Here is a 144,179-nt window from a genome sequence, read left to right as displayed (position 1 = left end):
TGCCCTGCTTGCATTCCTTAGACATTTTTCTGCATTCTGTTGTATGTCACCGTTTGCATCCCTTAACACTGAGGGCGCAAAACCAAAAAACAGTCTATTAATACATTGAATTTTTAGCCTGTAAAGGGGTTGATGCGAATGGGGGCAGCCAACTCTAGCATGAGAATAAACAAATACTTGTTCTCGCATTAATGAAACCAGTCAAAATGTAATCTCGCAAATCTGGAAATGAATGCACAAAGAACATTGCCGATTGTTACATTAGTGTCCCGAACAAGGTCTTTTGATGTTTATAATTCCTAGTTTAATTCACTTTCCTCTACTTACTGGGCTCTGACCTAGAATACTCAGTGTACGAGACTAACCCAGGCCTGGAAGCCAGTATTTAAATCTGAAAGACATTCATCCGCCGACCACATGGCACTGCTAGGTCATCAGAAGCATGCATCCATGAACATATAGTCTGTAAATTTATTTTTACATGATCTGTAGCATTACTCTTTCACTAACAAATACTGAAAATTAGGAAATACATCTGCTATTTAAACCACTGCTGCAAACCTGTGTGTTTGAGAAATGCAATACTCAAAAGGTGTAATACACCCAACGTGTGCATGAAACCTATGCTGCCTATGACATTTGTCAGTGTGGCAAATAAGCACTGAGAAATGCCAAAGGTATCATAGCTTTCATGTCTAAAACATAGTATGTGAGTACCATTTGTATCTTTGCAGTGAAAGGAAGTCATTATTACCACTTATGAGGGGAACCCATGTTTCTCTATTTCAATATTTTCTTTCTTGTGCTCCTATATCCTTGAGTTTTTCAATAATAACGGGTGCTTGAAATAAGTACTCTACATCGCTCTTAAACTTATCCTGCACCAGGGCCCGTGTTATGTTACATTTCTTGAACACAATGCAGTGGTGTAGATTATCAAAGGAAGAAAAAATGCTGTACGTTCGCATTTTAGTCTTCTGTACAACAAGAATTAAGAACCTATCAATCACATCCACAAGTAAAAAAGAACTACGAGAAATGGGGCTTAAAGGCAGGTATACATTATAATAGCAGGAGTTGATGGTAAGAATTCCAAGAGAAACGAACTATTAAAAATTAGGTACTAAAGACACATATGAATAATAATAACAGAAATATTTGCAAAGAATTTGAAGAGACAAATGTAATGTCTGCTCAAATCACTCCACCCCAACATTCATCCGTGGTTCGATAAGTGATCACAGCTGGTGATGATGTTGGGATACATGGGAGGTGAGACACAGCTGTGAAATAGGTGGAACATGTAGAGGGGTCACCAAAGGTTGCATGCTGGTTGCACAGCAGGTTGCCTTGATCTCCGGACTCACTCGACATATCGATGCATTGAGCCTGGTTACACGTCGTTCGCAAGAGGCCTGGCCCGAGTGTGCGGCATGGCTTGGGTAAAATTTCGAGGCAACCTGAAAAACATAGATCCATACATATAAGCACCAAAATATTCTGTACCATAGTGAAAATCTGAAGTTCACCATCTGCACATAGCAGATGATGAAAACAGGCACAAGTCACCAGACTCAAGGTATATAAATCTGCAAAAGTGTAAATGAATGTGAAGAGCTGCTTATAGGAAGAAATCCTTCATTTTGTCTTTTGTGGATCAATAATAGCATCTTAACATAAAGTCAACTGTACATGGCCCTCCCTATTTGTGTAAGTAGGCTATTCCATGCCAGCTGTTCCAACCTGGCACACGATCACTTAGAATTTCTTTTTGAAAACTGAGTGCCCTTCAATATAGAACAAATCTCAATTTCACGCAATACTTAAAGCAAAAAAAAATTTACTGGCGTAAACATTATGTCAAACTTTGTATAACGCACCAAAGTATGCATCATAAAATGGCATAGCCGAAAATTCGGTTCCTTCATTACGAGGGCCAAATTTTTAATGAAAATGAAGAGAGGTCTTACACCAAAAATTTCACTGCTTATTAGCCACTGCTCAGTTTATTATGGCTGATTAAAAATGGACAAAATGGCTTATTAACATTATTTTCACAGAAGTGACCTACAGCAAAAGCTGCAAATTTATGCAATCCATGTGTTTAGGACTCGTGCTCTGTGCAAGAACTGGTTTCAGAAAGACACATTATGCAGCAGTGCAGAGAGAGGAGGATGAATTTGGAAAAGAAGTCAGTTTTGGTGTACGTTTATTGGCCTACTTACCATTGAGGCAGCCCTAGTAAATTTATGTCAAATACCATGTATGAGAGTACATTGTATTGTTCTTAAATTGGTAAAGGTTTATCAAAGTAGTTTTTGCGTTAAGCAAGAAGAATTGTACAAGTGGTCTCTTGTAGTTTCAAAATTTTCATCGCATTTCGTCTAATACACATAGCCTCTTGGCGGCGAAGACAAAATGCATGGACTTGAGAATCCCTGCACAGATAGCAGGGAGTCTAAACTGTTTCGAAGTTGATTCTTTCATTGCTGAGTGGCTACAAGCCACTTCACTCAAAGAGACGCCGCTTAATTACAGGTAGTTACGTGAATCTTTCTGTCGGCTGTCAACCTGCGTGGCATCATCACTAAGGCTGCCAACTCCCTAGTGGACGTAGTCGGGACATGGTGGCAGCAGGATGCGGTGGCAGAAGCCGCTAAAGGCTCCCAACTCCCTAGTGGACGTAGTCAGGACAAGGTGGTGGAAGGACGCAGGGGTATGAGCCACCAGAGTGTACCTGCAACAAATTTGCATACATGTTCTTAGTCCTACCATGTCACAATTTACAATAAAAATTTAGCTGTCTGTGTAACATGGCTACCACAACAAATAAAGGTAAACAGTTACGTCCTACGACACAACTAGAAGCCCGACAAAAAAAGAAACGGTACTTATGTTTATGAAAATCCAAACAATGAAAAAAAATTTGCAACCGATTTGTGCATGGAAGCTCGGTTGAAACCTGAGCTCATATCATGTAGTGATCTCCTAGTCAACTGCAAGCCTGCCATCTTAAAATGTCATTGTAAATTTTTTTACATGCATCATTTTAAGCTGCATTAATACAAGTTCCAAATCTATTAATATAAGTAAATCACCAACCTAATTCAATTAACGAATTCCAGTGGTCGTCAATGCAACAATGTGCAAGCTCGGAATGAAGCTGGCCAAACTGGGCAGTGAAAAATAACAATGTTGTTCTCTACATCTTGTTTTCCTGGCTTTCGCTCTAGCACTGGAATATACAAGAATTTTGACATTCCTGATATTTCACCAATTTTTATGCCACAATGCATCATACTTCAGCAAGAGCAATAATGCTTTCTCTTAACCGTAAATACTGATAGAACAAGAAAATTAATTGGAGCCAACGTTTTGAGAAAAAAATTTCCTTTGTCGAAATATTGGCTCCAGCGATCCTTGTTCTACGGCTATTCATCAGTTCAAGTCTCTGTCTTCCTGTGTACCTCTGTACTTTCAATGTTATGTCAATGAAATTGTAATAACGGATCATTAGTGAATGTAGCTGATGAGGAACTTGGGCTTGTTCCTAGATAACGACAGAGTAACTGCGCAACATAGAGATACGGACAAAGGAGGCTTGTGTGTGTTGTCTCCTCCAGTCATGTCTTCCCTTTGGACGATTACTTTGTGTCAATGTAAAACTGTTACCCTTTGCACAATAATAGTAAAATGCATAAAGACAGGAAATTGCACACAAAAATTACAACAAATAGCATCATAAGCTAATTAGCTATGTGAAAGTGTCTGCTACGACTTGTCTACCCATAACCTGCTTGATAAGACGGCGACTTCTGGCTGTTGCCATTTCTTGAATACCTAAAATAAAATACATTCCAAAATTGTAAAAATACACAGGACAACAGCAGTGGCCGAGGACATAACGCATTGTTTAGTACATGAAGGTAAACTAATCTCTGATACACGGCAGACGAAATAGTGCCTTTATTAAATTAGTAGAAAAATACACCACACTTCATTTCATTCAATACTGTCAGTGTTTCTTGGTAGAAGAAAAAAGGTATTTCTGCATGGGAGCAGCAAAATAATAAATGGCCTTCTACTTTTACAAAATATGCTGCAGCGACTAAGCCAACTACAGCTGTATATACTTAAAATTGTTGTATGCACATTACAATAGGAAAGACAGGATAAATTTGGGTTCATATGCAGCTCACTGGAAGGTACAACTTTGCAATCAACTGATTTCTGCTTGGCAAATATACGCACTAGCATAAAACTACAAATAAAAGGACCCTTTTTTTCATAAAACACCGGACTCACTATAAAAAATCCAGTAGCAATATTACAATTTCACCACATAACACAGCCAGGTTTTGTAAGCCTAGTAGGATTTACTATATAAATGTTGCAGCAAATTCATGCTTTTAAATATTTACAACCGTGAAAATAAAGATTACGTAAAAATAATACTTAGATTATGAGCTATTGTGTTTTCTACTTACAGAGAAATGCCCATAAGATTTGTTCTGTATCAGCGCTTTTAAAGCGCTGTGTCTGTTCGCTTGTGCATGCAGCCGCTTTACCGCTCTTAAAATATCTGTGCTGCCACATCGCCTGACACTGCCATACAGCGTTGTAGCGCTTTTATTAATCGCGGTAATATACCTAAAGCGCTAGTAAATCTTCAGAATACACAAGCTGTCTTTTCGACTACCTGTCTTCGCCAGAGAAAGTCACACTGGTGCTAGTATTGTATGCACACTTCAAGTTACGCAGTACTTGATATTCTACGGATTTTTCGATGCGACAGGCCACTCGTCACTAGAGTCGTTAAGAAGGGTGTTTCTCCTGGCAGTACAGCTTTGCAATAATTTCAGATGCTCTCCTGAGGCTTCCGTCTGCCACTAGAATTTCGCATACATACGCGCACGCATGCCTAAGAAATGTCTGTGAACTGCCAAGAGAAACGGGGCGCGAAATGTAGCCATAACGGAAGGGCCGAGTACGCGCCGTTAGTAAACTCGGAACAAAAGCTGATATGCTTACCTGAGACGTTAGGTGAAATATGGCACAGGTCACTCCCCGCTGGTAGTCGTTCGTATGCATCTGGTCGTCTCTGTCCGTTGCGATCTGCCATATCACAATGAAAGATGCAGTGCAAACCGCAGCACTTCGGGCGCTGGTGACGGTCCGGCGAGCTACACTTGCTCGATGTCGGCAAAGACGAAATCGGCGACACGCTGCTGCTGGCGGCCGTCCCCCTCGTCGCAATCACACAGCACGGACAGAAGCTCCCATTGTAACTTGCCGCCACGCCTGGTTGCAGCCGCCCCTAACGCAGCGATTTCAGAACCACTCAACGAGAACGTACTCGCGCGTGATGCAGCGCAACTGCAAAATGGCGTCATGCTATTGACGGCTTCGGCTTTGGATCATTTTGTATCGGCACAACTGAGCAAAACAGTTGCGCTAGTTTCGATTTTGTTTCCTCGCGTTGAAATAAAAACTGTTTTGCTCACTCATAATTTCACGTCACATAAGTAATGTTCACGAATGAAACAGCCATGAATTTAACGCGCGTCTTGAAATACCCGCTACGTTCACTTGGCAGAAGCAAAATTTGCTCGTCCGAGTGTGGTTGCGTTTGGAATATCTATCGTTCGGCTGTCGGAGGGTGTTCGAAGTGGGAAGACGCGGCGCAATTGTCCTTAATTTGTTTAGCTATAACGGTGCGGCTGCCCTTGATTTCTGTCGAGTGCAGTTTGCGCTGATGTAAGGTAGAACTACAAAGCCACCCATGTTACTGAATGATTTAGTGCACCTGAAGCTGCCAGAACTCCGCTATTTCCTCCACAAGTTCTTGCGACTGTGTGCCGCTGTCACCAAATGCGAGCGTAGTCATTTGGCGGAGATTCAGCAACACATTTTCTAGAACTATTGTTCACCGCTCTAACACGACATCGAGAAGCAGCGTGGTTGGTCCTTAGTAAAATTTTGTATTTATTGCGAATTTTGCGATAGAAATTATATGGACACAACCGCCGAAATATATCTGTCGGTGTTGCCGTGAGCTTACGTATAAAGTCAAGCGCGATAACATCCTATCCTGCGCCGTTGGCTGTGCGCGTTAAAGGAAGTGTACGAGGGTGAGCCGAGATGTATAGTGCCTGGAGGGGTGCCCCAAGTATCTATTGGCCTCGAGCTGCACCACTGGAAAAGCTGGCGCCACCGTCGGCGTGACGTGGTAGGAGGGATCACGTGGACATAGCGGCCGCGTCGGCTGCTTCTGGCGCGCAGAAGCGAGCTGAAAACGAGTTCAAATTCTCTCGTACGCTGCGGTCCTCATTTCGTGGCGAAATTTTCCCGCTTCGAGTGTCTCCTTTACAACGCTTGAAAGCACTACAATAGGTAGTGGCTGCCTTTGAAGGCGCGCAACATGGTAGGCTACTGCTCGGTGCCGCAGGGCCGGACGGAGGCCGGTGTCAGCCTTATTCACACGTAGCCGCAGGACAAGAAGCTGCGTGAATCTTGGCTCGCGAAACATAAAACCGGCAAACAGTCATCGGCAACAACTCGGGTATGCAGCAAGCACAGACGCGTGGAAGATTTCTGCTACGGCGCCCGGTCTGCGATGTTCTGAAAACGCGCACTGAGACGCTCGCCCGAGTCCGCTGCCCGACTAATGTCGTGATGGTTCGGTCTATGAACTTGTCGATGCTATAGATACTGGCAAGTTCAGCGGAGTGGAAAGGCAGCGGTAAGAAGCGCATTTAAAGAAAGCATGGCATATGGTCATGTTTGTGTTATGAATTAATGCACTAAATTACAAAAAAGGAGCAGCGGGAAATTGCACGCTGAGAACACCGATAAACATACAGTGCGACGCAACTCGAGAAATAGTATTGAAAGGTCAAAGAATTTAGAAGAAAAAAAAGATTGAATCGGCGCGACGGCACACCGTCGAAGTCTCTACAATGAAATTATTTTTTAACAGCTGTGATAGCGCCCACGCAACAATGGTTGCTTGTATACTGTGAAATGCTCATATTCTGCGGCCTAAAGCTCATGGCACGGTGCGAAAACGCGCGCGCGGAGAAAATGAAACAGTGCGCGGACAAGCATGCAGACGTGCAGTCGGTCGCTGCGAATCTGTGCGATCGCTGCATTGAGGCTTCATTCTATTACGCTCCATTTAGTTATACAAACATTATAAGAACATATTTCACATAGTTTGCTCTCAGCGTTTACCTACCTTACACGCAAGAAGCCTGTTCGGGAGACTCCATCGCGGCGACCGCGCGCAGTGGCGTTCACTGTACGTATTCGTTAAAGAGATAGCGTCTGTAAACGATTGTGTGCTTTTAGTTTGTCCAAGATTATTATTTAGACAGTAATAAACTTCTCTCGTTTCGAAAGTACTTACAGAAATGTCCGGGAGAGCTCGCGCGTGGTGGTTTCAGTGAGCGCTGACAGCAAAACCTATGAGGAGCGCACCACGTGATCCCTCATACTACGCCAGCGAGGCGCTTCCGATAGATGGCGACTCCGTAACTCCTCGCCGCCAATAGGTGGTCACGTTATAAACCGCGCGCAAACCGGGGAAAGGAGGCGCTGGTTTAACATGCTTCGCCTCTGGCCGTTGCTCTAGCCCTGTATGGCGCCACTCTCGCTCTGTCTTGGAGATAATTTCCGATGGGTGCAAAGCGGGGGAGGGGGGGAGAGGGGAAGGGTACTTTTATAGCGCCATTTCAAGTTTCGGAGACGCTTTGAAGGACGAGGCAGCAGAAGCGTTCTGTCCGCTCTGTTCGTGCCCTTCATCACGCCGACCCTATGACAGCGAGTGTTCGCGGTCATTGAGTGAGATCTGTTCATGTTTGCACGTGCGCGCGTGACCCCGTGCTTGCTGATTTACGGAGTAAGCGATTGTTTACTGCAGTTTATTCAGGCGATGAAACTACGAACCTTGGTTCGTGCAGTTGTTCGTGCAGTGGTTTATGCAGCATTGGGGGGAAACTGCTACATTTTTGTTCTTACATTTCTAGGGGGTTCAAAAGCAGTGCTGCGTACGCTAATATTTGTTTCTTGTCGCGGAACGCAACGCACTGCCGTAGCCCAGTGGCTTTGGTGTTGCGCTGCTGAGCTCGAGGTCACGGGTCCAATCACAACTGCAGCAGTCGCATTCCAATGCGGGAAGAATGCGTAAACGGGCGTATACTGTGCATTCCGTGCACGTTAAATAACCCGAGCTGCTGAAAATAAATCTGCAGTTTTCCATTACCGTACGCCTCATAACAAGATCTTGATTTTGCAACCTAAATCCTCAAAATTTAATTTTACGTAGCGCAATTACATTTACAATCGACACTGTTGAGTGCGCCTACTGCACTTTTTATCTCGTTGTTGTGCTCTCTTTAGTAGCCAATGCTTTTTTTTCAGATTTACTTATGGTCAGAATCCAGTGTGACAAATCCGGGTCTTCCTTAGCATAGGAAGCGAGCTATCGCTTAAGCGTGTGAGATATTAACAAACATGTTCAAGGAAAATCGATATTTTGAGTTCGATGTAATTGTAGAACATGACAAAGACGAAAGAATGATACACCGCATTACAACCACGGCAGGAACCCGAGGGCACGCCTAAAAAAGAAGATGTTATCTGGTATTTCTTCTGCATTTTAATCTTTCTCTCGCCAGACTCATCTCGAATATCAGAGTCGCGATCTACCACGGCGACTCTTCGCGTGCTATTCAGAGTCAAACGACCCATACACAAATGTTGACTCTTGTTTTGTGACTCTACCCGCGCGAAAATGGGTCTCCGTAAGAAAAAAGAGAGTCAAGTTTCCGCGACTCACTTTTTACTCTCTTTTTTCTTAGATTGCTCTGTACACGAAATGATTAGTGGGGTGCTTTTACATCATTGATACTGGCACTGCTCGTAGGTTTCGCCGCAGCGCAGGGTGTTGCAGATGCGCCATAGTACAGTCCACGCATCAAATAGAGCAACTTCATTTGTTCTGTACGTAGCATCCGTAGTCCTTGTTTCGGTTGAAATTTGTGCGGATTGTGCATTGCATGATAGCTCACAAGTGTTTCGACAGCGGTCATTGATATGCGATGATCTTATGGTGTACGTAGCACTGCCTATATGGCCATCGCGTAAGCAGCACAGGGTTAACACGCGTAGGTGTAACATCACCGTGCATGGAGCTAAGCACGAAACCGAAGCAAGCTCTGCATTTTTTTCGTCTTTACGTGTCAGTGAATCTGTGTGGGTCACCTGTAAGCACCGTTACACGCACCATGAAATAATGAATACAGAGTGTATTAACATAAAACTGGCTGTATGGCCTACGGTGGAAGAGGTGCGTAAGAAGGCAGGAGAGACAGGAATGACACACTGAAAGTAGAAGCGAAAACGGGGCTAGTTGGCATGTGTTGTATAACAAGTTACAAAAAAAAAACCAGCACACAATACAAGAGGCAGAGAAACAGGAACAGTGCTCGCCTAGTGTTTACCTCTTTGTCGCTGTCGGGTAGCTTGCGCGATTTTTGTAAGATGTGCCAGGACACATTGGGAATCAGTGGCTAATTCCGAGAATGTCACCCAGAACTTCTTTGAAGGTGGAGGATGATGCCTGTTTCGTGGCCGACTGTGCAGGAGTGCTTCGAGAGCGCTTCGTTCATTGATTTGCCGTGGGCTGGAGTCGTCGATATCGGCCGCGTGGTCCCGCTGCCTTGACGGCTGGTCAGGGAGTGCGCTTCACTCTCAGATCACGTGATAAGCGCTTCAGTGGACGCCTGTTTCGCGTGATGGGTGGGTCACGCTATGTAAAGGTAGAAGCGCATTCGATTCCGGGGCTCTGAGTCTGTTGCATCACGCTCGCCAGCTGTGCAGGAGGTCCGAAGTTAACGCTGCCGAGAGCCGGTTTAGCGTTAACTTGCGCAATAGAAGTGGCGCTGCTTCTATTGCGCAAGTTAACGGACAGATCCGGGTAATTTATTTCGCCAGCCGTACTATATTGTATTTTCTCATAGCAACTTCAAAGTGGAGTCTAAATAAGCGATGCTGGAGAAACGGGAGACTGGAAATGTCGTTGCAACGGCATGTAGTAGCTCGAATATCACGCGCCCCGTCGTGTGCCCCCTCGTTCCCGGAGATCGCACAATGTTTGGGTACCCAGCGTATGCAAGTACTCAATCCGGGATCGGTTATAAACCTGCGGCCTACTTGTGCGATGAGGTGGGCGCGTCGCAGGTTTGGCGATCACAGCATACACACCGCCGCTTGGCCATAGTAAGCTGTCGCCTACGTGTAGCCAAAACATCATATGAAATCCTACTGCTTACCAACAGTTGTCTTGAAATGCACGAACAGAGTTCATTCCTGGCAACATCCTGCAGCAACAATCTACTAATGGTGTACGGTGTGGGATACGTACCTGTTTGCAATAAGCGCAGTGAGACTGCCTGAGCCCTGTTCAGTTTTGAATGTAGCAATGGGAATTGTCTGCGTCCTAAATAGTAGTGTTTGATAATGTCATTGTATGTTATTAAATGATCTCTAGATTCCCTGGCTGGGTGGTGAACGGCTCGGTTGTGACTGTCACGGTTAGCAAGTTCTCGTGCCAAGTCGTGAGCAACCTCATTGAGGTTTATCCGAGTCTCGTCCACTTTTCCCATATGCGCAGGAAACCATCGAATTTCAGTTCTCATAATCCCAATGTTTTCAAAAAGTTTCGTTGCAACACCAGCTACGTAGCCTTTATCAAAACACTTTATAGCGGATTTCGAATCACTGTAAATGCAGGCCCACTTATTACTCCTGATGGCTAGAGCAATTGCCACTTGTTCCGCCACCATGGGGTCCTTGGTAAAAATAGTGATAGCATCTTGCACCTTCCCTTGATAATTTGAGACAATGGCCGTATATGCTTCTTTACCTTTCACCCAGGCTGCATCAACTACAGCTGCCAATTGGTTCTGCTGTTCTATTTCCTGATATCCAGAGAGGGAGATTAGGATGGACTGCAACGATTGTAATGGCATCATTGGAATCAGACATATGCTGGCGGGGTGCCCCGCGACTCGCCCCAACCTCGTTGAAGAATGGACACAGTGGGAAAAAAGGATTCAAAGCCCATTATTTCAGAACCAACTAAGGGCCGTCCAGAGGGCCCATGATGTCGCTGAAAGGCTTGGCCTGACAGTGCCAACGTGGCCCTTGACTTAAGAAGTCGAGCCTCCGGACCTCATTCGAATAAATGTTTTCACACACACACACCAACAGTCGTCTAGAAATGCACGAACAGAGTTCATTCCTGGCAACATCCTGCAGCAACAATTTACTGAAGATGCAACGCTGAGCCACGAACTACTATAAAATGCGTGTTGGGACATAGTTTATCTTTCGGAATGTGCGCAGTTGTTACATTTGCCAAATGAAGAACATGGATATGACATAATGCTGAAATATGGTAGATTTCTATTAAGGCGAATCCGAATAGGAGCAACATAGTGGGAGTATTTGTTTCATTTCGCCAATGCAGGAAGCTCGCTGCATTAAGCGGCTAGGTCGCTTAAATCGGACTTCTGCAGCGGCCACTGACGCCTGCTACTCGGCTTAGCGCGACACGTGGACGAGCAAGCATGGAGTAGCCGACTCTCCTAGCTACACGATTAAGAAAAGGTATTTCTGCGTTCAGAAATAGATACTTTAGCGTGGAAGAAGATGGTAATATCGGCAATACTGATACCAAAGAAAAAATAATTAGGGAAGACCTCGACATACCTCTGCATAGGCTGTCCAGGGGTCGCAAGAAATAACTTCACACATACTGCCGCTGATGATGCCCAGAATACTTTAATGTGTTGTCGTCAGCGGTACAAGGGCACTGTAGAATTTTTCAGGGGGCACCTCAAGTTCAGCCTCGCCTGCAAAGCTCAAAGTTTGATCTCCCGTTCTTTACTCCTGCATCGTCCGGTTTCCATACCATTTGGACTAAGCATGATGTCGAAGGTGGAACGACAGCTTCTACAGCCTAGAATCAGTTAATGTAAGGACAAGATAAAGAAGCTGGAAAACGATGTATTTTTCGCAAGACGACGGCTAGAGCACAATTTCCCTGAAGAATTCTTCCGCATTCCGCTGCACGCGAACTTCCAAGCGGGCTTACTATCGCGACAAGCTAACCTTGCTCACGACAACAAACTCGACAGACTGAAAACATGCCGCGAGGACAGTCTTCGGATGGCCCAACAACGTTTGTACAGAACACGTCGTGTTATAAACCAAATAAGACCGATTTATCTCTATTATCCTTCGGCCTAAATTTCAACAGTGGTCCCGCTTCCGACGTAAGAAAGGTCACATGTGCAGCGAAGAATGCTCTGAGCCAGGTCGAGCCGTCACGCCGAGACGAAGCACTTACGAGCGTGGTCAACGTCCTTTCCGAGCTGCGTTCGCAACCTTCCATTTCCGCACTGACAAGCCAAGAAAAAGAAGCTATCACAAGCCTTCGTACTAGTCCAGATATTGCGGTACCCCCGCCAGACGAGAGGAATTCCACGGTGCTTCTGGACAAGTGCGATTACGGAAAGAAAATGTTGGTTCTCTCGGAAGATAGTAACGTACGCTCGACTCTCCCGTGATCCGACGGCAAAGGTGCAAAGAAAACTGCAAAAAGTGCTCGCTTACGTGTTTCGGGTGGTGCCGCTACAGCAGCAGCTTCCATGTTTTTTTTTATTATTATTTGGACGACATTGTGTTGCTACCTAACAAGCACAGTGATTTGCAACGTCCGGCCAATATCTGTGAGCAGGTAGGCGATAATTTAGGTCTCAAATTTAGCGTTAAAAAAGCAGGTGTTATGATATTGAATGAAAATAGTGAACAGGCTGTGTCAATTCGGGGCCAGGAAAGACCTCGGGTAAGAGAAGATAAATACCTTGGTATATGGATAAACGAAGGGGATAGATGTCTGGAAAAACAGGAAAAACATTAACACCAAAGGGGAAGAAAAATGTGGCCATAATGAAACAAAGAGCGCAATGGGAATACAATAGGCACGAAGTGCTTTGGAGTATTTGGGAAGGTGTAACGGTTCCACGACTTACATTTCAAAATGCGGTTGCTTGCTTGAATTCACGGGTACAATCAGGACTCGATGGCAACCAAAGGTCAGTGGGACGCATCGCATTCAGCGCTTACGGGAAGACTTTAACTGTAGTTTTCGGGGTGCTATGGACTGCACAAGCTCTGTAGGGAGACAAGACCACAGTAAAATTCCTTATCAACGGCTACTGAGGAATATGGAAGACAGTAAATGGCCTGGGAGAGTTTCGAAGCATTTGTACAAAAAAAAACATTGATTCACAGTGGAGGAAACGAACTAGGAAGCTTAACAGCAAGTATGCGACTTGTATAGTGAGCAACATGGCAACAAAAAAAATTGTCGACGATTAGGTAACTTTCTCATGCAAAATTTGAGCACAGTTCTTCCGCTGTTTCGGCTTTTCGATATATTGAGGCAAAGAATTCTAGCGAGACATGTATACACAGGCGTGGCCACTATTACAGGTAACACGGAGCGAGTGGATGGATGGGTGTTATAAGTGTCCCTTATAAGTGTCCTCCTATAGTCTCTTACCAATACCTACTGCTGACATGTTTACTTTACCCCTGCTCCCGCTGAACCCAAGGGCTGTGTGTGTCAGATGTGCCTTCTGTTGTCCGTGTCAAGCTTGCGCTATAACAAAATAAGATATGCCGTACCAACAAGCCAGTATTGCTATCCTCATCGGCTTCAAGGAGGCTAGTGGTGCCTAAATTGACCGCTGGGTAGACGTCTTCACATTCTAATAAAACATGCTCCATAGTTTCCCTAGCTTTACGGCAGCAAGCACATGCTTCTTCCTTCTTATATCTCGCTTTATAGGTGCGTTTTCTAAGGCATCCCGATCTCGCTTCGAAAGGTAATGAACTTCCCTTTGAGTTAACATAAATTGTTTCTTTCCTGATTTCTTTTTTTCGTCTTAAGTAGTAACTCATTGCAGGTTTCTGTTCCATTGCCGCCACCCATGAGATTATTTCGGCCTCTCTGACTTTCCGCATGACCTTCTTTGTTGCTGTGCTGCCCACCCTACAGGCCGCACACTTCCTGGTAAGCTTCCTAGTTCTTTTCCTCCACTGTGAATCAACGTTTTTCCTCTACAAATGCTTCAAAACTCTCCCAGGCCATTTGCTGTCTTCCATATACCTCAGTAGCTGTTGATAATAAATTTTACTGTGAGCTTGTCTCACTCCAGAGATTTTGCAATCCATAGCACCCCGCAAGCTTCATTTAACGTCTTCCCGTAAGCGCTCAATGCGATGCGTCCCACTGACCTCTGGTTGCCATCGAGCCCTGGTTGTACCCGTGTCGTGGAACCATTACACCTTTCCACGTACCTCGCAGGATCTCGTACCTATTGTATCCCCATAGCGCTCTGTGCTTCATTATGGCTGAATTTCTCTTCCCCTTCACTGTTATTGTTTCTTCCTGTATTTCCATATAGCGACTGGCTTCGTTTATCAAAATACCAAGGTATTTGTATTATGTTACCCGAGGTACCTCCTGGCCCTGTATCTCCACTGTCTGTTAACAGTTTTCATTGAATACCAAAATACCTGATTTTCACCTGATACCAAAACACCTGATAGTGCAGCGGTGGCGTAGAGGTAAAACACCCGCCAAGCGTGCAAAAGGTCCGTGGTTTGAATCCCGGTGCCACGCAATTTTCCACCGGAATAAACAAAAATCAGCGTGTTGATAAAATTGCATAAACAGGCGTGGAGGGTGGCCTGATCCCGATGACCAGAACCGGTAACGCACTCCCTCACCAAAGCAGGATTGGCCACCCTGGTGCAGTACTTGGCCACAACCTCCTATATGAACACAACAATCAAACCCCGGCCCTCAGTCCCCAGCAGCTGCGAAGCAACTGACCACAGCGGCGGTCGGACCTGCGAATCAGCAGAAGGTGCTAAGAATTCCTGGCTCCGAACAGGCCGCCATTTGAATATGAACCTGGCCACGTTTAACGCCAGAACGTTATCTAGTGAGGTGAGTCTACCAGTGCTATTGGAGGAATTAGAGGGCAGTAAATGGGATATAATAGGGCTCAGTGAATTTGGGAGCACAAAAGAAGCATATACAGTGCTAAAAAGCAGGCACGTCCTGTGCTACCGGGGCTTAGCGGAGAGACGAGAACTAGAAGTCGGATTTCTGATTAATAGGAATATAGCTGTTAACATACAGAAATTCTATAGCATTAACGAAAGGGTGGCAGGTCTTGTTGTGAAACTTAATAAGAGGTACAAAATGAAAGTTGTACAGGTCTACACCCCTACATTCATTCATGATTACCAGGAAGTCAGAAGCTTCTATGAAGACGTGGAATCGGCGATGGGTAAAGTAAAAAAAATACACTATACTGATGGGCGACTTCAATGCCAAGGTAGGCAAGAAGCAGGCTGGAGACAAAGCAGTGGGGGAATATGGCATAGGCACTAGGAATGGCAGGGGAGAGTTATTAGTAGAGTTTGCGGAAGAGAATAATATGCGGATAAGGAACACCTTCTTCCGCAAGCGGGATAGCCGAAAGTGGACGTGGATGAGCCCGAACGGCAAGACTAGAAATGAAATAGGAGGGAACGGAAGAACCTGGTACATAAGAAGCCGATCAATGACTTAGCGGTTAGAGGGAAAATTGGTGAATTCGAGATCGAGCTACAGAACAGGTATTCGGCTTTAACTCAGGAAGAGGACCTTAGTGTTGCAGCAACGAACGACAATCTTGTGGTCATTATTAAGGAGTTTACAATAGAAGTTTGTGGTAACTCCGTTAGACAGGATACCAGTAAGCTATCGCAGGAGACGAAAGATCTGATCAAGAAACGCCAATGTATTAAAGCCTCTAACCTTACAGCTAGAATACAACTGGCAGAGATTTCCAAGTTAATCAACCAGCGTAAGACAGCCGACATAAGGAAGTATAATACAGATAAAATTGAATATACTCTCAGGAACGGAGGAAGCCTAAAAGCAGTGAAAAAGAAATTAAGAATTGGCAAGGATCAGATGTGTGCGTTAAGAGACAAAGCCGGCAATTTCATTACTAATATGGATGAGATAGTTCAAGTGGCTGAGGAGTTCTATAGATATTTATACAGTATCAGTGGCATCCACGACGATAATGGAAGAGAAAATAGTCTAGAGGAATTCGAAATCCCGAAGGTAACGCCGGAAGAAGTAAAGAAAGCCTTAGGAGACATGCAAAGGGGGAAGGCAGCTGGGGAGGATCAGGTAACAGCAGATTTGTTGAAGGATGGTGGACAGATTGTTCTAGAGAAACTGGCCACCCTGTATACGCAATGCCTCATGACCTCGAGCGTACCGGAATCTTGGAAGAACGCTAACATAATCCTAATCCATAAGAAAGGGGACGCCAAAGACTTGAAAAATTATAGACCGATCAGCTTACTGTCCGTTGCCTACAAAGTATTTACTAAGGTAATTTCAAATAGAATCAGGAACACCTTAGACTTCAGTCAACAAAAGGACCAGGCAGGATTCCGTAAAGGCTACTCAACAATAGATCACATTCACACTATCAATCAGGTGATAGAGAAATATGCGGAATATAATGAGCCCTTATATATTGCTTGCATTGATTACGAGAAAGCGTTTGATTCAGTCGAAACTTCAGCAGTCATGTAGGCATTGCGGAATGAGGGTGTAGGCAGCCATATGTAAAAATACTGAAAGAGATCTATAGCGGCTTCACAGCCATCGTAGTCCTCCATAAGGAAAGCAACAAAATCCCAATAAAGAAAGGCGTCAGCCAGGGAGATGCGATATCTCAAATGCTATTCACTGCGTGTTTACAGGAGGTATTCAGAGACCTGGATTGGGAAGAATAGGGGATAAATGTTAATGGAGAATACCTTCGTAACTTGCGATTCGCTGATGATATTGCCTTGCTTAGTAACTCAGGGGACCAACTGCAATGGATGCTCACTGACCTGGAGAGGCAAAGCAGAAGAGTGGGTCTAAAAGTTAATCTGCAGAAAACTAAAGTAATGCTTAACAGTCTCGGAAGAGAACAGCAATTTACAATAGGCAGCGAGGCACTGGAAGTCGTAAGGGAATACATCTGCTTACGGCAGGTAGTGACGGCGGATCCGGATCATGAGACGGAAATAATCAGAAGAATAAGAATGGGCTGGGGTGCGTTTGGCAGGCATTCTCAGATCATGAACAGTAGGTTTTAACCAGAGCAAACTTGCCACAAATAACGCAAAGAAACCGGTCATCTAGGCTAAAATTTATGTATCAGATTGTAAAGGGGCACTATAAATTAGACACTTCAGACGTAATAACCTTTTCATCCGGGTATGCCACTAGACAAAGACACCAATTAACAATTGCTCCGTTTCGCACACGTAACAACACCTTTAAATACTCTTTCTTTCCGCGGACAATAACTGAATGGAACCAGCTTACTAACACCCAAGTTCAACAGCCGTCACTTACCTTGTTTACATCGTGTCTAACTTAGTAGTTAACGTATGCCTTCTATTTCAGTTTATATTAGTTTATTTACTCTTATGTATCTATGTATTTGTCGGTTGCCTTTTTTTGTGATCTTTTCAACATTTTTACCCTCCTGCCAAAATCCCCAAAGTGGGATTGCAGTATCAATAAATAAATAAAATAAAAAAAGAATAAGAATGGGTTGGAGTGCGTTTGGCAGGCATTCCCAAATCATGAACAGCAGGTTGCCGTTATCCTTCAAGAGAAAAGTATATAATAGCTGTGTCTTACCAGTATTCACCTACGGGGCAGAAACCTGGAGGCTTACGAAAAGGGTTCTACTCAAATTGAGGGCGACACAACGAGCAATGGAAAGAAGAATGATAGGTGTAACGTTAAGGGATAAGAAAAGAGCAGATTGGGTGACGGAACAAACGCGAGTTAATGACATCTTAGTTGAAATCAAGAAAAAGAAATGGGCATGGGCAGGACATGTAATGAGGAGGGAAGATAACCGATGGTCATTAAGGGTTACGGACTGGATCCCAAGGGAACAGAAGCGTAGCAGGGGGCGGCAGAAAGTTAGGTGGGCGGATGAGATTAAGAAGTTTGCAGGCATGGCATGGCCACAATTAGTACATGACCGAGGTTGTTGGAGAAGTATGGGAGAGGCCTTTGCCCTGCAGTGGGCGTAACCAGGCTGATGATGATAATGATGATGAGTTCCTTCTGAGCCATGAGTCAGGCAACCGGTGGAAGACTTTCGTCTGCCGCTACTGCTTGAGGAGCAGCCGGAGCAAACGCCCAGTGCCGTCGCCGCCAAGAACCAGAGGTTGGCTACGCCGAAGCAGAAACTAGGCGTCGTCGCCGAGAAGACCAGGAAGTGCGTGCTCCCGAAGCAGAAGCTTACCGTCGCCGCCGTCGTGGTTACCCAGGAATGAGTGTGGCTCACTCGTAACACCTCGCACGGCTGTTACAACCTTGCGAATTAACTGCAAATACCTCGTTTTTGAAAACCAGGCATGTCAGCATATATACATCTGTTTCTCTGACCACAAAGCTTCCTTCATGAACATCTAGTAATGGGAGAGGAGTTTTTCTTGAAGAAGGGAATATATGTGAAGAAGAAAAGTTGTCTGTGACTGTACAGGCGCGGCAACTGTTAGAGGTAACACGGCGCGCGTGGCCGTGCTCCTCGTACCACCAAGCGGGCGTAGCGCGAAGTATTGGGGCACAAGCGCAATCTGCGCCAGAGGCCGAGTTAGCTGCACGTCGCCTGCTACGGTTCCTCCTACTTCGCCACACGCGCTCTTGTACAAAAGACTGAAGCCGTGGTGCTTGAAAGGAAGGGGACCTTCATCTAAGCTTCATTTGCAGCCGTGGTCTGGGCTTCTTCGTATTTACCATATAATAGATCTGAAGCCTGCCTTGATATTGATGACATTGCCTTGCTTAGTAACTCAGGGGACGAATTGCAGTGCGTGCTCACTGATCTGGAGAGCAAAAGCAGAAGAGTGGGTCTAAAAATTAATCTGCAGAAAAGTAAATTATTGCATAACAGTCTGGGTACAGAACAGCAGCTTACGATAGGTAGCGAGACACGGGAAGTGGTAAGAGAATACATCTACTCAGGGTAGGTAGTGACGGCGGGTCCGGATCATGACACTGAAATAATCAGAAGAATAAGAATGGGCTGGGGTGCATTTGGCAGGCATTATCAGATCATGAACAGCAGGTTGCCATTATCCCTCAAGAGAAAAGTGTACAACAGCTGTACCTTACCAGTACTCATGTACGGGGCAGAAACCTGGAGGCTTACGAAAAGGGTTCTACTTAAATTCCTATGGAAAGAATAATGATAGGTGTAACGTTAAGGGATAAGAAAAGAGCAGATTGGGTGAGGGAACAAACGCGAGCTAATGTCATCTTAGTAGAAATCAAGAAAAACTAATGGGGGGGGGGGGACATGGGCAGGACATGTAATGAGGAGGGAAGATAACCGATGGTCATTAAGGGTTACGGACTGGATTTCAAGGGAAGGGAAGCGTAGCAGGGGGCGGCAGAAAGTTAGATGGGGGATGAGATTAAGAAGTTTGCAGGGACGACATGGCCACAATTAGTACATGACCGGGGTGGTTGTAGAAGTATGGGAGAGGCCTTTGCCCTGCAGTGGGCGTAACCAGGCTGATGATGATGAAATCTGAAGCATTGATTTATAAGTATGCCTTGTTTGTCGTGTCATTTTTTACTTCGTTAGAGTGCGAATTATGAAATCGACCCTCTGTGACAAAAGGGAGCTTTTAGAAGTAAAAGGTGCAGTTAAAATTTTAGGCGTACAGCATGCCTGTATGCTTTGATAACTGATTTAGAAAACTACCTGTTGACGCACCATTGCTACAGGCTTTGTGTATATGTATGCGCCTCGTCTATGTATGCGCTGTAAGTGACGATTGACACCATGCAATACTTCGCGCGGCGCCCGTCGTGGCGCTCTACGGAGGGCGGCCTTGCCGAACCATTACCGTTTGCGTTGAATGGGATGGAATGAGGAGCGAGGAAAAAGTTCATATCAACAAGGGACTGAGGCAGGGGTGCCCTTTATCCCCGCTGCTGTTTATGATGTACATGGTGAGGATGGAGAGGGTGCTAGAAGGAAGTAATATCTGGTATAATCTCTGATACAAACAGGGCTGAACAGTAGTAAAGCAGCAGCTACCAGGTTTATTTCATGCGGATGACATTGTGTTGCTAGCTAACAAGCAAAGTGATTTCCAACGTGTGGCTATTATCTGTGGATAGGAAGGCAACAATTTAGGTTTGAAATTTAGTGTTCGAAACTCAACATCATCATCATCATCAGCCTGGTTACGCCCACTGCAGGGCAAAGGCCTCACCCATACTTCTCCAACTACCCCGGTCATGTAGTAATTGTGGCCATGTTGTCCCTGCAAACTTCTTAATCTCATCCGCCCACCTAACTTTCTGCCGCCCTCTGCTACGCTTCCCTTCCCTTGGAATTCATTCCGTAACTCTCAGTGACTATCGGTTATCTTCCCTCTTCATTACGTGTCCTGCCCATGTCCATTTCCTTTTATTGATTTCCACTAAGATACCATTACCTGGCGTTTGCTCCCTTACCGAATCGGCAGGGTGCCACTGGTACTGGCAGAAGGAACTTGCTGATAATAAAATAATTATGCAGGCATATGCTATATATTATAATATAAATCGACTGTGAGCTCTGTACAATCCATCTCTTGCAGAACATTTTGCACCAGCCACCGCAAACGGAACGTAGCTTGGTGCAACTGCCTCGCATATAGGTAGGTCACGGGAGGCAGCGCAAAGTCGGATAGGAACGTTTCGCGGCGAAGATATAGCACCGACTGACTGGCGCCGCCAACGAGTCAACTGAAGGTCGCTCTGCGTTTCGGCTTGCGAGACGCGTACCGTGATCCGCCGACTCCAAGCGGCGCTTCGGAAACCGGAGAACACCGCGCGCTCTCACAAGGTCGCCGCCACGGAGGATGGGAGGGGGGAAGGGGTACACGCAGTGGCGAACGGCGGCGGCTATGCGTTTCGGCATGGACAGCAGCACATCATCGAGATCAGCCGCCACCAAGTTGGCGCTCTGATTGCCGCCGCACAGGGGTGGCGTTGGAGGAGGAGCGACGAGAGCAAGGCTCGCTCCGTGCGTGGGAGATGGCGCCAGGCGCGCACGCAGCTAAAGCAGCGCGCTGGCCCGGGCTACGGAGCTAGTTATGGCGAGGGACAACGGCAAGGCACAACGGCCACGGTGACACGAAACGCAGGAACGGGCGCCAAAGAGCTGCGCTCTAAAACATCAAGTGGAAAGTCCAAGAGGCTGCGATAATCTCATGGGCGGCGGCAATGTAAAAGAAACCTGCTATGACTAACTACTTGAATGCAAAAAACGAAATCGGGAAAGAAACAATTTATAATAACTCAAAGGGATGCTCATTACTTTTCGAGGTAAGATCAGGATACCTTAGAACACGCACTTAAAAGCGAGATATAAGAAGGAAAGCTAGGGAAACGATGGACCAAGTTTTATTAGAATGTGAGGATATCTGGCCCGAGGTTGATTTAAGCATCTCCGGCCTCCTTGAAGTCCTTGGGTTTAGCGAGAGCAGGGCGAAAGTAAAGATATTAGCAGCAGAGATTAGTAAGCTGCGATAGAAAGATTGGTGGAAGAAAACTAGTGAAATGATAAACAACGGAGGGGTGAAAAGACTAACTTTATAATAGGTTTCAAAAAATTTGCTTATGAGAATTCATCGTTTTTTTTCCTTTCCTTTTTCCAACCCACCACCCCGTTCCAAAGGGCACGCCTGTAGCAACCATCCATCCAGCCAGCCGAGTCAAATCGACAATACCGCGAAAACCTGCAGTTCAGAACCTATGGAGCGGACGCACACATCGCTCCTGCCGTCAGCATGCCTCAGCCCAGGAATGCGAGGTCATGACAAGGAGACAACGCCGACAAGACCTTGTACTTATAACCGATGCTGCTCGTGGCCATCGAGCTTTCTATCTGTTGATGTGCCTACACACACGACACCACGCGTCTTTACTTGCTTTATATATACTACAATTCATACTGCCACTAGAGCTATGACCCTTGCACTTCTTGAACTCTTCTAAAATATTGCTATCGCAACCATTGCTTCGTTCTGAGGGTGAAACCAATTTTTTATTGCGATAACAGTTATATGGACACTCCAGCTGCATTTCTGCCGTCGGTGTCGCCGTCGACGTCGCCGTGAGGTTCTGTAAGAGTGAAAGCGTGTGAGTGTGAGCCGGCCAACGCGGTTCAATCTCACGTGTGCGAGCGAGAAACGCGACCCGGATGCATGCCCTCTCCTGTGGCGCGCGAGGCAAGGGGGGTTAGGCCAGGGAAAAGGGCGTTCTCCAGCGGCTGCGTTCTCCAGCGCAGCAGAGGGCAGCCCTCTGCTCCGTACATAATGGAGGCGGGGAGGCCGTCGCGGCGTCTTAAGCCTGTTTCACATGATGCGATTTTCGTCGCACCGGAAGTGCGATTTCCGTGGTTTGCGATGAAAATCGCAGTCGCAGTGCCGACCCCCCGATTTTCGGCTGCGACCAACCGGTTGGTCGCACAGTCGCACCGTCGCACCGATCGCTGCGATTTTCCGTCGAAATTGCGCGGAGAGCTGTCAACGGAGCTATTCCGCCGGTTTGTTTTGGAAAATGGCGTCTCGCACGACAAGTGCAATGCGCGGAGACGTGGATCGTCGAATTCGGTACGTACGCGAAGGGAGAATAAATAGCTTGTACCGCATATTCGATTCTCCCATTTATGTACGTTTGTTGACACGCTACGCAGCAAATAAAGTGCATTTTCACGTTTGCTTCCTACGCCTTTGCGAGTTGTCAGTGCTAGGAGGTGTTCGATCCCCAGCACACGAAGAGGTCGTCACAATTTTCTTTTGTTGAGTGGCATGCAAAAAACGCGTTTACGGAGCAGCTTGAATTATTTCAACCTCGGCAAAGGCAAATCACAAGACAGCAAAGTACCCGAAGTTTCAACGTTGCGCTGAACGCGGTACCGTTCAGTTGCATTTTCTTGTCGGTTTTCAAGCGTGAATTTCCCGATGCATCTTGAAAGTTTATCTTAGCTCTTATTAAATTTGACAGAGCAAAAGTGTCGGCTATCGTAATGAATTTGCTACGATAGCATTAAATCCGTGGCTTGAATAAAATATTACGTGCACATTAAGTTGCACCTCTTCTCTGGAGAATTTTTTTTTGCACAGAAACCAATAAACATTGAATATGTTGCGGACTTTGTATCCTTACTGCATCTGTATTAACAGTTGCTTTCAAAGGTAATTAACTCTAGAGCTAGTACATTAAGTAAATTGCTTGCTATAGTGGCACAGTGACAACGTACCCTCCTGCACAATCATGTAGAACTCGTGCAACAATGCGAAAAGCAAGCAAACGGCCTGTTCTTGTGGGGATAAAACAGTATAAAACGACACGCTGAAGAAACGTAAATCAAAACTGTGCAGTGAAGTAAGCCAGTTCAGCCAGTACAAGCAGTTCTTGCACGTTCACAGCTGATGAATTGTGCAGAAACATTCATGCCTTACATGTTTCTAGTAAGTTTCTAATAAGTTTGTGATCACATATATTAGTGTGTAAACCCATATAACGATATCCGCTGCGATTACTATCTTTATAAGTAATGAAATACCATGCTACTTGCAAGAACATATGTCACCCGAGGATTTTATAACTCATTTCTGCATTTCAACTATACACAATATGTGGTTTATTCAATAAAGGACCACAAACTGGGATTTTTTTGCAATGACAAACTTACAACTTTACTTACATACGGGCAAGAAACAAAAATTATAGACAGAAATATTGTTCTTCAATTTGTTCACCTGCCACTGTGGCTATAGCATTCTGCTGCTAACACAAAGCGAGGGGTTGATTTGCCAACCATGGAAGTCGCATTTCGATGGGAGTCATAGGTAAAAAAAAAGCTCTTGCACTTACATTTAGCTCATCACCTTTTATTGAACCCTTAAACTTCAAGATACTATTGCATAGGAGGGCATACTTATGCAAAATCTTACATCAATAGAGAGCAAAGGGCATAATTGTCAAACAACCATCTTTCGTGATAGTTCGAGTGTGTAAGTATTCATTGCTTGAATATATATTGTTTAACAGCTCTGCACAAATAAGCATGATCAGGTATAGCAAGTACTCTGTCAGGAAGCTGGTTCTACACATGTATAAATGTCAAGGCATGAATGCTCATACTACGTCGCACACATAGCACAAAGAAAACCTTTTTCAAGAGTTGTTCCTTCTGGCAGATATGAGTGGGCCATAAGCAGCAGAAACATTATTGCAGGACCTTGTCTAATACCGCTTATGAAAGAATGAAGAGAGTGAAGAGGCTTTTAACAGCAGTAATGCCTCATGCTACTCTAATAAGCGGAACGATGAGCAAAATAATTTCTGGTAGAGCACTTAAACAGTAACTTTCTGAAAGATAGAAAATTCCAGGTGAGAGTTGGAGGTACATTTGGCCCACACACACCAACAACACGGGCATACTACAAGAAACACTACAGCCTATGGTGTATTACAGTCTATGGGAAAGCTATCTTCTATAGAAATCAAGAACGATGCAATAAAGTCCTGGACAACACTGCAGACTTTCTTGGCCAGTCTGGCCTCTCGCTTTCTGATAAGTCCAGCTCATATTGACGTCGGAAAAAAAGAAAGACTAGAACTACCCCAGATTGCGCATTGTGATCCACATAGCTGGACAAATATGCCCGCAAGTCAACATCCACAAATCCTCAGCTAGTGTAAGCCCATGACGGCGCGTGGGTGAAACAATTATGCAATGCCTGGACGCAACTTCCACTCGTGGTGAAAAGAATAATCTCGAAATCATGGTGGTGGACGAGTGGATATTATGGGAAATCGCAGATGCTGTGCTTGTGTCCAAGGTATGGTACAGTATGAATTACCAGCAGCACACAAGAAATACAACTCATCGAATACAGGCATCGGGTAGTAATAACAGGTGTTTCCAACTTTACCATGCTTGAAGACCTCTGTGAGAAAGAGCTAACGAACAAGCACCTAGACAGAGTACAGTTGCAGCCTGCAGCACAAATTCTTTGTCTCAAGAGCTCAGAACCTCGTCCCAAGATACTATGCCAGCAAGCATGTGAGATGCAAAGACAACTACCCCTCCCTTCAGAAATACAACTTCGAGAGTACCTGAACTTGAAACACAACAGGCCATTCCGTGAAATATGGGGGCAAACAATTAGGCCAGGAGACTATATGCAACTGCCAAACACACAGAGGAGGTTGCTAATCATGAAGATACAAGCAAACATAAGGCACATATAATATGTACACTGACCTGGCAATAGCAGTGTAACAGTAGTATGACACTACATAAAACTAAACCCCATATAAGTGAGTATTTATTTATTTATTGTCATACTCTCAAGGCCCGGAGGCATTACAGAGAGGAGTGGTGATTAGTACAAACATATTCGTTAACAATATTCTTGAAGTTTGTGGCGTCAGAAATGGCAGTGACGGAGGCAGGGAGGCGGTTCCAGTCATTCGTCGTTCTTGGTATAAAGGAATCAAAATAAACGTTCGTGCGACAAGTTGGGACTTCAACCTTAAAACGATGATCCGTGCGTGACGATATGTATGATGGAGGGGAGATTAGTTCATCCTTAAGTGTTTCGTTAGAGTAATAGATCTTGTGAAAAAGGCATAGGCGAAAGTATTTACGACGTAACTCTAGGTTAGGCAAGTCAAGGGTTAGTTTCATTGATGAGACACTTGCATGACGAGAATAATTCGAAAGAATAAAACGAGCAGCTCGGTTTTGAATGGATTCGATGGTGTTCTTTAGCTTTAGAGTAGAAGGGTCAAAAATGGAGCATGCATATTCAAGTTTAGGCCTCACTAAGGATTTGTACAGAAATAACTTGACAGCTACAGATGCCGATGAAAAATTACGCCGTAAAAACCCAAGCATGCGATTAGCGTTACCGTAAATGTAATTTATATGAATATTCCATGTAAGATTGTGCGTAATGTAGATACCAAGATATTTATATGATGATACATTTTCTACAGGTATGTTGTTAATATTGTACGTAGGAAGGGTGGTATTTCTTACAACACGGGACACACGCATCGCCTTACATTTATTAGAATTGAGCTTCATTTGGGATCTAGCACACCATGATGTTACTATGCCAATGTCTGATTGAAGAGTATCGCAGTCGCCAGAGTTAGAAATGACACGATAGAGAACACAGTCATCGGCGAATAACTTAATTGATGATTTAATTTGGTCTGGGAGGTCATTAATATAAATTAGAAATAATAATGGTCCTAGAACCGAGCCTTGCGGTACACCGGAGGTTACTCGACCAGTGGAAGAGAAGTATTCGTTAGCATAAACAAATTGGGAACGGTTAGACAAAAAACACTTGATCCAAGCAAGCACGTTAGGATCAATGTTGAGGTTACTTAATTTGGTTAAAAGTAATTCGTGTGAAACAGTATCGAATGCTTTGGCGAAGTCTAAAAAAATGCAGTCAATAATAATGTTAGCATCCATCGCCTGGAATAAATCATTAGTGAATGACAAAAGCTGTGTTTCGCAGGAATAGTATTTTCTAAATCCATGTTGGTAGGGGGTAAAAAATAGGTTTGACTCGAGAAATGAAACCAGGTGTGAGTAAATTATGTGCTCCATTAATTTGCAGGGAACGCTGGTTAGGGATATAGGTCTGTAATTAAGTGGGGAGTACCGACTGCCAGACTTATGTACGGGAATCACCATCCCTGCCTTCCAATCATTCGGAAGGATGGTGGTTTGAAGTGACTGAGCAAAGATTTCGCTCAGAATTATAGATGAATAAGTAATAGTTCCCTTAAGAAATTTCGTGTTGATACCATCTACTCCACTGCATGCAGAAACTTTTGAGGTCTGTATCAACTTTACAACGCCATCAAAGTCAATGGTAATAGGAAGCATTGGAAAATAATGCACATCAGGAAAAACAGCGCTTGCGCACAGCACAGAATCCGAAAATACAGAGATGAACGCGTCATTCAACACTTCACAACAGACACTCCGATCGACAGGTTCGTTGTTAAGGTCACACAGCTCAATGGCACTAGATTTTTTACCGTTGACCACACTCCAAAATTTCTGTGGGTTGTCTTTCAAAAAAGAAGGCAACGTGTGCTCATAAAATGTTGTTTTGGACTCTGCTACAGCATTCTTGTAGTCGCTCAGTGCTAGTGTGTAAGCATTCCAACGATCATGATTGCCAGTTAATTTTGCTCGTCGGAAAAGCCTTTTCTTTTTGTTCAGTAAACGTTTAAGACGCGAGTTGAACCAGGGTGCGCGAGAATTAGAATAAATACGTTTTTGCGGGATGTACCGGTTAATTAAGGAGTTCGCTTTCTCTTTGAATATTGACCAGTTTTCTTCAACCGATCGAGTGTGGAAACTTGGAATGTAGTCAGTGATGAAAGTTTCTAGTTCGTTATTAATTGCGGCAAAATCAGCATTTTTGTAATCACGTATAACTTTCGACGAATTAACAGATGGGATGGTTAACATCAAATTACACTGGATTATACAATTATCGCTAATACCCGGTAGGTAAGTTAGGGGCGAAACAAATTCCGGGGATGTAGTAAGGATTAAATCTAGGATATTAGCCGAGTGTGCAGAACATCGAGTAGGCTTCAGGACAAGCTGGTGCAGGTTAAAATCGAGGCAAAGGCTGATGAATTCGGAATATTCAGAACAACACTCTTGGGTTGAAGGGGGATCAGTATGCCAGTTAATGCCAGGAAAGTTAAAGTCCCCAAGGAGTATTAGTGGCGTGGAAGGGAACCGTAAAATTAAACTATTTAAGGCATCGTGAAGGTCTGAACAAAATGTGTTAGGTGAGGAAGGGGCCTGTAAACGACGCAAATGATAAAATTTTTGCGTTCGAAGCCTACGCGCGTGCACACTAGCTCTAATGGCGACGCAAGCTCAATTGCAGCAGCGGTAATCGAATCACGAACACCGATAAGTACACCGCCACCACACCGCACATCACGATCATGTCGATAGAAACGGTAAACACCCTGGCATTCCAAAATTTCACGGTCTTCAATTTTGCTAGAAAGCCATGTCTCTGTCAGGATAACAATATCTGCACTGCACGTGTCGACGACAGAAGATAAAGCATCCCGCTTGTTGCATACGCTGCGAATATTTGAATACAGAAGAGAAATATTTTTTGCCACCGGACCATGACTCCGCTATGTTTGTGAATTGCTAGGGCCATCAGAAGGTGCATTTGGGACAGAATTTGTCGAACGAAGCTCGTTTGTGTGGATTTCGCAGACTCGATCAGTTACCGGACAGTAAACGTAAGTTTTTTTGTCGATTTGTAGACGGTTAAGCCGTAACACATATTTCTGTCCTCTAGCCTTTCCGAATTCAATCAATTTTTTCTGTGACAAGTGTGTGGCGCGGTAGAAGTCTTCGCTAACAGAAATGCCAGAACCTTTGAATTTTTTTCGCTCAGTGAAAACCTTTTGCTTAAGTTTTGAGGACGAGAATTTTACGATTATGGGCCGGTGCTTATTTACTGCATAGGTACCCAGCCTGTGGGCGCGGGAAATGGCTTCATCTATTAAAGTTATCTGTAGTAAATTGGTAAGGCAGTTTCGAATTTTAGTTTCCGATTCGGACCAGTTCTCAGCTGGGACGTCAGGAATCCCGTAGAATATAAGGTTGTCACGGCGAGAGCGGTCTTCCAGCTCGTCCAACCGAGAAGTTATTGCTGCAGTTTGGTCTCGCACAGCTTCATCGACTACTCTCGGTAGATCAACACCATTCTGATTTGCTTCATATGATTCCACCAGGGATTCAACTGTTGCGAGCCTACTGGCTAAGCTGGAAACTTTTTCCTCAAGTTTTTGTTGATTAGCTCGGACCTCTGATAGCATCCCTATTACCTCGGTGTGGCGTGCGTCACTTTTAGCCGACAAGGCCGCAATGGCGTCTAGAATCTCCTTTTGAGGACCAGGGTTCTGTTCCACATCCCCAGCTAACATAAGCAACTTAACAACATATATACACTCAAAGAAATCACAAAGAATCACCAGTGGGCCTGGGAAGAGCAGCAGACAGATATTACTGGATCGCTTAGCGTGCAACGACGGGTGTTTACCAACCTGTACAACAAACAAGAACGGGTTTTGAAGCGGTTGCATGGCTGCCGCTCCGTCCAGCCCACTGAAGTGGCCCGATGAAAGCGTCGCTCTTAAGTACATCCGGCTGACTGGTGTCGTAGGCGATGGGAATGGCCAGCCAAGTCGGGGCACGATGTACACCGCGTCAAGGGTTGATGATGTGGCGTTTCCGCCATAGTGTTGATCTCTGACGTAACATGGTGATAGAGGCAGGACGATAGCCTCGCAAAAGGAATCCAAGGGCTGCCATGTGCCGAGGAACGCCAGAATCTGTACAACAAACAAGAACGGGTTTTGAAGCGGTTGCATGGCTGCCGCTCCGTCCTGCCCACTCATTCCAGGTCATCCTACACCTAGAAAAGCTGAACTGAAAGCAATAAAAGGAGCACTTGTAGTGCAGATTACACCCTGCACAACACCCTGCATGGATTCACCAGAAATTGTCTCGGTCTGCACATCACACAAGATTGTCAGGAAAATCAGATTGACACGCGACTTGTAAGCACATGACCAGAAATTAAATTACAGATATTCCAGGACACAAGAGGGCTTATAAGCCTGACATAATAACTGAAAACTAGGTGAGTTTGTGTGTATTCATTATTAACTAAAGTTCAACAGATAGACAACAGACAAGAACGAAGCGCTCTGTGTGTTAACTTCGTTCTTGTCCATCGTATTTCTGTTGCAATATAGTTAATGAATTCACGAGTAGCAGCAGCAGCTCTAGCAGCAGAGCGCGCGTGCAGCAGTCTCTCTCCGACTTCCCAATAGGTTCAAAAATGTGTCCCTGTAATTAATTAAATGAAATGTGCAGCCCTGGTGTGTCACTTGGTAACTACAGTGCATAACTGAGTCATAAACATTATGTTAACGCATTACAAAACACAAGTGCGTAACATAATTCAGAAAGACTTTGATGGACCCGCTGGATTAACACAATGAACCACTAATTGCACTTTCCATGATCGTGATCTTGCAAAGTGCGATGTGTCGCATTACAAATAGACAATGTAATAAACCCAAGCCAAACATGTGCATAACCTCACTAAGAAACACAGACATAACCAATAATATAGAAAGACTTCAATAAACCATTGGAATTAACCCAGTGACAAACACCGGGGCCGCACATTTCACCTTCGCTGGTTTACCGTCTGTACAGGGTGCATGGGCAGTAACTTTTTCTGTTATTGTTTGTTAAGTATTGTATAATGTTGTGCCAGTAAAATACGTTGGGCTAGTTGGTGCAATGTACTCGTACTGCTTTTCTTGCTGGTTTTTTTTCTTAATGCTGTGCCCTTCTTCCTTCTGTAACAACATTTTTATTCCCCCTCGCATAATACTCGAACCTTGCAGCCTGCGAGGTATATAAATAAATAAGTAAATAAGCACGTCATTCATTCATCTGCATACACCTCGCACCATTTCTTGCTCAACAAACGTCACTTTGTTGATGTCTCGCAGCGTGCATCTACATTAACTGCCATTTGCGTTTCGGTATGGCTTGTGAACAGTGTAATGCATAAAGATTACATGACATTAAGGTTGTGACCTATGCGGTGCATAAGCAAACCTTGCAAAAGATGACATGTTCGATTGTAGAAATTAAGACAAATTGTATATATCGCAGTTACTTTAACAGCATTTAATTGACCACTTGACAAAAACTTCACTTTGCATAGATTCCAACACGTACACTGAATCTGCAGTTTTCTTTTTGCTTATTAATGTAGTCGTTACTGCACGGCCACATTGTAGATTTGAAAACAAAGTGAAATAAATTTGTTTGTTGCAATATAACAATATGTGTAGATCACTGCGATTGTAACCCCAGAACTTGATACAAACATGCACACTATAGGATGCAGACAAATGCTCAGGACAAATTTCAGAATGTTTGCATCCTGACACTTATGAAAGCGAACCGTTTCGTTCCATGGCTGTCAATGAGAGGGGGAGAGAAAATTTAATTGTGTTCGTGGAACAAAAACGCATTGATAAGCTTAGCCATATAGTCATTGCTTAACACTTCCGAACTGAATAATTATAGCTTGCTATCGAGATTGAAGCAGCCTTTCGACAGCAAGAAAAGGAATCAGTTTTTCCAGCTCTGAACATTGAATTGCAGGAAATGCAAGCAGGCATAAAATTCTGCCAATGTAATCTGTTTAGGAATACCAAATTGGAATAAACATTGAGACTTGCATTTGTACTTTCCCTGGCTGAGCAATCTAAATTGAAATGACTCCCATAAGCTTGTCATAACAATGTTGATCTCATACAGGTTAAATGCATGACCAGCTTAAGAAATCTGGATGATTGCTATAAATTACAGTGAAGAAACTATAATATCTAATAACATTATTAATATAATAATATTTATTTCCACAAAAGAGGCTAACCGTGAGAGGCGTGCGAGGCTCAGCAGAAAGCTGAAAAATTCTACGGCATATGCGCCTGCCGTGGGCTTACGATCCTGCATTATGAATAGCGCGTATTGATATGGTCTTCTTGTTAGAAGTTCCGAGTATACTACCAGTGCGAGACACGGGACAACAAAGTGGACGAGAAGCGTGTCTTTTAGAATGCTATGTTACAACGTACAGGTTTCTACAAAAGTGACGGTAACTGCTCGAAACATTTTTTGCGTCGGCTTTTGCGCCTTTAGAAATATTTAGAGAGGGCTCCCATATATATATTCGCAGCGCAAGCACGGCGATGGACGAACCAGCCTAGCGCTAAGGTTGCATTTCACAACACAATTTTCATTCCACGTCGTAATCACACAGATCGTTTGAGGCTTCGTTCAGGGGCACACGCGGGCGTCCGGGTTGGTGCTTCTTGTTGCGTTTGGCGTAAGAATAGGGCTAGGAGCAGGCACCACATATGCGCAATGACGGGCAATATACGCGCATCATTTCTCCAGAAGCTGACGCCGAGCACGGGTAACGCGAGGATCTTGTTGGGCTGACACGACAACTTCGTGGCAGCCGAATTCCGAATACTGCATATGCGGTGAGGGTAGCTATATGAACTTGTCGATAGGTCATCTTGTAGATTGTTGTAGCGCAGGCAGAACGAAACGGTCATAGAAGGTAGATAGACAACACACAGCGCTGAACCATAGAATAAAGAACCGCCGAACCACCTGCGAACAGCTGTTTACGTGCGCGATGTCGCACTGAACTACACAAACCGCCGTCGTGCACTCCAAGACAAATCTTACCTAACGTTTTTAAATTAGTAAACGTACATATTATTTGCTTCTAATCAAGAGAAGTCAATAATATTATAGTGTAAACGTTTTATTCACTACAATAAAAGAATTAGGCAGCGTGTGTCACAAAACCTGGCAGTAAGCAACCCTGGGCGTCGCACCAGTCGCATTATTGAAATCGCAATCTTGTGAAATGAGCCCTCTAAAAATCGCATTGCGACGCGTGCGACAGCACCGATTTTCGTCGTTGAAGTCGCAGCATGTGAAACAGCCTTTACGCGGCGTTGGCCACGCTAATCGCGGACGCCGTAGTACACGCCTCGGGCGGACGCCGTGAGGACGCGTTGCCGGCGCTCGTGTGTCTTCAAAGCGGTCTGCGGCATGCCTAAAGTACACGCCCGCGCGGGCCTCATCTTCAAAGCGACCTGCGGTACTTGCAGAGTGCGTGTAGTGTCGGCAGCTTCGTTTGCGCTGTGCTTTTAACATTTCGTACGTGTTCAAGCGACATATGCACAGAGGTCAGTCGGCTCGCGCCTGCTGCCGTGATTCCTGACTTCAGCGTTTTCCCAGCCAGTTTCTGCGGTCATCGAGCGATGTGTGTTTATGTTCACGTGTGCGCGCATGACACCGTGCTGGCTAATTTAGTTAAAACTCTTTGAGGGGCTCGTTGATGTGAATCCATGATAGAATCTGTAAGCGCCACTGAACAAGGACGTAGAAGGAAGCAGACAAACAAGGACGCCACTGTCTCCATGTGTCTGTTTCCTTCTAAGTCCTCGTTGACTTACGCTTACACGTTGGATCATTAAGCGAATGTTTACAAGTTTCTACGGCCGATAAAACTGCTATCCTTACTTCGTACAGCTATCTACTAATTTCCATCGCAATCGGTGCTTCGCCTTTCTGGAGTAACTGCAAATTTGTTTGCCTTCTATCATTAAAGCTTTTACTTGATATTGCTTCACGTGTGTGATATTTGATTGTTTGAACGACGCGCGTGGGTGCCATCACTCTAGAAAAGAGGAGGAAGAACGAACTGGGCTCGCGCTGTGAATCTAACAGGTCAGTGCTGCAACCGCTCTTGTAAATATAATCTGTAAATAGTTGCTCTTCTTACTAACTCGTCCTTCGCGTATGTGGTGGAGGGTGCCATTCCCCGTCCTCACCACGTGCTTTCCGGCGTGGCTCCCGGTGACGACACCTCGTGTCCTTCATTCCTGCGACCGCGACAACAACGCGCGTTACGGTTACCAATCCCCGCGATCGTGGCATATTCTGCCGCCAAGATAATGTCGACATTGAGGACTGTCTCAACCTGTATGAGCGTGCTAGCCAGAACAACCGCTGGGGCCCCACCATTAGGTAGCGAATGTCCTATTCAACGTGGGCGGAACTCCTCGTGTCTGGTTCCGGACACACGAGGACGAGATCTCTAGCTGGGATGCTTTCAAGAAGAAGCTCGTCGACCTCTTTGGAAATCCCACCGGTCGGCAGCTGGAAAAGAGCTTGCTAATGGAGTTCAGTCTCCTACTGAAATGTATGTCTCGTACATACTAGTCGAGCTCGCTCTTCGCCAGAAAGTTCACGAGAAAATGGCCGAGGTTGACAAAGTTGGCCACGTACTTAAAGGGATCGTGGACGACGCCTTCAACTCGTTGGTCTTCAACAATGTGTCCACCATCGACGTCATGGTCAAGGAATGCCACCGCTTTGAGCTCGTCAAAAGCCGCCGCGTCATTCCACAGTTCTCCCGGCTCCCTAACACGGCTGCGACGTCATCTTGCGTTGACCTTACCGCTTCATCACCCTTAAATGAGCACGGCACACGTATCGTTCACCGCGAAATCGAGGCTACAAGAACCCACCATTGACCAACCAGCCCCAGCGATCTCCCTCATTCAGACAGTTGTACGGCAAGAATTTGCAAACCTAGGGTTTCCTGCTGCCTGCTCCGTCTCCCGACTTGACGCCCGACCCGTGCCAACTGGCCCGCCACACGACGATCTGTATTCTCCTCCCAGATACCGCAACCCTGCCGAGTGGAGAACTCCGGACGATCAGCCCATTGGCTTCCATTGCCTCCGCATTGGCCACGTCGCTCGCCACTGTCGCACCTTCTGGATGTCGCCGTATTCGAGCTCCTTTTCCCCGTATCCTCGCCCATATGCCGACCCGCGCGTTACTCGCCTCGCCGTATGCCTCCGACCTCTGACGTATTCGCCGATGTCAGTTGCCCTGCTCGCTCGCCGTCACCTTAGCGCCGTCGGTCCCCGTCGCCCCAGCCACGCCGCTATTCGTCGCCGACCAATTATGGACCATCCCGGATGGAAAACTAGGCCATGCAGCTCTTGGAGGTAGTGCTGTATCACGTTCGTCCTGTCCAAATTCTCCGTTGACGCTCCTCACCAACAGGAACCTAATTGAAGTAGACGTATATGGTGTTCCGCTGACGGCTTTAATTCATACTGGAACCTAAGTATCCATAATGAGCACTAACCTATGTCGTCGCCTCAAAAAACCTACATATTGATTTATTTGTCCTACCTAGCCATACTTCTACGTAAGTATTGCTGTTGTAGCAATTTTGTTGACGTACTTTTTATTTTTGTAACAATTCATTTTTAATTATGTAACTGCTTCTGCTATGTCTTAAAAAAAGACAACACTATGTGTAAGTAAAACAAAATGAGATGAAAAATATGGTCACCCGAAAAAGCAGCCATGTAAAGTTCTCAATATGTTTTCATTTGGCTTTCGTATTTGTGTACATACAGTAGAGCTCAAATTTCACCAATTTACATTCCAACTCAAATGTCCACACTACGCGATTTAACGGCACGTTATATGTACGACAGTGATGCCAGCAGACATGAAAGCAAACCTGACAGGAAGAACCAAATACACTCAGGACCTGCCAACCAAAAACACAAAATACAGAGTGATGAATCAGATGTGACAAATTAATAGTTCTATTCGCATACATCGATTTCATGCTTCATGAGACCAAATTTTACGCACACCATAAGAAATGCTTTTTTTTATTTCGTGATAACGGCATATTGCTTTTGTTGATTAATGCATACATACCAAATTCCTGTGCGTGATCCACCGCGTGTCCCATTTTCTTCGCCGTGCGAAACAGCGACAAGAATACACCGCGGCGTGCGGCGTTTTCCCGCCGTAAGGATGTCAAGCAAGACGATGTACTACATGCGCGATGTACTACACGTCACTGTCGCGGTGGGCTGCGCAGGTGTTCAGCAGTCGCAAACGCAAACTAGATCGCGCCGAAACACACGCTTGCGTCAGTCAGTCTTCGTGAGAGCAGGGCATGACGAAAGAAAGCCGAATGCATAGGTAGGCTATTTTGCATACATCGTTCCGCAATGCGAGCAAGACAAAGGACACCGGTCACTGTGCTCTTGTAGCGAGGTGCCCGCGAAAAAAAAACCGAAAATGTTAGACGTAATACAGTGCTATCAAAGTCAGGCACATCCAAGAAGGATCACCAAAGTGTCGTTACATTTTATGGCAGAAATTTCGATGCAACCCATCTCACGATAAGTATCGCGTTAATGCGATTATTAATAATCGATTAAAGTTGTCGCAAACCATACGTAATGCAGGAGGCGCGTCTACTTACAATGTGTAGGGAGGGGAAGTAGGCTAAGAATGCTAATTTAATTATTGCACTCAAGCACCAGAGCGCCGCCACTGACCCCAGCGTGTACACCTTCGGACGCTACAAAGAAACTTGGCTAAACTCGGCCTCCCAACCCTCAGCCAGCTTAGTCCCGATGGCGCTGTATGCTTAAGAGTTGAGTGCATCTAAGTTCGGTGCAGGACAGGGGTAATTGTAGATCGCCGGGAGAGGCCTTCATCCAGCAGTGGACATAAAATTGACTGATAATGATGATTATCAACATCATGATCATGTATCTAACTTAGAGCACTGCATGGGACCGGGCTATCCCAGGAGCCCACGAGCTTTGGGTGGCTAGGGCCCCAGCCAATCACGGATTAGACCAGAGCACGCTATTTGCAACTTCACAAAACTGGAGACACTAAAAACTGTAGCCGTATGCAAATTTTAGGCCATTAGTGTCTGTCGGTTAATGGGAAAGTCGAGACAGCCAGGCCACGACACAGCAGGTGTACGCTGCTGATATTACTGCACATTAGCGGCGCTCTTAGGCCGCGGAGAAAACGGTACCAGTGATCAACCACGCCCACTGTGCGCCCCACTTTTTAATGCGATCAGTATTCCTTGCCTACTTCCGGCCTCCCTTATCTATCTATCTATCTATCTATCTATCTATCTATCTATCTATCTATCTATCTATCTATCTATCTATCGCCATATGGCCCAGTTGTCTGCTAACTTGAACCACTACGTATGTCCTCGGGGTCATGGTTCTATTGTCGTCAGGGGGGCTCAGTGGCTGCGCTTCTAGCGTGTCCACTAACGCGCTGCTCTTCGCAATGCAGGTGTTTACCAAGACACCATCCGGACGCTTCCCCGTGCTCCAGCAGTCACCGCTTCTTCGTGCATGTCAGTTGCGTGTGCATCATGGCCGCACGCAAGCGATCACTCTGTGACGATTACGACACATCGTCGCGCAACTACTATCAACACCGGGACTAAGCAGACGGTATCGCCCTCGCTGTTCCTGGTCCTCGGTCAAGCCAATCAAGCACGATCGGCATCGACAGCCGCCTCACCGGCAGCTATAAATCCCCCGCATCTCTGCGACTCGTTTTATGGGCTGTGCCTCTACGTGTCCTCTAACCCGCTGCTCTTCGCCATGCAGATTGGTACGCCACGCAGTTTATTTGCTAAATAAACGAGCCTCTGTGCAGTCGCGATCAATTAGAAGGTGATCGCGCGAGCATCGACCGACGAGCCTTCCAAGCAGCATAACGGCCGATTTCGGAACTGCGAAGAAAAAAATTCGCTGCCTTCTTCCCCTTTTATGCTCTTCCAAACTGCAACCGTCACCCCCAAGACTAACTGGCAACATTTTTGTTTGTTTCCCTTTCATGGCAATGATGTGTGTGCGTCGATGTCTCATGCATATCTTGGCTAACAATGACGCCTCTGTGCAAAAGCTGATAAGGTAATCGAAATGAATTCGCAGGTTGTCTCGTGAAGGGCGACGGGAGTGACAGCTGCTCAGGGAACAGCAAAAGAGAGAGAGGGGAGCTATCTGATGCTTACCTCTCGACTGACGGCGATGACGTAATCTGGCGCTGCTCCTAGTTTCAGTCGCCGCTCGAGCGATCACCTTCAAATTGATCGCGACTGTACCTCTTGGTACAGCTTCCGATCCCCGAGTGCTTATTTTCCATGGCATGTGAGTGATTTGCTGTGGCGCGTTTCTTGTTGCTGCAATGAGGCGATATTGAGTGAATCCTGGACCCGATACAGTGGCAGTCTTAGAGGAGCTAAAGAAATTATCTTCTGGGCAGTCCAAACATCTCTCGGAAGTCCAGGGTATTAAACATCAGCTCCTGGCAACTAATAACGCCCTGATCGAGCTCAGTAAACGTCTAGCAGGTGTTCGAACAAACTGTCAGCAAATTGGGCGCTTGAGGCAGCAGCTCGGAACCGTGCGCACTGACGCCGCTGAGACGGTCCATCAGTTTCTTTAATCTTGAAACTCGCCTTGATGATGCCGATAACCACTCTCGCCGCAATACCTTGATCTTTTATGGCATTACGGATACTAACAAATTTGAATAATTTGATCAGTCCGAAGAACTGCTCATTCGACTGTGCTCTGACCAGTTAAATGTTTCACTAGAGCCAAGAGAAATCGAGCGAGTGCATCACTTTGGTCGATACATCCCTGATCCTAACCGACCCATCATTGTCAAACTTTCCTTCTTTAAAACAAAAGCAGCCATCTTGTCGAATGGCCGCGAGTTTAAACGCGCTTCGTACAGCATGGCTGAATATTTTTCTCAGCCGGTACAGAACACTCGGAAACAACTAATAGCTTTTGCACGAAGCCAATCAGTTCCTTTTTCTCTTCGCTTCCAAGCATTATCCATAGGTTCAAGGCGCTACATTTTTGATGGAGCATCCCAATCCGTAAAAGAACTGCAGCTACCACGTCGTCACCAGCATTCGTCTCGACGTGCTCTGCCTGCCCTCCGAGAATCTTTATCAATCTCTTTTATTTTTACTAACATAAGAAGCTTTCTTCCGAAAAGAGAACAGGAGTTAGATCTAGTACCTTCGTCTGGCAGTGACCTACTTATACTAACTGAAACATGGTTAACCAATGATGTCGCTGACGGTGAAGTTCTGAGCGAACTACCAAAGTTCAATGTTTTTCCTAAAGATAGGTAGGGTACTCGGGGCGGTGGCGTTCTTATGAGAGTAAAAAAAGAACATCTAATGTGCTCCACAGTCCTTGCGGCCACTGACCTAGAAATTCTATGGCTTATCGTCCGCGCTAATCCTCAGCTACTACTTCTTGGTGTCTGTTATCGTTTCCCCAACAGCAATCCTGACTTCCCCCACGATCTCAATAACACCTTGAACCATTGACCGAAAAATTCCCGAAAGCTTGCATCGTGCTTTTGGGGGATTTCATTTACGCTCATGTCAATTGGTCAAATTATTCTAGCACAGTTCCTAGCATGACTGGAGCTAGAGAATTCTTAGATATTTGCCTGAACTTTAGCCTTTCCCAGATGATACATAGCCAACGCGTGCCACTCATGGCACTGCTAACATCCTAGACTAACCACGCATCCTGAAAGCATGTCCTCCATTATAGCTACCTACGCGAAATAAGTGATCACAAAGTAATTGACGCTGTTTTCTCATTTTCACATACAGTACGCAATCCGTATCAGAAAGCAATCCCCCTGTATGAAAAAGAGAATTATACCAGGGTAAACAGCGAACTAGTCACATTCTATCAATCATTTGAATTAGGTTTCGAAAATCACTCGATACAAGAAAACTACTTGCTCTTCAAAAAAAAAAACAAGATGACTAAACTCGTTGCGCAGCCTATACCAACTAGCTTAATTCGCTCTTATCGCAAGAGACCATGGTTCACGAATGCACTAAAAAAACAAGAAGAAACGTCCATTTCGCTCAGCTTAACTGAAGCCAAGCCTTAGCTCCTGGGAAAAATACTACGTATCTGAACGCGCCTACCTGATAGCTATCCGGCAACAGAAGCACTCATTTTAAAGCGAAAGCTTTACTGGCCGCAAACTTGAGATTTCGCCGTGGTGGTGCTCCGACGAGGCACATGACGGCACTACGCGTGCCTTGCCGCGGATATTTCTCTCTCTCTCTCTCACTGCCTAGCCACTACTGCACATGAGTCACTAGAAGCACCGAGCCACAAGTGTTCCGCCGCTGCGCAGCGCCGCGCCCTTCCGTCGCCGCCGTTTGGGTACGACGTCACAACACGTTCCTTTCTTTCTTTGTTTATTGATTTATTTAAGACAATGAACAGATTGTCTTAGGGGACACGGCTAAAGGCAAACATTTGCCTGACTAGGCCGTGCCACCCGTACATTGGCAGCAACATGGCAGTGGCAGGCTTTCAGGAGGTCACATATGAAATTGTAGTTCACATTTTCAACACTTGAGTACACAATTCGCGTAAGAAGAAAGAAAACATGTCAAAGTTTATAAAGTTTTCTAAAAAATTGAAGCACAACAAGAGGAAAAAAAGAAGCATGTACAAAATTTTTCATACCTGTAGCTGGAAGGTTAAAGTTTACACAGTTTTATAAAAACAACAACAAGAAACATGTACAAAATTTTCTATACCTGAAGTTGAACATTTCTATTAGTCTTCAGATAGTAACAATTCTTTTACCGTTTTCTTAAAGTTTTGCTTTGAAATTCCAGAATTTAGCAGGTCTAATACCAAGGGGTAGTCGTTTAGAAGGTTAGGAAGTTGAACTGCTAGTTTTTGATCTCCGTATTTTGTTCTGCAACGTGGTTTTCCTATCAGAGTTTTTCTGAGGTTATAGCTTGTCATTTTTCCATGGTATTTACTTTGGAAGGAACATTTGTCTTCCCAGAATTGCCATGAAATTTCGAGGAATAATTTGTAAGTGTGAAGTTTTGATACTGTTAATATTTTATATTTGTTATAGTATGGTTTAGTGGTATCAGTACGTTCTAAGTTACCTATCGCGCGCAGTGCGCGGTTTTGGACTGTTTGAATTGATTTTAGGTTAGCTTGTGTAGTGGTTCACCAAACTAGAAAACAATAAGTTAATCGAGAATGTATAAGCGGGTTGTAAACATTACGCTTCACATTTATCGGTAGCAAATATCGCAACCTATTTAGCACACCGACAGCACGAGCAATATTTTTTCTAAGAACATCTACGTGCGGTGACCAGGACATATTTTCATGGAATGTAATTCCTAAAAATCTGGCTGTGGGTGCGTGTTCGAGGTTGACCTTCTGAAATTGGAGTGTTAGGTGAGGGTGGATTATTGTTCCTTTCGATTTAAACACTAGATACTTAGTTTTAGTTATGTTTAATTGGAGTTTATTCGCATTTAGCCACAAGCTTAGTTGCTGTAACCAGATGTTAGCTTGCTCAAAAAGATTTCCTATTTCCCTTCCTGAGAAAAACACGTTAGTATCATCCGCGTATAATATAATATTGGAACAGCCTTGAATATTGACAATATCATTAATATAGAGTAAAAATAATACAGGCCCCAAGACGGATCCTTGCGGCACGCCGTACTTAATGTACTGAATTTCGGAACTAACTCCATTTATTGTTGTGTACTGTGTTCTAGAGGTGAGATAGCTTTTTATTAAGGATAATGCGACACCACGAATTCCATAAAGAGGTAGCTTTTTCAAAATGACATCATGTTGCACGCAATCGAAGGCCTTCCTAAAATCTAGAAAGATACCTAGAGTTAACATTCGGTTAACTCTAGGTATCTAGAGTTAGCTCTAGATACCTAGAGCTAACTCGTTGCACTCGCCTCCGCTTGCTTCGCCAGCTGCGTCACATGCCTGATAACATGTGGGAGGATTGAAAAGGAGGGCTCGCGTGCGCCGCAACCAAGGGTGAGGCGGCAGTACGGAAGGCGACAATTCTGATAAGCAGGAGGAGGCCTGGAATCGACATCAGAACGAGATGAAAAGGAAACGAATCTGCCCAGGAAACAGAAGAGCAGCGCGCCGAAAGACTGGCTAAACGCCGCAGCATAGCTAGACAACCAGACTAACCTGCACATGCAATCAAGGTTAACCAAAGCTAACCATGCTAGGCGTTACTTTTCGCTGTGTATACCCTGGCATAGCCGAGCTAAGCCACTGCCATTTTTTTTTTCATTCTGACGGACCCCGCATGCTAAGCAGTAACCCCAAAAAATTTTGGCAGGTAATCAAGCCCAGGCATCCGCTGGTGTCAGAATTTCGAAAGATGGTGAAATTTTACCTTATATACACTGCCAAACTGTTTATTAATGCATTTCCATCTCTTTTCACTACCGAACCACATGTGGCTCCTCCTGTTTTCCCTGCTGCTGTCATGTTTCCAATGCCGGATATTATTTTTTCACCAGATGGAATATCCGCCACTCATTGATCATCGTAAATAATTCCCATCAGCCGGCGTTGCCGATATCACCTCAAAGCTTTAAAAAAGCACAAAGCGCATCTCTGCCATGTATCTAACACTGCTGTATTTATTTATTTTTTTATTTACATATACTGCCATCTTGCATAGCAATATATTGCAGGAGTGAGTGCATACATATGTCAATCAATTGAAGAATAGATTTGAGTGGTAAAAAGAAAACAAACAATAGAAAAACAATATCAGGAATAGCTAGTTGATTAATGAACATGATTAGGTAATATGTTGGCAAATACATCACTTGGTAACTCGCGCAAGGACCCCTCAAGACCATTCCAAATCACAATTGTTTGCGGAAAAAAGGAAAAGTTAAAACAATCAATCGTTGCATTCAAAGGAACAATGTTAAGATGGTGACTTCTTCTGGTGGGCCGAGAAGAAGGGTTAGTGAAAAGAATAGGTGCATTGGAATAAGTTTTCCCATGAACAATTTTATGTAGCAGAATAACACGGTCACAAGTACGCCTATGGGCCAGTGGCTTTAGTAGTGGCTTACTCGCATGTGATGTCGGTGAGAAATGGCGGTCATAAGGATTATATATAAACCTTATGGCCTTTTTCTGAATAGACTCAAGCATCTCTATGTCTTTGGAATAATGTGGCGACCACACTACCTACGCGTATTCAAGTAGAGGCCTTGTTAGTGATCTGTATGGCGTTAATTTACATTCTTTAGTTGCATCTCGTAAGTTTATTTTAAGAAAACCCAGTTTTCTCAACGCCTTGTTGGTTATACAGTTAATGTGAGCATGCCATTTTAGATCAGGGGAGAAAGTAACACCAAGGTATTTGAACGTGTGGACGTTTGCAAGCTTGTGTGCTTGATTAAAATATGTAAATTGTAATGGTTGTTTTTTATTCGAAAAAGTCATTGATACGGTTTTCTTAAAATTAAGTGACATTTGCCATGTTTGCTCCATTCGCAAAAACGGGTGAAGACTTCATTCAGCTCCAACTGATCATGATTACTACTTATAGTAGAATAAAGGACGCAGTCATCAGCATATAGTCTTATTTTAGTCTAGTTACTTCAACGACATCATTTACATAGACTACAAACAGCAAAGGACCCAAGACAGACTCCTGTGGTACACCGGATGTAACATTGACACGAGATGAGTGAACATGGTTAAATGCAACAAACTGCGTTCTTGTACTTAGGTAGTCCTGTATCCAACCTAGTAATTTATAATCATGAATTATTGCCCAGAGTTTAATCAGAAGCTTTTTATGGCACACTGTGTCAAAAGCTTTACTGTAATCAATAAAAATGGCATCAAGTTGTCCTCTAAGGTTAAGTGTAGATGCAATATCATGGGACAATTCTAGAAGTTGTGTTACCGTGGAGAATCCGGAACGGAAGCCATGTTGAGCATGCGAAAGAACATTATGTTCAGATAAGTACTCAATGATATATATATGACTAATGTGTTCCAATAGTTTGCAAGATGTTGATATTAAAGAAATAGGTCTGTAGTTAGATATTTCCTGCTTATTACGGTCTTCGTGAATGGGAACAACCTTAGCACATTTCCAGAGTATTGGAACTGTGGATGAGTATACAGATTTCGAAAAAATTTGGGATAAGTACCGAGAGCTCCATTCAGAATATCGCCGTAAAAACATATCTGGTATATTATCTGGCCCAGTACTTTTCATAGTATCGATCTTGAGTATAAGATTATGTACACCAGTTGAAGTGATTACCATACTAGGAAAAGGTGATGACGAAAGAGTAGTGCAAAACGTGGGGGTACGTCCATTATCACAGGTGAACACTGATTTAAAGTAATTAATAAAGGCTTCAGTAATGCTAAGATTATCTGAGCGTGGTTGATTAGTAATAATGAATGAAGGAGAGCTCTGACTTGGTGGACTGATGGTTCGCCAGAACTTTTATGGTTTGTTTTTAATAAAGTAGGACAAGGTGTTATTAAAATAGAAACTTTTCGCATTTGACATAGCAGATTTGAAGTTGTTTTTAAGTGTGGTCAATACTGAAGCTTTCATTGGATTGTTTGCATAGCGTTGTTTGCGCAGACGCCTGATGCGACGAATTAGGTGTATAATTTCACGTGTGTACCAAGGGTGCTTGTGATTGCGCTTCATACACTTGGTTGGAATGTAATCAGTTATACATTGATTGACAATTGAGCAAAAACGGTTCACTAACACGTTAACAGAGGAATGGTTCACGCAACTCGAAAACTCATCAAAAGAGCATGCGAGTAACTCAGTTATGGAGTTGTCGTCAGCCCGTTCAAAGTTCAATACTGTCTGATGTGAAGGGCGCTTAGGCATAGTTGCTAAATTCAAATAAACAATGACCGCCTTATGGTCGGAGAGGCCTTCAACGATAGTACAATCGTAACCATTTTGTCTAAGTTGCTCATTTTTGAAAACAAGATCTAAAATTGAGCTTTCTCGGGTTGCGGAATTCACAATTTGCGTCAGATCGAAAGAAATAGACATGTTAATCAAGTAATCACAAATGGCTTTGTGACGGCCACTAGCAGATAGCGTTGACCAATCTATGCCAGGGGTGTTGAAATCACCAGCAAGTAACAGTTTACAACAGTTAAGTTTATGTTTGGTTATATAATCGGTAAGATAGGAAAAGACACTGAGATCCGTGTCAGAGGGTCGATAAACAGCTGCTACAGGCAAAGTGAATCCACAAAGCCTTATTTTGCACCATACTGATTTGCAGTTAGGAACGTCAGGCAATGCTGTAAACTCAATGTCTTGGTTTACAAAGAGTGCCACACCGCCACCGCGCCGGTCACTTCTATCTTTCCTGAGGATGCTGTAACCTGGTGCTAAAATTTCAGAATCTAAGATGTGTTCACCAAGCCACGTTTCAGTCACGCAAATCACAGAAGGATGATAAAATGCAACGAGGTGATGAAAGCCTCGAATTTCGTTAAGAAGACTGTGGGCAATAACGTCTACCAGCGAGAAATTAGCATCGGAATGCAATTCAAGTTTCATGTACTGCAAAGGTTTGCTTTTTGGTCTTAATCATTGAATCACCTGATTCATTCAGCACATAGCGTACATTGTCTATCAGCAAGGAATCATATTGCAGACGAACTGTAGATGCATTTTTCCTTTGATTTACAGAAAGTCTCCAAAGAGCTTTGCGTATCTTTCGAACCCGTTCAGAGAAGTCCTCATTTATATATATATATATATATATATATATATATATATATATATCTGTACCTTTAGGCTTTCGGGCATTCTTTAATACTGCAATCTTTGACCTGTAGTCCAAAAATTTGAAGACAGCTGGACGTAGTTTATCACCTCTACGCACCCCAAGCCTGTGCCAACGTTCAATGTCTGCACACTGAACGCCAAGTTTATCAGATATCAAGTTTGTGAACGCATCAAGTAGTTGCCCGGAGGGCTCAGAATGGGGTCCAGGTAATCCATAGACAACAAGGTTATTTCTGCGGGACCTGTTTTCAAGATCGTCAGACTGACTTTCCAGCTTCAATACGACGTTTGTAAGATGGGCGACAGTTTTTTCAAGTTCCTGAACTTGCGGAATCACTTCCGTGACTGGCAGTACTGACGTCTCAAGCCTATTTAGCCTTTCTTCAATGGAAGCAAACTTGGCTGTCCAAGAAGATATTTCGGAACGAATTATTTCCTGTCCTGCGAGCAATTGCAATAGCGTTTCTTGTAACTTATCGGGACCAGGATTGGTCTCGACGTCACCAGATAACATCAACAACATTCTATGGACAGAAAAAACAGAAAACGCTCTCATCAGGGGGCCAGGCAGCCGCACTACACATCGATCATCGCTTCAATAACGAGGAAAATTGTACTTCGGGCATACCTGAAAGACAGTGCAGGCAAGTTTGAACCAAGTGCTCATCGTGCCGCTGCAAGACCCACTGAAGAGCATAGCGTCCGTCCTCGGCTTTATAGCGCAGTGTAAATGACCAGGTGACGCTGTGGTAGTACTCCATGCGCAGAAGGGCTCGCCAAACGTCAAGCCACGCAGGTCCGGTGCTTCGATCCAACGATGATGCGATGGTTGTATCACATCCTCCGATATGGTGGTCCCGAGTAACGTTTCGAAGGATGGGCCAAAGGGATCATGCGCAATAAGCAGTTGTTAGGTGCTGCCATTGCACGTAAGAAATTAGTGTCATGGAAATATGCCTGGACTATAGGCGGTAAGGTGTTCGCACGTCAAAGTGAACTGACTGACGCTCTGAGGATCACCGATCATGGTGATCTGGAAAAATGACTAGGTAAGGTCCGTTTCCTAAGATCGACTGTCGCACCCCCATGAACTGCGAGCCAACTTGTGCTGGCTATAATGTTGAAGATTTCAAAACGAAGCTCGGCTCTCTAAGGAAAGGGGTCAGTGCTATTCATTTTAATGCTCGAAGTATTAAACACAAGGGTGACCATCTGAACTTGTTTTTTGCGTCCATAAAGCATAAATTTGATTTTTTGGTGTTTACAGAAACATGGCTAACATCCCATGAGGATCATCCCCGCTTTGACAATTACACTTATAATGGATTATTAAGGCTTCACTGCAAGGGTGGTGGTCTTGCTGTGTACGTAAATAAATTGTACAAACATTCTGTAATAGATGAATTTTGCATAATAGATTCTAATGTGGAATGCATTACTGTATCTACTAGAAATGTAGTGGTCGTTGCAATATACAGACCTCCCACCGGTAACAAACAGCACTTCTTCGACTTCCTTGAAAATTTACTCGTGTATCTCACTTCTAGTGGATGCGTATTTATTATTATGGGCCACGTAAATATTAACTTATTGTCGAACGATCCATGTGCAACGCAATTCAATGATACCGTTGCATCATTTGCCTGGTGGAATTGCATATCTTTACCCACAAGGGTAACTGTGGAAACAAGTAGTCTACTAGACGTATGTATTACAAATCTGGTGTCTAACAACAATATCTCTGGTGTCCTGTCCCATGACCTCAGCGATCATTTGCCAATCTTTTGCTTCCTGCCTGTCATTCACGACACGGATGTGAAGGTCCCACGGTTATACAGAGTAATTAATGCTAACACGATGAGTATGTTCAAGACATTAGTCGAAAGTTCACATTGGGATAATGTGTACGATACAACTGACATAAACAAAGCACATAATGCATTTATTAATCAGTTTCTTTGGTGCTACGACACTGCCTTTCCACTAAAGGAAACTAAAACTTGCAAGAAGTTTAAAAAGCCTTGGATGACTCGGGAACTATACAAAAGAATTAAAACGAAAAACCATTTGTATCACAAGTTTATCAAGAGCCATGGTGCCAATACCCTCATCGAATTTAAAAAATACAGAAATAATCTTAACCAGGATGTTAAGATAGCTAAATCTACTTACTATATTGATCGGTTTACCAAAGTACATTCTGACAGTAGAAAAGTTTGGCGTGAAATTGCCTTTTTAACTAATAAATGTAATCCGGACGCGCCCCTTACTATTATGACAGTCAATGGCGAACTTACAGGCTCTGATCTCGCAACCACTTTCAATTATTTTTTCATTAATGTAGCAGATTCTGTATGTACGTCATCAGTACCAGACGCACTTCCTAATCTAATCAGTCCCTTACAAAATTCTATTGCGCTTATGCCAACTACTACTCATGAAATAGCTTCATTAATACATAAGGTAAAAAATCATGTTTCACCAGGGCATGATGGTATACTAGCGGTACCTTTGAAGCATGTATCTTCTTTAATATGTGACGTCTTGTGTTACATCGCAAATCGTATGTTAGAAAGCGGAGTGTACCCAGATCAGCTGAAGATAGCACGTGTATGTCCAGTTTACAAAAGTGGGGGAAAGAATGACATATCGAATTACAGACCCATTTCTGTTCTACCCGTCTTATCAAAAGTTTTTGAAGGTGTCATTAATACTCGTCTCGAGAATTTTTTCCATAAGTTCAGTGTTATTACTTCCTCGCAGTATGGATTCCTGAAAAACAAATCAACAGAGCAGGCGCTTTTAACAGTAAAAGAAAAAATTATTAAGAATATCGAAATGAAACAGTACACTCTTGGTCTTTTCTTAGATTTCCGAAAGGCATTCAATTGCGTTCATCACAACACCCTGCTACGCAAGCTCAACAGTTATGGCATACGTGGTATTGCATCTGATTTGCTAAAGAACTATTTAAATAACAGATTACAGTATGTTCAAGTTAATGGCATACCCTCAGAGAAATTGGCAATTCAGCATGGTGTTCCTCAAGGATCTATATTAGGACCGTTATTGTTTTTAGTATACATAAATGACATCGCTAGCATATCCGAATCGCCTAATCTGGTCATGTACGCTGACGATACGAATATATTTTTTTCATCCCACTCCTTGTCTCAAATGGAGGCTACGGCAAATGAATATTTAAGAAAGTTGCATAACTGGTTATTGACGAATCGGCTAAGCCTCAATTTATCAAAGACTAACTACATAATTTTTCAGCCTATTAATACAGTAGAAAGTATCACTCTGAAAATTTTCTACGAACATACTGAATTAAAACGTGTTTCAAACCAGAAATTTCTTGGTGTTTGGTTCAATGAGAATCTTTCTTGGAATTTTCATATCACCAAATTAATGTCCGATTTAAGTAAAACAGTCGGCTGTTTGTATAAGATATCTCATTTGTTGCCCCCCTGGTTGAAGATATCCATGTATTACGCACTTCTGTACTCAAGGTTATCTTACTGTATCCTTGTATGAGGGACTACGACGTCCGGCAATTACCTCAAATTAATTTCAATTCAGAAACGCGCTATGCGTGCCATTGAAGGGTATCACGGCAGACCTTCAGATTTACCTACGTTACCGCTATTTCAGAAATATGGCAACCTTAAAGTAAAAGAAGTATACAACTTCTGTCTACTTAAGTACATCCATCATCATAGATTGTTCTTTTCATGCCCAGGTAATTCTAACAGCCGTTAAGCATTTCGCACGAAACGTAAGCTTGTTCCTATCACACGAACCAATTATGGCAAGCAAACACTAAGCTACCAGATTCCCACGGTAATAAATAACTTTCCCTTTGAAACTGAGTATTACCTTCCACAAAAACGCTTTAAATCTACAATTAAAAAATACCTATTGGAACAAAGGGAATGGTACATTTATTTAGTCGACATACTTTGTATTTATTTGTATTTAATTTACTACCTTTCAAATGTATTTTTTCTATAACGCACATGTTGTAAGCTGTGATATTGCTTCTTTGTTTTAGGACTGATATTTTTATGTTTGTATAAAAAAGATATTCATTCCATTAAAAAAATTCATTCTTTTCTTGTAAAAATTTTGTGCATGTTAACTTACTGCTTCATGCTTTTACAATGCTTCAGAAATTCATTGTGTATTTTGTTGTAAAGTGCTTATGCACAATGCCAGCTGTTTTACGGGTGACCGGGACCTTGTCAAGCTCTTGCCTTTTGTCTTGGCGCCCTCTTTTCGTTGAAAAGAAAATAAACTTTCACTTTCAAAAAAAAAGGGAGCACATTCCTGAAGACAACTGGATTTGGTGCAAGCGGCAATCTGAAAGACAGCGCAGACAAGTTTGAACCAAGTGCTCATCGTGCCGCTGCGAGACCTAAAAGACAGTGCAGCTACCATCACTATGAAATAGATGGTAGCGGGCCCATTCCGTCGTCGAACTCCTCCACGCAGAGAGCGTTCTTGAAGGGAAGGACTTGTTCTCATTGAGAAGGAGGGATATGGGATTTATTTACAACATCTACATGAAGGGTAGAGAACGTTACAGGTCATCAGTCTAGCATGACTGAAAGAGAATACACACCCCGCAGCCGCGCCACAGCTCCTTAAAAACACTCTGTCTACCTAAGATTCCTCGGTCAAGGAAAGCGGCCGTTCAACATTTGACCAATTGGAGCGTCCAAAGTCATCGTAGCCGACCCGCCTTTGAGGGGCTGGGTTTACACACTCACTTCCACACAGGTTTCACTGAACATACCGAGGTGAGAGGGTTTCTCGCAGACAGGAGTCTTGCCCCGAGCAGGCGCGTCTTGATCCCAGAACTGAGGTTTTTTAGCGCACGAAAAGGGACGAAAGACAGTGGCAAGACGTGGACAGAGTGCTAACTTCCAACAATTGTTTTATTCCACGAAGCGGTACACATATACATAGGTAACACACACCACCGTACCCATGCGCATATGTACTGATTTCTAAACAAATGAGACAGCAACGAGACATCTGTAATGAAAAGTTAAGATGATATCAAAGATGAAAGAATCACCATGCATAGCCCAAAAAAATTTTGTAATTGCAAGATTAAAATGTCATTTCCATCAGGCCACCCTCTGTGTCACCTTTAAAAAATCGAATTCTTTTTCTGAAACATCGCTTGAAAGCGCGCTAACACAAGCGCTCCCAAAGCTAGCGATCTTTGCCGCTTTAATAATCTCACCTGTTGTTTGGGCTGGGCTTCTTCCTATCACCGTGCACTGTTTATAAATGGGACTGCGCCCATGCTTTCCGCAGTGAAAAGCCAGATGCTCCAATCCTCCAGTTCGCACATTATTTGCGTGTTCACGCAACCTGTCATTTACGCACCTTCCCGCTTGGCCGATGTATTTTTTGCCGCACGACAGGAGCAGTACATACACGATATTGTTCTCACAATGAACGTAGCATTCCTTCGGACTTGTCCGGCAACTGGGCTTCTCAGAACCACAGTAGGTAGCCTTGCACAAGTTGGACAGCTTGAGTGGCGCTGAAAAGATGACGCTTACATTTGCGTTATTGCCAATCTTCTTCAGTCTGTGCGAGATATCGTGGATGTACGGTATGATTGCGCGTTTCTGCTTCACTCGTACATTTTCCGGTGAAGCAAACTGCTCATCCTGTCGCCCGCGTTTTGCGATCTTAACGAGACCTTCGGCCACAGCTGTGATTATATGCTGCGGGAAACCGGCCTGTTTCAGGCGATCCACTTGCGCCAGAAAACTGGAAACACACTTGTGAGGGCATGAGCGGCGAAGCGCATTCATTAGGGTGACTTTGCGATCCCCCTCTTAACCAACGTAGAGTGGCCCGATGAAAATGGTAGTAGCGTTTTGTTCGCCCTCGGTTCATATGCCCAGCACACCTGGTGTCCCTCAAAAACATTATTATTGCTACGGAACAGCCGCCACAGTGAGGCTGCACTGAGGAGGAAGAAGACGACGTGGGCCCGCTTGATATAGCGTCGTCATTTTGGCCTTCCGTTATCTTCCTTGTAGAAAAATTGTATATAGTATTGGGCTCCATCTACACGTAACATTAATTTGGTGGAGGTGGACGTTCCTCGTACCCGTCATGGAGCTTCGCAGCGGTCGCAACGGCGACAGTGCAACTACGGCTCCGGCCGGCGGCAATTCATCTACGCAACCGTCTCCGCCTGCAGCCCCGACCTACGTCGCCGTCTCCCCCCCTAGGGATCCTGCTGTTTTCAACGGAGTAGGCAGTCCTGATGTTGACGACTGGCTCTGCTTATACGAACGTGTCAGCACCAGTCATAGGTGGGATCCGACTATTATGCTTGCGAACGTTCTTTTCTACTCGACGGAGCTCCACTTGCATGGTTCCAGACTCACGAAGAGGAGATCTCGAGCTGGGATCTCTTCAAAGAGAAGCTCCGCGACCTCTTTGGCAATCCGTTCGGTCGTCAAGTCAATGCCAAGAAAGCCCTTGCCACACGTGTACAAACGTCGACCGAGTCCTACGTGTCGTACATTCTCGACGTCTTGGCCCTTTGTGCCAAGGCTGACCCGACCATGTCTGAGGACGATAAGGTTAATCACGTCCTCAAAGGCATTGCTGACGACGCCTTCAATTTACTGGTGTTCACGAACGTCACCAGCATCGATGCGATCCTCAAGGAGTGCCGCCGTCTCGAGCACGTTAAAAGCCGCCGGGTATCTCAGCACATCACGCGACTTCCCAACACAGCTGCTACGTCATCCTGTGACGACCTCTTCCACCAGCTGTCACGATGTGACAACTTGACCCGCATCATTCGTCGTGAGGTCGAAGCGGCAGAACCGGTGGCCCCTTCATTCACATCATCTGATCATTGTCCTGTGACAATCTCCTTGATCCAGGCCGTCATCCGTTAAGAGTTGTCGAACGTCGGCCTGCAATCCATTCATTCCATACGCTCGGAACCTCTTTCTTCACGCACGTCCCCACCGCGTTCTTCTTACTCCTCTTACGGACAGCGCAACCCCTCCGAATGGCGAACCGTGGACGACAAGCCGATCTGTTTTAAAGGGACCCTGAAACGATTTTGACGATTTTCTGCAAACTACTGAGGCGTTAGAGTAGTTCTTCTGATCATTAATTAACGCAACTAAGTGCTCTGCGTAAAGCGTGTAATTTATTATAAGGCTTTAAAAATGCACATCGCTGCCGATCGCAGCACACTGCTCGGTGGAATTTTAGGCTGCTTCTACCCATATGACCAAAATCACCCATATGACGTCAGTGGGGCCAGCTATCCGATTGGCTGACCAGGGCACGTGATCGATAAATTTTCCAAATTTATGGTAAACAAAATGAGGTTCGTAATAGTTGGAATGTTAGTTAATTTGTTTTTATAAAAAGAAAGTAACATAAAGAGAATGTACAAGAACAATCTTTCAATACACTTAAGCACTTTCGGCACACAGCAAGCGTCGTCTGCTTGTGTGACAACGCGCTCCGTATTTTACGAGAGCCACGCCGTCAGTGTCGGTTGGTCTTTTCGCGAGCGCTATGATTCCACTTTGTTGCGTTGTGGACTGCAAACGTAGCGACTGGCAATATGTCAAGCTGCGACATCGTGTCCATCTGTAAGCCAGTAGACGAGCGGACTGGCTGCAGCGCATCGGACTGCCGCTATCCGATCGGCGCCAGGATTTGTGCGATTGCGGGTGCCACTTTACACCGGAAGATTACTAACGCATTAGCGTTTCGCGAGTCCGGTATTAGGGCAAACGCAAGCGCAAGGGGACAGGGCCTGACCGTGTCGCCTTGCGCGTGGTTTCAGGGGATGAACATAAGCGCAAATGTGAATGGTCTGCACGGTGCAGCCACCTGGTGACATAAAGCTCAACCACACACAGTAGCAGTAACCAAATGTAACCTTCATTGCTGCTGGTGTCAATTTTTCGCAGGAGTGTAATCGTTTACACGTTGTTTTTGTAAATGTTTAAAATGTTTTACACTTGGTTGTAGCAATATTAGCCCTTTCTTTGGCTGGTTAAGCTCTGCGCCACGGGTGGCTGGACCGTGGACACCAATCAGGCAGCTCACGTACGTCTACGCTAAAGTTCCCTCATCAACTTGAGTTTATGCCTTCATCGTTCCGTCGAAATATTCAGGTAGTGTGTTATTACCGGAATACCAGAGACTTTCTGCGCTACGACAGAATGCTCGCAACGCACGCTGCTTCGATAACTCTCGCTTGGGGTCAAAGGCCAAGCGGCTAGCGGAGCGGTTTCTTGCGGGCGGGGGCGGGCTCCAAAACAAACGGAAATGGACGATGTGACGTCGTATCGTGACGCAGAACAAGTGAAGGCGGAGCTTAGCCCCGATCACTCGGCGAACGAGTTGAGGAGGAAAAGCATGGCTAGGGAGAAGGGTAACTTGTAATCACTTGTAGCTCCATTAATACTGTCACAGTCGGTAATGGGGAAAGAAGACGACGCTGATGGTGGTCTTGGAGACGACGAAGATGTGTTTAGCATTATCGATGATCTACGCTTGTTGGCTCAGCCATTAAAAGCCATATGTAAATAGACGAACGCTTCTTCCTTCCCTTAACATCATTGGTGGAGGCGCGGGGTGCATGTTGCGGCGATACAGGATGCCATTTTATAGTACGAACATGTGAAGGGATGGGTCAGACGGAGCAGAGAGCAGGCGTTCGATAATGGGGCGTAACGACTCATCGCGTCGTTGTTCAGCGCCAATGTCTTGCAAGGCTGAGAGCGAAAGAACGCAGATCGGTGCGACATCCACTAAACCGTCCAGTACATCGACGGGATGACGCGACAGGCAGTCGGCGTCCTGATGTAGACGACTCGACTTGTAGACCACAGTGTATGTGTATTCTTGCAGCCGTAGGTCCCAGCGACCAAGGCGTCCGGTGGGGTCTTTGAGGGAGGAAAGGCAACAAAGGGCGTGGTGGTCGGTTGTAACTGTAAGTGGTCGACCATATATGTAGGGTCGGAAGTTGCCCACCGCCAAAATGAGGGCGAGGCACTCGCGCTCAGTAATCGAGTAATTGGGCTCGGCGGGAAAGAGGACATATTCTCCGTCAGGTACAGGTGGGCTGGCTAAAACAGGGATGAAGGTTGCTGCAAGAGATTGCAGGCGTATAAAATGTGCGGAACAAAGCTGAGCTGGAGCTTGAGCAGGAAGGTCAATGGGAACAGGTAGGGGTAGGTCAAGTTGTACAACACCGGCGGAACAGTCAATCAGAGCAGAATGGGCGGACAAAAAGTCGAGTCCGAGGATCACATTGTGAGGGCAACGTTCAAGCACACTAAACAAAACGGACGTGTGGCGACCGGTGGCACTGACACGAGCAGTACACATTCCAAGCACAGCCGGGGTTCCACCATCGACGAAGTGGAGCAGTCGAGTCGGAGCAGGAGTATGTACTTTCTTCAAGCGCGTTCGAAGCTCCGCACTCATGATGGAAATTGAGGTTCCAGTGTCGATGAGTGCTGTAACGGGCAAACCATCCACGTTCACGTCCAGAAAGTTCCGATTAGTAGGCAGGGTCAGCAGAGGAATTTCAGGCCGGTGTTCTAGAGCAGCGTCACCTCCAGGAGCTGCCCCAGTTAGTTTCCCGTCGGAGAGCGGCGACGGTAAGCTGGGGATGGAGAGCGACGCAGCTTGGGCGAACGGGAGCGGCGACTGTGTGGTGATGGCGATCGGCTGGTCGCAGTGGCTCGAGAGTTGTCAGGTGCGCCTCCAACCTCGGTGGAGAGTGACGGCGGGCGAGGATTCAGTGGGGAGCGGCGGTAGGCGGGAAAGCTTGGTCGAGAGTGGGCTGGCCAGGAACTTCGCCAGTGGCGAGAGATGTGGCCCACACGTCCACAGTAAAAGCAGATGGGTCTATTGTCATGGGTGCGCCATTCGGCCGGATTGCGATAGCTCGGATATGGAACGTATTGGCTCCGGTGAGCAGGGGCAGAGGCAGCAGACGAAGCAAAGTCAGGACGGCTGGCGGAGCAGATGAATGGAAGACCCACATAGGCAAGTTCTTGGCGAATGACCGACTGAATGAGGGACACAAGCCGCCGGGAATCGTCAAAGCACTGCGTGACTGGCGTGGAAGGAGACGTTGCTTCGATTTCTCGCCGAACGATACGTACGACGTTCTCGCAGGAGGTAGACTCACGCGGAGGTCTTCGCACATTAGACGAAGCTGCGGTATTAGGTGGACGCGTAAACTGTCGAACTATGCGGCGACTCTTCGCGTCTTCAAAGCGGCGACATTCGTTAAGGATCTGATTGACCGTTGTGATGTTCTTATAAACAAGCAGGTTAAACGCGTCGTCCGCCCCTTTTAAGACGTGGCTGACCTTGTCTGCCCCTGCCATATTGTTATCTACTTTGCGGCAAAGAGCGAGGAAGTCCTGGATATACGCCACGTAAGATTCAGGGGACGTCTATACACGGGTCCCAAGGTCCTTCTTCGCAGCACGTTGGCGGCCGACGGGTTTGCCGAACAAATCTCTCAGCTCCTGTTTACACTGGTCCCAACTCGTAATCTCTTCTTCATGTGTTTCGAACCAAAGCCGTGCTGTTTTCTTGAGGTAGTATATTATATTAGCCAGCATAAGCGTGTTATCCCACCTGTTGTGTGCGCTGACCCGTTCATAATTCTGTAGCCAGTCATCGACGTCAACGTTGTCAATCCCGGAAAACATGCCAGGGTCGCGAGGCTGGGCCAGGGTGACCGTCGGTGGCGACGACGGGGCCGCGGTTGAACTCTCTCCTTCGGATGACATGGCGGCCAGGTTACGTCCGCTGCGGAGCTCCGTCTTGCTCAAGTGCTTGATCTCCTCGGACCATTCCCTATATCCAAGGACGGAAATAGGTGGATTGCTGTCACTACGGACTATACAACTCGCTATGCCATTACTACAGCCCTACCGACCAGCTGCGCTACAGACGTCGCTGATTTCTTGCTTCACGACGTTATCTTGCACCACGGAGCACCTCGTCAACTTCTCACCGATCGCGGCAGACACTTTCTTGCCAAAGTCATAGACGACCTACTTCGATCATGTGCTACTAAACACAAACTTACTACCGCTTACCATCCTCAAACTAACGGTCTTACCGAACGCCTAAACCGCACAATAACTGACATGCTAGCATTGTATGTTTCCTCCGATCATCGCGACTGGGACATTGCTCTACCATTTGTCACCTTCGCTTACAATTCCTCGCGCCACGACACAGCTGGCTATTCACCCTTCTATCGCCTCTTTCGCCGTGAGCCGGCTTTGCCTTTCGAGACTCTGTTTTCGACCACACTCGACTCGCCGACAGAGTACACTCGGGATGCAATAGCCACAGCGACCCAAGCACGCCAGATTGCCCGCATTCGTCTTTCTGCTTCACAGACACGCCAGAAGTGCCGTTACGACCAGCGCCATCAGGACGTGCACTACGAACCAGGTGCTCTTGTGCTAGTTTGGTATCCAACTCGGCGTGTTGGTCTTTCGGAGAAATTCCTCTCGCGGTACTATGGCCCTTACCGCATCCTTCGCCAGGTGACCCCTGTCACATATGAAGTGTCTCCGCTCGATGCCACGGTGCCTTCACCTCTCTCTGACATCCTCCACGTCAGCCGCCTCAAACCCTACCTTTCTCAGACCGAAGAGCCACACGAATAAGTGGCTTTTTCCGACGGGGGTGATGTCACAGTCGGCAATGGGGAAAGAAGACGACGCTGATGGTGGTCTTGGAGACGACGAAGAAGTGTTTAGCAGTATCGATGCTCTACGCTTGTTGGCTCAGCCATTAAAAGCCATCTGTAAACAGACGAACGCTTCTTCCTTCCCGTAACAATACGTAACGCTTCACTTAAATTGTGGTGCGAATGTTCTACTTAAGCTGTACCCTTTGCGTTTACGAAATTTGTCCAAACCGTTTCAGGGGCCCTTTAACTGCCTACGCATTGGACATGTCGCTCGCCACTGCCGCAGCCGCTGGACTTCTCCGATACGCTATTCTCCTGATTATCACCCTCGCCCCTCTAGCGCGTCCTTTTCCTTCGCCCCTTCTATGCCCGCTCCATCATCTGACCCTGCGACACCTTTGACACGATCCCGCTACTCCCACTCGCCTTCCCCCTCCCGTCGTCAATCTGGTTCGCCCCCGTCACGCCGTGCTCCTTCTCCGACCTACTCGCCGGACCCCCGACCGGAAAACTAGGCAGTGCAGCTTCTGAAGGTGAAGCTGCAAAGACGACATTGGCTCAATATCCTCGCTTCACCTTAACCACGAACAAGAATCTTTTGGACGTTCTCGTCGACAACGTTCCTGTGTGCGCGTTGATTGACACCGGGGCGCATGTGTCCATTATGAGTGCTGCTCTTCGCCATCGGCTCAAGAGAGTTCGGACGCCCGCCCCGAACCGATTTGTACAAGTCGCCGACGGGGGGACTGTCGCTATTGTTTGCATGTGCTCTGCTGAGAGACACACCGTCGTTCTCTTCACCGCCATCGACCATTGCCCACACGAACTCACTCTCGGTCTGGATTTCCTTGCCAATCATTCGGCCCTCATTGACTGTTCGGCCGGCTCACTTCGCCTTGACTTGCCTCTTCTTGCCGACCCTGTGGACCCGCCTCCAAGCCGTTTGAACTGCACGCATTATATTCGCCTACCGCCTCAATCTGTGACGCACGTCGACTTGTTGTCCTCACCAGCTGCACCAGACGGTAATTACGTGGTCGCACCAATTCCGGCAGTTATACTTACACATGGTGTTACCGTGACGCCCACTGTGCTGACAATTGCTGGCAACCGCACCTGCCTACCCCTTGCCAATTTCGCGCTAACCGCGCAAGTTGTGCCTCAGGGGATTTCATTGGCTATAATTAGCGCTTTGCACGATGATGAGAACGAGCCATTCACAGTGGAAGATCGTCACAGCTCAGCCCATACGGTGACGTCATCGCACGGTACTGACGTCGACATTGAGAAGATGGTTTCGTCTGACCTTACACCTGTTCAAGCTGACGCGCTTTGCCGCGTTCTTGACGGCTATCGCGACATTTTTGACTTTGACAATCGACCCTTAGGTCAAACGTACGTCATGAGCCATCACATATACACTGGCGATGCGAACCCTATTCGCCGACGTCCATATCGTGTTTCTGCGTCCGAACGAGCTGTTATCCAACAGGAAGTCAAAAAGATGCTTGCAAAGGACATTATCGAGCCTTCCTGTAGTCCCTGGGCTTCTCCCGTCGTACGTGTCAAAAAGAACGACGGAACGTCGCGTTTTTGTGTAGATTATCACCACCTGAACAAAATCACCAAAAAGGCCGTCTACCCTTTGCCACTTATTCGTGACGCTCTAGACTGCTTGTACGGTGCCACCTATTTTTCTTCTATTGACTTACGGTCCGGCTACTGGCACATATCCGTCGACGACACGGACCGAGAGGAGACTGCATTTATTACCCCTGACGGCATTCATCAGTTCAAGGTGATGCCTTTCGGTCTTTCTAACGCGCCCGACACCTTCGAACGAATGATGGACTCTTTGCTTCCAGGGGTCAAGTGGTCCACCTGTTTGTGCTGTTGGAGAGCTGTTGGAGACCGCCGCGCTGGTCTCCAGTTGAATTCGTCAAAATGTCACTTCGCTCGCCGCCAAATCACCCTCCTTGGACACCTCGTGGACGCCAGAGGCGTGCAACCTGATCCGGACAAAATTCGCGCCGTTACGAACTTTCCTGTTCCGAAGTCTACCATGGACGTTCGTAGTTTCGTAGGGCTGTGCTCTTATTTCCGACGCTTTGTGAAGGATTTTGCGACCATCGCACGTCTTCTTACCGACGTCTTGAAGAAAGACACCCCATTTTCTTGGGGACCTCACCATGCCTCATCTTTTTCGCAGCTCACTACTCTCCTTACCACGCCTCCAATTCTGGCCCACTTTGACCCGTCTGCCTCAACGGAAGTTCGAACTGATTCCAGTGGTCACATCATAGGAGCAGTGTTAGCGCAACGCCAGCGTCAACATGATCGCGTTATAGCCTATGCCAGCCGACTTCTATCACCCGCTGAGCGCAATTATTCAATCACAGAGCGCGAGTGCCTCGATCTTGTGTGGGCTGTTGCGAAGTTTCGTCCATGCTTGTACGGACTGCGTCATCACTGATCACCACGCGCTCTACTGGCTATCCTCGCTCAAGGACCCCACGGGACGACTCGCTGGCTGGGCGTTACACCTGCAAGAATATACCTTCTCCGTGGTATATAAGACGGGATGCTTGCACCAGGATGCCGATTGTTTGTCCCGCTACCCCGTCGATGAACCGGCTGATGCGGACGCCATCACTTGCGTTTTCTCTGTGTCCCAGTTGCTTAAAATTGGCAACGAGCAACGCCGCGATCCTCCATTACGAGCCCTCATAGACCATCTGGAGTCAACGGCTGGCGACGCCTCTCTCCTTAAGGATGTTTCTCCTTAAGGAGGGGACTGTGATGTTATTGGGGCCGGATCAGTCCAGAAAAAGGTGAAAGCACAAACACACATCGAACTTTTATTGACGTACACGACACAGATAACGGCACACACGCTTGACAATTTCCCAAAATGCCTCATAGGCGACATGCACTATGTCTATGGATCGGTGTATTATGATTGGCCTACAGTTCCGTCGGAAGCGCGTGTCGCCTTGTCTGAGACTGGGGCTGGCCAGCGGGGTCGGACAGCCGTGTAGGACGGCCGGGTCGGACAGCTGGGTCGGACGGCCGGGACGGATGGCTGGGTCGGACAGCCGGGTTGGACGACCGGGTCGGACTGCCTCGCAGGGCTCAGGCAGCCGGCCGCAGTCACCGGGTCGCGTCCACAGCTGGCGGGGTAGCCCTGTGGCCGCTCACCCGAATGCTCGACCGCCCCGGTTCAGGACCGCCAGCCTCCTGGACCAGTGCCCATCGGAAGAGCGGGGCGAGGTAACCTCCCAGCAGGCGACAGTGTTGCTGCGGGTGTGGCGTACTGGCGCGGGCGGTGATAGCTCCTCTGGGCCAGACGCCCAGCGAGAAAGCTGTTTTCCGTCGACCGCCGAACCTCGCGCACTGCTCACGCCACGGACCACACACTCTCGCGCCACGCTTTTCGAAGCGCCACTGCCGACGCTCCCGAATTGGTGTCGATGATGATGATGATGGTGGTGATTATGATGATGATGATGATGATGGCTCTCTTGCGGGTATTTGCACAGAGTCGCTGTCATCTTCGCCACCGCACGGCGCACTGTATTCGAACGTTTATACTTTCCACTCCCGCGTACCATATATTATGACAGGGACATTATACCGCCGCCTTCTCAATCCGCACGGCCTTGACCTTCTGCTCGTAATTCCATCACACCTGCGCTCGACTGTCCTCCAACAACTTCACGACGCTCCCTTGGCTGGACACTTGGGCCTCTCGCGCACATACGACCGTGTACGCCGTCGATTCTTTTGGCCGGGTCTCGCCCGCTCTGTGCGGCGCTACCTTGCCGCTTGTGAGCCCTGTCAGCGCCGGAAGAAGCCCTCCACACCTCCAGCTGCATGTCTCCAGCCGATTGACATCCCACCGGAACCTTTCTTTCCGTGTTGGTCTAGACCTTCTTGGACCGCTTCCTCTCTCGGGCTCAGGAAATAAATGGGTCACCGTCGCTACTGATTATGTTACGCGGTACGCAATCACCAGAGCCCTTCCGCCAAGTTGTGCTACTGACGTTGCTGACTTTCTGCTCTATGACATCATTTTGTGCATGGGGCTCCGCGCCAATTACTCACTGACTGTGGCCGCACCTTTCTGTCGGCAGTCGTCGAGGACATCCTCCGCTCCTGCTCGACAAAGCACAAGTTCAGCACGTCCTAGCACCCACAGACCAAGGGCCTCACGGAGCGCCTCAACCAGACCATCACCGACATGCTTTCAAAATACGTTGCGACCGACCACCACGACTGGGATCTTCACTTACCATATGTGACGTTCGCGTATAATTTATTCATAATCATTTGGTTCTAGTCATGTCGTTCGCGCAGCGCTGTCTTACCATCGTCATAATTTCAGAAACGTCATCAAATTGTCGTCACACTGTCATCGTCATACCGCCCTCTCAGTTCCATCGACGTCATTCCATCGTAATCAGACTGGCATCATTCAGTCGTGATGATGTCGCAGTTGTCATGCCATAGTCGTCACTGCGTCATCAACATACGGTGATTGTCTTGCATTTGTTGCCATACCGTGGTCACAATACCGTCGTGGTCGCTGCATCGTCGCCACTCCAGCTTTGTCGTCTGATTTTCGTCGTACTGTCGTCATCACGCTCTCGTATTCACGCCATCATCGTCGTACACTTGTCGTTATTCTATTGTCCCCAGGCCACCGTCGTCGCTATATTCAACAACCTTCGGCATCATTTCAGAAGTGTCACGCAAATATTGGAAAGCTTAGAACGCGAGAAAGACTTAGCTCTACGAAAAGAAAGACCAACAACACGCGCTCACTCAAAACCCATCTTTACTGTATGTATTGCAACGTATACATATATAGAAAACTGACGCATGGCGTATGTCAACACGACAAAAGGCAAACAATAAAAACTGAAGTAGCCTAAGGCAACTTCTGTTAGGAAGAAGGCTAGAGCGCGTCACACAACGCTGACGTGAAGAGGAGGCCGCCAGTTGCACGTAGGTGGTGCGCGAGATGAGACTGATGGGAAACCGTCGAGCTTAAGCATTGCCAGTTCCACTCAAACCAGTGCCTATACGCAACCCAACTGCGAGAACGCTAGTCGGATTCTGCGACGTTTGTGCACAAATCTCATGCCAGCAGCGGAAGGTAGAATGCGGTCCGGGCAGGCTCCGCCGCTGAGCCGATGGGCCGGAGCGTTGAACGTGCGCCCACTTCGTGGCCGCTTCATCGTTTTCGCAGGCGAGCTCTCGGATCTCTCGAGGCTCTCTAACCCTTCACGCGTGATGTAGTCAGGGCTCCCAGCGCATTCTTGCATTCTTTCTGCACTTCGACACGGCACCGCGGCACTATTGTACTACGGACTGAATTTTGTTTGACAGTCTGCGACGCATTGGAAGCTATTTAGACTTACATCTGAGACTTGTGACGCACTTAGCGAACAATAGCTCGACCGTCCTGATGCAGTTAATTTGATTTAGTGAGCCGTACTGGGGTATACTTCCAACGCTTTATTTGGGCCCCAATATTATTTTAACCTATTTCGGTAGTTTTTGGGCACGCTCGCCGCAACCGGCTTTGTGACGCAGTTAGCGAAAAGAAGCCCCACCGCTGTGATGCACCTAGTTTCGTGTGTACTCAGAACTTTGGCGCGCTTTCTCTGACAGCCGACAGTATTGAAAACTAATTTTGACACATTTTGGGGTACTTTTGAGGCACGCTTTGAGTCAGTACTTTTGAGGCTCGTGACGCACATATTTTTACATGTATTGAATCTTACGAGCCAACTATGTGACGCATTTTATGCCCCCCCCCCCCACATAATGTACCTTCTTTCGGGACTCACTCTTGTCGCAAACGCGACGAGCGATTGGCAAGAGTGATAACACGTGAGTGCGTTGCTAGCGCTGGCAGAACGCGCAACAAATAACGCCGAGGAGCTTAAAAACCAGGAACTTGTCAGAAGATAATCCTGTCTTCTAAACTGAAAACAGGCTTCGCGCCCACGCATTTGTCTCGAGTGCGAATAGAAGGCATTCTTCGAGCGTACAGCATGGTCTGGCTGAGAGCGTGTGTGGTGGCCACCTCTATGTACGTAGCGCATTCTCGCGTCAGCTGAGGCCAAGTTGTGTCGGAAATGCGCCGTAGGTCGTGTATTTGTGCTCTTAAAGGGGCTGACAACTGACCAGAATGTGTTGTGACACGTTCACGGAAATAAAATGAACATGATTTATAGCGACAGAATCCAGCCTGCCGCTAACGATTTAAGTAGGATTCAAAATTTCGAATTGTTAAAGAAATTCTCAAAATACATTGAGTGGTGCGGCCTGGCGGTGAAATCTTGGTACTTCGGATGTACTCCAGAAGATTACTGTACGTAAGTCGGTTGCTATTAAGTACAGGATACTTACTGCCTAAACTTGCAGTTCGTATATTATAAGACGCTTGAGGCTTTATTCTACGCGTCTTACGAAGTGAGGACAGTCCACGCTAACGAGCGGCGCTGGCATCCCACAACGCATTCACAATGCATGAAGGCGCACACGCTGTTCTACGCGCGCGAGTTTGCGAGTGAGTACCCAGAGGTGTGTGGCTTCCCTGTAAGATACAATATGCCAACGACAAGTTGTGCCGTAAATGGGAGCCAGCACTACTATATTAGCACACGCGTGGATACGCCAACACGCTCAACTGCGTATTACGTGTGAGAGCGTTGTTGCGGTTTCGAGAACGTACGTAGCTTGGCTAAAGAAAGCTCTTGCCTGGTTAATCACCAAAGAAGTAGAACAGGAAACCACGACATCACGTAGCTAATATTGGAGAAATAATTTGAGATTTTGTAAAACATGGATCGCAGGAACATCCGCTTGATAAACGAAATACTTGCTGCCAGTTACAACCGCACTTGTTGTCTGTCTCCTAATAAGGCCGACGTATATTCGCTACCGCGCTTACCTATCACTCTTTTCAGCTTAGTTCCAGTGAATGACTACAACCTCACGGCAGATAAAAAAATTCTGATAAAAATTGTTACACAGCGTTTTCCCCGTTGCCACTTCATGACATGACACTCTGACCGGTAAGCTTTACATAGCACAAAAAAAGAAAAAAATGGCTACCATGAAAATTGGTTGTCAGTCCCTCTAAAGGGCATGAAATAATGCCCGCTAATAGGGAAATGCTTGGAAATCAGATCTTTTCTTCATATATTATGGTGTTGTTCCGGATGTCGAGTATTTTCTACGCCATGTATGTAAAAGCGAGTTGCTTTTGTTTCCATTGCTTCACATTTACCGCATTCACACATTTCGCAATGACGCGCAGCCTTCCTATAAAGTTCTAGGTACCGAAATTACACATGTTTGTAATTTACTTTTTGACAGCTGACATCGTCCGGTGGAGTTTCATACGGCAAAGCTGCCGCTTACTTGATGCAACAATGCTGGATGAATGCACAAAAATCTTCGAATGAGCATTTATTTACAGTAAAATAAACATTTCTTCATTTCACAAGACGTCTTGTGTCTCCTAGCGCAAGCTCTTTGGCCAGTTGGTGCATGATGAACTTGAAGAAAAGGGGGTCCCAGCAAAACACAACGGGTAAATAGGTAAAAATTATCGAGTAGGTAAAATATGATTAATAAAAAAGTGACTTTCATGCGCAGGTCTTGAAAGGAGTACAAGTTACGCATGCGTCGGCTGTTTTCACGCGGTGATGTATCTTCGAGGTGTTATCGATGCACATGTCTTGGGAGGAGTTGAAGATACGCATGCATCGGATGTTATGTGTGGCAATGTAAATTTCAATAAAGTGTTGTTGCAAGTCCAGCGTCCGTCCATATCTAACGCCTTTTCCGTTTGTGGGCGTCCTTTGTGTTTTGCTGGTACCCCCTTTTTTCAAGTTCGTCTTGGGTCTCCTTTATGCAACAGCACGTTGCACAGATTCTATCATCATCAGCAGCATCATCAGCATCATCAGCCTGGTTTGCCCACTGCAGGGCAAACGCCTCTCCCATACTTCTCCAACCACCCTGGTCATGTACTAATTGTGGCCTTGTTGTCCCTGCAAATTTTTTAATCTCATCCGCCTACCTAACTTTCTGCCGCTCCCTCCTACGCTTCCTTTGCCTTGAAATACAGTCCGTAATCTTTAATGACCATCGATTATCTTCCCTCATCAATAAATGTCCTGCCCATGCCCCCATTTCTTTTTCTTGATTTCAACTAAATTGTCATTAACTCGCGTTTCTTGCCTCACCCAATCTGCTCTTTTTTTATCCCTTAACGTTACAACCATCATTCTTCTTTCCATAGCTCATTGCGTCGTCCTCAATTTAAGTATAACCCTTTTCGTAAGCTTCCAGGCTTCTGCCCCGTAGGTGAGTACTGGTAAGACACAGCTGTTATACACTTTTCTCTTGAGGGATAATGGCAACCTGCTGTTCCTGATCTGAGAATGCGTGCCAAACGCACCCCAGTCCATTCTTATTCTTCTGATTACTTCAGTCTTATGATCCGGATCCGCAGTCACTACCTGCCATAACTTGATGTATTCCCTTACCACTTCCAGTGCCTCGCTACCTATCGTGTACTGCTGTTCTCTTCCGAGGCTGTTAAACATTATGTTAGTTTTCTGCAGATTAATTTTTTGACCCGCTCATCTGCTTTGCCTCTCCAGGTCAGTGAGCATGCATTGCAATTGGTCCCCTGCGTTACTAAGCAAGGCAATATCATCAGCGAATCGAAAGTTACTAAGTAATTCTCCATTAACCTTTATTCCCAATTCTTCCCAATCCATGTCTCTGAATACCTCCAGTAAACACGCTGTGAATAGCATTGTAGAGATCGTATCTCCCTGCCTGACGCCTTTGTTTATGGGGATTTTGTTGCTTTTTTTTATGGAGGACTACGGAGGCGGTGGGGCCGCTATAGATATCTTTCAGTACTTTTACATATGGCTCGTCTACATCCTGATTCCGTAATGCCTACATGACTGCTGAGCTTTCGACTGAATCAAACGCTTTCTCGTAATCAATGGAAGCTATATATAAGGACTGATTATATTCCGCATATTTCTCTATCGCCTGATTGATAGTGTGAATGTGATCTATTGTTGAGTAGGCTTTACGGAATCCTGCCTGGTCCTTTGGTTGCCAGAAGTCTAAGGTGTTCCTGACTGTATTTGCGATTACCTCAGTAAAGACTTTGTAGGCAACTGACAGTATGCTGACCAGTCTATAATTTTTCAAGTCTTTGGCGTCCTCTTTCTTATGAATTAGGATTATGTTAGCGTTCTTCCAAGATTCCCGTACGCTCGAAGTCATCAGACATTGCGTATAGAGGGTGGCCAGTTTTTCCAGAACAATCTGCTCACCATCCTTCAACAAATCTACTGTTACCTGATCCTCCCCAGCTTCCGTACCCCTTTGCATAGCTCCCAAGGCTTTCTTTACTTCTTCCGGCGTTACTTGTGGGATTTCCAATTCCTCTACACTATTATCTCTTCCATTATCGTCGTGGGTCTACTGGTACTGTACAAGTCTCTATAGAACTCCTCAGCCACTTGAACTATCTCATCCATATTAGTAATTATATTGCCGGTTTGTCTCTTAACGCATACATCTGATTCTTGCCTATTCCTAGTTTCTTCTTCTCTGCTTTTAGGCTTCCTCCGCTCCTCAGAGCATGTTCAATTGTATATATATTATACTTCCGTATGTCTACTGTCTTACGCTTGTTGCTTAAGTTAGAAAGTTCTGCCAGTTCTATTCTAGCTGTACGGTTAGAGGCTTTTATACTTGGCGTTTCTTGATCAGATCTTTCGTCTCCTGCGATAGCTTACTGGTATCCTGTCTAACGGGGTTACCACTGACTTCTATTGCAAACTCCTTAATGATGCCCATAAGATTGTCGTTCATATCTTCGACACTAACATCCTCTTCCTGAGCTAAAGCCAAATACCGGAATTCCTCTATTTTCCCTCTTATCGCTAACTCATTGATCGGCTTCTTATGTACCAGTTTCTTCCATTCCCTCCTCAACTCTAGGCTAATTCGAGTTCTTACCACAACATGGTCACTGGAGCGTACTTTGCCAAGCACGTGCGCATCTTGTATGATGCCAGGGTTAGCGCAGAGTATAAGGTCTATTTCATTTATAATCTCGCCTTTCAGGCTTCTCCACGTCCCCTGTCGGTTATCCCGCTTGCGGAAGAAGGTATTCAGAAGGTATTATCCGCATACTATTCCGTTCGGCAATAACTCTCCCCTGCTATTCTTAGAGCCTATACCATATTCCCCCACTGACTTGTCTCCAGCCTGCTTCTTGCCCACCTTGGCATTGAAGTCGCCCATCAGTATAGTGCATTTGGTTTTGACTTTACCCATCGCCGATTCCATAGTCTTCATAGAAGCTTTCGACTTCCTTGTCATCCTTACATGATGAAGGGGCGTAGACCTGTACGACCTTCAATTTGTACCTCTTATTAAGTTTAACAACAAGACATGCCACTCTTTGATTAATGGTATATCATTCGTGTATGTTACCAGCTATATACTTATTAATCAGGAATCCGGCTCCTAGTTCTTGTCTCTCCCCTTTATAACTGTATATCCTTCTTTTGTCCTCATAACTTCACTGAGCCCTATTATATCGCCTTTACTGCCCTCTAATAGTACTGCTAGACTCGCCTCACTAGAGAACGTTCTAGCGTTAAACGTTGACAGGTTCAGATACCAATGGCGGCCTGTCCGGAACCAGCGATTCTTAGCACCCTCTACTGCGTTGCATGTCTGACCGCCGCCGTGGTCAGTTGCTTCGCAGATGCTGGGGACTGAGGGCCGGAGTTTGATTGTTGTATTCATATAGGATGTTGTGGCCGAGTACTCAACCAGGGTGGCCAATCCTGCTCTGGTGAGGGAGTGCGTTACCGGTTCTGGTCACCGGGATCAGGCCGCACTCCAGGCGTGTTTATGTAATTTTATCAACACGTGGATGTTTTTTCATCCAGTGGAAAATTGCGCGGTATCAGGATTCGAACCACGGTCCCCTTGGACGCGAGGCGGATGCCCTACCTCTACGCCACCGCTGCAGCTCGATTGAGGCAGCGGATACAGATTCGATAGAGGCTTGTAAAGATTGTTTGCAAACATTTTTACGAAATAATGAAACGACCGCGCACAATTGAGCAGTAGAAGCGAACAAAAAAGAAAAAATGCGTCGCTGATGAGCGCAGCCGGCCGGACGCGTACCAGCCCGAGTTCAAAATGGGCGCATGGTTCACGTATTAATGCCGGCGGCTTGATGCGCTACAGTCGATTCGGCCGTTGAGCTCTGTGGGAGTATCCGCGCTTGTTAACTTTCCTTCTCTACGGCGACCGTGCGATAGCGACGGCGCCAATGACGGGTCTGCACCGGAGCCCGCGAGCGCGCATGTAATTGCTATCTAAATGAAATGAGCTCGTCCCCATTGTCTGTATTATTGTGCCATGGCTATATATGCCTCAAAGCGCCATCTTTGTTCCGTAAGATTAAAGCGATTCAAAGCTTTGGAAGCTACTCAGTACGGCGGTTTCATAGGCATGTTTCCACACCATATCTGTCGCTCGACGTATATGCCCTTACAAAAATGGTTGTTGAATTTCCATTGTTGATTTGTTGTACTATTATTGATTCAATAGGAATTCCACAAAATTTCCACACTCATTGAGCCAGCACCATGATACTTCAACAAAATTTTATTGATAACTACACAATAATTTTTTATTGATGAAATACTATCGATTTTCCATGGTGAAATGCCAACAACTGGACCGAGCCAAAGACGTGACATACAATTTACAGGAACAATAAATTCTTTTGCTTAGGCTGCAACATGAAATGGTGTAATTAGGCTGGCCAGAGCTTGAACCAATTAAAAATTTTGTTGCACAGGCAGTTGTAAGTTGAAGTGCAGGATTAGGGCCACTGCAAAATAATGCAATCTTTCAGTATTTACCCACTATAGCCCCAAATGCAGTTTCCGGAGTTGTTCACCTTGCTTTAATTAATGTGAATATTGCAATGTTTGAAAAGTATACACAGAAAGTGGCTGTGCAGTGTACAGCAGGGCTACAATGGCTAAGGCAAAATAGTACACAATAGGGTGTGTACATATCGTGTGCATTGAAGTTATCAAGAACAGCTGGCATTATGCAGGTCCTTACAGCTCTCGGAACTGTCATGAAGGTGTCAATAGAGTGAAGCCAAACGGCATGTCCAAGTACTATATAAGAACAGATGGTCTTCCCAGTACTTTCTTGTACAAGTTGCGCAAAGGTTTTCTTATAAAAACAGACAAAAAAGCACTTGTAGTGTCGATCCATCCTACTTCTGTGTCCTTGTGTTTCACTCTACCTTTGCCACGGAACTGTACCAATAAATGTCAACCTTGCCGAAGTTCCGTTCTTTTTTGAAATGACAGGAAGGCATGGGTGCACCTCTAAGTATGTTGTTAAGCATGTCTTGCTACATATGGGTGGAGCTAGGGACAAGTAGCAGCATGCCTTTTGTAGTTTCACTGCAGGCCAGTCATAACACTTTATTGCAAGGTGTGTGGCAAAAACTTGTGCAGAAATTCAAATTTGAATGTGTGCATAGTCAAATTGTATTTGTACTTTAGAAAATGAAATATGATGAAGACGAGTCATGCTTAGGATATAGGCCTCAAATTTAATGTAGCAGTTTATACATTTTAGCATCTTTAAGTATATCAAAGGTTACGCTATGAACCTACCTTGCACAGTTCATTGACGTGTAAATGGTAGCAACAAAATTCATGTAAGAAATTTTGTATTCTTGATGCAGAAAATTGTATTTGATGAGGCAGCATTGAGACTATAATTACCAGTATGAAATTATTTTTATTCTTTATGGCTTCAGAACAGGGCACAAGGCATTTCTTATATATAAGCGAACACACAGAACATCAGCAACATATGATACTTCAACAAACAGTTCAGTAATATCAACAGAAACCTTACAAAATACTATTCCTTTCATAAGTGCTCAAAATACTCAGAAGCTTCCAGGCTAGGCACATTTAAGTTCTACCATTAAGTTATTTTCTGTTAAGGTAGCCTTGGGTGCAAACACTGTCATCACTCAATGTAGTCATCTTGCAGTAGATGTCACTTAACACACATGGAAATCACCGACAATTAATAACTTGGAAGTATGACCATCCAAACTTTCGGCATGTAAAACACCTATGCTGCAGTGCCACTGCACAATGTTTATAAAACAACCATCCAGTAAACCCAGTCTATACTGGTCTCATCATTTCTTAACCATTTACAGGCTGATGTTGCAAAGTGGAACATTGAATTAATATATTTATCATTGCCTGGATTTTCTAACTGCAGTAATATTTCGTCTTGGTCTACACACAGGATGTAAATAGCAAATGTAAAACACAGTTTGTCATCACAGCACATACATGAATTAAATATGAATGTATACAATTTCTTAGATTGCATAAGGCTGGCAATTCAGAGCAATAATACGTAAGTATATGCCTTCTAGCGTCAGCACCTCTAGAAATGTGGTGCTAAGTCCTTAAAAAAAAGAAAAAATAAGCTTATCCATATCTACTTTCCTTTACGACTGCTTTCACAATGTTCCGTTTCGGAAACATTGGAATTTAGCAGCATTTCTTCTGGCATTGGTCAAACATTTTGTTTACTAGCAGCACTCATATAAGGCTACAACGTAGTCCATTGACAAGTATCAAGGTGGTATAGCATAGACAACATTTGGTTGCCAAGAACATGTTGTAGTAAGCTCGAAGAAAACATTCGAATGTTTTTGTACTTACTCTCACAATGCACTTCCCTGATGTAATATTTTGCATACCTTGATAAAATTGGAACTGTATTTTTACTTCATCATTCAAAAAAAACCATTACACTTGTTTCAGGTCATGTGCTTCTTTCTTGTGCTATGATGAAACATGTTCTTAGACTATATGAGGAAGTAGGGGCACATGTAATAATTATTGTACAGTATCAACAAAAGAAAGCTTCAATCTGCTAGCTAATCCCCCAAAAGATTGAAATACTGGAGACTCCATAAAAAAACTGATTTGTGCAATGTATGGCCACGTAAAATTTCCGCAATGCAGCGACAGGGATCATGCAAACAACCTCAACTCATGAACTACAATTGAAAAGAGACAAGCGGCAAATAGTTTTCAGAGCAAGTGACACCTAACAAGCAATCTGAATTACTCCTAGATGGCACTGAAACAGAATACACAAAGAAACAAAGCAAACAATTCACTGCAGAGGCACTGCACAGAAAAAATGTGGATCTTTCAAAACATTTCATCAAATTATTCTAATTAAGGAATAAGCAATGTGTCAGTACTGGATTATCAGAAGCTATCCGCAAGTTTGGACGCAAGAAGTGTAGGTGAAATAATTTCAGCAATGGGTTTGACATGGTTGTACTCGCTGTCAGCTAGCTACTTTAGTAACTTTCACAAGAGTAACAAAGTATTAATATTCGATTTGAATTTCATATTTCAAGTCGTCATTGCAAAATATGAAGGGGACACAATCTGTCACTCCTTGTCAACCTTTCCACGTCAAATTTCAGCTCGCAAGTCACTTCTTTGTGAACAACTGTTCAGCTAAGTTTGAAGCTGACAGGCCCGTTTCTGTACGTTCAACAAAGACATGTACAAAAGAAATTGTCACAAACTCACACGGATTCCAATACGATGTTGTCATGCAGTGAGCACAAAAAAAGTGACCCCGCGTCATTTAAGAAGATACACTTGTCTAGGCATCTTGCCTTGACAACACAGCTCTGAACAGTAGGAAATACCTCAACAAACTGCAAGACCTTGCTTTCAGAAAGGTTGTTCAGCAATTTCTGCTTGACATTCAAAATTTCCATGCAAACTTCCACTTCCTGGCTATTGTTTACTGATGAGCTGCTGTCCTTGAGAAAAATCTGAACAATGCGCCCAAAAACACCATTCGCGTGTACGTAAGAATTTTTCCTTTTCGATTTGTCAAGACGTGCTGTGCAGAAACGAAATGACCCAATTACCATCTTGTGAAATTCTTTCCTGTCTGCTTTCTGATCTCCCTTGCCTAGCAGTAACACAGAACCAACTCTGACGACATTTTTTCGCAGGGAGTAGCCCTTCACAAGAGCTTTGAAAGAAGTCTCTAGAGTTCTGTGCACTTTCTCTATGTGTCTCGATGACCACAATTTAGTTTGGGCCTGTAAGATGCAAAATTTGTCAGCGATCTGGAATTGCGGATACTTGGTTCCACATACAAGCCGACCTAGTGTTCCATTCATTGACTCAAATGGGTAGAGGGAATATGCCCACAAGGGTCCCAAGTTGATGACACTGTCCACAAGGTGCGAAAGCAAGCGAGAATTATAGCTCATGCACTCTGTACCATAAAACTCCTCATACTCCAATAGAAACTGTGTCATTTTTTTTTTCATCATGACCAGCTGCTCAACACAGATGCAAGGGCCAAGGAGGTGATGCATAATTTCCACAAATCACATCCAGTGTTTGTAGTACTTTTCTGGAAGGCGCCCTTTCACTACTAGTAGTGAATAATATAGCAGCCAATTTCTCCACTCGGCAGCCTTCCAGTCCTTTGCATCATGCAATGACCTCGGGAGCCTTGACAGCTCCCACGTTGGAGTGAGGCTCAACAGACAGCTGTTTGCATCCTCAAGATTACGTCGAAGATGAAATTTTCGGCAGCGCTCAGACTTCAGCCACGTGAAATATGTAGCCCTAACAAATCCTAAACAAACAGCATGCATATAGTCCACAACAAATCCTGTACCAAATCTGAAAAATGCAAGCTGTGTGAGTGCGCTTGCTCCTTTGATGCCGCAACTTGGGGATTCCTTAGCTTTACTGGCATGCCGAAGACAGGATTCATGTGTTCTCAGCTTGGGTGTTGAGGCACTTGGCGGATATACGCGACAAAATCCCTTTCCTTTAGGAACAACTTGACCCTGGTCTTCGCACCATGCACACCCATAGGCACCATTAAACTGAGTCATGTTCATCAGCTCACACCTAGCGACACTATCCACAGCACATGGACCTGGGAACACCTTTGACGTCTGCTGCACTCCATCTTTGTCGTTCCACAGAATTCCACTCGATGACAGCTCATTCATGGCCTTTATAAAAGGAATTAAAAAACAGTTCATTGCTGGCTTTCCTGGACCAAACCAAAGTCCTGCTAGCAGGAGGTTCTCAATACGTTGCTTGTAGGGAAGCTCATTTATCATTGCAAGCAGAGGCCTCATACTGGATTTAGAGTTTTCAAAAAGGGGCACACCATCAGTATTAAAAGTTAAAGTGACATCATTTGGTCCCAATGGCAACTTGTGGTACTGATAACTCTGAGTAATGTCACTCACATCAAAAGATGCAGCTTTCTTGGTTTCTTGTAGACTTTTTGATTCCAAGATGTCACGGATTTGGCTCTTTAGATCCATAACAAGAAAAAAAGATGAACTTTTCATTAAGGTTTCACCAATATGTGCTAAGCTGCACTGGCTGCATGTCACATTTTCGGCTTGCACCAGTTCGCCGATGTATGCACTGCATCTGCTGCAATAAAAGTGCTTTACATATTGCTTGCCAGCACCACAGAAGTGCAGAAAGAAGGTGTACTTTGATGTTGGGTAAGACACTCCTGCCGGCAAATGAGCACTCAGAAGCTGGAGTAAGCTTTCTGTGGCTTCCTTTGAAGAACCATGGCGCAGGCTGTGAGTCATTACCATCAACAAGCTTTCAGCTCTTGTCACCTTGGATCCTGGAAACAGGTCTTCATCCTAGCACAGAAAAAAAATAAAATATGATGGTTTAGCAACAGGACAGTTAGAGCAAGATGTTTAGACATGTACATGAAGCTGCTGTTCCAGGCATGGAAAATGAGTTAAAAAGAAGCATTTTGAGAGTAGACCCTTATGAAGTGCTGCAAATTTTTTTTTGCCGATTGCCAACAAATACCCACAGCTTAAATGATATTATGCATAAAACTATATGGATAGGAAAAACTAGATTCTTGGGAAAATTGTGGTGTACCTCTTCTGCAGCGACTTTTGGTTCGAGACATTGTGCCGCTGTATAATGCTGCTTAGCCATTGCTTCCTGTCCTCCGTCAGCACTTGCAGATGATGAATGTAATCGCTGAGGAACAGTTACAGAAGGTGAGAGCTGTCATTCTTTCATTCAAGTGCAATGCCTCTGGAATACTGCACATTGTTTCACCACAGAAAGTTTGCTTCTCATGTGTGTTTCGTACCACATTAAGAGTTGTTCAATATCACATTGCCATGCAAAAATCATGGCATCCTATTTAACTCGATTTCATGAGTAGTTTTGATGTTTAACTAAGTGCAGTTTTTACATGAACTCATGAAACAATTTATTTGCTTTGTTATTGTGTACTGTTATAGCTTAAAGAAAGCTCAAGTAGTAATAAATGGTGTGAGTATAATTTTTCTGACTATGGATCCAAAAAGTCTGTAGTACTTTACATGAACATTCCTTCTCTTGCGGCACTCAAAGTTTTGCCACAGCAAAGCAATGTACATGCAACACATTTACCTTTCATGCTTACTGCAAAGGTATGAGTGCCCGTGCTTAAATGTCTCAGATACAGCAGAGACGACTACTATGCCACTCATGCAGAAGTGAGAAATGCCGTTCCATGTTCTAGTAGTGACCCCAGCAACTGTAACTGAGTGCGAGATTTGCAGTGTACTTTGCTGGCTCAACATTCTTAATATTTTGGAGCATGCAGAGGACCAGTAATTTTGTCAGAAGCCCTAATAATTATTTGTGAACATTTGCTTGTTCATCACTGGCACCATGTATCCATATGTGTAAGCAATCATCAGGCAAACACGTTTACTCTCGAAAATATGAAGACAAACTTATTCGTCAGAACATTTGCATTGTAGCAAAACAATCTGCATATACAGACTGCAACGCTAGGGTCCCAAACATTGCTGTTCTCTCTTGCTCATCGATAGTGAATTCTCATTTTCGCTCACACACTTTGTACACTGGAATGCAAAACATTTCCTTTCCACTTGCAAATGAACTCAGAAATGCAACTGCTGGATTACAACTGCATCGCAGAAGAGTGCACTGTGAATTTTCTAACAGCAACGAGCGTGTGGCAGATGATATGTCATTTTGCTATTACCCTATTTATTGGCCCCATACTCTACAAGTCTCTGAAGTCAGTGTTCTCTTTACGAAAGGGCAACACTGCAGTGCCATCTTTTAAGCAGCCGAACAATAAGTTGGGTATGAGGTATGGAATAACCAAACACCTTTCATGTGAGAACAATGGTATTTGAGGACAGCTACAAAGAACAGATCTACCAGATCATGCTTTTTGTCAGTTTTACTAAGCTGTCGCAGCTTATAGGGACAGGCAACGAACAGATAGCTTGCACGCGACATCCTGGACACAGCTTCTTACAGCGCTGGTTTGCCACCATGGCGCCTAGGATGACATTAGTGCAAGCAATCTATAAGATGAAGCAATGAAAATGAAACAGCGCATAATCGTGAAAAAAGAAAAGCTACAAATTGCTTTATAGCAAACAATTTCAAATGTGTACACATGCTGCATAAGCTAAAAAAATGCATAAGCCTAAGTAATCATGTGCCCTCGGTTTTTCAAAGAAATTGTTTTTGTCATAATTAAGTCTTTAGTTCTGCCAAATTTATTCACTTCCCTTTCGTGAACTTCAAATAATTTTGCTGGCAATTTGGGAATACTTTTGCTAAAGAGACGAAACGGGTTGTGACATCAATTTCTGTCCAGCAAATAGCAGCTGCATTAAAGAAAGAGAACGCATTGCCCCGTCATGAAATGGGCCGTTGAAAGTGACAGAATTGTGAATGGGTTATTGTTTTATTTTTGTATGGCAGTGTATAGCTCTGCCTTACTAATACTTAAAAAAGAAAGAAGGAAAAGGAGGAAGTTAGTTTTATTCACATACATGTTTGGTGCCTTTATCGTCAGAAAGCTTGTCCGGGGCCCTTCCCCACTGAGTCCTTTGTAGAGATGCTGAGACAATCGTTTTTTTTTTATTTTTTTTTTTTGCTCTTTTACCTATCTCGAAGAAAAATATTACGCAATGCCAACTTGCGCTGAATTTTTTCATTCTGTACCGGCTTTGTCTGCGTAATTCCTCCCAAACGCTGCCACGGTTTCTAGCTAGGCTGTACAATAATTTCTGCTAGATGAAGGCAGCTTTCTTGCTGGAATCTTAGTACAGTGCGTTATTGTTCATCCTTCAATTTTGCTAAAATATTTTCGTTTCTTCCTAGTCAGGACTAAATTCTCCTTCTCCTAATTCCATCAAGGCTTGTCCGATTCCCCATGGTTGGTACGCCATCAGTAGAGGCAAAACAAACCACCAAACCAACAGAAAGCATGCTTACCAGCTCGTCCTTGCAGTCCTCCGTGCACTGCCGCTCGCTGTGGTCTGGCTCAGAGTCAGCATCAGGTTCTGATCCGCTGCCATCGGAGGATGAAGTTTCAACTGGATTTTGCGGTGGATCGCATGACTGCGAAGGGTAGTGTTCCGCACGATGTGGTTCGGTATACTGATCTGAGCATGCAGGGGCCGACCAGTGTGCTTCGTCTGCCTGAGCATCGCTTCAGTCTGAGCTGTCTTCCTCACTCATCGCGACTGGCGCAAAAGCCGTGCCAAATGACCGCTTCTGGAATCTGTGTTTAGAACGAGGGGGAACTTCGACGGATGAGTCCCATAGGTACTTACCAAATTGCCTTTTCGGCGGCATGGCGGCAGTCGGAGGAGGCAAATGAACGAGAGATACGAGTTTTCGCTCACGAGCACATCCGATTAGACTACGTTTAGAGTGCACACGTGCGGGCGAACAACGCACGCATGTGACTTCGTTTGTACAGTGCGGAAACAGAGCCTTACTATCTCACGATGACAGCGCCATGCGAAATAATAGTAATAACAACAATAATAGGGCAACACATCTGAAAATTTCTGCTTTTATTACAGAGTACAGATTATTAGACGATGCTTGGATTTCCAAGTTTACAAATGCATATTCGCAAGTGGAATGGTGCAGAATGTTGTATGTCGCACTGCTTCCATTCTTGCACCACGAGTAGGTCCACTTTATTTTCATTGACCGTCAACCAGACCCAGTAGCCAAGGGCATGCATACGCTGGGCTCCTTGCCTTGGCCGTAGCCGTAGTCAAGCTTGGGTCAACCTAACCTGACCCCGCGCAAACACGGCCTTCGAAATTGGCGGTTGTTACCGATAAGCAGCCATCCCTAGAGCGTTAAATTGCACACAACGTATAAGTTAGAACACAAATTATTATAATAGGTAAATATTGTTTCTTATAATTTCTGTAAACTCTTTGTAATAGCTTAGCCAACAGAATTTACTTTTTTTATCACCACATTTGGCGACATCATAGAGATAGAGCAAGCAACTATGACAGCCTGCTTTCGTTTGTGAAACGTTTATAAAAGGAGCGCGCATCAGTCAAATGCACGTGAGTGGATATATTTATGATAGTATGTCGCACATACTGATAAAATGGGTGGCGGAGGAAAAATGGGACGTGTATCCCGTCCGCGCACTCGCTGACGCCGATGTAGGCTTTAGTCTGCTGGCCCAGGAGGGCGCCATAAAGAAGTTAAGAGGCAGCACGCAGCCCGTGTTCTGGAAAGAAGGGGAACCAGCGGCCCCGGCAATCCTTCTGAAGTGCGGTAGGCACTTATTTCACGTCATATATTTGCATGCATATATACCGTCATACTTTAAAGCAACGACTGGCGATCGCAAGTGATGCTAGCACTCTCGAAGAGGCCTAAAACGGAGACGGAAGTATCTCTACATTTAAGCGCTATGACGACACTCCATGTGCCGTCTCTGTTAGCGCGACAGAACCAGCTTTACTGTAAACATTAAAAAGTATGCAGATTATTTGGTCCTGCTCGGTGATTTACTATGCTCGGCTCAGAACATTTTGGGCCTTAACAGGGGGCATTGCTTCTTCTCACCCCTTGTGCATGTATTTGTCGAAGCGTTGTTTGAGCATTTGCATTTGCGCATTATTTCTCGCAGGGAGCCCGCAAGCCCTCGAAGAGAAGCGCTCGCGGCTTGTCGCCAACGCAGGGGCCCTAATTGGAACTACAGAAGGGGACGAATATAAAGCCCACGTGGGTGCAGTGTTGAATTACACTTCACGAGTGAAACTAACCACGTTTTAAGCTTGTTGCATGCATTCTGTCGCTTCTAATAACACTTCAAACTTTAGCAAAGATAGGGTTTCGCCGTTTTTAATTACACAATCGTGCGTCCGGGTGGTGCTTGCGGCGCACGTGTGTGGTCGTTTTGAGGTCACCCTACCCCTCTTCACAAGTCTAATTTCTAGAAGGGCTGAAGGAGGGATTCCCGCATCTGAGATTGGAATACCAGTTAATGAAAATACTACAAGCTCTCACTAGGCCCACCTTGTACTGATGTATTTAGTGACATTGACAAAAAAAATGCACCAAATGAAGTTTTCACTGTTGCATACTAATAACTTCTATGCCTAATTACTTTGGGCCGTTTACTGCATCCATATTTTTTTTTCTTGTGAAAAGCGGTGGCCGCATTTCAGTGGGGGTGAAGTGCAAAAACGCCTTTGTGCCGTGCACTGGGGGCACGTTAATGATCCGCAGGGGATCAAAATTAATCTGGAGTCCCCCCCACTATGGCATACCTAAAATTCAGATTGTCGTTTTGGCATGTAAAACCTTAGGATTTCTCGTCTTTTTTTTTGTGAAAATAAAACAAGCCTTTGTATACATAGGACTAGTATGCCTGAGCAAACATAAGATTTGACGAGAATTGCATTTCGATTTTATAAGCCAAGCTTGGCACATAGGGAAGAGCCTGGAGGAATGGGACATTTTTCACTAATGTATATTTAGTTTTGTTTATTTGGAACGCAACCAGATATTTGATGGATCATAGTAGAAGTCGAAACATGCGGCAAAAATTCTGAGGAACAATGGTTTCAACCACTATTGGGCACACCTTTGAAAAAATAAGCTTCTAACAGCTGAAATCTATCCCATTCCACTCCTCTTTTTGGGTGGAGGGGGACATCTGTAACGCGTTCATTCCAACGTCTTCAGTGAACATGCCCCTGTCGCACGGGCACCCGCAAACTCCATCATCTTTATCTCGAGGGAGGTGCCCTTGGTGTCGCACGGTCGCCATTCCGCTAAGGGAGATTAAAGGAGCTTTTGGTCAAGGGAGATCGGCGATCTCCCTCAGCGGCCTGATGTAAAAATGATAATTTAATTATTGGTCTCATTAAAAATGATCTAGCGTGCGTTTAAAATGTTTCCGTTGAATTAAATAAATGTCCAAGCACAATTCAGCAACAGTTATGCTTGCTGCTGCACAATGCTCTCGACCTAGGCCTCTTGGCACCATGTTTTTCTCATCTTTCAGGGCGTTTACACGAACCCGACAGAATCAAGTTGAGGCGCCTTGTCGGCCTAGAATATGCCTGTTGAGTTCATGTAAATGCTAGCCGGTCGGACTGAACAAACTTCGAGTCCAGCTGAGTCATCCCAACTACATGCGTTATGTTCAACCAGCCCGATCCATTTGCAGCGTGCATGTGTACACGCACGGGTCCAGCTTGCCACACCGAGACTTGCTCGGGAATGCTGGGACATCGCTATTTATGCGTCAGCAGCTGGAATAGTATCAGGTTAAGGACCAAGAGAAGGCACTGTGCAATGCAACCTCATCGTAGTGATAAGACCCACGAAATAGAGCGGTTCCAGACGGCAGCAGGGAACCGCAAGCAGAGTTCGAACGCATTAGTCTCAGCTTGACACTGTGTGGTGCTTGCGCTGCTAAGCACGAGGTCATGGGATCGAAACCCAGCCACGGCGGCCGCATTTTGGTGGGGGCAAAATGCGAAAACACCTATGTACTTAGATTTAGGCGCACATTAAAGAACCCCAGGTAGTCGAAATTTCCGGAGTCCACTACTATGGCATGCCTCATAACCAGAAAGTGGTTTTGGCCCAAAAAACTCCATTTTTTTTTTAATTTGATGCTGTGTGCCATTCTTGTCCACACTCGTCAGAAGCGAGTTCGTGTAAATGCCGTCATGTCGGGCTCGGTCAGCTCCCGTCGGGTTCATGTAAACATGGCCTTTGTCGTGCTAGTCTGGCAGTGGTCGGTATGATCACTCATGAATGACTCCATGGCACAATAGACAATATAAAAGAAAAGCCCACGAGGTCACCGTGCACGAAATGTCATGTTTTGAGTATAGTTTGCAGCAGTTCGGGTAACAGAACACTGAGCCTACTCGCCACGCTATGGAGGCTAGCCGCGCCACAAGGAAAAGCTTACATAGGCACCAGGTGGCTAATGGCGCTGTCAGCAATGCTATGTTTAGCGAGCACACTTTGATTCTTAATGAGGTGTATGTCTTTACCATCAAATGTATTCAATAATATTCTTATAGAAGGAGCATTAATTATGATAGCTACAGTGTAATTGGAAGTTATATTCTTGTATTCTTGTATTAGTTCAAAAAGCAAACACCGCTTAAGGCACTCCTGGCGGCTACATTTAAGACCTCGGTATTGGCCGTGTGACACGACCACAACTTCCTTGAGGTCGAACTCCCTTGGGAAGTCTCGTGCTCCCTTATCCTGAAGGAGTTCGTGAGTGCCCGTGTTACACGGGTATAAGGAAGTTCGACCTCAAGGAAGTTGTGGTGTCACACGACCAACAAGGGGCATTTTAAATGTAGCCTCCAGAGGTGCGCTCAGCGATGTTTGGGTTTTGTACAAGAGCGTAACTTCTAATTACGCTCATAGCTGTTATAATCGGCACTCTTTCATAAAAATATTATTCAATATGTTTGATGCAAAAAACATACACCTCATTAAATATCAAAGTGTGCTGGCTAAATGTAACAGCGATGCTAGGGCTTATCTGCCTTTATTTCCTTTGCGGCGTAGCAAGTTGGCTCTGGGTTCCGCTACCTGAGCTGCTGCAAACTATACTAAAACACGCTTCGTGCATGGTGACCTCCTGAGCTTTTCTTTAATTTTGTCTACTGTGCCGGTGCCAGTCATGAGTGACCACACCGACCACTGCACGACAAAGGCCACATTTACATGAACCTGATGAAATCGGGTAAAGTCGGAATTCGGCCTGACGGAGCCAGACCTTACTGCATTTACATTAACTTGCTTCTGACGAGTCGGGACGACGGCACACAGCCTTGAGCCGAGAGATGAACGTGTTGGAACTGGGCTTCCTGTTCCCACTGCTGTCTGCAACAGCTCTATTTCATCGGTCTTATTGCTATGATGAGGTTGCACTGCACAGTACATTGTCTTGACCTTGTCCTGATGCTATATATGCTGCAGCCGCATAAATTACGATATCCCAGTGTTCCCGCACAAGTCTCGGTGCTGGTGGGCCGGACCCATCTGCATTTACATGTACGCTTCAAACGGGTCGGGCTAACTCAGCCTGACTCGATGCTTGTTCAGTCTGACCGGCTAGCGTTTACATGAACTTGACAGGCATGTAAACGCCCTCTAAGACGAGAAAAACATGGTGCCAAGCGGCCTAGGTCGAGAGTATTGTGCAGCAGCAAGCATAACTGTTGCCGAGTTGTGCTTGGACTTTTATTTAATTCAATGGAAACATTCCAAATGCACGCTACTTTACTTTTAATGCGAGCAATAAGTAAATTATCACTTTTACAACAAAAAGTATAGGCATAAGAGTACTTCCTTCAGTTGCTGAGGGAAATCGCCAATCTCCCTTGACCAAACGCTCCTTTAAGCTCCCTCAGCGGAAGGGTGACCGTGTGACATCCAGCGCATCGAGATAAAGACAATAGAGTTAAAAGGAGTTTGCGGGTGCCTGTGTGATTGGGGTATTACATAAGCTTGCATATGAGCAAAACATGAACAAAGTGAATGCAGGAGCCAATGTTTCGACAAGTGGTCTTGCATATGTCATATATAATGCATTTAAGGGTATACTTTATGACTATGCAGAAAAACATTTGAGTTGTGGAGAACATGCAAAATATGTCACAACCATGTCCTTTTTACATAAGTTGTGCCATTGCTGTATCATGACATAGTTTTGGTGGTGCGAAATTTGGGGAGCTGGCACACAGTAGACATCACAATGCATGGTGGCGCTACATTCATTTGCTGCATTGATTCATTGCATCACTGTCAGTAAGGTTGCCATTGTGACAGTGGACAGAATGCAATTGAAACCTATTTCTATGCACAAACTGTGAGGCTGCTATGGATTAGGTGGCCATGCTGCCTCTGTGACTGCATGATGAATGCAGTAGTTCTACACATTGACGGCTGTTGTGTGGTGGTGCTCTGTAGACTTAAACATTGTCCTCTGCTTCTTCCTGTTGCTTGCTTTCTATTTGAAGAAAAGAGCGCTACGAAGGCGCGGACTAAAAGAAGAAACATGTACGACGGACAAGGCGCTACTTCCAACTAAATTTTTTTTTTGAAGAAATGGGACTTTAAGTAGATACAACATAGAATGGCCCATCGTGACATCACGACCTCCCTATCTCATTAGAAAAGCTATTTCTTTTTCGGTAAGCGACACTGAAGGGCAGCTAATGCACGTGCCCTTGACCTTTGCAATGTAGAAAGCTTCTAATATCTCCTGTTCTAGTCTATCTCTAGACCGTGCCAGAAACCTGGTGTCGCGAAGATATGGACGGCAATTGTGACGTTTACAGTGTTCTGCCAGATGGCCGCCGCATTGTTATTTACGGCCCAATTCTGCTCACGCGCCCTTTAATTAAAACACCGTCCGGTTTGACCGATATAAACCTGTTGGCAACTTAAGGGTATCTCATATACGAGATTACTTTAAGAGATAGACTAGAACGGGAGATATTGGAAACTTTCTACATTGCAAAGGCCAAGGGCACGTGCATTAGCTGCCCTTCAGTGTCGCTTACCGAAAAAGAAATAGCTTTTCTAATGAGATAGGGACGTCGTGATGTCACGATGGGCCATTCTATGTTGCATCTACTTAAAGTCCTGTTTCTTCAAAAAAACATTTAGTTGGAAGTAGCGCCTTGTCCGTCGTAAATGTTTCTTCTTTTAGTCCGCGTCCTCGTAGCGCTCTTTTCTTCGAGTATGCATAACCAACTCGGCCACATCAAGCTTCGGCTGCTTGCTTTCTACTATATTCACTGCATCATATGGCTTAGTTTACAAGAGAAAAGTTACATTTAGCAAAACTCTTGCTTGAGCTAGTTGGTTCATGCTTGGAAGTAGTAAAGGCAAGGCGCAGAAGACCAGGACTCAAGAAGAAGAGCACAAACAACAGGACCGGCGCCGGTCCTGTTGTTTGTGTTCTTGATTCCTGGTCTTCTGCGCCTTGCCTTTACTACTTATACTTAGCATCGGGCTTTATAAACACATGCATGTTAAGCAGCTATGAGCCTGGTTCATGCTTTTTATCGACAATATCTTTAGTGGTAGTGTAAGAGTCTAAAATGTGCATCAAAAGAGACGATAGCTGTGCAAACACTGCATTGATTACATTGTCTAATAAAGAATTTCGTTCTGTTAGCAAACGGGCTAGGTGCACGTGGTGGGTAATGCTGGGCACGAGGTCTGATTGTATCCTTTCCAGTCTTTTGTGATCTTAAATTTCCTTTCCAAGTAAAATCCGTTAAAGGCAAGTGTTCTGTTCCCATCCTCTGCTTTCTTAAAAGCACTGACAATATTCACTCACAGGCCAGCATTCAGAACCAACCTCCAGAAGTAATATTCCCCAGTTATGTTACTGACTCTACGTCTGCACCCATTTTTCTGTGTCTTTGATGCCTAAGAATGCATGCACTGTCATGATTTCAGAATGCAGCTTGCGGCACTTGTGGTGACAGACTGCGCCAGCTGGAGATGGAAAATGAGGCCCTAAGAGCAGAAGTGGAAAGCCTCAAGAGGCTTCAGGAAGGACACGACTATGTGACTGGTAAGCACCTTAAGGCAGCAGCCATATACTTACTCATTCTTCAGTTTATTTATGATTCCCTCAATGCACATAAAGTACACGCAGGTCAACACTACGTGTTGGTATTATTCCCCAAAGGACTTTTAGCGCACGAAACATTTGTCTTTCTGAGCACTGCAACCCCTCCTTGCAGGATTCCTAACATTGCTGAAGGCTAACTGCAACAAAGCCTTTAACTGTGTAAAAAGCCTTTCATGATATGTTGGCATAAAGGAGCCTCTGTGCAAAATTTTACCTTTGAAATTTCAGAACTAGCAGAAATATTTGGAAGAGGAAACGGTGCATAAGGCAAGGACAATCGCTGTGCTGTTCACCTTTCATTGCATTGCACCTTTATGCACAGTGTCGCCTTCGAAATGCAATGCCAACTAGCCCAACGTCGATCCCTCATATAGAAAAATACCTGTTTTTGATACTGAAGCTGAAAAAAAAGGCCAGTATTATTGCTCGGTAGCAGTTGCACATGACTTAATGCACGGCTCCTCAATGTAACCTTCGAAATCGCAGTGCTGCACCTTTGCAACCGCTCATTGTTGCACCTGTGCAACAATGAGCGCTCTCGCTGTAGTAGACATGAGCCCTCTCACTATAGTAGACGCTTGGAACACCCACATGTCCTGATTAGTATGTGGTTCTCCAGGCATGGCAACGTGAGGCCAGCTTGAGCCGCAATAGCTTAGAACTGCAGACCGTGGCAAGACTATCAGATACATGTATCGTCTACTAGGTGCTGTTTAATGACTGCGAAAAAAATTATACAATTACCAGCTCTGCTGCTTTGCCAAGATTGATTCAGTGGTATATACAACTCATCCATAGCAAATTTAGCAATTGTGAAATTTTATTTAAACCTGCCGTGGTTGCTTAAGGGCTATGGTGTTGAACTGCTGAGCACGAGGTCGCGGGATTGAAACCCGGCCATGGCGGCCGCATTTCGATGGGAGCGAAATGCGAGAACACCTGCGTACTTAGATTTAGGTGCACGTTAAAGATCCCCAGGTGGTCTAAATTTCCGGAGTCCTCCACTATGGCGTGCCTCATAATCGGAAAGTTGTTTTGGTACCTAAAACCCCATGATTAAATTTTTAACATTGCAACATTCCGACACTCGCTGCAGCTCATTCGGCTGTTTGCTATGCTGCTACATTGGCCCTCACAACGAATAGTAGCGAGGTGATCAAGCAAGCTGGAGCAAGTGTCAGAATATCGTAATGTCCTGTTCCCACCTGACCACATACTACGTCATGACATCCCAAAAGAGTATACTCCTTGAAAATGTAACCCAAACTGACTATAGAAAAGCTATCATAATAAATTACTCCGAGGCATATCGGTATTTTTTTCTGGGGTTTAGAGATCTAGAATCTTAAGTTACCAGAAAAGATTGCTATGTCAAAGCCCTTCAAGCACGTATGTAGGCGAGGTACATGCTATATGTAAGATGGATTTTCTCTTCTGATTGAGTTTCTTGTCTGGCTTATTGCAGTGATGCAACAAGGTATTGTGTTTGACCAGATTTTAAATAATTGTAATATGTAATGAGCTCTTGCTGTTTTGTAAATTCCTTGCTTTGAAATGTGCACACAGGGCTGGAATTAATGCATTAACTGCCATAGGAAGGCGAACTTTAGTTCTAAGACTTCAATTTAAGACTAATGGCAGCACGCAAGCTGGGCTTGTGAAGCACCGGGACATCAAAATGGTTCTGTATGGCGACTCGGAAGTGATATAGAGGGATTGCCTTGGCATTTACCACCAGTGCATTCGGAAAATCATGCCACCACGCAGTATTGGAAAGCTGAGAACTCCAGATAGACAGGCCGGTCAATACGACATACCTGAACTGCATGCTTGCGCAATTATCTGTAAACATAATGCTGGCGATCAGGACAGCAGGAGAATTAACAAAAAAATTTGATGGAAATCTGGAAACCTGTAATTTTACCGTACAAGCATAGCCTGTTGCGTAAAAAAAAGGAACGTGCAAGACATTTAATAAGATCAAAAAGGTGGAAAGCTAAGATGCTTGGGAAACAAAACACATGTGCAAGTTTTCAGAATGTGCCAGCAGCGTTGTTTGTGGGATTTCCCTGTCATGCAGCAAGGTATGTGTAGGAGAGGTCGGGATTTTCTGTGTTGGTATAAAGAAAAAGGAACTGCGAGCATGAAAGGACTGCTCTGAGCCACTAATGCGAAACCATTAAATTTAGAGCACACATTCACGTAAGGCACGGGTCAATGTTATGACTTGATGTAGTACTTGTCCCTCTTAGTGACCATTTAGGCAGTGATCAGTTTGCATAATGTACCTTTTGCAACATGAGGGAATGTGCACTCTGTTTCATACTTAGCAGGCAACCCTGTGGAAGCTATACAAGTTGTGCAGCCATCAAGTCTCCCTCTGCATTTTTCATGGTGCAGTTTTGTATTTGCAACAATTTTTGCAGAATGACTTTTACGTATTACACGAATGACTTGTGGACACAAAATTGCACCAAATCATGCATCAATGACTGATGCACAAAAAGAGCAGAAGTGTCACAAAGTTCATTATTATGTATGACATATAGTGCTGCATAAGGAATCAGTATTTTGTGCTCTTTCACTGAAATGGTTGAAATACACATACACTTTTGTTCACTGGTTGTATTGCTTGCTCATTATGCAGAAGCTGGCAAGATGGTCAAGCGACTAAAAAAGATGTTGCAGAAAGCTGAAACCAAGCCGGAGGAACCGGTGATTGCTTGCACAAAGGTACGCTTATTTGCTGCCAGTTGTTCCTTTTTTTTTTCTTTTTTGGCAGTATAGTGCATTTGAAGTGATGCTTTGAGCAATGCAAGGTTAAGGGGGGAGGAGGGGATCAGAATTAACTTTTTTTGTTTCTTGACAGAAAGGGCTGAAATTTGGCACACACACTGCACATTGCAATAAAAAGACAAATCTAAAATTTTATTAGGATATCTTAATTAGCTTTTGTTTTATAAGAATTTATAAGTTCCTTGCTTGTGGAAAGCCTGGCACAGTAATGAAACATGATAGGGAGCTGGGAATACTTTGCATGTTTGCACAGATGTCTAATCTACATCAAGACGCTGTTCGATTTTTTTTTAAAGCGCTAATAATTTTTTGCTCAACATAACATGCACATGACTGTGTTTCACTGCATGGAGCCATGTAGTAATGGTGAAATAATTAAATAATGGAAAGATAAAGAAACATTTCAAGACTGACTTTAAGTACAGCACAGCTTGTGGATCACAGCAAAACAAACTGGGCCAAAATCGGTCCAGCCATTGCTGTGCTACGCTTTCCACGAGCGAGGTGATTGACAAAAAAATGCAGTTGAGAAAACTGGCTGCAAAGTTTTAATTAACAGCACTGAAAATTTATTCAAGAGCACCGGGGCTGTAATATTTTGCATCATTGCTGTCAGGCATCTTCTTACACCTTTGCCTCATTGTTTGGTGGGCTTTGGATGCCTTCTTCAGGCGTTCTTTATCCTTTTCTTGTGCCTTCTGGAGTAGTGCATGACCACCATTTTCACTGCCAGACCGAGCCTGGTATCGCAGTGTACACCCACAGAACGCAGTTGGCATCTTGGGCACAGAGATTTAGCGATCAAGAAGTTCATCGCGGAAACACGCATAATAATTAACTCACAGTCACAAGGGGCCGAAATTTGTTTTTGGCATTGCTGCTTCCGCTCAGTCGCGGACACTGCGCAAAGGGAGTCGCGAACGCTGCATGCCTGCGCTTCTGCAGTCACCGCTGACGCAAAACGCGGCTCGAGGCGCGTCTGAATCGTGCGACGATTCGTCTGGTAAGCCTTGAGTCACCATACAGTATGTAGCTCGTCGGTGGTTGGGGCTCACTCGCAGGCTGCGTGTCCCTGTCGCACGATGCACCGGAAACGCACACCGTCTCTGCCGGCGATTGAGACCGACCCGCGTCGCCTCCAACAACGCGATCTCGGTTGCTGACTCGCGCGGCCGTACGCACATGTGCGAGAGCCTCCGTTGGCACGTCTTCCGGTGGCTTGGTTATCAGTGACGATGTCACAGGGCGATTGTCGTCTTCGCTGCTGCAATCACGCGGTGCAAGATAACGCGGCACGTTATCCGCGTGTTCAGTCGGGTTCTCCGCGTCTCCCGCTGGCCGCCGTCTTTCTCTCGCCGTAGGAGGCTTGCGCTTCCGTTTTCCGAAGGCATGCTTCATTTAAAAGTTCTTTTCGAATGAGCGACGATTCATCACTGACCTGGGAGCTTTCATAAATCCGAATTCTGCGAGTGTCAAACGTAGAAACACGCCGGCGTGGTTTTCAAAGCAGACAACTGCGGTCCGCTGTGGTTGCCAGCTTGCCCGCTGCTGCAGCAGCAACCAATGGCGAGACGCCTTTCAGTACGGCAACCAATCGGAGGCCCGCTTTCATCGCAGGGCCCGTGTGACCGCCTGTAGCAGACCCGCGCTTCTTTTGTGTTTGTGTGTTTGTTACAAGATGGCGACGACCGATGAATTCAGAAAGGGAATAGCGAAACTTCGAGCTTTCGAATGATACCAAGATGGCGGCGTTCGGTGGCGGGAAAGACGAGTTAGGGCTCCGCGAACTGCGGTGATTTTACGCGATTTAAAGCTGTTTTTTTCTCGCCCTACGCACTCGTAAATTAATTTTTTTCAGGCACTTTTAGTGCGTTTTCAGTCAAACCATTTTGATACAATGTAGATTGGGCATTGCAGATACCGAAACGCGTCGTTGCCAAAAATCGATCTTTTTTGCGATTTTCGCGATCTGATCCCCGCGTCCCCCCTTAACTCAGTGTTTCCCAAATTGCTGGCCCCTGGAATCACTTGAAATGGTGAAAGGGGTCTGTCTGGATCACTTAACGATGTGCAGTTGATCATTTGCAATTTGTGACTATGACTAAAGCTGATGCCTGGCCGGCATGATGGCCGGTGGCAAGCCGTTGCAGGGAGGTTGCTGAAATTATACGCCATTTAGTAGTCGCTAACAAAGATCATGTTGATGTCACACCTGCTGACAGCTGCCTGTGTATCTGTGGGCAACGAGCCGTCAATTACGAAGTCCACTTGTGAACAATTTATATTTGTCTTTCCGTCTTTCTTTTCTTTCTTACTTGGACCTGCACTGCAGTGTCAGTCTCTGCAAGTAACTGTCAAAGACATGCCTCTACAATGCAAACCATGTGACGATGCTGCCAGACACTTGTTTTTCTTCTGCTGTCATTTATGGCCAGTATATTTGGCGATACATTATTCAGCTTTATGCCCAAAGGTGAGCTTCTAAAGTGTCTCTTAATTTTCTGTGTCCAGGTGGAAATTAGCAGTGGCACGCTGGTTGACGAGACAATCATCAACCAATTGTGCCGAGCCTGTGACAGTGGCCCTCGCAAATTTGCCCGGGCACTTATGCGCCACGTTTTCTCTGAAGAAGAGTTGTGGGGCAAGTCCCTTTTTGGAGGGAAAAGCTGCGTTCGGGGCGAGACTCGACAAAAGGAGGCCCTTGATCCCGTACGTGTGGAGGCTGTGATAGGTGCGTACACTATTGGATTACAGTGATTTTGTTTAAAGTAACTAAAAACATGCGTGTAAGTTGCCATAGCAAGAAAGCCTATTGTGGTTATACCCACTGTGCCATTAGCAACTAGCTGAAGTATAGTAAGTGTTCCTAGTAATTTGTGTGGAATGACAAATACTTCACTTGTATTATTGCCCTTGTGGCTGCAATGTTATGCACAATTTTTAGAGGCCTGATAAAACAAATGACTGTTTGAGCTATCGATTGATCTTAGCTGGCCAGATAGCACACGTACAGTCCTAGGTCTGCTTCTGGTTCTCATGGCACAGTTTAAACCATGTTCAGCTGTGTTTTGTATGTGCTACCTATTCCATAGCGTTTTTTTTCTTTATTAAGAAAAGCCTGCAAAATTTTTCACTACTTAAATTTGGCCTCACATAGTGCTTATTGCTATCACAAAGTGCCAAATATACATGACTCATGTTGCATGCAAGGCTCACTCTAGCAGTATCTTAGTGACTGCACAGAGAAGAGCCCCATCAGATTCGTGTGAAAGTCACATTCAGAATGTAGGTGATTTAGTTTGTTCACAGCATGTCTGACCAGCACTACTGTGATGTGTCAGCAGCAGGCTGCACCTACCTTAAACATGTTGCATGCTTTTTCCTAAACTAATTAAAGAGTTTGACAGAAAGTATTCGGTTGCAGATGCAATGTTTTCATGTTATTTTCAAGCCTTGCATTGCCATAGTGACCATTAGATAGCTTAACAGCTAATGCTAATTGTAATAAATATTTAACCAAGAAGAACACAAATATTTCAGGTTTTTTTCAGGGCGATAATTCACACATAAAGGTAGTTTATGGTTTAATCTGCATAGAAGCTGATTTAGTTAAATACTTTGTCTAACAACTGGGACAAAGCTCTTGCCACATTTACCATGGCTCATTATACTGTTATAGTTCCTTATACAGAACAACCTGGATTAAACCCGAAAGCTTCAAGCTGACATTCATTGCTTAGTCTTCTGGCTTAAGTAAGCATCCTTTGCTGATTAGTTTGCTAAAGCTGCACATTGTTTATTTTATTTATTTCTTTTTCGGGATACACCTGCACAAAATTACCGGGGGTGAGGGTGCCATACCTCAAGAACAGTCTTTCCTCTCTCCTCTCCAGAGAAATAAAATGAGTAAAATGCCTTGTTTCTTACTGTTGCGCTTGATCAGCATTACCTGACAACATGAAGTCATTACACTGAGAACTAAATGCAATGTAAATCCCACGATAAACAATGCTATGGAAATCCCACAAAACGACAACGCCATGGAAATCCCATGGAAATCCGACGGAAAAACAACGCCATGGAAATCCCATGGAAATCCCACGGAAAAACAACGCCATGAAAATCCCATGGAAATCCCATGGATTCACGGTGGCCACTTTTCCATGATTGTGCAACAAATCCTCCATAAGATATCCATGGAACTTCCACAGTTTTTCTGTTGTACGCACCATGAAATATCGATGGAAAACCAATGAAATTCCAACAACATTTTTTGTAAGGGATATACAGTGCAGTTTTTGTCAATATCTTGCTTCAACGTTTCTGCAAACACCACCAACGAAGAGTAGCAGTGCAGTACTGGTGCCACAGAGTGGGCCATCTATTACTAATCTAATAAATTAATTACGCTAGGTAGTTCTTTCTCATTCCTGCGTAAGCATTCCTTGGCGAAGTCTTTCACGCGATAAGTGTGATGCCTTGTTTCTACACAAAAGCGCGCAATTTCCAAAGGTAAACACTTTAATCGTTAAGATGGTGTAAATGTAGATAATTGGTAGTTTTCAAGCGACAGAGAACCATTTAAAGGAAAAAAGAATGAAACAAAGAGAGAATACTCATAACCATACATAAGGCTCCTTGGAAAATGCATGGGGAAGCTTACAGAAAGGGTGGGCCAACTGAAATTTGGGGACGAGTCAAGTTGAAATTTGAGGGTGGGCCAACTTGATATTTGCATGTGGCACAGCCGAAATTTGGGGCGGGGGGAGCAATGTCAATTCTGACGTGGTCCATTTTTTCAAATAAGTAAGTAAGTAAGTATTTTATTTACAGCAAGCAATATACAAAGCTCACTGCAGGGCAGGGGCTAAGTGCAATCAAGCCTGACAAAGGTCCCTGTCCCTCCGCAGTTCGTGGCAGCTCACACACTTTGAGTTCAACAGAGTAAAAAAAAGGATTTCAGTACATCAGTTTCTGGAAAATGGACAACTAGCAACTTGCAAGAGTGCACATAACAATTCACATAAGCAAGACAAAAAGTTCACATAAGATCTTTAAATAATCGTGCAGAAGAGGTCGCGCACGCCAAAATATACACCTACATAAAATAAATTTTAAGAAATTGGAAACTTAGAATGCATGAGGATGCAATGAAATTACATTATACATGGAAACAATCAGAATACTAATTCGTGAATGATTTAAGCATTGCAGAACGCTGGTTTTCCGAAAGATATCGTGACGGCTGTGGCGGAATGCCTCCAGAAAGAAATCAGAGCAGGAGGACGGCCTGGCGTGGCAGCCGAAAAGAGCTGCAAGAAGCTGAAGCGCACAGCTATACCGTAAGTGCACCAGCTATCGCACCGGCTGAGAAAAGTTGGAGAGAAGTGCGGCGTGGACGGAATGTTCCCTGTCCCCGAAAAGCTGGTGCGCATGTGCAAAGCCGTAAACGAAAAGAAAAAACCGGTCTGCGCCATAAAACATGAATGCGAGTTTGTACCCTGCATTGTTGGGATCGTATGCCGCATACCTCTCTCTTGCGGTAGATGCTACGTGGGGCAGACTGGCCGCTGCCTAAATTAACTGCTACGAGAGCACCGAACGCTGGTAGATTCATTAGCGGGGGTGGCCATTTGGCCATGCATTATAAACGATGCGGGTGCGTGCCTGCGTTTAATACCACGTGTGTGCTTGGTGGGGAGGCACAAGATGGGGGCGCGAGATTTGTGAGGCATATCACATTGACAGGGAAGGTGATAAATGTGTCAGCACGGGATCACTTGCCTTGTCCAAAAAAGAAAAACATATACTTACAGAACAGTCTGCCACATTTTGATTAGAATGTGCCCTTACTGTTTTAACCCTGTGTGCGCATGCACCACCGAAATGTATATATGTACCTTCGCTCACAGTAGAACGCTCAGTTGATGTTTAGCGCTCGTCCTGTCGTCTTCTCTGTCTGTGTCCCTGCTATTTTGTGCTGGTCTTTTGAATAATGATCAAATGGCAAACCTGCCTCGTATACTTGGACGACGTCATCGTCTTCTCGAGCACATTTGACGAACATGTCACATGAATCGAGAGTCTCCTCGCTGCGATCCATACTGCCGGCCTCGCTATCAAGACTGAAATATGCTATTTCGAGTTCCAAGAGCTCAACTTTCTTGGCCATGTCGTTGGTCCTCAAGGCTTCCGGCCAGACCCGACAAATTAGCTGTCGTCGCCAAGTTTTCACCATCCACAGACAAGAAGGCTGTCCAACGCTTCCTTGGTTTGTGCACATATTATAGGCGCTTCGTCGAGGGATTATCGAGAATTGCTGAGCCTCTGACACGGCTTACACGCAACGATGAGCCTTTCATTTGGGCGGACGAGCAGCATGCCTAGCGCGGCATGGCAGCAATGCACGTTGAAGGGGAAGTGCTCCCGGCGGAGGACTTTACTGAAGACCTGGGATGGCGGACAGTGTCCAGCCGAAAATCTAGAGCTACGACGAGGCCTGGATTGGGTGACGGCGGTTCGCCAAGCGAGATGCCTGAACGACGGGGCACAGGTGAGCGGCGCGGAGGCTCGGTAATCAAGAATCACATTGTGAAGGCGTCGCGCATGACACCGATGCCACAAGAACACATCAAAATAGTCATTCGCCCACGGGGTGGACTGAATTTGGAGAAAGTTAGCTCTACAGCGGTGGGCAAGGCAATCGTAGAGGCGGCAGGCCTCAGTATTGAGCAGATTAGAGAAGGTGTTATTTGCCCTAACTTTATGCAAAATATCTTGGTGGCTAGTGTGCCAGAAAGGAGTAACGCTGAACGATATGTGAGACTCAGGTCAATCAGAGTGGCAGACAAGGATTTTGAAGTCAGTGCGTACGAGACGGCCCCACACACTACGTGAAAAGGGGTCATTCGCAATGTAGACGTTATGGATGGCCCCGCGACACTTGAGCGGAACATTGTTAACGATCGCAACCCGCTGGCTATGGCGGCTAAACGAATCAAAAACACAGGAACAGTCATCATTGTTTTCGACGGGTTAAAAGTGCCCAATTTCGTCAGATATGGGCCAACTCTGGTCCGGTGCTTCCTGTATCGAAAGCAGTTGGATGTGTGTTATGTGTGTGGCAAGCTTGGACATCGGGCGGATGTCTGACCGGCGCCCGATTGTTTTGAATGCCGATGATGCGGGGCTCGGAACCCTGAAGAGGATCACAACTGTGTGCCTTGTTGCAAGCTTTGTGGCGGACGACACCCGACCGCGGATAAACAATGCAGACAACGATACCAGCTTCCCTATGTCATGCTTGTTCGACGACAGGAGAGAGCCAGGGCGGAGCTAACGGCGGAACAGGAGGCAGCCGAGATGGTGCAGCTGGTGAGCGCCCGCCAACGCTCTAAGGGACGCTCGCGCTCTAGGAGCCGCTCCAGGTCGAGGCAGCGGCCATCCACTGGGACTCCAACGACCAGGAGCCGATCGGTTTCTAGGGAGGCGCGGGTGCGCTTTCCTGCAGCTGGTGGAGACGGCGGCGCAGCTGGAAGCCAGACCACCTGGGCTGACAAGGTCAAGGGCGGCATCAGCGCCGGCCAAGCGCGCGAGCAGCGCCAGGTGCATGTGAATGATAATAGGGATAGGGATAGGATTGCGCAATTGGAGAGAGAGAATCTTAGCTTAAAAGCAGCCATTGACGGGCTTATCAAAGAGATAGCTGAACTTAGGAACGGCTTGCCTTCAGGTAACAGCGGTAGCATAGGACAGGCTAGGAAACATGATGACTCGGTTGAGGTACCAAGGTCTGTGGAGGTCGCAGAAGAGACGATGGCGGACGAGGAGACGCCTGCTCCGAAAAAGAGGGCCCTATCCTCCACCGTGCGGATTCAGGGCAAAGTCGGTTCCGAGCTTAAAGCAATGATGACGACATTGCAAGAAAGTGTAAATCAGATCATTAGTAGACTGGAGCGGATAGAAGAACGGGAAAATATCACGGATCAAAGATTAGGCAAAATTGAAATATATCTAAACGAGACGGTGGTCCCTGTTATGGAGCGGGAGTGCACTCGGCCGCTAGCCCAGCAGGGTAAGTCGCCGAGTGGACTTGAGCTGAAAACTAGTTCACGAAATTTCCGTGGTCAAGATGGCTCTATTAAATAGTTCGTTTAGTATTTGGCAGTGGAATTGTAGGGGGTTCAATCATAAGAAGGCGTCTCTGCAGCAGTTTGTTAGAACGCATGGTGTGAAACCTCAAGTTATCATGTTACAGGAAACACTGACGTCTAACGTGACCTTAACGGATTTCAAAGCGGAGGTTAAGGATAATGAACAGGGCAGAGGACTCGCTACTCTCATTAGTAGGAGGTTGCCGTATATTAGACATGATCTTCACATGGCGGGTTGCAAGATTGAATATATTATGGTGGAGGTAATTTTAGGTCGGCAAAGGTCATGTGAGAGGAGCGTTTACCTGCTTAACCTGTACAGTAGCCCCCGGGACACGAAGCAGAGTTTCAAATCTCTCTTGACCAAGGCAACCTTTCTGGCTAAGGATGCACCGTTGCTTATTGGAGGGGACTTCAATGCACCATATCATGTGTGGAAGTATGTTTATAGCACTATTAAGGGGGAGAGACTATGGCAGCAGGCACTAGACTTGAATTTAACTCTGATTACAGACCCTTCGTATCCCACAAGATGTGGCACGTTGACTTGTAGAGATTCGACACCTGATCTCACTTTTGTTCGGGGGGTGGTGGATTCGTCCTGGTCCAATTCTAATATAGATTTTGGTAGCGATCATTACATACTTATGATTACTTTGGTAGTGGCTAATAAAAAGGAGCGCACATTCAGAATGGTTGACTGGGATGGATTTAGGAAACGAAGAGCGCAGAGGATCGACGATGAAGGAAATGAGTTGACCTTGGAGCAGTGGACCAGTCAGCTTAAAAGTGACGTTGAGGCGTCCACTAGAGAGGTTCAGACCGATATTGACACGGAACACATGGATAGTCGCTTGGCGCATTTGTTGGAAGCGAAGCAGTCGATGTTAGCGAGATGGAAGGGTCAGAGATTGAATAGAAGGCTTAGAAAGCGTATAGCAGTGGCTAATCAGGAAATTGAAGACCATCGTCGGGTACTGTGCAAGCAGCACTGGGATGAAGTATGCAATTCTATTGGTGGTCGCATTAAGAGGGGAGGCGCATGGAGTCTGCTCAGACATTTGCTAGATGAGACAAACACTAAATCTAATCAGAGGACTGTGATAGGTAAGCTGGTCCATCAGGCGTGTCGGGACTCCACGGAGCAGGAGTTGCTGAAGGATTTGGCTAAGAGATACGTTCCGTTGGAGACCTGGCACGATACACATGACGTGATGTTGGAATATAGTGGGGACGAAAATGCAGCTATGGATGAGGAATTTACTGAAAGTGATATCAGGATGGCGCTGCAGAATCTTAATGGTCGATCGGCATCAGGGCCGGATGGCATTACGAATAAAATGTTACGGAATTTATACGACGGGTCAGTTGAGTTCCTTACGCGGGAGATCAATTACCGATGGAAGGAAGGCTCTTTCCCGGATGAGTGGAAACTTGCAACTACTGTTCTGATACCCAAACCGCGGAAGGCCATAGGGCTTGAAAATCTCAGCACCATTTCCCTGACATCGTGTTTGGGGAAAGTCGCAGAGCATGTCATTTTAAATAGGCTAACGCGTTATGTTGAGGGCAATGGGGTCTTTCCGCACTCGATGATAGGATTTCGGCCCGGCCTCTTGACTCAGGATGCTATGATCAGGATTAAGCATCAGCTCCTTGAGCGGCGGACTAGGGATACTAAGGCACTAATTGGACTTGATGTGGAAAAAGCTTTCTATAAAATCCGACATTCTTTCATTCTACAGGCGCTATCGGACTTGAACATTGGGCAGCGGCTTTTCCATTTTGTCAAGGCTTTCCTCATGGATAGAAGGACATGTCTCAAGTTTGGGGAGATAAAGTCGGAAGTCCTTAAATTGGGTTGCTGTGGTACTCCGCAGGGATCCGTACTCTCGCCTATGTTATTCAATCTGGCGATGTCGAAGTTGGCTAATACACTGGACACTGTCCAGGATATTGGCTATTCTATCTACGCGGATGACATTACTATATGGAGTGTCGGTGGTAGTGATGGAGAGCTTGAGGCTAGGCTGCAGAAGGTGGTAACGCTTGCGGAGGAGTATCTGGGTCTCATGGGGCTCAAGTGCTCCACTAAAAAGTCGGAGTTGTTGATCTTAAAATCTAAGAAGCTAGGTCGTAGGCCGAAGGGTTGGATACCGGAAGTTGAGCCTTGCATTAGAATTCATACTAGTGGAGGGTCGGTGATACCCAAAGTTGAAGCAATCAGGGTCCTGGGTTTTGTACTTGAAGCGAACGGGTCGAACATTAGAACCATTCAGCGTATTACCAAGAAGACGGAGGAGGCGATAAGACTTATAAGAAGGATTTCTAATAGGCATAGGGGTTTAGGAGAAGAAGATGCGATGCGCTTAGTTCACGCATTTATTATGTGTCATTTCTCGTATGTGGCAGCTATGCTAAATTGGAATAGGGGGCAGAAAAATAAATTGGAAGCATTAATCAGAAAAGCCGTCAAGGCTGCGCTTGGTCTGCCTATGACTACGTCAAACGATATGTTACGACTCGGTTTGCATAATACGTTAGATGAAATTGCCGAGGCTCAGCGTACTGCACAGAGGGAGCGGTTGCTAGGTACGCCAGCGGGTAGGTATATTTTAGAGTCAATTGAAGAATCGGTGGCTGTGTCGAACGATAGGGCGCCGCTACACGAGCTGAATGTGAACCTTAGGGCAAATATAATGGTTCGTCCGTTTCCGCGGAATGTGCACCCCGTGCACAATGTAGGGAGGCGGGTCGCGAGAGCTAGGGCTTTGTTGCGAGAGGCAAAGGATCAGGAGGAGGAGTCCGCTTTTGTTGACGCCGCATGGATTAATGGTAAAAATGCTTATTCGGTGGTGGTGGTAGATGGCAAAGGGAGCGTTAGAAATGCTGCTTCCATTTATACCAAAGATCCGGGGGTTGCCGAACAGGTGGCTATTGCTCTAGCACTAATTGATTCAAGAGGAGTTTTGGTGTTTAGTGACTCGCGATCTGCGATTAAAGCCTTCTCGAGAGGACTTGTTGCGGAACCGGCTAACAGACTGCTGCAGGGTAGGGATATCACTTCGCATACTGTTACTTGGTTCCCGGCGCACATGGGGACAGTGGACTGCCTGGGTGAACATTTTGCCTATATCTCCAGTGCATCCCATTACACACAATCCTTCCTCAAGTTCAAAGAACGTGCAGAGCGACAGCCCCTTGATCGGAAATGTGGCCATTATGAAGATTACAACCGCTCGTTTAGTCTAGCTGAGCTCAAAAATTCTCTTGCTTGTTGTAACAGCTCAGCACCGAGTGGTGACCGTATCATATATGAAATGGTCAAGTATTTGCACCCTGAAACACAGAAAGCACTCCTCTCACTTTTTAAAGTCATGTGGGCCGCTGGATATATTCCATCTTCTTAGAAAGAAGCTATAATAATGCCCATACTCAAACAAGGAAAAGACCCGTCCCTACCTTGTAGTTACAGACCTATCGCTTTGACAAGCTGTCTCTGCAAGCTCTTTGAAAAGATGATAAACCGGCGCCTAATCTATATCCTTGAGAGCAATGGACTACTAGATCCTCATCAGTGTGGTTTCAGAGAAGGTAGATCGACCGTAGATCACCTTGTCCGCACTGAGGCAAATATAAGGGATGCCTTCATACATAAACAGTTTTTTCTCTCCGTATTTCTTGATTTGGAGAAAGCATACGACACCACATGGCGCTTCGGCATTATTCGAGACCTTCTCGCTATGGGTATCCGCGGGAGTATGCTAAGTATCATTGAAAGTTACCTTTCTAACCGCACATTTCGTGTTAGGGTGGGCCATGCCTTGTCAAGGTCTTTCACCCAGGAAACTGGGGTTCCACAAGGTGGTGTGCTAAGCTGCACACTCTTCATTGTGAAAATAAATTCTTTGGGCATGGCTATCCCACGAACAATGTCATACTCTGTGTATGTAGATGATGTGCAGCTTGGTTTTAAATCGTGCAACTTAACTATCTGCGAATGACATGTCCAGCATGCACTAAATAAAGTGGCAAAATGGGCTGAAGAAAACGGTTTTAGGTTGAGCCCACAGAAAAGTACATGCGTTCTCTTCACGAATAAGAGAGGAATAGTACCATGTCCTGCTATTGAGCTGTCTGGTAGCAGATTACGGGTACGCGCCGAGCAAAAGTTTCTCGGCATTATATTGGACTCTAAACTGACATTCATCCCGCATATTAAATACTTGAAGGCTAAGTGCCTCAAGACAATGAACTTATTGAAACTTCTATCAAGTACAACATGGGGCAGTGACAGGAAATGTCTCTTGAACTTGTATAGGTGTCTTGTTGGCTCACGTCTTGACTACGGCGCTATAGTATATCAGTCCGCTACACCAAGTGCTTTAAAGATGCTGGATCCTGTCCATCATTTAGGAATCCGCCTCGCGACCGGAGCCTTCAGGACAAGCCCCGTACAAAGCCTTTATGCAGAAGCAAATGTATGGTCACTCCATCTTCAGAGATCATATAGCAGTTTTACATATTTCCTCAAAGTAATTTCAAACCCTGAACACCCCTCTTATTTATGCGTAAGCGATATGACCGATGCCATGCTCTTCAATAACCGACCTGCAGCGAGAAGACCGTTCTCTTTGCGTGCAAGGAACCTTAGTGGGGAAATGGGTGTTCCGGTGCTTGAATATTGTCTTATGTCTCCAGCGAAACTGTTGCCACCATGGCAGTGGCAGCTGATAGAGTGTGACACATCCTTTGTAGAGATCACTAAACATGCGCCAGAGACACATATTAAAATGCATTTCTTAGAACTACAGTACAAGTACTCGTGCACAGAGTTCTACACTGACGCCTCTAAGTCGCATGCCGGGGTGTCCTATGCAGCCATTGGTCCATCTTTCTCTGAATCCGGTGTACTGCACCCTGAAACAAGTATGTTTACGGCTGAGGCCCACGCACTATTGTCGGCTGTGAAACATATAAGAAAATCAAATCTTCAAAAAACAATTATATTCACAGACTCCTTAAGCGTCGTAAAAGCATTGAAGTCACTCTGTAAACACAAAAACCCTGTACTTACTGAGCTATATTCTATTCTCTGTAGAGCGTCTATCTCTGGCCAGCATGTCATCATATGCTGGGTACCTGGCCATAGAGGCATCGAGGGGAATGTACTAGCTGACGAAATGGCTACATCACTCACCTCACATGCAATTATTCCTACGGCTGCGGTCCCTGTTACAGATCTGAAGCCTCTCTTACGGAAGAATCTGCGAAGCCACTGGCAACGCTTATGGGACATGGAAACTAAGAATAAGCTTCACTTGATTAAGCCAAAGTTAGGTTTCTGGCCCCCGAAAACGAAAACACGACGTACTGATGTCCTATTCTGTCGACTCAGGATAGGACACACCTATGGCACCCACAATTTTTTACTGACAGGAAATGAGCCTCCAACGTGTGGTAGATGTGGGGAGAGGCTGACCGTTCTTCACGTACTCCTGGAGTGTCGGGAATGCGAAGCTGAGAGAAAGAGACATTTTCCTCTTGTATATCGCCACCACACCCCTCTCCATCCAGCAATGTTTCTTGGTGAAGAAGCGTTCTTTGACACCACAGCCGTCATAGCTTTCTTGAACGATGTAGACTTGCAAGTTTTTAGCCCCATAAATTCATAGCACATCCTCTTCTTAGAGGATGCCGCTGTGATGGTTGTCTTGCAAAGCACGTGCCTCCAGGCCCTTGCATCCCAAGGGCTCTGTTAAGGCAGCAGTGCTTATAGCAAAAAGTATATCTATGAGATATGTCACTATCTGATAATTATCTTACAATGCGTATTTCGTGTTCATTGTACAGCCCATTAATCATTGGCATAATTTTATCTTCTATAGGTTTTTATGCACACTAGAGCAACTGTTTTTAGGCTCCTATACAGCCACCGTATCATCTGCATTCGTCAATCATAGCTCCATTGCGAACACATTAGCACCGGCCTGGCGCTCTTTGGCCACACTTGGCCCTTGCGCCAAAAAACACCACACATCATCATCACATGGGGACAGTGGAGGGAGCCCCGCGTAACCTCAACGAGGTGGCGCACAGGGAGGCACGAGGATTAGTGTACTCCCTGTGCGCCCTGAAGTACTCCCTGAAGGGGCTGGATCTCCCGCTCCTGAGTACAGGGACCAGCTGTTAACCTACAACGAAATCACCAAGCACTATTACCTAGGGCGCAGGGCATTCCCCCTACCAAATTCTAAATTAAATAGGCCACAGGCGGTTACATTAAGGCTTCTGCAGACACGTACGTACCCTAACCCGGTCATCATGAACAAAATTAATCCGGACTGCGGGGCTTCCCTCTATTGTAGTAAGTGTGGGGGTTTGCTCGATTTAGAACACATGCTTTGGCGCTGCTTGGCGTTGGCCGGTGATGGTTCTCGAGGTGAACAGTGGTGGCAGCGGATGCTGCACAGTGAAGTGCTGGCGGACCAATTCAGGGCTGTCCAGAGGGCCCGTGTGACGGCAGAGGGGCTCGGCCTCTCTGTACCGACGTGGGAGCGGCCCGCATCAGTCCCAGACTGATCCCTCAGGACCTAAATAAAGTTATTCATACCATACTATACTGAAAAAGAATGCTTAGCGGGTGTGCGGGCAATTGGTAAATTCTGACACTACTTGTACGGTAGACCCTTTAAGGCTGTCAGCGATGACCACGCCCTCTGCTGGCTTGCCAACCTCAAGGATCCTTCAGGCAGACTAGCCCGTTGAATCCTGGGCTTACAAGAGTACGGTATTACAGTTGTCTACCGATCTGGAAGAAAGCACAGTGACACTGACTGCCATGCGCACCACTCCCTACGACGTCCTCGGACCCTGACCGTGACTTCCCATTTGTCGGCGTTATTGACGACATAAAGAAGGCTGAGCAACAGCGCGTTGACGCTGAGTTGCTGCCACTGATGGAGCACCTGCAAGGAGTTGAAGGTTTTTTACCCCGCTCGCTCGTGCGCGGCTTATCATCATACTACTAGCACAACAACGTCCTTTACAGGAAAAACTGTGGAAACGGCCCCAATTCGTACCTCCTCAACATGCCGTCGGCGTTACGCCAAGACATTTTGCAAGCCTGCCATGATGAGCCATGCGCGGGACACCTGGGATTCGCTAAGACATTAGCAAGGATACGACAGAAGTATTACTGGCCCCGGCATTATTCTTGTGTGCAACGGTACATGCAGACCTGCAGCGATTGTCAGCGCCACAGGAAACCACCAGTTAAACCGGCTGGCTTTCTCCATCCTGCGGACCCTCCTCAAGCACCGTTCCAACAAATAGAAATGAATTTACTTGGGCCATTCCCAATGACCTTTTCGCGCAACATATGGATTGTCGTCGCTACTGACTACTTAACCCGGTACGCCGAAACCGAAGCTATTCCGGAAGCAAATTCGTATGAAGTGGCCAAGTTCTTTGTACGCCCAATCGTCCTACGACATGGTGCACCGTCCGTTCGCATCACCGACTGCGGTACAGCATTTACAACGGAACTTGTGCAGGACGTTCTTTAGCTGACGCATAGCTCTCACCGCAAGAGGACTGCGTTTCACCCTCAAACCAATGGATTAACGGAACGTCTGAATAGAAAGCTGGCTGATATGCTCTCCGTGTATGTCGACGTAGAGCACAAGACGTGGGACGATTTCTTACCCTAAGTGACTTTCGCGTATAACACTGTTATACAGGACACTACACAGTTTACGCCTTTAGAACTTGTATACGGGCGCCACGTCACGTCAACACTTGACGCCATGCTACCTCTGGCTGATATTAGCCCGACCAGCGAGCACGTAGAAGAGTTCGCACAAAGAGCCGAAGAGGCACGCCAGCTTGCTCGGCGTCGTATCCGGAGCCAACAGCATACTGACACCCTTCGATACAACTGGGGTCGACGCGACGCCCATTGCAATACCGGCGCCTGCGTGTGGGTCTGGACGCCCGCCCGTTGCCGTGGACTTTCGGAAAAGTTGATCCGCCGGCATTTTGGTCCCTACAAGGTTACACGCCACCTCTGTGACGTGACCTACGAAGTCGTCCCCTGCAGTTCTGACCCCGGTTCACTCCGTCGTCGTCCTCGCGCTGAAGTTGTTCATGTAGTGCGCATGAAACCATACTATGCGCGTACGTGAACGCCGAGATGCACCTGAGGAGCTCCATTTATTATGTCGCTGAAAGAAGTTTTTGACGCGACCGAGACGGTCGCTTTTCGCATAGGGGGCAATTGACACAAAGATGTGGTGCTCCCGCAGCACAGGACGGCACACGCAAAGGCCGGCGCCACGAAACACGATGAAGTGCGTAAGCTGCACGCTCTTCTTCTGGCCCGCCATTAAAGAGAAATATCTATTTTGTAAGAATCCGTCTTCAATCTACGTTACATTATGATGAGACCGGTGAAACTAAAGGTGTCAATGTTAATAACTTTTTCAAAATATCGAATAGTTATCTTGTGTCACCCCGTCACCTTGTGGTCGCACCACTCACCCCATGCATCTCAAGGAATCGTCCTTTTATATCAAAACGGCCAGCTTTAAAAACAAAAGTTTTAGTAGAAACAGCCGCGTTATATAAAGTCCCCGTGAAGGTCACGTAAACAGCCAGAGAAACACGCGAACTATTAAGGGGTGGAAAGAGTGTATTCACTCTCACAATAAGGATGATTACGATGACGATGCTAATAACAATGATAGGTATTAAAACGTACGAAACGTCACAGATTTGAAATTCAGAGCACAACTTCCTAAAGACCGTAAATCAGGTTGAGTTTGCATATTTCATAAATAAAGGTATTATTATTATGGTCTTACACAGGCTGCAACATTTACCCTCACCACCACGGCTTCAAAAAACTATTTTCATGCGAGACCCAACTCGCCGAGTTCACCCATGACATTCTGCATTTCATGGATCTTCATTTGCGGATTGATGCCATTTTCTTGGATTACTCGAAAGTATTCCTCCGCGTTTCCCACAATCACCTACTTCAAAAACTCGCATCTATCGGAATCCCAACTAGCTTGCTTACCTGGCTTGAACACTTCTTAAAAGGGCGCAGGCAGTTTACCTCGGCAAATAACCATAATTCATTTGTTAGCAGCGGAACATCGGGTGTGCCACAGGGAGGTGGTTTATTACCTCTGCTTTTCCACATCTACATCAATGACTTAGCTGCTAAAATTAAGAATAAATTGCGTCTTTTCGCGGATGACTGTGTCTTATATTCCCCAATCAAAGGCTCGAATGACGTCACCGCACTACAACACGATCTCGATTCCGTCGCAGTATGGTGCGAGGAATGGTACATGCCGCTTAACTTTACTAAACGCAAAGCTCTGTCATTCACCCGCAACCACAGCTTAACCAGTCACACCTACACCATAAATTCAGCTCCTATCAATATAGCCCCGTCTTACAAATATCTTGCCGTTCACATGACATCGACACTATCATGGGCTACTCATATTGACACCATCTGTTCTAATGCTTCACGCACCCTTGGATATTTAAAACGCAATCTGAAAGCCCCATCACCAGAAATAAAGAAGCTAGCAGATCTAATATTCGTACGTCCGCAGTTAGAATATGCGTCATCTATCTGGCACCCTTCTCAATCATATACAACCTATGACATAGAAGCAATACAACATCGTGCTGCTCGGTATATAACTTCCATTTACTCTCGTGATACCAGCATAACCGCACTAAAGCGTTCACTTGAACTATCATCACTTGCTTCCCGCCGGATCCTCCCTCGTCTCTGCTTGCTTCACACCTTTTATTACCATCCACACTCCAGGCATTACCTGTTAAATCCACCCTTACGTACATCCTCTCGCTTAAGCCTCAGTCGTCCCATAGCAAACATTAACACCCGATCATCTGCCATGCACACTTCATTTTTCCCCGACGCTATAACCCATTGGAACCATCTGCCAGAAGATATCGTGTCCTGCACTGACCGTGAAACGTTCCGCGGAATGGTAAATAACCACACTGTTTAATTACCGATCCCACCTACCCTTACTCTAACACGATGTTCCCCTCTTTTTCACAATTGTTCCTGGCTGGTATTTGTTTATTGTTGTTGCTTTACTCTTCTGTACATTTGTTCTAACATTGTTACAAGGAATAAAGCCCTCCCTTACGTGATGCTTCCGGGCCTTTAAGGTGAAAACAAATGAAATGAAATAGGGAGACAAAAGACACGGACAAGTTGCAGCCGGCTCTTTATCCGCGCTAAGGCAGTAGTGTATTTATGGCTCCAGAACAATTCCAGACATGTATTTTTTGCAGCTAAGCCAAGAGAAAAGAAGTATTTTGGCCTATAGTAGTGTAATATAGGCACACGTTCTTGATGTGTTAAGATATAAGGAACGTGACCAATGCGTTGAGCTCTCGTTTGCAGCTTTCTTGTTTTACTTAGCAATAAAGGTGTTATACTTAGTGTTTTACTTAGTGTTAAACTTAGCACCAGATTGGTCAAACATTCTAGCTTTACAGGAAAACTACAGCCAGCTGGAAAGTTCTATAGATTTATAGGTTAATGGGTAACTTGTTTTGCTCCAAAGGTCTTAACCGGAACTATATTGAGAACCTTGTAAAAAATACAGATTACAATACCCCGTAATGCGATTTGAGCGCTGCTCTGTACTTGTTTTCATTTCGCGATATATTGCAGTCATCCGCGACGCGCCAGCACTTCATTGCGCCGTGGATGGCTGTTTAACCGAGACGATACTTGCAATGAGGTTCTGTCCGAGACAGGAAACTATTGCGTTCATATGGACTACTGCACACTATGGCGGGGTGCCGTACGGTAGGGTGTGCCGTTGCGAAGACGCATTACACCCATTTTAGGATTGTGGGTAGTATCATATCCGACCAATTTGCTTTGCCTGTAGCCATTTCATGCTTACTTGTACTCTAGATTACGGGAGAGCCCAAAATTTCTTAATTTTAGAGCGCGAATCTTAGGTACCCGTTCCTGCGCTGGGCGTCAGCGCCGTCCTTCGGCGTAACCAAGTCAACGAGCGCAGCGAAATAAGAGAGGAACGCAGCGGGGGATGAAAGACGGTGATAGCCGAGGGCGCGTGCGGAGGAAAGCGGACGAGGAGGGTTAGGGAAAGCATGAGAAGCGTTGTGCGGCTCATGATGGACGATGGCCGCCAGAGTAACGCGCGTCGTCGCCTCGATACGCTCGCTCGCCTCCGCTCCGTTCTCGAGGGCGAGGTACTAGAGTGTTTTAATTGGGCGTGTTTACGCTTCGCTCAGCAGCTGAGCGGAGCAGAAGCGCGAATGCGCATGCGCCGTTGGCTTAGGCGTAAGCTGGCTAGCGGAGCGAGGAACACGGTCCGCTTAGAAGTTGCCTGAGCGGAGCGTGCTGCGCAGCACTTTGGCTATCATCGGTGTCAGAAATGATTGCATTGGATGCAGAAAGCAAGCTCCCTGGCTATCACGTGGCGTTCCCCAAAACTTTGCTTTATTTTCTATTGGATAAAATCAACCGGTAAGGCATTACAAGCGCACGTCTAGAGACTTCATGGACGAAAAGTTACAAACACACACACACACACACACACACACACACACACATATATATATATATATATATATATATATATATATATATATATATATATATATATATATATATATGGGTGTGCGTGTGTTTTAATGTATAAAAGTGTTTAAGAGGTGTTTCTATTTTCGTATATTACCTTGAATTTGGCCAGAGGGCGCTGCAGCTTCGTAAGGTCCGCTCTGCTACGCTAAACGTACAACTACAACATGAAAATCGCCCCCCGCACCCACTATGGCTTAGCGGGGCCACTCGGAGCGGAGTGTACCGTAAAGACGCTCAACTAAAGCACTCTACTATACGTGTGTCGTCTGTTCATCAAGGGGCTGATTGAGCGGAGTTTTTTCCTGCGGCGGCTGCAGTCACCGCGTCGCCCCAGTGCCGTCTCTCCAGATTAGCGAGGCAGTTGCGCCACAATTAGTGCCGCTTGCAACGTGCCTCACAAGAGTGTCCGTGCCAGCCATATATCGTGAAATGAAAACTGGTATAGAGCTGCGCATTAGGGTGTATCGTAATTTTTGGTGAATTTGTAATATTTGCTTTAAATGATGGTTTGTGACAGTGTTTGATATACTAGGAATGTCCTTGTTTCATGTCATATCACAATTGTCATGACTTACATACAAAATGACGCTGTATGTGTTGTAGCTTGAAATACCTTCAATGTTTTGTTCATTTTTACTGCTGCAAATTGTACACGAATATAGGAACAAAATAGCTTCGGCAATATGCCTAATGTTTTCCTGCGCACTGTGTGTGTACACGCTGAAGGAAATAAGACAAATTTAAAAAGAATCAACACGCCATCTTTTGCATCAAACGGTGAAAAATATTCATGGGTTTTATGTGCGAAAACAAGGTATGATTATGAACTGCAGAAAAATTGAAAAGCGATTGACTTGGAACCTGGCTATTTTTGGGCAACGCACGAACAAAGAATACACGAGAATGAATACATGGCAAGCGCTGGTTTAACAAATGAAAGCTTTTATTTTAGGAAAAATATTATTTAGACAGTAATAAAGAAAGTCGTGTGTAGTACATGTAAAAAATCATCACATCCTCAGGGGAAATCAACAAACGCGATCTCTTCGTTGGATGGGAAAACTGATGGCTGACTTACAGAAATGCTCTTGTTCTTGACTATCTTACATTCCTATAGTCAGGTACAACTTTAGAAAAAAGGAGAGGCCCCACTCAGATGACCGAAGCGCGATCGCCGACTGCCTCCGCTATTAATATAGTCCCGCTCAAGAAATCATGCTCATGAAACGCGCATTTCTCGGTATGAGTAAGGACTTTTGTTATTTTGAAGACTTGTTTAGTAGAGCTCTCACGTGCTACAGCACGTGCCGGATTGCGAGAGTAAAAGAACCCCGTGTCTTCGACAACGTTGCACGTCGTCTGCTCTTTAGCTTCATTGCAAGTGACAAAAGTAGAAAGAGCAGCTCTGCATGGCTTTTACTCTTTGCTTTTTTTAGACGACACATTTACTACTTCTTTTCCGAGCTTAAAATGAATCGGTTGCTATTTAAGAAGTACTTTTAAAACACGCACTTCTCGAAACCATTACAAACCTGTGGCGAGAAGACGATCGAGGCAGGAAAGGTATAAAAATGCTTCATTCATCGTTTCAAATAGATACTCTTGGTTTTAAATAGCATAAAATTTATACATTTTGGTTTTGTGCTTTCACAATTTCTTTCTCTTTTAACTATTTTTTTGCAAGCCTGCACTCTCGCCACTTCGCGAAAGGCATTCCGTGCGAGTTTTCCGAAATGGAGCCCAGCCAGGTGACATGGGAATGTGATCCCTTGTTGCCGAACGAGCCTTGTGTCACCTAATGTCCACAGGACCAAGGAGTCTCGACAAGAAGAACAAGAGTGGCCACATCCTGAATAGAGATTCACGCAACATGACCTTCCACTGCTATATGTATTGGCGTATCAGGGAGCCTGAACACAGCGTGGAGGATACGACCAAGTTTGTCGCCGAGATGCTCGGTGTCAGCGAAAGCAAAGTGTTCATCGAGAGGAGGGAGGTCAAAGCGTCGCATATTTCGTGTGGCAAAGTGTGGACGCCCTCGCGAAAACGTCCAGGAAATGCGGAGAAAAGAAGACCCAGCACGAAGTGTGACAGCTTCACGTTGTGCGCGCTGAGGTCACGTGTGCACGATTTCTTTCGCCGCAACGAGATACCGACTGTTCAGAAGATAACTAACGAGTTTTCGAAGCGTATGGATCTCCCATCACTGAAGCGGTGTACTGTGCATAGTCTGCTTGTCGAGATCGGATTCAAGGACGAGAAGAGGAGCCGCGGTTCGCTGCTTATCGACCGGGATGACATTGCTGAATGGCGGAATCCCTACCTTTGTAACGTGCAGTGCTACCGGGCGGAAGGCCGAAAGATCTTTTTCCTCGACGAGACATGGCTGACGGCGGAACACACTCGGTCGATCGTGTGGAGAGACAACGTGGTGCCGAAGCGCGGACGCCTGTACACTCGAGCAAATGGCCTGTCGACAGGTCTGAAACAACCGTCTAGAAAATGCTAACTTAGAAAGACAGAAAGCTGAGCTGGTTGGTAAGGATTCATTGTGCAAAAGAGAGGTGAGGCGTGCAGACTGGACACAAGAGTAGAGAAGTGGTCAACACGAACGCCGACTATCAACTGAAGGGAGCACTCACTTCAGTTGACAGTTGGCGTTCGTGCTGTCCACTTCTCTACTCTTGTGTCCAGTCTGCACGCCTCGCCTCTTTTTTGCAGAAAAATGCTAGCGTCTGACTATGACGCACATCGGCAGCGATAATGGCTTCGTCGACGGCTGCTTGGTTGCATTGCGAGGCGAAAAAACAGACGACTACCCCCAAGAAATTTACGAAAATCACTTCGAGTGATTGTTTAATGACGTTCCGTTGCCAGCTGGTAGCGTCATTGTTTTGGGCAATGCACCTTACCATACCCGGCGAGAAGAAAAATTGCCGACGACAGCTTGGAAGAAAGAAAAAATACAGGAGTGGCTCAAAAGCAATAACATCACCTACAGCGAAACGCTGGTGAAAAAGCAGCTGCTTCAGTTGGTAGCATACGCTTTCTGGGCTATATCATAGACAATGCAGCTGAAAGGGCCAGTTGCATTGTACTCAGGATCCCATCGTACCACTGCAAATTTAACCCCATCAAGCTCGTGTGGGCAAAGGTGAAATATGGCATCGCTGCGGACAACAGATACTTCAAGCTGTCCATGGTCGAAGACGTCTTGAGGAAAATATAATGGCGGAACACTAGAAGAAGAACATTCACCACGTGATGGACCTGGAGGCCAAGTTCAGGCTTTACGCGTCTTGGAGTGACCACATCCAACCAATCATCATCCAACTCGGTGAAGATGACACTGAAGAAAGCTACTTTGTCGGCGAGCTGTCTGGCATTGAGCCCGCCAGACACATTGAGCTCGACAAAGCACAGCAGCTTCTTGTAAACTGAAGAACAGCCCTTATTAGGGCTACCAAAAGTTTACCGGTGGGTTCGCAGCAGCCAACCATTCTCCCATGGATGGATGAATGGATGAAAAATTTTATTTGGGCCCTTTAGGGCGCGCACTAGCACGCAGCGAGCCGCTCCCACGTCGGGACAAAGAGGCCGAGCCTCCGCCGCGTCGGGGGCCCGTTGGACAGCCCATAACTGTTCTTCCAGGTTGGGGCTGTGCAGGAACGCATCCCAGCGTTCAGAAGTGTTGCTTTCATCACCGCGAAACGCGGGACATCGCCAGAGCATGTGAGGTAAGTTCGCCAAGTCATCGCATAGTGCAAATGTATTTGTTGTCTGAATTTCAGGGTAGATCTTGTGAAGAAGTAGGGGGTTTGGGTATGTTCCCGTCTGCAGAAGCCTTAGTGTCAAAGCCTGAGGTCTATTTAGCTTGCAATGTGGGAGGAGGTAGATCCTCCGAGCCAAGTAAAAGTGCTTAGTAATTTCGGCGTACGATGAAGGAGAGTCCCGATTGTCAGTACCCCCAGCGTCATGCTGCCCGCCAGCTACGCGGTTCATGACCGCTCGCGCAGCTCCGTGTGCCGACTGATTGAGGTTGGGCGGGGCACCCTCGATCTGTCCATGCGCTCATGTGGTGGCACATTCCTTTTAATAGAAGCTCAAGTCTGGAAAAGCAACATCCTGCACAGATTATGCTCAATTTAAGTACTGGCATGGAAATATGCCTAAATGTTGTAAAATCTAAATTCAAATGCAGTTACAAGCCCTGAATAACTATGCAGAGCCCAAAACTCTAATTCGCGCAGCCATTGTCTAGCTTGACACGAAAAAGAAGCAGTGAACGCGAAATTGACAGCCACTCTTAGCAGCCTGCACGCCAAGTTTATTTTGGTTATCTGGCTCAGTTAAGTAATGCGCATAAGAGAACGATTATGAACATCGTTAGCTTAGTGAGGCCTAAGGTGCTCACTAGGGCAACAATTCTCGAGTTGTCGGGGCCTATGGTGAAGTAGCAGGAACCGAGGCGAAATTAACCGCCAATGTTGGCAGCCTGCATGTCGAAAGGAAAACAATAGCAGTGGTGTAAGAACAATCGTCAAGATTTACATGCCCCTAAAGGCCAATACATGCAGCCAAGCCATAACAAAAACCCACCGTTTGCTGGGTGTACTCCACCGCACATTAATTGTGAATTTGATCAAGCAACTTCAACAATTAAGAACAGTGCAGAGTGACATGCCCCTGTCAGGGGGCCTGCTTCCAGGTAGTTGCGCTGCACTTACTGTTCTTTTCCGGATGTTGAGATGAATAATGCAAACGTGATCAGAATGCCTAAAATACTCTATTTGGCAGCCACCATCCAGCATGACGGGCTCTGCGATGAAATAACAGTAGTCGAGGGCATGCTTGAAAGGCACCATTAGCAGTCTGCACTTCAAAGGGAAGTCATGTCGCAGCCACTGTTAGTGAAACGGCTCTAATCAACGCGAAATTGAAAGCCACTCTTGGCAGCTTGCATGCCAAAGCATAATGATGTGGTTGCTTAGTTTATTTTGGTTATCTGGCCCATGCAAATAATGCGAATAAGAGAACAATTATCAAATATCATTAGCTTAGTGAGGCCCAGAAAAACCATTTGGGCAATCGCCGTCGAGCTTGATGAGCCCCTTAGTGAAACAGCAGCAGTCAGGGGCTGTAATGTTTGGGGTCGGGCATGAAATAGATGGTAGCTGGCCCATGCTCTCGTCCAACTTATCCACGCTGAGGACGTTGTTGAAGGCAGAGGCTTGTTCTCATCGAGAACGAGGAATAGGGGATTTATTTACAGTCTCTACATGAGAACATTACAGCTCATCATTCTAGCATGACTGAACGAGAATGCACACTGAGGAGCCCGCCAACGGTTCCTTAAATACACTCTGTCCACCCTAGATCCCTAGGTGAGGCAAAACGGCAGTTCACCACCAACCAAATCGGAGCGTCCAACTTCATTGTAGCCGATCCACCTTTGAGGGGAAGGGCCCACACACTCACTTCCGCATAGGTTGCACTGATCACACCAATGTGAGAGGGTTCTCGCAGACACGGTGCTTTGCTCGAACAGGAGCCTCTTTATCCCAGAGTCTACGCCGCAGACAATGGCCGCTGCGTCTGTCCATTGACTGGCGACTTCTAAGCTGCGTGAGACGGCACCGCCAAACATCTTCCAGGAGCTCCCCTGCTCCAAACAGACCATGAAGGTGGCGGCGACTGCAGTAACAATAATTGCTCCGCCGACCACGATCACGGCGCCGTCCCCCTGTTGACGCGGCTAATTCTGGTCTTCAAAAAGCAGCTTGTCGCCGCCGCAGATGTCCCGGCGCCGATTGGCTGGGGACGATGGTCGCTTCCCCGAAGAACGCCACCCCCATGGCTGCGGCTGGCTGGGAAAACTTTGCAGGTCGGCGTCTCTGCAGGCCGTGCATAACAGCTCCTCCATAGCCCAGAAAATATCAACTGGCAAGTGCTGACAACCACTGGGCAGGAAGAGAATAGATGCAGGCGATCGGGGCGATGCCATGGCTTGAGGCGACCAGCTGCGAAATGATGACACCGCCACAAAACATCCATGAAGGACAGGCAACTGCAAAACGAACCCCACAACACGGCTATGTGCTGAAATGACGTTTATTGGATCTCACTTTAGACCCGCTAGGCTTCAAACAAACATAGGTGCAGGAAGAAAAAATGCCGCATTTCGCTACGCCAATTTGGAAGGAATGTCGTGCTGACAAACTGAGCAATCATGGAGGGGGTCCTGCTAAATGACAGGGGATCTTCTTGGCTTAACGAAATTAACGATAACAACCCCACAATTTAGGCGGCATCCTTCAACGCAGAATTCAAATTAGCCTGCTCAAACCATCCGCATTGCTATGCAACTTTCCCTTCTTTTATCTAACGGAGAAGTTGTACACTTGGAGAGTGAGGCTCCACCGGAGCAAGCGGCCATTTTTGTGTGACATTTGATTGAGCCACGTCAGAGAATAGTGGTTGGTCTCGAAGATGAACCTCGCTCCGTACAAGTAACACGACAACTTTTGGGCTACCCAAACCAAACAAGCACATTCCTTCTCTGAAGCGCTGTAGGCTTCCTCTATTGCAGTTAGCTTACGGCTGGCATAGAGGATAGCATGTTCCTCATTATCGTCGCCGACCTTACTAATTAGCACGCTCACACCCCTGTCGCTTGCGTCACACTGAATTATGAAATCCTTTGCGTAGTCTGGCGCGCGAAGCACAAGACGAGAAACCAATAGCGTTTTCAAACTTTGTAAAGCGTTATCTTTGTCCTTATCCCAGTGCAATCTATTCGGTGCTCCCATTTGGAGGGCGTCTGTTAAAGGACTTGTCATTTGCAAGTAATTCGGAATGTACCATTGATAGTAGCCCACAAGTCCGAAAAATGAACGAATGTCTGTTTTCGTGCGTGGCTGTGAAAATTCTGAAATCGTAGCTGTTTTGAGCTCGCCGGCCGTCTCATGCCCTGACTGACAACATGGCCCAGAGAAGTAATATGCGAGCAGCCAAACCTACACTTTTCCCCTTTCATCGTTAAGCTGGCTTCCCTCAACCATTAGAACACCGGCTTGAGGTGCGACACGTGCTCTTTACAGCTGTCCGAAAAAATTGCTACATCATCAAGATATGGCAAGGCGAGTTCCTGCAAGTCTTTTAGAACAATATTCATTAACTTAGAGAAGCTAAAGGGGGCGTTCTTCAGCCCGAAGCTGAAGGCGAGAGGGTTAAAAGTGCCTACAGGTGAGATAAATGTGGCATAGCGGCTGGCACTTTCTCAAAGGGGAACTTGCCAGTATCCCTACACGAGATCTATAGTTGAAATTTATTTAGCAGAGCAAACTCTTTCAATTCGTTCCTCAATGGTGGGTATCGGGTACAGCTGATCCCTAGTGATGGCATTTAACATTCTGTGGTCAATACACGGACGAGGGTGCTTATTAGGGGTTAGTACAAGTATTAGCAGTGGCGTGTATTAACTCTCATCGGGCTCGATTACTCCCAACTCTAGCATGCGCTGTATCTCTGCCTCCATAATTTCTCTCTGTCATGGAGACACCCTGTAAGGCTTTGATCTTACGGCTTCGGTTGATGTCAGCCCTATTTGATGCGTTATTAGTTCGTTTCTACCTGGCCGATCGCTGAATCTGTCGAGATATTCCCCTAACATCCCTTTTAGCTCATCTAGCGGTTCGGATCTAAGAGCGTGCGAGCTTACCGAATGTTTTACTACTTCTTCTAGGTTGATTTGAGAGTTTGAGGTCACCTTCAACTCATTATACTCGGTACTAATATCATCCTGCTCTTTGATGGTACAGTTAACGACTCCGCTCCGCTCTACGTACGGCTTCACCAAATTGCAGTGGTACATCCTCACCTTCTTCCTGCGACCGGGCATTTTCAGAGCATAGTTAGTATATGAAAGTTTGTGCAACACTTTAACGGGCCCGTCCCAGTGAACTTCAACCTTGTTCTTTCTTGAAGGTTTGAGGATCATTACCTGGTCTCCGGCGTCACACGTGCGAATCCTCGCATTCTTGTCATAGTAAGACTTGACGTTCTTTTGAGCTACTCCCATGTTCTTTTCGACTAGTCCTTGGGTTGCACTTAGCCGTTCCAGCAAATTTAGCACGTACTCAACCACTGTTGGACTCTCCCCTCTTTCCTCCCACATCTCTCTTAACATTCTCAGTGGAGAACGGAGTGTCCTCCCATACACTAGTTCTGCTGGCGAGAACCCTGTCACTTCATGTGAAACCGTTCGCAAAGCAAACAAAGTTGCCGGAAGGCGATTCACCCAGTCCTCCTTGTGCTCGTAACAGGGCTCCCGCAAACCTCGCTTAAGCACACAATGCCATCTTTCTACACTATTTGAGGGCGATAGACAGAACTGTGTATCAATTTTACTCCGCAGTTTTGTAAGAATGCGGAAGTGAGTGCACTGGTGAATACTGACCCTCGATCCACATGAATTTCAGCTGGAAACCCAACTCGTGCAACTACTGTCAAACGGGCGTCTATTACTACGGTGGAGCTGAGCTCTTTCGGAGGGATTGCATCTCGAAACTTTGTAGCCGGACACAGCATGGTAAACAAGTACCTGTAACCCGACTTTGACTTTGGTAGCGGCCCTACCATGTCTCTCATAAGTCGTCTGAAAGGTTCCGGTATTATGGGCACTACCTTTGGTGGGGCTTTCCATGTTTCACCTGGTTTACCCGAGCGCTGGCAGGCGTCGCATGATCTTACAGAGCTTTCTACTTCTTTGAAACAGCCAGGCCAGTAGTATTCCACAAGCAATCTTTCCTTTGAGTTGTTTATGCCTAGGCGTGCAGGCCACCCGTTTCCTTGAAAGAGACTCAAAAGGCCCTCCCTGTACTTGGTAGGTACCACTAACGAACCTAGAACCCTACCCTCTCGCTCTCTGTAGTGCCGATACAACAATGCTCCTCTCTCTCTTGTATCGTCCCGTTGCGCCTAGCAATGGCTTCTTTAGCTGTCTGATGTTGTTTTGCTAAGCTGTCATCCTTCTTTTGCTCGGATGACAGTGACTCTCTGTCCACACGTAAGAGCTGATCAAAGTTCTTTCAGGCCGGTAATGGTAACGAGCCCGTCTCGCTTGCGAGTGCGTCAGCGGGCTCTTCCTGCGGGCGTGAACTTTGACTCCCTAGTGAAACGCTCTCATTGAGCTGGTCAGCTGGCCGTGTTTCCTCAACCGTTTTTTCGTCTTCGAGCCTAGCTCGGATACGGTTACTGAAGTTGCCTCTTTTGTTACTTCCGCTGCAGCAGCTATTGCATTTTAAGCCCAAAGCGACGCGATTATACGAGCTTGGCCTCGCGTCAATGCCTGTACTACGCCCTCTCCCAGTTTAAGCCCTTTGTCACGCAGTAACTGATTCGACTGATTCGAAAAAAGTGTAAGGGTACTGCAGCGACAAAAATATGGAAAATGCAGCCTCTGTCACTACCATCCCACACGGTCCACTCATTTTGACTTTGGCCATGGGCAGGCAAACGCTGCGTTCTTCTACAACCTGTTTGATCCATGCTACTTCTCCCGTGAAGTCATCTACCGTCACGTAAAACGGATGGACAATGTCCATAATGGCAGCACTGTCACGCAGCACGCGGCATGGTTTGCCATTAACTTGCAGGTCGTGAAGATATGGGCTTAAAAGTTCCATATTCTCGTACTTTTCATCCACGTAGGAGAAAACTACGCTAGGCGTCCCGCAGTTTACAGCGATATGTCGGAGTGTGTTGCGCTTATAGCTGCGGATCGGCCTAAGAAATTCTAATTTTCTTTTCTGCTCTTTTTGTACGCTTTCCCCGTTGGACTTCTCCTCACTCTTCTATAACGGCTTTTCCTCCAAGTCTACAGGTTCCGGTAGTCTAGTCTGCGCACCCTTTTTGAACGGAAATGGTTTCCGCGGTCAATTTCGACCGTCCCAATTTCCGTCCTCGGCGTTCAGCTTTCTACGCGCTGCGTACTCTTCGGCTAATTCAGCCGCCCTTCCCACAGTATTTACATTTCCTCTTTCTTGCACCCAAAGTTTCTCAGAGGGTGGATGCTTTTGTAAAACTGCTCTAGACACATGCATTCAATGATCCTGTCCCTGCTCTCGTACGCTTCCGCGCTTTTCAGCCACTCGACTAGGTTGGCCTTTAAGCCGTATCCAAACTCCGGATACCCCTCGCTATCCTTCTTGCCTGTGCTTTTATACCTTTGCCGAAAAGCTTCGGCTGCAAGGCGGTATTTCTTCACAAGACTGCCCTTAGCTTTCGCATAATCATATGCATTCTGCGCATAGGCGCATCCTGCGCGGCAACATCGACAGCAACCGCTGTGGCCATCTACTCGAACCGACCTTCCTCTTCTCGCAAGTCCTTTCAAGATTTCCAAGTAGCAAGCCTATGTCTTTCCCGACCTCAAATGGCTTTAACAGCCTGTCCATGTGGTAGGATTATGCCTCACTTGATCGTGCCAGAGCCCCTTGACTTCCTTGAGACAACTCCAAACGCTTGCTTTCCAGTTCAAGTTGCATTTTTCTTAACTCACGACCTTTCTCACGTTCCACTCTTTCTATCTTCTGTTCTTCTCTGTCCCGTTTCTCTCTTAAGAAGTTCCAACCCCATTTTAATGTCCTCCTTACTGGCCTTTTCGAAAATCAGCTGCAATAATTCCAATTTTCCCATTTCCTTGCGTACCTCTAGGCCCAGTTTCCCACCAACCATCAACAATTCCTCTCTCAGCAATGTCCTTAACTCTATGCTTGCTGCTTTACTGCCTTGGTCCTGGTTGCTAAACATACCTAGGTAAACATTGCCAAGCTAACAATCAACAATCCAGCTTCCCTACTGTTCTAAAGAGAACAATCACAAAATGAACCCTAGAGAGTCAAAGTAAGAACCAAGCACTCACCGCAGACACAGCACCACGTAGCAAAATCTGTCTCACCGCTGTCAGCCAGTCGTAATGGTTGGAATCGGGCATGAAATAGATCGTACCTGGCCCATGCCGTCGTTCAACTTATACACGCTTAGAACGTTGTTGAAGGGAGAGACTTGTTCTCATCGATAACGAGGAATATGGGATATATTTACAGTATCTACGTGAGAACATTGCAGTTCATCAGTCTAGCATGACTGAACGAGAATGCACACTGAGGAGCCGCCAACGGCTCAAGTAAACTCTGTCCTCCCTAGATCATTAGGTGAGGGAAAACAGTAGTTTACCGCCAACCTATTCGGAGCGTCCAACGTCATCGTAGCCGACCCGCCTTTGAGGGGGAGCACCCACTCACTCACTTGGGCACAGGTTGCACTGACCCCAGCAAGGTGAGAGGATTCTCGCAGACACGGTGCTTGACCCTAGCAGGCGTCTCTCTATCCCAGAGTCGATGCCGCAGACAATGGCCGCCGCGTCTGTCCACTGACTGACGAATTCTAAGCTGCGTGAGACGGCACCGCCTAATATCTTCCAGGAGCTCCGCTGCTCCAAACAGACCATGAAGGTGGTGGCAACTTCACTAACAATACTTGCTCTACCGACCACCAGACATCTCGGCGCCGTCCCCCTGTTGACGCGGCTCATTCTGGTCTTCACAAAGCAGGCTGTCGCCGCAGCAGACATCCCGGCGCCGATCGGCCGGGGACGACAGTCGCTTCCCCGAAGAACGCCACCCGCGCGGCTGCGGCTGGTTGGTAAAGCTTTGCAGGTCGGCACCTCTGCAGGCCGTTCATAACAGGGCACGTTGAAAGGCACATTTAGCAGTCTGCACTTCAAATCGCAGTGATGCCGTAGCCATTGCTTTATTTGTTTATCTGACTGGGCAAGTAACACGGGTGTAAGCGCAAATATTCACCTTTGATAGCTCTGCTAGCATTGTGTGTACTAAATGTATCAGCATGGCCCAATGCTTGCGGTTGCCAGAGCACGTGCGCCTGGGATTTATTGAGCAGCTGTTTTATACAATAAAATGGGGCAACGCCCCTCAGATGGTCATGCCACGATATACAGAAAAGTGGGCCTACGCCCCCTGAGCTTATCATGCATAGCACAGGTGCCAGACGCGATACGATACATCTTCTTTCGTTACGAGAAGGAAAATAAAATAAACAGCGCAATTATTTACAGATGTGGTATAGTGATGACTCCCGAGGTTACACATTTGTAACGAAAGTAAAGCATATAAACATTGACACAGCGTGTTTAGAAAATCTGTTGGAAGTTCTGATGATACTTCAGTCGTCGAGGTGGCGTTGCTTGCCTCAGGGACCTCCTCGGGGCTGCTGTAGAGGTGATCTGTCCGCAGTTTCCCTAACAATGGCTGGCGTTGGCGGCGCACTGTGGAACGTGTCCATGGCTGTCGTACCAGCAATAGTCAGCGCTGCGTCTTCGCTGTGCTGAGCAGATGTCGAGCACTCGGGTTCGCGTCGTTACCGTTGTAAATGAAGTCACGTTGGAAGGCCTCCCCGGTAGTAAGTGTTTGCAATTGCGAGTCAAGGACCGCCCCTCCGGCGTGATGACATGGTACGACCTAGCGTACGTCGACGGTTTTAGAACATGTGCTTTCGTAGCCCACGTGCCAGTCTGGACTGCACGACATCGCCTTCGTGGAGTGGTGCTAGTGGCTGCGCGGAGGTTTGAAGCTGACGGTGCTTGACAACTTCGTGGGCTGGTCCACATTCGAAGGCAGGCAGCAGTGTTCGTAGTTGGTGGCCTTGAAGGATCTCTGCTGGCGACCGGCCACACTCCTAGGGATAAGTCCTGTAAGCCAAAGGTGCCGACCAGAAATCCTGTTTAGCTTCGCTCGTTTTTTTTTGGGAGTCTCTTCACCACTTGTACCCGCTTTCCCGATAACCCTTTGGAACGTGGGAATCCCGGCCTGGAGTTAATGTGTTTGAAGTCGTAAGTGCGCGGAAACGTCGCGAATTCTCTGCTCGAAAAGTGGGGGCCATTGTCCGAAAGAACCTCCATTGGAATTCCATAACGAGCAAATATAGCACTAGTCGTGTCAACAATGGTCCTGGCTGTAGTGTCTCAGAGGCATTCTACTTCTGGGAAATTAGACAACGCGTCATAGACGCACAGGTAGGACTTGCCACTGTAGTGGAATATTTCAATTCCCACGCGATACCAAGACTGGTCCGGAACGGGACGCATCATCAGTGGCTCCGTCGGCTGGGTATACGCATACTTTTCGCATGCAGCGCACCTCTGAGCGAACACCACGATTTCCTAGCTCATGTTAGGCCAGAAGACGAGACGACGAGCCCTAGCTTTGCATTTGCCGATTCCTTGATGACCCTCGTGAATCCTGTGCAAAGTCTCTCTCCTCATACTACTTGGAATTACGACCTTGCACCCGTTGAATAGCGCATCTTTAATATGAGATTGCTCATATGAAAATGGCTTCAAGGGCCTGTCTATTGGCTCATTCGTTATTATGTTTTTCAGCACCACTTTCAGATAACTATCCATGGCTGTTTCTGCTGCGAGACGCTTCCATGTTTCGTCGCTGATGAGTGCGATGTACTCACGGCGAGCACTTCTACGTCAGCGGTCTCAACCACATCCGTGTCCCAATTGCTGGGTGCTCGAGACAGCATGTCCGCGAGCACGAGCTGTTTTCCTCAAACGAATTACAAGTCGAAGTCATATCTGAGCAATCCCATAAAAAACGTTGTAGCCTGCGTGGCATGTCACCGATTGCTGTCTTACAGATAACAATCAAAGGGCGATGGTCGGTCTCGATGGCGGCGTTTCAGCCGTACACAAAGTTGTCGAATTTTTCGCAGCTGTGTGTAAGGGCCAGCGTTTCTTTTTCTATTTACGAATAGCGTCTTTCCGCTTCGGAAAGTGTTCTCGATATATATGCAACCGGTTTCCAAGTGCCGTTGTAGTGCTGCAAGAGTGCGGCGCCTACGCCACAGCGTGATCTGTTACACGAGAGTTTTGTTTCGTTTGCTGGGTCGAACACCGACAGCAACGGTTGTCTTCTTAAAGTGTGACATATCTGACGCCATTCTTCCGCGTGGTTCGGCGTCCAATCAAACGCCGCGCCTTTCTTGATTATGCTGTGCGAAGGTTTCGTCCTTTTTGCCAGTGTTGGAATAAACTTGCCCAAATAATTTACGACTCCGAGGATTCTTTGCGCCGCTTCTTTGTCACGCGGATCTGGAATTTGGAGCATAGACAGAATGGAGGTAGAACTCGGCCTGATGCCTTCTGCAGAAATTACGTCCTCTATAGAAAGTCTAGTTCGTTGACTCCAACAACGCATTTGGCAGGGTTGAATGTTAGCCCTGCGTTTTCTGCAGTCTTTAGCACCAGCCTCAGTCTTTCGTCATGCTCTTGCCTTGATGAGCCCCAAAATAATATGTCACCTACATATACCTTCGTTCGTGGTACAGTCTCAGAAATGTTGTATAGGGCCTTTTGGAACACTTCCGATGCTGACGATATGCCGAAAGGCAATCGGACAAAACAGTAGCTACCGAAAGGCGTCGCAAAAGTGCAGATTCTCGACGTTTCGTCGTGCAGCGGAATCTGGTAGAAATGTGTATTAGCATCTAGACGCGTGGACACTTTGGCTCCTGCGAGCTCATATTCAATGTCTTCTCGCCTAGGCATTTCAAAGTGTTCCCGTTTATTAGCCTTATTAATCTTACGCGGGTCCATACACACCTGTATTTTTCCGTTTTTCTGGCGCACAATGACAAGATGGCTCACCCATTCAGTAGGCTATCCCCTTCGTAATTATGCCTTCCCGCTCCATGCGCTCCAGCTCGTCTCGAAGCTGCCATTTCAAGGGCAACGGTACTCGACGAGCCGGCTGGACGACTGGGAGTGCTCCGTCGCGCAGGACCATGCAATAGTGGCGCTGGATACAGCCTATGCCAGAAAAAAGATGGCGAAATTCCTTCACAACTTTTTCTCAGCTGCTTTGCTACACGCTGTGTACTTGTCGGGATACTTGCCCCATGGTCTCGCATGCCTGCAGACCGAGAATTGCTTGGGCTCCCTTGCGGACAATGAAAAAATTTTCAGTGAAAGTGTGCTCGCGCAGCGTCACTTCTTGCCTTACGCTTCCCAAATGATTGAGTTTGCTTCCCCCGTAGGATCGTAACACCGCACTGCTGGGCTTTAACTGTGGCTTTGGGTTCATCTGTGCGTACAGCGCTAATGGTAGACGGTTGGCCTGTGATCTCGTATCTATTTTAAGATCAATCAGTTTTCCTCCCACCTCCACTTTCACCATCCAATCTACCTCGGCTGGTCTTATTTCCGATAGGGAGAATTTCAATATCATCTTCACTACCTTGCAACTCGCCTACTTGCGGTTTTGCTTTGCAACATATAGCGAAGTGGTTTTTTCCTTGGCATGCACGACATCTTCGTCCCTAAGCTGGGCATTTTCGGGCTGTATCCGCCCTTGCACACCTTTGACATTTCTAACTTTTGCGCTGCTTTACTTGTGAAGTACGACTTGTCTTGTGCATTGCGTCGACTTGCTTTTGTTCTCGTATCCAAATTGCCTGGTTCGCTACTGCTACTTCAGCTGTAGTAGGAGCGAGTTCACAAGCTGCTGTGCCTAACTTCTCGTATGTTTTTTTTTACCGTTCTCTTAACACTGTCTTAGGAATATTTAATTGCAACATATCATGAGAATCGAAATGCAGCGCGGAGCTGTGTTGTGGGAAACCATATCGAGCGCTGAAGCACACCTTATGCGTGATTGTGTCACAGCGCGCATTCTACAGCTACATCGACGGTGCTACACAACGCTCGAACACCGCCCGCTCGGCTATATCACTGCTGACAACGATCGTTTACGCTAAGTTGACGGCAACAAATCTGTGCGTTGGAGGCTTCTTTTGCAAATATTTTCTGTTGAGACACTAGTAGGTTTGTTTCATGCGCGCACGCTCTTCTCATTTCCCCTGAGGATAGTTTTGATCCATCATTTCACCCTGTTTGACGAAAAACGCAGCGACACAGTTCATGAGCACATCCGCTGCTAAAAGTTGGCACCAGACTTTGGCAAACTTTCCTCGTCGGAACTGCACTCGGGAGCGAAATAAAACAACATGGAGCAAACACGCAGGATGCGTGTTTGTAGCGGTGCGTCGCCGTGGAATCATGTCTTCAGGCAAAGCGTAGCGCGGCGTCAGCGATGCTCGCTGCAATATTTCTTCGCCCGATTACGGCTCAGAATAAACGCACGCGGCACAAGTGGTGCATCGTTAGCTCACAGTAATATTTCGAGCATGATAGACCATCACAAACGACTCGGGAATTCACTCTGACGAAGGGCTGACGCAAACAGCTGACGCGACATAGCCCAGTTCGGAGCGCGGGCGGCCATTATCTCCGTCGGCGAAGTCACCGGCCGTCCGACTCATGACGTCAGTACAGAGTGCGCGCCCATTGGCGGATGCTCGTGTGCATCCGCCTCGTAGGAATAAACACCCCTTTTTTTCTAGTGTTGTACCCGACTATAAGAAATCTCACGTGTGAGCTGATCGTGATGTTTCATAATATTTGAGGAGTCTTCAAAAGAACGCATGCAGCCACAACCACGACAATGGCTCGGGGAGCCGTGTCGTCGCTTCTTGGCACTCGTTGTGGTGATTGCGGCTCTACGCTTTCTTATGAGGATAGCTCAATCATTATGAAATGTCACGATCAGTGCACACATGATATCGCTGAGGCATATAAGATGCAACACTGACGGAGAAATGCAACCAATCATTGAGGACCTTAATTTATAATGTATAAGAGTAGCCTTCCAGGTTATTACGCAGAAAACAAAGGCAATATTCAAAAGCCTGCAAGGGAAGAAAAGTTCATGATCGCCAATCAGCCTCTAGAGTCCGTGCACGAATAAGTTTATCTAGGTCAATTACTGACCCCGGCTATGCGAAAGAAGTTTGCAGAGAGTAAAAATTGTTTGTAGTGCATACTCGAAATATCACCAAATCCTGATGGCGCATTTACCACTCTCGTTGAAAAGTCTATTATAATTGTATTCTACGAGTGGTGACATTTGAAGCAGAAACATGGAGGTTAACAAAGAAGCACGAGAACAAGTTAACGACCGCGCAATATAGCGATGAAACGAAAAATGTTAGGCGTAACATTGAGACAGGAGGAGAACAGTGTGCATTGAAGATAAAACAAGGATAGCCGATATACTAGTTGACATTAAGACAAAAACGAAATGAAGGTTGGCAGGCCACGTAATGCATAGGGCAGATAGCCGGTAGACCGTTATAGAATGGGTGCCAAGTGAAAGGAAGCACAATCGGGGCCTGCAAAAAATTAAGTGGGGTGATGAAATGAGGACATTTGCTGGCGCAAGTTGAAATCACCTACGTGCGACAGGGATATAAAAATAGGCTTATTATTATTATTATTATTATTATTATTATTATTATTATTATTATTATTATTATTATTATTATTATTATTATTATTATTATTATTATTATTATTATAAGGCATTAGGCACAGTCTAGTCGCACTGACAGTAGGCGAACGCTGAGCGCGCGCACAGCCGACACAAGAGCGCCTTCTTCGTCTTCCTCTTCACCACAATGGCCCCCGGGAGAGAAGAGGAGCCATCCTGGCGACTTACGGCGTAGGTAGGATGAGGGGGTCATAGTACGGCTTAAGTCGGTAGACATGAACCGTGTCACGCCCGCGATGCCTATGGTCGGGTGAAGGTGTCACAGGTTCTACAGCATAGGTGACAGCGGAAGTACGGTCTATGACGTGGTAGGGGCCATCATAGCGTGCAAGGAGTTTGGTCGAAAGACCAGGGCTGTGAGGCGGGACCCATAACCAAACAAGGGAACCAGTCGGGAAAACTGGTGAAAGCGCGCCACTGTCACGCCGCAGCTTTTGACGACCTTGAGCAGCGGTCGTAAGCGTTCGCGCGAGCTGCCTACAGTCCTCGGCGTATTTGGCGGCTTCAGACACAGGCGTGCATTCGGAAGCGTCGGGTCGGTATGGGAGCATTGTGTCCATAGTACACGAGCGCTCTCGTCCATACAGCAGAAAAAAGGGCGAAAAGCCAGTGGTAGCTTGTGTGGCCGTATTATAGGCATATGTGACGAACGGCAAAACAGTGTCCCAGTTACTGTGATCCGAGGCGGCGTACATAGTCAACATGTCACCGAGTGTGCGGTTAAACTACTCTGTCAAGCCGTTCGTTAGCGGGTGGTAGGCTGTAGACTTGCGGTGAACGATGCTGCATGCAGCGAGAAGGGCTTGGATGACTTCGGACAAGAAGACACGTCCCCTGTCGCTGAGCAGTTCGCGTGGTGCGCCATGTCGAAGAACGAAGTTCCGCAAGAGGAAGAACGCAACTTCGCGCGCAGAGGCCACCGGGAGTGCGGCAGTCTCGGCATAGCGCGTCAAGTGGTCGACACCTGCAATTATCCATCGGTTACCCGAGGAGCTGCCGGGAAGTGGCCCATATAGGTCTATGCCGACGCGATCGAAGGGCCGAGCCGGGCAGGGCAGCGGCTGTAGCTCACCAGGAGGGCGCTGTGGGATTTTACGCCGTTGGCACGCCGTGCAAGCGCGTACGTACTAGCGCACGAAATGATACATGCCGTGCCAGTAGAAACGCAGCCTTAGCCGAGTATACGTTTTCAGAACACCGGCGTGACCATTATGAGGAGCAGCATGAAAATAAGCGCATATGTCAGAACGCTGTCGTGTCAGAATGTGTCGTGGTATCACCAGTAGCCATTTGCGACCATCAGGCAAATAATTTCTGTGGTAAAGAACGTTGTCGCGGACAGTAAAGTGAGCGGCTTGACGACGAAGTGTTCGAGAAGAGGGTGTGGCGGATGGGTCGTGGAGGAAATTCAGCATAGTTTAAAGCAGGGGATCCTTACGCTGCTCGTCCGGCATATCAGCGACGTTGAAGGCTGACATGGATGCGAAGAGCGGAGACACTGAAGCCACATCACAAGGTAGCGGCGATCGGGAAAGCGCATCAGCGTCAGAGTGCTTTCTGCCCGATCGGTAGACAACGCGGATATCATACTCTTGTAAGCGGAGTGCCCATCGGCCTAGGCCGATGGGCACTCCGGGCACTGAGTATTTGGCTTCTGCCTTCCTTAAAGTGCGGCTCGCATATGCGACGACGTACTCGTCATAGCCGTCTTTCCGTTGTGTGAGGACTGCACCAAGTCCGATACCGCTGGCGTCCGTATGTACCTCTGTAGGCGCTGTGGGATCGTAGTGTCGAAGAATCGGTGGTGTTACGTTTCGCCTACGACGCGCGGTATAGCCGGCGCGGATGCAACGGACGCTGGGGCTTCGTTCAAAGCGGCAGACATTTTGGCCCGTTCGGCGCCGCTGCTACGCCTCCCCGCCAAGCGCGTCCAGGCATGTTCCAATGCCACGTGTCTTCGGTGTGCGTGTGTGTGTGTGTGCATGTTGGTGCCCACGCTTGTCAAAGCGCGGCAGCCGGGGAGAGGAGCTCCCCCAACTGTGAAGCGAGGAGGTCTGAGCGGCGCCGGCCCGGCGGATGCGTCACCTACTCTTCCCAACGTGCCCGAGCGGCGCCGGCCCGGCGGATGCGTCACCTACTCTTCCCAACGTGTCCGAGCGGCGCCGGCCCGGCGGATGCGTCACCTACTCTTCCCAACGTGCCCGAGCGGCGCCGGCCCGGCGGATGCGTCACCTACTCTTCCCAACGTGCCCGAGCGGCGCCGGCCCGGCGGATGCGCCACCTACTCATCCCAACGCTCCCTAGCGGCACAGTCACGTGCGCGTCTATAGAGGCGTTCCTTCTTGCCCTCAACTGCAAGAGTATAAAAGCAGCTGCCCCCGGACGCCGAGGGAGGCTCCGATTTCTTCTGTTGAGTAACGTGCTCTCCAGTCTCTCCACTTCGGTCGACCTGACCGCCCGCTCTTTTACGATGCTAGAATAAACAAGTTGTTCTGTTACCAGTCGACTCATGCTTTGCCGGGACCTTCGGATGCTTCCAGTTGTGCCCCAGGCCGCCAGGCCAACGCTACCCTTGGGGCTTGCGACCCAGGTGCAACAACGGGCGTCAGCGCTGAGGTTCGCAACAACTGTCTGCCAGCGGTGAGATCGCGACAACGCAGGCCAGCAGCGAAGATATGCAGTTGACTGTATGCTGAGCAGCACAACGACGATATCCGGGAGCAGTGCAACGAGCCCTGTGTGATGACTGGTTGCCTGCAGCGGAACGACTGCGCTGAATTCTTGGCTGCGAGGTTTAGTGAGTGCGGGACTTTCTTCTTCTGAGTTTTGCCAGGCTTTTGTTAGTGTCAGAAACAGAGCTGGTAATTGTGGTTGTCGTTGCTGCCGGGTTAGTTTGCGGCAAGACAATAGTAGGCAGTAGAGAAAGCAGCATTCAGAGCAGCCATGGATTTGAAGTCGTTGCGCAAACCGAAATGGCTGGAGCTTGCAAGAGAGTTGGGTCTGGATGTCTCAGACAAACTCAGAAAACCAGAACTGCTAAGGGCTATTCTTGAGTTAGAGGCTGAGGATGACGAGCTGTCGGAATGCCTTGAGACCATTGGGGAGAGGGCAAAAAGACAGGAGCGCGAACTTAAAGAACAAAAAGAGAAACAGGAGCGCGAACTTAAAGAACAAAAAGAGCGAGAGCAACAAGAGAAAAAAGAAGAGCGCGACCGTCAACACGCTTTGGAAATGAAGCGTCTTGAGGTAGAGATGGAACGCACTCGTAATGGAAGTCAGGCACACGATGCAGGAGAACGCGTATTGTTCAAAATGACTGACCTGATGCGGCCGTTTAAGCTTGGAGAGGACATTGGTTTGTTCCTGGTTAACTTTGAGCGAACGTGCGAGAAGCAGGGGTTCTCTCGGGAAACGTGGCCACAGCGCTTGCTCACTTTGTTACCCGGCGAGGCGGCCGACGTAGTCGCTCGCTTGAATAGAGAGGAGGCAGAGGATTTCGACAAAGTGAAATCGAGTCTGCTAAAAAAGTACAGGCTGTCAGCGGAGGCGTTCCGTCGAAAGTTTCGGGAAAATGAGAAAGGCAGAAGTGAGTCATACACAGAGTTTGCGTACAGGCTTATGTCAAACATGCAGGAGTGGCTCAAAGAAGAGAAAGCGTTTGGTGACCACGAGAAAGTTCTGCAGTGTTTCGGGCTAGAACAGTTTTAGAGTCGGTTACCTGAGAACGTGCGGTACTGGGTCTTGGATAGGCCAGACGTTAGTACAGTGGCTAAAGCCGCCGAGCTAGCCGAGGAGTTTGTGACGCGTCGGGCTCGCGGAGCTAAGGACGGTCAAAAGGGTGAATTTGGCTCCAAGTTTGAGAGGCCAAAGTTCACACCCATGAGAGCAAAGGGGAACACACGTAGTGCGGATGCGAGTAAAAGCAGTCCGACCGAACCTAAGGAGACGGCGGCAGCCGAAGCCGAACGCAGAAAGCGGTTCGAGACGAGGCAAGCGCGCGTGTGTTATACGTGCCAGAAGCCGGGTCACTTTTCGGCGCAGTGTCCGGAAACAAAACCAAAAGTTGTGTTTTTGTCATTATGCAGCACTGACGAGAACATGAAGCTTCTCGAGCCTTACATGCGAGACCTCCTCGTGAACGGGAAAGAGTGCCGAGTGCTTCGCGATTCCGCAGCTACAATGGATGTAGTTCACCCCTCTTACGTAGAACCCCATATGTTCACGGGCGAGTGCGCATGGATCAAGCAAGCCGTGGAAGCTCATAGCGTGTGTCTGCCCGTAGCAAAAGTGCTTATTGAAGGACCTTTTGGAGCACTTGAGACGGAGGCCGCAGTGTCATCTATGCTGCCCCCCCAGTACCCGTACCTATTTTCGAACAGGTCCGATCACCTCCTGCGCGAGAAGGGGCTTTTGTTTGGTGAGGCTAGCGTTCAGGCCTTAACCAGATCGAAGGTTCGGGAGCTCGCTGCAAAGGCGGTAGTTGCGGGGCCGACGTTGTCAAACAATCAAAAAGGGTCAGAGGCGCAGCAAGCTGATATTCAGAGCACGCCCGAACTGAATAAAATTGAGCCTGTAACGTTAAAGGCACCAGATACTGGAGAGGAAATTCCCGATGCGGGAAAGTTAGAAGAGCTATCTGCAGATTTGCTCATCGCGCCTACGTCAGACGGACTTAATAGGTTGCTAAAAGTCAGCCGGTCGGCTTTGATAGCCGAACAAAAGAAGGATGGCAGCCTAGAAAACATACGCTGCATTATCAAGGAAGGTATCGCCAAGAAAAATGCTCGCTTTGTGGAAAGAGGTGGGGTCCAGTACCGGAAGTATCTAGACCGCAGGGGAGTGGAGTTCGATCAGCTGATCGTGCCTCAGTGCTACTGTCAGGATCTGTAGCGCTTGTCGCACGGGGGTTCGTGGTCCGGACACCTAGGAGTTAAGAAAACTAAGGACCGTCTCTTGCAAGAGTACTATTGGCCAGGGTGTTTTCGGGACGCAGACCATTTCGTGAGGACATGTGACACCTGTCAGCGGGTGGGCAAACCAGGGGACAAATCGAGGGCGCCGTTGAGATTGCTACCTATCATTACGGAGCCTTTTAGACGGCTCGTTATTGATACAGTGGGACCTCGGCCGGTAACAGCCACGGGGTACAGACACATTTTGACTGTGGTCTGCCCAGCGACAAAGTTCCCTGAAGCAGTGCCGCTTAAAGAACTCAGCTCAGTTGAGATAGTCAATGCACTACTGTCCATATTTGCGCGAGTTGGTTTTCCTGCGGAAATCCAATCAGATCAGGGCACAGTGTTTACTAGCGCTTTGACGACGACTTTTCTCGAAAGGTGTGGGGTAAAGCTGTTACACAGCTCAGTGTACCACCGACAGTCGAATTCCGTTGAGAAGCTCCACTCCGTCATGAAGCGCGTGTTGAGAGCATTGTGTTTTGAACATCAAACTGACTGGGAGCTGTGTCTGCCTGGGGTGATGTTTGCATTACGGACCGCGCCGCATGCGGCTACGGGGTTTTCGCCAGCTGAGCTGGTGTACGGTCGCTCGCTGCGATCTCCGCTTCGCATGCTTCGAGAATCGTGGGACCGCAGGGGCGACGACCCAGTCGTGGTGGAGTACGTGCTTAGGCTCCTCGAACGCTTAAGAAGGGCACAGGAGTTGTCAGGTGAAGCAATGGCAAAGGCCCAGCAGAGGGCCAAGGTTTATTATGATCGGACAGCCAGGGCCCGTCGTTTCGAGGTGGGCGATGAGGTCATGATATTGCGCACATCGCTAAAAAACAAACTAGACGTGCAGTGGGAGGGCCCAGCACGGATTGTTCAAAAACTGTCGGACGTTAACTACGTGGTGAGTCTGCCAGGAAAGCGGAAAGCACAGCAAGTTTACCACTGTAATCTGCTCAAACCCTATAAACAACGGGAAGCAGTGGTGTGCATGATGGTAAACGTTCCTGAAGAGCTTCCGGTCGAGCTTCGGAGACTAGGCTCAGTGAACAACAGGGAAGACACCGGTCAAGTCATTAGTGACCTTATCAGTAAAGCACCGCTGTCGCCTGAGCAGAAAACCGAACTACACCAGCCCTTACAAGAGTTTCAAGGTCTGTTCTCTGAGAGGCCTGGTAGGACTTCTGTACTTACTCATGATATAGAACTTACCTCCCCAGAGCCAGTACGATCCAAGGCGTACCGGGTGTCACCCCGCCAGCACGATATTATGGAGGCTGAGGTAAAGAAAATGCTACAGCTCCGTGTTATTGAGGCTAGTGAGAGTGATTATACCTCACCTTTGATTTTAGTTGAGGTACCGGGCAAGGAACCTCGTCCTTGCGTCGACTACCGCAGGCTTAATTCCATCACTAAGGATCAAATTTATCCGATCCCTAACATCGAGGAGCGCCTTGAGAAAGTTAGTAGCGCTCAGTTTATTTCCACCCTAGATCTTGTCAGGGGTTATTGGCAGGTTCCACTTACAGAAGAGGCTAGTAGGTATGCGGCGTTCATTTCACCAATGGGAACATTCCGTCCTAAGGTGTTGAGTTTTGGTTTGAAGAACGCGCCATACTGCTTTTCAAGCCTCATGGATAAAGTGTTGCGGGGACAGCAAGAATTCGCTTTACCGTATCTAGACGACGTAGCGATATTCTCCGCATCCTGGTCTGAGCATATGGCACACTTGCGGGCAGTGCTAACCCGCCTGCGCGAAGCGGGCTTGACAGTCAAGGCTCCTAAGTGCCAGTTAGCACAGGCCGAGGTTGTCTACCTCGGTCACGTGATTGGTCAGGGTCGTCGCCGCCCCTCTGAAATAAAGGTGGCCGCTGTGCGAGACTTCCCGCAACCGCGCACGAAGACCTATATTCGGTCGTTCTTAGGTGTCGCCGGCTACTATCAGAGGTACATCCCCAGGTACTCTGATATCGCGGCTCCCCTGACGGATGCTCTAAGAAAGACAGAGCCGCAAACAGTCGTCTGGGACGAGACAAAGGAAAGAGCTTTTAGCGCCCTAAAGAGTGCCCTAACAAGCCAGCCTGTGCTACGATCGCCAGACTATACAAAAGGCTTCGTTGTTCAGTGCGATGCTAGTGAGCGAGGCATGGGCGTTGTACTGTGCCAACGGGAAAATGGAGAAGTGGAACACCCCGTCCTGTATGCTAGTCGTAAGCTGACCAGTCGTTAGCAGGCGTACAGCGCCACCGAGAAAGAGTGTGCGTGTCTCGTGTGGGCCGTTCAGAAATTGTCATGCTATCTAGCCGGCTCGAGGTTTATCATTGAGACGGATCACTGCCCTCTCAAATGGCTGCAGACCATCTCTCCCAAAAATGGCCGCCTCCTGCGCTGGAGCCTCGCTTTGCAACAATATTCCTTTGAGGTGCGTTACAAAAAGGGGAGTCTCAACGGTAACGCCAATGGCTTAAGTCGAAGCCCCTAACGTAGGAATCAGCCTCAAAATTGTTTGTTACTGATGTTTTTCTTCCTGAGGCAGGATTTTTAACATATTGCTTTTGTTTAGTGTTTCAAAGTGATGACGTGCTTTCTAGTGCAATTTTCCAATTTGTGGACGCGGACTGAGTGCTGCTAGACTACTGTAAGGAATTAGGCAGTGGTATAGAAGGGGAAAGAGCCTGGCAGGGCTTAGTGAGGGTTGTGCCGTGCTTGCTCACTGAGCGGTTGAGTTTCGGCGTAGTTCTAACGCTTGCCGGGAACGAGAACAAAAATGTGAACTCTCCCGAAGTCACTTTGCAGTGTCCTGTGTGAACCTGAACGAGAGAACAAGGCCTTCTCTGTGCGCTGCGCTCAAGAAACGTCGAGGGACGCCCGACTTCGGTTATGAGCATCATCGAGCGACATCCCTCCGGACAGCGGATGCAGTCCCCTGACCATCGGGATCTCCTTCCTCCGGCGGGGCGGTCTGTTACGTTTCGCCTACGACGCGCGGTATAGCCGGCGCGGATGCAACGGACGCTGGGGCTTCGTTCAAAGCGGCAGACATTTTGGCCCGTTCGGCGCCGCTGCTACGCCTCCCCGCCAAGCGCGTCCAGGCATGTTCCAATGCCACGTGTCTTCGGTGTGCGTGCGTGTGTGTGTGTGCATGTTGGTGCCCACGCTTGTCAAAGCGCGGCAGCCGGGGAGAGGAGCTCCCCCAACTGTGAAGCGAGGAGGTCTGAACGGCGCCGGCCCGGCGGATGCGTCACCTACTCTTCCCAACGTGCCCGAGCGGCGCCGGCCCGGCGGATGCGTCACCTACTCTTCCCAACGTGTCCGAGCGGCGCCGGCCCGGCGGATGCGCCACCTACTCTTCCCAACGTGTCCGAGCGGCGCCGGCCCGGCGGATGCGTCACCTACTCTTCCCAACGTTCCCGAGCGGCGCCGGCCCGGCGGATGCGTCACCTACTCTTCCCAACGTGCCCGAGCGGCGCCGGCCCGGCGGATGCGCCACCTACTCATCCAAACGTGCCCGAGCGCCACAGTCACGTGCGCGTCTATAGAGGCGTTCCTTCTTGCCCTCAACTGCAAGAGTATAAAAGCAGCTGCCCCCGGACGCCGAGGGAGGCTCCGATTTCTTCTGTTGAGTAACGTGCTCTCCAGTCTCTCCACTTCGGTCAACCTGATCGCCCGCTCTTTTACGATGCTAGAATAAACAAGTTGTTCTGTTACCAGTCGACTCATGCTTTGCCGGGACCTTCGGATGCTTTCAGTTGTGCCCCAGGCCGCCAGGCCAACGCTACCCTTGGGGCTTGCGACCCAGGTGCAACAACGGGCGTCAGCGCTGAGGTTCCAACAGTGGCGAAGTAAGTAGGCGACGTAGTTGCTGGAAGGCTTCGTCACAGGAAGTTGACCACGCGGAGATGCCGTTGGTAGCGGTAAGCAAATTGGTCAGTGGTGCGATGATAGTCGCAAAATTGCGCACAAAACGCCGAAAGTAAGAGCAGAGCCCTATAAAGCTGCGGAGCGCCTTAAGAGTAGTGGGCGTCGGAAACTGTGCGACCGCGCGAAGCTTGGCTGGGTCACGAAGCACACCGTCTTTCGATACAACGTGACCCAATATAGTTAACTTGCGAGCAGCAAAACGGCACTTTTTGATGTTAAGTTGGAGGCCAGCAGAGGTAAGGCAGGTCAGTATCTCACCCAAGCGAACGAGGTGCGTCGGGAAATCTGGCGAAAACACCACGATATCATCAAGGTAGCACAGACATGTTTTCCACTTGTAGTTGCGAAGGATGGTGTCCATCATACGTTCGAAAGTAGCGGGCGCGTTGCAGAGCCCGAATGGCATGACGGTAAATTCGTACAAGCCATCGGGCGTGATGAAAGCTGTCTTCTCACAGTCATCATCCGCCATCGGCACTTGCCAATAGCCGGAACGAAGATCCAAAGATGAGAAGTACTCCGCGCCTTGCAAGGAGTCGAGGGCGTCATCTATCCGAGGCAGCGGATAGACATCTTTACGAGTGATCTGATTGAGTCGACGGTAATCCACACAGAAGCGTATCGACCCGTCCTTCTTGCGTACGAATACTACAGGAGACGCCCAAGGACTGTGGGAAGGGCGAATGACGCCACGGTGCAGCATGTCGTCGACCTGCTCGTGAATGATCTGTCGCTCGGCTGCCGACACGCGGTATGGTCGCTGGCGTAAAGGAGGATGGGAACCAGTGTGTACGCTGTGAGTGACGGTTGCCGTACGCCCCAGAGATAGTTGGTCACAGTCAAACGACGAACGAAAAGTCTGAAGAAGCGCGAGGACTTGCTGGCGATATGGAGGTGGCAGATCGGCGTCTACGACAGATTCAAGAAAGTCTGAAGACAATTATGATGACGACATGCACAGCACGGGATATGTGAGGGCGTCGAGCTCATAACAGGCCGTGTCGTCGGAAGCGTTGAGAATGTGAAGCGGGTCAAGGGGCTGAACACGACCTAGTGATTCGCCGCGCAGTATGGTCTCAGGGTAGTGAGACGGGTTACACACAAGCATAGAGGATAATCCAGATACAGTGGTGAGGACGGCAAACGGGAGAGGTAGGGCCTTGCGACGTTGAAAAATAGGCGACGGTGTAAAAAGTACTGTAGCGTTTGGCGCGGTAGAGCAAGAGACGGGCACAAGCATAGACATTTCGGGTGGTATGTCCGTATCGGACACAACGGTGAGCTTGGAGGCTTTATCTTCAGAAGGATCAGGCAGCAGCGAATCATCGAGCGTAAAAGTGCCACTTCGGCCCGGCCACTGTCGATGATGGCACCATGGTGAGACAAGAAGTCCCAGCCGAGAATGATGTCATGTGAACATGAAGACAATACGAAAAATTCAATAACATAGAGAATGCCGTCTATCACCACCCTTGCAGTACATTGAGCAAGCGGGGCTATCTGCTGCGCAGTCGCGGTGCTGAGAAGCATACCAGCTAACGGCGTTGTGACCTTATGGAGGCTGCGACAAAGCTTTTCGTCGATAACAGAAACTGCAGCCCCAGTATCAATAAGCGCAATTGCGGCGGTTCCTTCGACCAAAACGTCCAATAAATTGCGAGGTGACTGTGCAGGCCTTGTAGAAGTCGCGAAGCTTGCAGTTCGTGCCTGCGGAACTGCAGCAACTAGTTTCCCTCGCTAGGTGACTGGCGGCGACGTAAGGGGGAAAGTCAGCGACGACGTTGCCGTTGCACGGCGCCGCACATGACAGGAGCGGCAGATGCGCCAAGCGGATTGGAGGGAGCTTCGTTCATAGGAGAGGCTGGAGCAGATGTTAAAGTTCGGCTGCGAAGCTCCAGGGTGAGGTCGGGGAGTGCAGCACCTTCCACCAAATGTAATAAGACTATTTATTATAAGGCACTAGGCACAGTCTAGTCGCACTGACAGTAGGCGAACGCTGAGCGCGCGCACAGCCGACACAAGAGCGCCTTCGTCTTCCTCTTCACCACATTATTATTATTATTATTATTATTATTATTATTATTATTATTATTATTATTATTATTATTATTATTATTGTTGTTGTTGTTGTTGTTGTTGTACCGGGAATACTGCTCCTTCTGCAGCGCCGTAACATTTCAGCTTTCGATGGGTTGATTTCTCCGACGTGACGCAGTGTTCTGTGCGTAACTCACGCCCTCGCCTGCCTGTGACACGTAGCGAAGCGACCTTCCGTCCTAGCGTAGCGTGCCGAATTGCGGTCGATCGCTAGGCGACGCATCGGGGGGACATCAGTGCCAGCCATTTCGTCGCAGGCCGCGAGCTTCCGACGCGGCCGCTTGAGTGGCGGCTGAAGCGCACCCCCTGTCATCCCCCTCGTCCTTGGCTCCCCTCTCCAGTGCACAGAAAAGAGCAGCGCTGTAAAAGGGCAGCGCCGGATGAGTCGACGCGCAGCTTGCGAGAGGTCCAGTGCCGGCGCCAAGAGACGAGGCCGCACTGCTAATCTCTCCGACACGACTTCGCGGTGCGCGGTACAGGGAAGAACCGAGCGCACACCAACAGGCAAAAGATAACTCGGATTTTGAGTTTGGGCGATATGGCTTGCTATGTAGTATGGCGCAGCGAAAGGTGCGGACAATGGACACTGCGATCTGATGTTTCTTCAGATGTCAAATGAAAATGTAATGCCACGCGGTAGAATGCCACTGAAATATTTGTATGGAATCCTGCTGCAGCTCGCAGCAATCCAACGTCGTTCGAAAGATTGCTTCTTGATTCGATCGCATACGAAATAAGCGCCACGAACGCTGAATGAGACCGGGAAAGCCGTTCTCGAAAACCGAGTATTTTGTGATATAAATGAGAATACATAAGGGAATAATGAGAAAACATAAGGAGAATACATAAGAAAAAATCCGAGTTTTGATAAAACACGCATGTTAAAAAATTCCGCGTGTTGATAAAATTGTGTAAACAGGCCTGGAACGCGGCCTCATCCCGGTGACCAGAACCAGTAACGCACTCCCTCACTAGAGCAGGATTGCCCACCGTGGTTAAGTACAAGGCCACAACCTCCTATAGGAATACAACAATCAAACCCCGGCCATCAGTCCCCAGCAGCTGCGAAGCAACTGACCACGGTGGCGGTGAGACCTGCGACGCACCAGAGGGTACTAAGAAACTAAGAAAGCTCGTACAGGTCTACGCCCCTAGATGCAGTCATGATGACCACGAAGTCGAAACTTCTATGAAGACGTGGAATCGGCGATGGGTAAAGTCAAAACAGAATACACTATACTGATGGGCGACTTCAATGCCAGGGTAGGCAAGAAGCAGGCTGGAGACAAGTCAGTGGGGGAATATGGTATACGCTCTAGGAATAGCAGGGGAAAGTTATTAGTAGAAATTGCAGAACAAAATATTATGCGGATAATGAATACCTTCTTGCGCAAGCGGGATAGCCGATAGTGGACGTGGAGGAGCACGAACGGCGAGACTAGAAATCAAATATACTTTAAACTCTGCGCTAACCATGACATCATACAAGATGTGAACGTTTCGGCACAATGCGGTGCAGTGACCATAGGATAGTAAGAACTCGAATTAGCTTAGACTTGAGGAGGGAACGGAACAAGCTGGTACATAAGAAGCCGATCAATGAGTTAGCGGTAAGAGGAAAAATGGAAGAATTCCGGATCAAGCTACAGAACAGGTATTCGGCTTTAACTCAGGAAGAGGACCTTACTGTTGAAGATATGAACGACAATATTATGGGCATCATTGGGGAGTGTGCAACAGAAGTCGGTGGTAACTCCGTTAGACAGGATGACAGTAAGATGTCGCAGGAGACGAAAGATCTCATCAAGAAACACCAATGCATGAAAACCTTTAACCCTACAGCTAGAATAGAACTATCAGAACTTTCCAAGTTAATCAACAAGCGTAAGACAGCTGATATAAGGAAGTATAATCTGGATAGAATTGAGCATGCTCTGAGGAACGGAGGAAGCCTAAAACCAGTGAAAAATAAACTAGGAATAGGGAAGAATCAGATGTGTGCGTTAAGAGAAAGAGCCGGCAATATCATTACTAATATGGATCAGATAGTTCAAGTGGCTGAGGAGTTCCAAAGTGATTTGTATAGTACCAGTGGCACCCACGACAATAATGAAAGAGAGTATAGTTTAGAGGAATTTGAAATCCCTCAAGTAACCCCGGAAGAAGTAAAGAAGGCCTTGGCAGCTACGCAAAGGGGGAAGGCAGATGGGGAGGATCAAGCAACAGCAGATTTGTTTAACGATGGTCGGCAGATTGGCCTACAAAAACAGGCCACCCTCAATACGCAATTGCTCATGACTTCGAGCGTACCGGAATCTTGGAAGAACGCCAGCATAATCCTAATCGATAAGAAAACGGATGCCAAAGACTTGAAAAATTATAGACCGATCAGCTTACTCTCCGTAATCACACTATCAGTCAGGTGATAGAGAATTGTGCGGAATATAACCAACGCTTATATATAGCTTTCGTCGATTACGAGAAAGCGTTTGATTCAGTCGAAACCTCAGCAGTCATGGAGGCATTCCGTAATCAGGGTGTAGACGAGCCGTATGTAAAAATACTGAAAGTTATCTGTAGCGGCTCCACAGCCACCGTGGTCCTCCATAAAGAAAGCAACAAAATCCCAATAAAGAAAGGCGTAAAGCAGGGAGATACGATCTCTCGAATGCTATTCAAAGCGTTTTTACTGGAGGTATTCAGAGACCTGGTTTGGGAAGAATTGGGGATAAAAGTTAATGAAGAATACCTTAGTAACTTGCAATTAACCTTAGTAACTTGCGAGTAACTCAGGGGACCAATTGCAATGCATGCTCGCTGACCTGGAGAGGCAAACCAGAAGGGTGGGTCTAAAAATTATTCAGCAAAAAACTAATGTCTAACAGTCTCGGAAGAGAACAGCAGCTTACGATAGGTAGCGAGGCACTGGAATTGGTAAGGAAATACATCTACTAAGGACAGGTAGCGATAGCAGATCAGGATCATGAGACTGACATAATCAGAAGAATAAGAATGGGCTGGGGTGTGTTTGGCAGGCATCCTCAGATCATGAACAGCCGGTTGCCATTATCCCACGAGAGAAAAGTGTATAACAGCTGTGTCTTACCAGTACTCACGTACGGGTCAATGCCTGGAGGCTGTCGAAAAGGGTTCTATTTAAGTTGAGGACTACGCAATGAGGTACGGAAAGAAGAATGATAGGTGTAAGGTTAAGGGATAACAAAAGAACAGATTGGGTGAGGGAACAAACGCGAGTTAATGTCATCTTAGTTCAAAACAAGAAAAAGAAATGGGCATGGGCAGGACATGTAATGAGGAGAGAAGATAACCCATTGTCATTAAGGGTTACGGACTGGATTCCAAGGGCAGAGAAGCGTAGCAGGGGACGGCAGAAGGTTATGTGGGCTGATGAGATTAAGAAGTTTGCAGGGACAAGATGGCCACACTTATATCATGACCGGGGTAATTGGAGGAGTATGGGAGAGACCTTTGCCCTGCTGTGGGCGTAACCAGGCTGCTGCTGCTGCTGATGATGATGATGACTATTTTATTAAAAAATGTCGTCACACATACAGTGTTCAGTGATTGAAACGTGACACTCGCAGTGCATGCAAAGTCAAATCGCGTGGTCGCTGAAGTTTGGATGAAAAGCTCTCCAGAACGATTTTTGAAGGACATCTACCAGGGGTCCATGGGAGTTACGATTTCAGCACAGCTAGATGAGGGAGGGGGACAAATATTATTAAGAAAAAAAGCTATTTAGAAAAAGAAAAACAAGACAATGTCCCATTTTTTTTCAAACTAATGTGTTTCTTATCTAGTTTAAGCAGATTGGATATGGAAAGAAGGGAAGCCTAGCGAAAAGAGTACACCACGGGCCCCTTTCTTTCCGCGAATGTTCTAGGTTCCTCGATGCGGGGAAAGCCTCTGTGCGGAAATGACCGCGACGGCGCCTCGGGAACGTGCTCCCGCCCGGCCGACGCCGCCGCACCTGACAGTCACTACGTGCACGTGTCGCGCCCTCTTCTCTCGCTCGGCTGTATCGGGTGTCGAAAATGGATGAGTTAGGGGCAAATTGATTGTGTATGCGGAGTGCTTTCGCGACAATTTTTGGCCTCTTAAACTCTGGTCCTTATTGGATCCTGTCGGCCTGCCTGAGTGGTCGAAATAGACCATTGGTGGAGAAGCCTCCGCCTCCCACCGGTCCGCCGGTCTACTGAATACAGCAGAATCTCATTTAAGGAATGTTCTGAGTAGTTTTCAAGAGAGCAAGGAGACAGCTGCACACGGCACCACTTCCCCACGGGATATCAGGCCGGTCAAGCAGGCCGTCGACGAGTGGTATGTCATCGTTTTGTATTTATATGTGTGAAGTATAAACCTAATTGCCAGTTAATAAACCTAGTTACTCCAATGGCACTTCTCGACGTGTTCGTACTTGCAAATCTGGATTTGCCCCTACCGTAGCTCATCCCCCCTTATTGTCTACTCCCTGGTGAGTTGAAGCGTCAGAACACTGTGTAACTGCGGCGTCGCTTTGCTACAGAAATTTGAGTCTTATTTTATAATATATAAAACAAATATTTTTATTCGCACCCCTGGAAGAAAAAGTTCACGCCGCTGGGCGTGAACTTTTCGAAATCGAAAAGTTTGCCTGCTATGGGGGGGGAGGAGGGAGGGGGGTATATGCCTCCCTTAAATGTTTTCGTAGTTTGCTCCGTCTTGTGATGTCTAAATTCCGGTGCCGCAAATTTTGCGCTTTCTGAGCGCGGTGTCTCCGAGTCATCGTGAGTAAAAGTGATGAGTGAAAAGTTTTTATGTGAAGTGAGTAAAAAGTTGGGTAGGCAACCCTAATCTTTGACTTAGGAGCCTCTTAGTGGCGCTCGTACCTCAGCGTTGGTGTTCGTTAGGTTAAGCGAGCGAACGTCTTTCCCCTGGCACGATCGGGGGGCAGGAGCTAGGGAGGGCGACAAGGAAGCGCAGCGCGTGCCATCTGGCGGGGCATAACCACTTAGCAAGCGGCGCAGGAAGCGCACCTTACGCGCCCTCTCCGGTGTTTGCGCGAGAGCATGTGACAAGCGCGCGCGCTGCTGTTGCGAACAAGCGAGCGAGTGAGCGCCGGCTGGTGTGTGACCCTTCTGCGTTCGACGTCCTGTCTTTGTGCGCGCATAAGTCTCTAAGGAGAGGAGAAGCGAGAGAACAGGGAGTGATGGCCCATCCACTCTGCTAGGCAGATGTTCAGTATCTGCCACGCAACTGCTTTCCATTATTGGGCTCGTTAAATATCATGCCAGATTCTTGTGTATGATGTCATGTGACGTCACACGTCCGCTTTCTACTTCCTGGTTTTCAGGAATTTCGCCAAGTCAGGCTCACGTGGCGGGTCCCTGAAGTCTACGATTCTGTGCTTTGGGGAGTGGTAATCAGTGATTTGTAATCGTTCTAATTATTGCACACACTTCAGTAACTCATATTGTAGCTAAACTTCTGCTGTGATATCATATCTATAATGAAACCCATGAATTTGACACTGCAGTATATTTTCTATCTTTTTCTGATTTCTTTTGAATTTCATCCCCTGTCCGCTCAGGAGCTGAACCAGAAGTGATCCTCAAGAAACAAAGGTGTCAATCGAGGCTCCTCGCACTAAAAACACCAGACACGTGTCGGCTTCAGCGGTCTTCGGGCGACTACTGGGACTGCCGGCCCGCACCCGAGCAGTACCTGCGGTTAACCAGGGTACGCAAGGGGCCAGGACCACACTATGAGTTTCCCCCAGGCAACACATTTCGGCTCGTTTGTAAAAAAGTTGGTTGTTTTCTCGTACACTCTGGACCTTCCATTCTCGTCATCACGCGTTTCGTGTGATTGGTTGGCTCATCCAGTTATTTATTTATTTATTTATTTATTTATTTATTTATTTATTTATTTATTTATTTATTTGTTTGTCGTCTCCATCTTCTCGCTACAATGTTTGCAAACGCAAAGGTGGCGCGGTATGCACAAGAACAGATAAGGCATTACCTTATGTCTGAGCCGTGGTTCGCACGTACGCACCTTTTCTGGGATCCTGAAGAAATATAAAGTGTTTTCCTCAGCATCATCATCACCATGGCTACGCCCACTGCAGGGCAAAGGCCTCTCCCATACTTCTCCAACTACCCCTGTCATGTGATAATTGTGGGCATGCTGTGACTGCGAACTTCTTAATCCCGTCCGTCCAGCTAACTTACTGCCGCCCGCTGCTACGCTTCCCTTCTCTTAGAATCCAGTCCGTAACCCTTAGTGACCATCGGTTATCCTCACTCCTCATTACATGCCCTGCCCATGCCCATTTCTTTTTCTTGATTTCGACTAAAATGTCATTAACTCGCATTTGTTCCGTCCCCCAATCTGCTCTCTTCTCATCCCTTAACGTTACACCCATCATTCTTCTGTCCATAGCTCGTTGCGTCATCCTCAATTCAAGTAGAACCCTTTTCGTAAGCCTCCAGGTTTCCACCCGTAGGTGAGCACTGGAAAGACACAGCTATTATACACTTTTCTCTTGAGGGATAACGGCAAACTGATGTTCATGATCTAAGAATACCTGCCAGATGCACCCCAGCCCATTCGTATTCTTCTGATTATTTCAGTCTCTCGATCCGGATGCGCGGTCACTACCTGCCCTAAGTAGAGGTATTCCCTTACCGCTTCCAGTGCCTCGCTACCTATCGTAAACTGCTGTTCCCTTCCGAGACTGTTAAACATTACTTTAGTTTTCTGCAGATTAATTTTGAGACCCACCGTTCTGCTTTGCCTGTGCAGGTCAGTGAGCGTGCATTGCAATTGATGCCCTGAGTACTAAGCAAGGCAATATTATCAGCGAATCGCAAGTTACTAAGGTATTCTCCAATAACTCTTATCCACAATTCTTCAGAATCCAGGTTTCTCAATACCTCCTGCAAATAGGCGGCGAATTGCATTGGAGAGATTGTATCTCCCTGCCTTACGTCCTTCTTTATTGAGATGTTGTTGCTTTCTTTATGTACGTCTACGGTGGCTGTGGAGCCGCTATAGATATATTTCTGTATTTTTACATACGACTCGTCTACACCCTCATTGCGTAATGGCTGCATGACTGCTCAGGTTTTGACTGAATCAAACGCTTTCCCGGAATCAATAAATGCCATATATAAGGGATGGTTATATTGCGCACATTCGTCTATCACCTGATTAATAGTGTGACTATGGTGTATTGTTGAGTAGCCTTTACGAAATCCTGCCTGGTCCTTTGGTGGACAGAAGTCTAAAGTGTTCCTCATTCTATTTGCGATTACCTTAGTAAATACTTTGTAGACAACGCACAGTAAGCTGATCGGTCTATAATTTTTCAAGTCTTTCGCATCCCCTTTCTTATGGATTAAGATTATGTTGGCGCTCTTCCAAGATCCGGTGCGCTCGAGCTCATGAGGCAATGCGTATACAGGGTGGTCAGTTTATTTAGAACAATCTGCCCACCATCCTTCAACAAATCTGTTGTTGCCTGATCCTCCCCAGCTGCCTTCTCCCTTTGCATAGCTCCCAAGGCTTTCTTTACTCTTCCGGCTTTTCTTGTGGGATTTCAAATTCCTCTAGACTATTCCCTCTTCCATCATCATCTTGGATGTCACTGGTACTGTATAAATCTCTATAGAACTCCTCAACCGCTTGAACTATCTTATCCATATTAGTAATGATATGGCCGGCTTCGTCTCTTAACGCATACATCTGATTCTTGCCTATTCGTAGTTTCTTCTTCACTGCTTTTAGGCTTCCTCCGTTCTTGAGGGCATGCACAATTCTATCCATATTATACTTGCTTATGTCAGCTATCTTACGTTTGTTGATTACCTTCTAAAATTCTGGCAGTTCTATTCTAGCTGTAGGGTTAGAGGCTTTCATACATTGCCGTTTCTTAATCATATCTTTCGTCTCCTGCGATTGCTTACCAGTATCCTGTCTAACGATGTTACCACCAACTTCTGCTGCACATTCCCCATATATCCTCATAAGATTGTCGTTCAATGCTTCAATACTAAAGTCCTCTTCCTGAGTAAAAGTCGAATGCCTGTTCTGTAGATTTATCCGGAATTCCTCTATTTTCCTTCTTACCGTTAACTCATTGATTGGCTTCTTATGTACCAGTTTCTTCCCATCTCTTCACAAGTCTTGGCTGATTCGAGATCTTACCATCCCATGGTCGCTGCAGTGCACCTTGCCGAGCACGTCCACACGTTGTATGATGCCAGGGTTAGCGCCGAGCATGAGGTCTGCTTCATTTCGGGTCTTGCCATTCGGGCTCCTCCATCTCCACTTTCGCTTATCCTGCTTGCGGAAGAAGCTATTCATTATCCGCAAATTATTCGGTTCTACAACCCGTACTAATAACTCTCCCCTGCTATTCCTATAATATTTGCCATATTCTCCCACTGACTTGTCTCCAGCCTGCTTCTTGCCTACTCTGGCATTGAAGTCGCCCATCAGTATGATGTGTTTCCTTTGAACTTTACCAATTGCCGATTCCACGTCTTCATAGAAGCTTTTGACTTCCTGGTCATCGTGACTGGATGTAGGCGCGTAGACCTGTACGACCTTCAATTTCTACCTCTTATTAAGTTTCACAAGACCTCCCGCCCTTTCGTTAATGCTAAAGAATTCC

At 46.5% G+C, this 144,179-nt stretch overlaps 3 protein-coding genes across 3 annotated transcripts; 1 reads left to right on the top strand and 2 right to left on the bottom strand.

The window, feature by feature from the left end:
• Positions 1 to 27,778: 27,778 nt before the first annotated feature.
• On the bottom strand, positions 27,779 to 29,695 carry LOC142560950 (uncharacterized). Its single transcript, XM_075673382.1, has one exon. The coding sequence runs from the start codon at positions 29,687 to 29,689 to the stop codon at positions 28,442 to 28,444; it is 1,248 nt and encodes a 415-aa protein (XP_075529497.1). The 5' UTR covers positions 29,690 to 29,695; the 3' UTR covers positions 27,779 to 28,441.
• A 7,439-nt stretch (positions 29,696 to 37,134) lies between these two features.
• LOC142559409 (uncharacterized) lies at positions 37,135 to 110,499 on the top strand. The gene is made up of 7 exons (XM_075671007.1): positions 37,135 to 37,415; positions 78,421 to 78,515; positions 84,252 to 84,369; positions 87,077 to 87,162; positions 89,737 to 89,956; positions 108,867 to 109,084; positions 110,302 to 110,499. The coding sequence occupies exons 1-7, from the start codon at positions 37,151 to 37,153 to the stop codon at positions 110,497 to 110,499; spliced, it is 1,200 nt and encodes a 399-aa protein (XP_075527122.1). The 5' UTR covers positions 37,135 to 37,150.
• LOC142559843 (uncharacterized) lies at positions 71,508 to 77,105 on the bottom strand. The gene is made up of 4 exons (XM_075671515.1): positions 76,985 to 77,105; positions 76,743 to 76,843; positions 73,299 to 74,107; positions 71,508 to 71,517 (listed from the first exon to the last, which is right to left on the bottom strand). Exons 1-4 carry the CDS (start codon positions 77,103 to 77,105, stop codon positions 71,508 to 71,510), a joined length of 1,041 nt encoding a protein of 346 aa, XP_075527630.1.
• Positions 110,500 to 144,179: the final 33,680 nt, after the last annotated feature.

Source organism: Dermacentor variabilis, chromosome 10 (assembly GCF_050947875.1).
Source record: "Dermacentor variabilis isolate Ectoservices chromosome 10, ASM5094787v1, whole genome shotgun sequence".
NCBI lineage: Eukaryota > Metazoa > Arthropoda > Arachnida > Ixodida > Ixodidae > Dermacentor > Dermacentor variabilis.
The sequence above is the reverse complement of the archived record's forward strand: the minus strand, read 5'-3'. Positions and strand labels throughout refer to the sequence as shown.

Bases quoted from the DNA above. Each gene is read 5' to 3' on its own strand.
- LOC142559409 (XM_075671007.1), top strand. From the start codon at position 37,151: ATGTCAGTTGCGTGTGCATCATGGCCGCACGCAAGCGATCACTCTGTG. The intron at 84,370-87,076 runs GTAAGCACCTTA...CTCATTATGCAG, and splicing joins AGGACACGACTATGTGACTG to AAGCTGGCAAGATGGTCAAG. The intron at 87,163-89,736 runs GTACGCTTATTT...TTCTGTGTCCAG, and splicing joins CGGTGATTGCTTGCACAAAG to GTGGAAATTAGCAGTGGCAC.
- LOC142559843 (XM_075671515.1), bottom strand. From the start codon at position 77,105: ATGCCGCCGAAAAGGCAATTTGGTAAGTACCTATGGGACTCATCCGTC. The intron at 76,844-76,984 runs GTGAGGAAGACA...CGCAAAATCCAG, and splicing joins TTTTGCGCCAGTCGCGATGA to TTGAAACTTCATCCTCCGAT. The intron at 74,108-76,742 runs GTAAGCATGCTT...TTTCTGTGCTAG, and splicing joins AGGACTGCAAGGACGAGCTG to GATGAAGACCTGTTTCCAGG.
- LOC142560950 (XM_075673382.1), bottom strand. From the start codon at position 29,689: ATGCAACCGCTTCAAAACCCGTTCTTGTTTGTTGTACAGATTCTGGCG.